The sequence below is a fragment of the Pecten maximus genome, chromosome 12, assembly GCF_902652985.1.
Source record: "Pecten maximus chromosome 12, xPecMax1.1, whole genome shotgun sequence".
In the NCBI taxonomy this organism is placed as follows: Eukaryota; Metazoa; Mollusca; class Bivalvia; order Pectinida; family Pectinidae; genus Pecten; species Pecten maximus.
In genome coordinates, this window is record NC_047026.1 from 28513238 (window position 1) to 28623831 (window position 110594).

The 110594-nt window shown below is 36.8% G+C and overlaps 2 protein-coding genes across 2 annotated transcripts; one reads left to right on the forward strand and one right to left on the reverse strand.

Annotated features, from left to right (window-relative positions):
- Positions 1 to 5537: 5537 nt before the first annotated feature.
- Positions 5538 to 6503, forward strand: LOC117339901. The gene has a single exon (XM_033901612.1). The coding sequence runs from the start codon at positions 5540 to 5542 to the stop codon at positions 6452 to 6454; it is 915 nt and encodes a 304-aa protein (XP_033757503.1). The 5' UTR covers positions 5538 to 5539; the 3' UTR covers positions 6455 to 6503.
- Positions 6504 to 11723: 5220 nt separating this feature from the next.
- Positions 11724 to 79908, reverse strand: LOC117339281. The gene is made up of 3 exons (XM_033900792.1): positions 78336 to 79908; positions 22924 to 24776; positions 11724 to 13354 (listed from the first exon to the last, which is right to left on the reverse strand). The coding sequence occupies exons 1-3, from the start codon at positions 78790 to 78792 to the stop codon at positions 13340 to 13342; spliced, it is 2325 nt and encodes a 774-aa protein (XP_033756683.1). The 5' UTR covers positions 78793 to 79908; the 3' UTR covers positions 11724 to 13339.
- Between the last annotated feature and the right edge of the window lie 30686 nt (positions 79909 to 110594).

Consider the following 110594-nt stretch of genomic DNA (forward strand, 5'->3'; position numbering starts at 1 on the left):
TGTTACTTATTATCATTAGTCTGGATGAAAGATTATTTGTGACACCAGAATCTTCTGTGGCAAAACTTTGTGAAGTAGCCGGGAACCATTCCAAAATTTGTGAGGGACAACTAGTAAACAAAAAAGTAACTCTTAAAGGTCATGCAGCTTCAATTCGACTTTCCTGTACCAAAGACAAACACTATTCTATACTTTGGTTATCTTCTCCGTATTTACCTGACAACGAATTTCTGGTAAATTATAGAATCTTTCATGGTATTGAATGCAGTGGGATGTTGCAAGTTCAATGCAAAAGATTTACAGAGGGAGCCGGTCTTGGTCAAATAACACAGGACAAGAAAAGAAAATATTTCAGCAGTTACAAGGACCATGTCTGTTCAGTATATGAAGAAAGTGTCAGTCATGCATTGGATTAAGAGTGCTTCAGCTATGAAGACCGAGATCAAGGGATTGAAATCATGACTGATGCAAGGCACGGCTGGCGTAAAAACGCAAAGGATTCAAGTGTGGTGGCAATAGGGTACAAAACTCACAAAGTTTTGAACCATATTCATGTGAAAACAAAGAACGATCCAGCATTTCAAAGACATGAAAAAATTGGAACCCAGATACTGTATGAGAAAATGACAGAAAAGGATGTCACAATAAATATTTATGCCCACGACAGAAATTTATCCATCAACAAACTTGTCAAAGATGCCGGTGTTACAAACCAAAATGACCCGTGGCATGCACTCAAGGCATTAAAAAGGGAATTGAAAGCAGTATCAACTGGACCAGCTTACAAAAAAGGGAAAACATGGTCCCCTCTTCTGCAGGACAAAATAGAACCTGTTACTACCCATGTCCATTGGTGTCTAAAACATAGTGAAGGTGACCCTGCAGAGTTGAAGAGAAGTCTTGAAAGTGTTGTAAAACATAACTAAATGACCACTCAGCATGTCATCGTACCAGCAGGTGTAAAACAGACACTAATTATGAACCCTCCAGACAAGTCATCGATGATGTTGCATCAAAATTGTTGTTTGGTGTAATAAAAAAATCAGTTCTGTACAAGTACCCACAGGATTATATTTTAGTTCGTGATACTTTCTATGTAGAAAGTTTTAACAATGTGATGAACATTTTTCAAGATAAGAGGATATGCTTCAGTGATGATTTGGCTGTTCTACACTGGAATGCCCATGTGGATCGGAAATACACCTCAATTTCTCACCCACGTGTACCCAATGCATGGAGATCATCTAGGGGGAAAAGTATATACAGAACCAGTGTATCACTATAGAACTAACATTTGGAAACGGTTTGTGGGTGCATTATTCAACTATTAACTTTATACTAACTAGCCAAGTGATATGTATTAGTGTATATACATGTAATTGAGAACATAATTGACAAATCAATACGCATAAAAGTGACTTCACAGTTATTTGTATAGTGATATTTGGATTTGTTTACATCTCAGCTCTAGACCATGTGGTGGGTGAGTAACAGCCTAGCAACCCAGGCTAAGATAAGCCCCGCCTCCCTCCTCCCCCTCCTTAATTGTTGTCCGGTGGGATATTAAACTAGGTCGTTCTTGGCCTTTAAGCTTTTCACATTTTAAACAACTGGATCCTGGTTCCAAACAAGCATATTAAGTTGAAAAGCACTCATCATTTATAACCAATGTCGACTACCTATATTTGCCATCTTCATATTTGATCAGCATGTAGGGCTAAAGAGTCACATATCATCATATCTCGTTTTTTCTTGTCTTTTTCAAATTCACCCTGACATGAACAAAAAAAACCCCAAAAAATCCCCAAAAGAAACGAGTATTTATTATGTTATTACTTGAAATACAATAATGTACTTAAGGCATGCTCATGATCAAAAGAGTGAGGAAATATCGGATAATATTTCAACCTGAACCGGCTACTACAATCAAGGTATAATCATAATTGAACGGAAGTAAAATGTAGAGGTCGATGTTCTTGTTATCTCAGTTCGTCTGCAGGACATACCTCCTTTGAAATAACAAAATTCTTAGTCAATATAAAGGTGACCACAAATTTCGTACGATCAGTTCCTAAATCAAATATTCATAACTAAAACTATACCACTGTAGTACTTGAAGAAAAATAGCGAGAACAAACTTTCAGCTGTAAAATTCCAAGATGGTTGCTCTAATTTGTTTTTAGTATTTTTCACATTTTTTTTCCATATGAATAATTTAAAAATCAAGACATGATATAGCTTGCATTTCAAAATTAGTCATGAATACAAAGATAACTCCGGGCCAGGGGAAACTGTTACATCCAGTGCTTCCGATGAAATATTGACACGCGTGAATTCCGAGATACCTCATGTCGGCAATTTTTTGGAATTGTCTTAGAATAAAAATGCAAAAACTAGGGACTAACGGGAACATAACTATGGAATTGGAGGTAATTACATGCGACAATGATAGTGAAAAAGAATTTTACGGTGAAAAGCCAAGGTGGCTGCCTTTCTGCAGTTTTGTTTTCCGCTCACTGTCCAAATTACACTAAGGGCCAAGAAAACAATGCCAAGGTCATCATAACTATCTATTGAAGAATGTGAACTGATTCAGTATCCCTGCTCCAGCAAGCTCAGTAATATGGCATCATATAAAGGTCAGATATAAGAATACTTCAGACAGATTCATTGTTCTGGGTACCAAGGTCAATGTCACAACGACCGTGAATCCGTGGTCACCCCCCTAACACTCATTCGAGGTTGTGACTTTGGACTTTGTGGAATTGACACACATATGTAGATTTGCCTGTCGGATGACGTCGACGAGCAGAAGCGTCTCACCTGGCCTTATCATCTTTGTACTTTTTCAGGATTCTGTTTTAATGTTGTTGTTTTTTATTTTTATTTTAATTTGCCCTTCTTTGATCGATTTTCGGTTTGAATTACAGTTTCGTTATTTACTCGGGTTCTCTTTGCTGTTTAAAGGCTAACATTATTAAGTTAAGTATATACAAGTGGGGAAGAGTGAAGCTCTGTGGTTTGACGATTTTTGATTTTACGATTATTATTTCATTATTTATTATTATTATTTATTATTTATGATTTCATCTCCGTCCATGCCTACTACTGTAGAAAAAAAACAATGAGTGGTTGTCGGATATGGTATTCATTTTACTCTCTTTAGTAATTTTTTGAAATTTACAACACTCGCTTCAGAGTGAAAAAGACACCATATCCAACAACTACAATGATATGAGTTGCCAGCGGTTGGATTGTGGCCAAATAAACATTGGTTTGGTGACATATCCAAATAAGGAGTAGTGATATTATAAAATGTAAAAAAAATCCCTAATTAATATTTAAAAATGAGATTTTAATAGATAATTAACTATTTTCAAATTTATTTAGTCAGGAACAACTATAAGTCAAGCACATAATCGTAAGAGGTCTTTCAAACTTTAATGTCTGCAGTAATGTCGTGAATAAACTAAGCTATCGCAGACTATATGTACGTTTTCTATCGATATATCTAAGTAATGAATGCGGCTAAATCTTCTCCTCATTTGATAAATTGATAATTTAATTATTTGTTTACATATGTAACGGTTATTAGTTCATTCTTTTATCTTTTAGGTAACGTGACAAGATGACTGTTCCAACAAAGAAGTATTGCTTTCATAAGCGTTTCCGTCTATTGTTAGCTGTAGTGATAGTTTTGTCTGTGATATTAACTATCGCACAAATGCATTCATCGTTGCTGAAGGTAAGTTTGATAGCTGATGTTACATGTATTTTGATAATTACACATTATACAAGGAGGAACCAATTACCCAAATTAGCCAAAAAATATCAATATGATTATGAGTTAGGTAAACAAATGATACTACGCCTGAAATGGCTATGATTAATCGGATGTTCAAAGCGTCTTCACATGTTCCGTTCGGCTTACCTCGGCTGATTCCGGTACCCTACATCAATACAAGTTGATTTGGATACGGAATCTGCCGAGATGTGACGAGTGCACATGTTGGTCGTCGTACAGGAAACAAGCGTACACTATTAATTGACGCGTACACCAAATAAACGCATTTAACTCAACTGGCCAATTTATGTTCTGACATAGAGTTCAGTATTAAGTAATACGTGAGCCTCTGCTGTTGAATTCTTAGTCGCTTCAGTATAAGACATGTCTAATGATTGTAATTTTAAAAGACATTTGTTCTTAAGCTAGAATGTCTTCCGCTATTTATTGTTTGTATTCAAATGTAGTTATCTACCACGATATTGTAAAATGAACCAGCCTTCCTACACTTGTACATGGGATCCTTCATTGTAAACATAAGGAGCACATACCGCCATTGTGAAGATGCAATAACAAAGCTGTCATCTGCATTGAAATGCGATCCTTTCAACCGTTGAAACACGGCGAACCCTCCGTATAACGAAAATGGAAATTACAACTCTCGCGAGTTGCGAAGTACATACTACAACGAGACAAACCAAATGCTTGACTATCTAGTCTTTCTATTCGAAATCTACGCAATATCACACGAGAACTGCTTTCTATCCATGCGTTCCTTTATCGAGTTCGTATCACTTCTACCGTTACGAATCTGCTGCACTCGTAATGGCACGCGCAGTATCAGCAGAACTCGACCGGTACATGTAGTTCGTTTCCTGAAACGTACCACATGGATCCAATGTATCGGAACTGTGGTGCCTTATTCGTCATATGAATGTTCGTTTTGTTTTAAACCGAGACGAGTAATCTTCATTTGCGATGAAAGTGTATAGATTATACGTTTTGATATATAACGGAACCATTCAGGTATTGAATCTACATCCGTTACTTAAAAAGAAAATAAAAAAACCATTATAGATTTTATGTTTGAAGCGTATACTTTTTAGAGAAAGCGAAAGCTGCCATTTTGGGAACTCACAATTGCGTTCCATTATATGGTACCGTATCTATTCAATAACCAAATAAAGGAGCACACAGCTAGTCAATAACATAAGTATATATAAAGCTGATAACGGACAAAAGAAGACGTTACATTTTGCACTAGCGCTTACACTGTATTATATTTTCAGGTGCATAGTAACAATACATAATGATGTGACGTCACGAATTGTTAGCAATCTATAATCTATTACATAATCTATTTAGGCCTATATCGAAATGTATGACGTCATCTGAAACATAGTGGAGAGTCCTTTTTAACGAAAAGTTTAAACAACAGATGTTAGAAACTGTCGTACAATCAGCGGCACACACTTACTCAGGGAGTCTTTATCATGAGTGTAGTATCCCACAGTAGTGACTCAATTGTGACATATAGTACAAATTCATTGGAAGTTCACAAATAAGAAAATAAAGTGCGCAAGTTATATGTAAAACATAAAGAATAAGTGTCGCCGAGGAAGAATGGGGTCTATGGTATATATACTTAAATATTTTGATAACTAGATTGTTATTAACATGTACACATTAGCACCTGATAAACTGACTCGTTTTTTTTTTTAAATTTTTTAGGGCATATTAAGCCTTCACCACGGAATGAGCGATCCTATGGAAGACCTGACAATAGTGACAGCATATTTTGATTTAGGATCTTTCCGGAAAGGACCTTCACAGACGTTTTCAAGGAAAAATTACACCGAGTGGGCTAAAACATTTAAATATTTGAATAACTTTTTAGTTGTTTATACAGACTCTGTGGTGTTCCGAAATTTTTTCCGTCGCCTACGTAAAGGAAAGGAACAAAGAACCAAAATTATTTTGATGAATAGGACGCAATTCTGGACATTTCAAATACGTGATGAAATACAGAAAATATTTTCGCAGGAAGAGTACCCTATACATTATCCTAACACAGTCCTCCCGGCGTATTCATGTGCTCAGCATACAAAATATGCAGCAGTCGCCGATACTATCAGGAAAAAGTACTTCAGATCAAAATGTTATGCATGGCTGGACATTGGGTATTTCCGCGATGTCGTTAACTCAAAAAGATACTTCTCTCTGAATTTATTAGATGATTTCGATAAGAACAAGCTGTCTGTAAACCTTGTCTATCCGTCGGTTTCATTAAATATCACTTATGAAGCAACAGTTTATGATAATCACGTTTGGGTGGGAGGGGGTATGTTTATTGGAACAGCTGACGTCATCACGGCGTTTGAGGCGGAATATCAACGAGCTGTAACGTTCCTGCTGGACAAGCAACTGATGAGTACGGACCAACAAGTCCTTCTGTCAATGTATAGTCTGCAAGGTCAGAAAGATTTAAACGTGACAGTACAACTTCAGCTTTATTCTCGAAAACAGAATGAGACTAACTTGAAGAATGACAATCCATGGTTTTACCTAGGATACAAGTGTTTGAATTTTACCTCGACAATTGAAAGACAACAAGCACTTGAGACGATCTCAAGTAACCTATTGCGGTCGCCTTCCAGCCGTCGCGTGTAACCCTATGTAGCGTGCCTTGTACATATATTTGGTTATATTGCACAATATATATCACTCTTGGTAGCTGTTTTATTAATAAACCTAATGTTTAAACATATAAGGTATGAATTTGGTTATATTAATTGTAGTATAACGAAGAATTTGTTGTGGAACCACTTACACAAATATTTTAAACATCCTTGAATTATGGAATCGTCCGAGAAGACTGGAAAATTACAGATGTGACGACTATTCATAAGTAAGATCTAAAGAATCGCCAGAAAACAACAGGCCAAATAAGCCTAACATCTGTGGTCTCAAAGGTTATGGAGAAGATTTTAAAGGTCACTCTTGTGTCGCAATATTAATTAGAGCATTTTAAGCATCGATGTTGTATACCTTGACTTTCGAAAAGCATTTGACATTGTATCTCACCAAAGATTACTTAAAAAAACTAGATGGTTATGGAATTTAGAGACACCTTCTACGCTGGATAGAAGATTTTCCTAGAAAACGGAAACAATGGGCAACCAATAATGGCGAATCATCTTATTGGATTAGAGTCTGAAGTGGAATCCCGAAGGAGTGTTCTAGGGCCGACACTATTTTTAGTTACATCAATGACTTACCCTGTAATCTAAGTATGGTTACTGTCACATAATTTAACATGTATTTCCAAGAAGTATAAGTCTGTTGTTGGCTCTATTATTGTACCACATGAACAGATGAGTGCTATTATAGATTTGATGTTGTTTTAATGTCGTATATTATAAATATTTTTAATATGACTGGCATTGAAAAAATACCAAATCATTCACTCTTATGTTTACATACAATGATAGCACAAGCAAATTATTTTATGAAGATTTTGATAATACAATCAAATGCTATGTCAATGTAACGGATCAGTAGCAACAGTGATGTTCTAAACATACCTATATCTTATGAAGTGGCCAGAAGCGCAGATTTTCGTGCAAAGTTAAACAAATCAGCGGGTATTGATGAAGTACTGTAGCTTCCGAGTTCATTCGAAATGATTTTTGTATTGCATCATTATCAATTGTTTACAATGGGCGAGGTGCCTGACGTATTGGGTAAAAGTGTAATCAAACCTTTACTTAAACATGGTAAAGACCCCAGGGACCCACTAGGACACAGGGGGGATAACACTAATTTTAGTGTCATGTAAATATATGCAGATATCTCGAATCAACGTCTCGCGTAAGTCTAATTGGTTGGAATAAAATTACCTTTAACATAAAGCAACGTTCACATGCTTTATTCATGTCAAGAAAGCGTTCGACACTGTCAACAGAGACATGTCATTTTTCAAACTACAGCGTATAGGAATTAGAGGGAATTTTTTGACTGGAGTGATGTCCCTTTATAACAATGTAACATGTTCAATTAAGATAAATGGTCGTTTCATTGATGTGTTTTTGTTAATCAGGAAGTAAAACAAGGTTTAAAGTTATCTCCGACATTCTTTGCACTATATGTAGACGACTTAGCACAACAAATTAATTAATAAAAAAAAAACAGGAATCTCGATTGACAGTGATACAATCTATTTTATCGTGTGTCGATGATATTAACTTACTGGCTCCTGATGAAGAATCGTTACAAATATAATGAATGTAGTTAATAATTGGTGTAAGAGGGGACGACTGTTACTCAACTTTGAAAAAAAAATCTTTTTCGAAGCTGCAAAAGTTCTGAGTGAATTATTACCATGACATGTTGTAATGACATAGTCTGTTATGACAAGTACAAATACCTATGTATATGGATCTGTGATACCTTAGAAAGAAAAGAAAATTCACAGTTCGTGAAGTTAGAAAATTCTCCAGTCGGGCTTTGTCAGTCTTGTATACAAAATAGTTAGCATGTGGAGGTATAGACTCTAATGTTTATACTGAATGATATGAATCTCTTGTACAACCAGTACTACTATATAGTGCGAGTATATAGGGTATTAATGAAAACAAGGAAGTAAAAGTCATACAGAATAGTGCTTGGGTGCTTACAAAAATACATCAAATGTAGAGACAAAGTGCCACATGGGATGGACCTCTTTAAGTACAAAACAAAAGATTTTTTAATGAGAGTAAACATCATATTAATTCATGACACAAAAGAGTGATATGTCTTTAAATTCACTTGAACTGTATTAGTTTTCTGTTAAACATTAATGATTTTTTTTTTTTTTTTTTTTAAATTAGAGGGAAAAGATAAAAGGTGTTGGTTTGATGTATTATTTAATGACAAAGGCAATGGGTGGAATAAGGAACATATCGTCGTCAGTTCAGGGAAGAAGTAAGGACAAGCTCATCGGTTTAAGATGTCATGTTTAGGGATCAGCAGAGAATATTGTCAACCTTCTGATGTGAATTCTTCCAACTTTGGTGTTTGTGTAATGTTTTATCGACGGAAATTTTCTAGTCAAGACCAGATGAATGTACATATGTATATTTGATTGTATGTCGTATCATATGCCTGGGTGGCAGGGCGCCAAAATTTTATGTTGTGTTCAATATTGTATTTCTTGCATTTGTAATGTATTTTATGCATTTGTGATGTTTTTCATGCATTTGTGATGTATTTATGCATTTGTGATTTATTTTATGCATTTGTAATGTATTTTATGCATTTGTGATGTATGTTATGATGTGGATTCTTTCCATTTGAAATAGAATAAGGTAGGTATGCCAAGTCTGAAATACCTGTAAATGGAAGAATATGCAAACTATGCAATAATCAACAAATTGAACATGAATAACATGCGTACGAGTGTCGTTCGATGCAACGTTTCAAAACCGACTGGTCTCTTTGTCCAGCTCTGACTGTGTGAGCAAAAATTATGTTTACGTTTACATCATTGTGACGAAATGGAAACTATATAGCATCGCTCGCCGATGGGACATTTCGTCTATCGACATAGAATGTACATGCCGTATCATATGCCTTCGAAGAGGGGTAAATTGTAGGGGAGTTAATTCTCACGGAAAGAATAAGTCATAACTCGGGAGATTTCGTATTAAGGTGTTTGGTTGGGGAATCAAAGAGCTAAAATTGTGTGGCAATTATACCATGATATTAATATATTACCTTAATTATTGCTGACTGGTCGAATGATAGGTTTCAACATGCTGTCCAGCACTCGTCTGCTTTCCTCCAACTATCGGACACTCGGAGTCTCAAATCTACCAGCAATAACTATATATATCGGAATTGTTTAGTGTCACCGTGGTGTTTTTCATCATGCTGTATGCCGTGGGCAGTGTCGTCTGCTGCATCATCTAGTATCAGTAATTCTGTGTCTTTACGTGGTACCCACACAATACGGGTTAATGCACAACATTTCAATACAATTTTGCAATATTTTCCTTGTGTATCCCATATTGCTTCTTCTTTCGTGTGTTATCATATATAACGCCAGACCGTAGAGGAAGATATCGATGCTGAATTTCACTTTATACTTAAATGTGACTTCTACACTGACTTGAGGTGTGAGTACATTAAGCGCTAATATTTCAAACGACCTAGTGATATTATCTCCTTCAACTTTTAAAAAGTCAAAATATACCAGACTGATTAATTATATGCATGGGGAAAGTTTTGTCCTAAAGTTCACAAACAAACAAAAAAAAACAACAAAAAACCAACAACATGTAATTCTATATGTTCGTACATCACTGAGACACCCAGTAGACGGAGTCGTAGACTGTCGGCGTAGATTGTCAACATACTTTGATACGTATATATTTCGTCAATATATATGTATTATTATAATAAGTATATGTCACTTAATTAAAGATGTATGGTATGGTTACACAAAGTTTAAAACTTCACTAGTTCAGGTCGGTATAAATATTTTATTTGTTGTTTATAAAGGTGTTATGTCAAGTCCGATTTTATTTTATCTGTACCAAAATCTTTGCAACTCCAATCGTTGTCGGAGAAATCTTCAATCCTACAGCAAACATGGTGTCAGGACCAGAGGAAACTCGGGCTACCTTGTGGCGAGGTTTTGAACATTTTTAAACCCATCGTACCTACCTCACTAACCCAGCTTGAGGCCTAAAAGCGAGTAGCAGTTTGAGAGTAACCTCCCTTCCTCTGTAATTTGCAATAAGATGCTACAGTGCCAACAGCCTATACACTGTTAACGATTATCGACTTGTCTGCCAATCAAATTTCAACACAGGTCAATCGGAAGAAAATATAACTTTAAGTCTAAAAACGATCATTATTTGGACATTATAATGATATTTTCTTCATTTCTTGGTGTTAATTAGAAAGCTATTGTAATGTGAGTGTAATTTTATGCAGTTTTGTGATAGGCATAAATAGGTATGATGCATTAATTGATGCCCGAGACTTTCAATATTGAGGAATCCGTCGGGATGAGATGACTAATGGTTACGTCGGTAAGTACAGATGTAATGAGTTCGAATTCCAAAGAGCTTTGTTATTCTTTAAGGAGATTAATAGTTATTTTGTTGGCATGATGTTTATGTGTGCATTTTTTGTTCTTGCGTATTTGAAAATGTATCTCCCTCTTTCTCATCCCCCCCCCCCCCCCCCCCCTCTCTCTCTCTCCAATTTTACATTTCATCATGCTGCCAAATTGATGTTAATAATCAAGGTATGTAAACACGTTTCATAACTTTAACGAATAAATGTGATTTAACCTAACAAAAATAGCCGTATACGTGTTAATATTTCAATGATTGGGTCTGGGTTTTTTTTTGTTTTTGTTTTTATCATTAGGCACATGGAGTGTTTGACACATGGACCATGCTCAGTAAGCTTATTTTTTTGTATAATACAACCAAATTTATAATGATTTTTTAAAGACCTGTCACTGGTCGCTGTTGTCTTCCCAAAACGTTTGTGTGATACCACAGCAAGTTACTCCATAACGTGTATACGTACGCTACAGTATGTACTCTATGCACCGAAACATATATATATAAGGTACCTACTGTACACCCAAGTAAGATCACCTACTTTGCGTACCTCACGAGAAAGGCAACGCGATAGGTTGGCAAAGGCGGAATGATTAATCATTTCCCTAATTTCAATTCGAAAGATGCAATTAGAAGCTCAACATTTTGCAAACATTTTGGAGGATGGACAATAGTAGCAACAAGTATTTAACTTTGGGTATGGGATGAATAAATGGATAAATGCATTGTAACTATTTACCGGCACATCTTTGAATTTCTCTCTCAAATCACATCTAATTCAGACCTAGCAAAGCTAGGACAAATATTAACATAATGTCTGATTTTATAATAATTTATTTTATTCTTTAGTCCATACATAAATAATCGCATTCTAGCCTAAGAATACATAGCTCTGTACTGCTGGTATGGTTGTCTTTATACAAATGGTAAACATGTACACGTGATCAAAACATATATACATACAGCATAGCATTATAGAGATTAACATACAATGTACCCTACGTAGCCTCTTGTGTGTATGTAGTAAGTACAAACTTAAATATTTAACAATGGTATGTAAGTATGTATATGATGCCACAAAGTTAAGGGAAAATTTGATATTAAGTTTATTTTTTTCACAGATTTGTCCATTCTCTCTAGATATTGATACTTCACTGCTATATTGCAGTGACCGCCAATTTATTGTATTGTATACATGTTACATGTACTGATGAGCTGTAAAGTTAATAAAATGAATTGAATTGAGTACTGACTCTGATTGGTCGGTATATACAAACCCCCGTATCACACTAGACGGTGGGGGAGGGGATGGAGTTATTACATATATTGTATAACATGACTGAACACAGAAAACCCTAGCGTTATAGTGATTTAATTCCTACATATTTCTTTAGTGTTAAAAGGTCTCACAATTAGTTACTTTTATGACGACTGTGCGTTTTACATATATTTCGTTTACCTTTTTGGTTTTTTGTTGTTTTTTTTTTTTTTTTTTTTTTTGCAATTTTTTTCATAAATAATTATTTCCTAATGCAGTGCACTTTTGTTTATTAAATCTCATTTATTTTGACGGCGTTTAATCAGACAAAGTTATTTACTGAAATGTGTTATTTTATCCCCAGAGATTCTGATGTACACTTATTATTGTTTCAAACTAGGATACCATAAATAACGTGGTGTACTTTTCTCCTGTTAAATACCTCGATATAACATTTCATGGGATACTTAGATTAAGTCATTCTCTGCAGGTTGATAATTGAATTATGTACATGGAATGGCATGAAACAACAAGTAGATAGCAGTTACCAGGGATACAAACAATTAAGTTTCTGAACACAGCACGGAAACAGTAAAACAACCACAGGAACGGACACAAAGTTCCAATCACATGGTCCGTATATATATAATTATATGTCTGTATATGGACTGCATGGATAGGACTATGTGCAAAATGAGAACAATACATGGAACACCAAAATCACACAGCGAGACAAAATACAACGAAAATATGTCTGAATCATGACTATACTTATTTTGATATAAATGCTATACATGGGTTTCATTATTGTTTTGTAGAAACGTACATCATAATTACATTTATATGTCTGTTCCCAACTACATGTGTTTATCCTAAATCTCAAATCAGCTACTGGATAGGCTTTGGGAATACGGACATTTTGGGGAGTCTGCGTAGAAAGCATTTGTGTATAATATCTCATATTATTGCTGACAATAAAAATGTTAATATGTAATTAAAGATATCAAATATATATATATATTTGTGGATTAAACTGATAGATCAGCGTACAGTCTTTGTTGTGAAGTTGATACTTCCTTCCGCTTCTCGCTGTTCCACATCGATTTCATTTAAACTGATTCTGGTCACGTGCTGATAATTGATGACGTCAATGGTTTAATGGTTTGATGATCTCGTCTATCTAGCCTTGTTCTAAAAATAGAGACCAAAAATATCATGTCTATCTATAAAAGGTAATAAATAACAACTGAGTAGCATAATTTTCAAGTAAGATAATCAACCATTCCCTCATACCCGTAAACCCAAACATTAACAATGATAACATTGATGTTCTAAGAAGAAAGGATATTTGACAGAAATTTGCCTAAATTCATCAAAGGTAATGTATAATTCCATTCTGTTCTGTAAACAAATGTTATGTTTATAGCTATTATTCTGAAATTCCAGAAAAATTTAAGGATATTAACGCGATTATATAATGAGAGACAAAAAGATAGTTCCATACATTATGGAGAAGCATGCGTACAAATAGGGCGGTCATTAAGTTGATAAGAGTTTTAGATGTGACTACCATCTCCTAGTAACATTTTCAGCAAAGGTTAGATATAATCACTCCATGAACATCAATTCAATTAAAACACTGTGTTCTTTGTCGCAATAACACGTGCATTGTTCCATAAATGTATAACGCATGCACGTGACGTGGATCAATGCAGATTGGCATTATCCAAGGACGCCGGGTAATTAGACACACGTGTTTGTCATAACGAGATGGTTCTGACAGGTGGATGTGTTTCAATGAATCTATACTGAACTCAGGTCATCAAGTGATGTGTCGTGTTTGAAGCAATATTTGTATATCAAGTATAATGTTTCTATCGTACAGTCTTGGCACAGGACGGATATTGGTATACACCTTAGATCGCCTTTACTGATATAGTGACGAGACACCAGGCCTCAGGTTCCTCAGTTCCTTACCTTTAGTAAAGTTCATTATCTTATTTTTTTTCTATAGGACAACAGTCCGATAAGGATTGAAGGAAATACACTTAGCTAAGGAACTTTGATTAAATTCTGTAATGATTTAAGTTGGAGGATAGTGATGGAACCAGCTATGGGAAGGGAGGTAACTCAAACTGGTTAGTTAAATGAAAACACGAATATTCAGGGGAGCCTGAAGTCGGTTCCGAATTCCGAGTTCCGTTTTACATACGGAACTCGGAACTGGTTTCCGAGTTCCGTTTTACTTAAACGGAACTCGGAACTCGGAACCAACTTCAGGCTCCCCAGTCACATTCGTCAACATATTGATATTCTAGATGTAATTCTGGAAGGAAAATGCATGCATGGGTATCATTCAGCAACATTCGATCATCAAAACATATTGAGATTTAGTAGCTACATGCATTTACCTAGTTTACTGTTTATTGTTACTTGCAAACATACATTTTATTATCCTGCATTTTATGCATGTAACACAGTGACAGCGAATTTTGAACCAAGGGTCATGAAATTTCCTTTTATTCTTTAAACAGATGAACTGGTTGATATACTGGAACAACATAAGATCTTTTTAAGGAAAAATATAACACTTGAAATAGTCACAAAAATCGAAGTATTCTAATGTTCAAATATAGCATACACCGATTTCTTTTCAAATGTTTTCTATTCTTCATAAAACTTGTGACGCTCCAATATACCAATCAGTCTGAAAACGTAATTTCGATAATAAAACTTTATTTTATTGATTAGCTCCCTTGTGGGTTGAACGTGACGTTGGTAACAATCATCTGATAATTATTTGAAGTCATACCAATGCCAAGTGGATACCACAGTTGATTCTAAATAGTGTACTCGGTGATTCCAGAAGACTCTACCGTAAAGTCTCCTATTCTAAAAGTACAGTATTGTTTGGTAGGTCAGATATACTCTACACTAACACTGATTTTATGGTCGTCTAGTAAATAAATATTTAAACCTACACCTATGGGGTATATTGGCAATCGCTACAGTCGTAGTCGTCATCAGAAGTAACATCGTCAATGACGTCATTCATTCCGAAAACGAATGTATTTTTCACGTGCATTTAAATGGTTATTGGCCGGAACAGACTGTTTATGCCTTCTGTACATGTAACTATTGTGTAACATATATACATGTATGTAATCCGATTGTAACGACAATACCCAGTTTACAATCCGGTGAAGGTCAAGCTATGGTCACTTTGTAGTTCTGTCTTCCGTCTAAATTGTCTTGTTATGTGAAAATATATCATTCTGTCGGTCTGTCTGCTGTCTGTTCGACTACATGTATCTGTTGTCTACAATGTATGTTAGGTCAGGCCGTCCGTCTGTTCGTACGCCTACAGCTGTTATATTGTCTGTTAGGTCAAACTATGTCCGTCTGTTCGACTATCGGTTGTCTACATAGTCTGTGAGGTCAGATCGTCCGTCTGATCGTCCGCCTATCCTTGTCTGCCTCGTTGTTATTTATCGATAGTAATCTTAGTTTGCAGTATAAACGTTACGTGTTGGTACTAAATCCATCAACGTATTTGTCTTTCAATAAATATGATAATAAACATGACTCAATATATTTACCTGTTATATATCTATATTTCATACAGAAAATTCACATGTTTTACCTTTGGATCAACAATGCATGGTGTATATGATACATTGTATTAAGAATTAGATATATAACATAGTAACACAAATGACATCGAAGGTTATTTTATGACTCTGACTTATGTGCTGACCGAGCCTCGAAACTCACGATCTACGGCACAATTACGCTTACACCACTAAATACAAATGTAAATATAAGTCCACATCTCAAAAACAAAACAAAAAAAAAAGAACAAAAAAACGGCCCGATACTCTGACGAAATCATGTACATGTATATACATATTCATGTATATAATGCGCTACATAGAATGCGTCTGCATCCCATTGCGTTCATACCACCATAAACGCAATAAAGACACCGTTCAATCCCTATAAACATACAGTGTAATTATAATCAGATACGTGTATATGTTACCACAATGATGTTTTATCTTCTGCTTTATTTTTATAAAATAGATACTTACAGTGAGGTCATCAAAAACAGTGATATTGAAACCGAAATCTATAACCAAGATATTGCTGTTCATTATCAAATATCTTCGAGAGGAAAATCCGGCCTGAGCAAATGTTTATTTCCATGGCACTATAAGTTTGAGAGAAATAGCATGGAGTTATGAGGTAGCGAAGAGAATAAAACAATTACCGAACAACGATAACTTATGCCCCTGTCACACTTGACCGGATTGGTGTACCGGATATCAACGGATAGAAATTTTTGTTATCCGGTGGTATACGGTGGCAAAGTTGTCAGTCCGGTAGAAATATCCAAACTGACGACGTACTTGCACCGAATATGGAACGGATAAAACGTACCAATAACGAACATGTAACGTACGGCTACCGTACTACCAACCGGGTGTCTCCGAATGAGTAACGAACAACAAACGAACATGAACCGGTGAATCAGGACGTGTACAGGATGCATTCCGGACAAACCGAACACCTAACGGACATTAACGCGCGCGTGCAGAAAAAAAACAAGATATATGCATTTCTCCGGCGATCAGTTGTCAAAAAGTTACGGGCTCAGCCATGACCTCGACCAATAACGTCTTCGCTGTTGCCTGCGGTGCCTTCTTCTCCTGTGGGTTAGGTACTGGTGAAGGTCCATCTGAACATTGTTCATATGCATTTCTGCCTGCAGCAAGGCGGCCCTAAACTGCACAGAAACTTTAGTCTGACATTCCATTCCATGCTGACAACTGTCTGTGAATCTAATTTGGAAGCTTCCAAGAACCTTTTTATATGCCTACGATAATTAATCAGTTTCTGTCGGTAGTCAGTTCCTCCCCCTGCAGGTATCCTGTAGGTATTCTGTATTCATCCGTTCTGTGCGTGTTACCGTTTTCAATCCGTTTGTCTATTCGTCGTGTCCGGTGTTAATCCTGCAAGCATCCTGTGTTTGTCCGTTCTGTGTCCGTTATGTGTTCGTTATGTGTCCGCTGAAGGTCCGGTTTATGCGTGGCGTATGCGTTCAAGTTCCATCAACTGACTGGGTAACGCATGCCCCCCGTACACCTACCGCATATAAACGAACAATGACAGGATATATACAGGACAAAACGGACATGCACAGGACAGCCAACGAATATTCTTATCCGTTACTGTCCGTTTCAAGTTTTGTGCATGCACAAAACTTTCCAACGGATACCACCGTACATCACCTGACATGAAACGAATGAACCGAACATAAAACGGACATAAAACGGATATTGACGAACATCACCGGATATCCAAAAATGTTATCCGTTTCACGTCCGGTGGCCCAATCCGGTAAAGTGTGACAGGGGCATTAACGACAAGCGGTATAAATAGAGGTTCCCCAACGAGTGGAGATTGTTTATCACTTTTATCCAACTCGAGTTAGTTAATTTTTTAATTTTGAAAAGACACGAGCTTTAGCGAGTGTCTTTTCAAAATTAGAACATTAACTAACGAGAGTTGGATAAAAATGATAAACAATCATCACGAGTAGGGGAACTTGTTTATCCCATAACTTCTTTAATTACAAATGTAAGCTAGTCATGTTCAAATTCTCCCAACGTAACAACTAAATTTCGTGAACCAAATCACTACCCGACAAAATATAGGTCGTTATGAACGAAAGCTTATCATCTATTTTATATGCAGGACTCATATCTTCTGTTCTTTATTTGTAAATGATATTATTTTACAAACGAAATATTAGTTTAAAAGTCCTTGTGTCTGTGTAATTTATTAATAGGTAACTTGTTTAAATAACTCGGCTCAAAATATTCGAAGACGACACCGTCATCGCGAAGTCGAACGTCACCGCTGAATATTAGACTAATCATTGTCAGATTCAATTATCGGCCCTTTCTTGGATTTCGTAGGTACTGGTTACTAGTTATTGTGATGTTAAATTTTCATTCTGAGATTTATTCATTCAAGACATCGTGCATTTCAAAAAATATTTTGGAAACCGAGCTGGAGTGTTGAGCAACATAGGTCTACGTAGATCTAGTTTACGTTTGTCAGTGTGTTTACAGGAAATCTCATCAGTTTACTGACATGAGACAAATGTTCCAAGGTGATTTTTACATTTTTGTGTTTGGGATAAATATATTCGCAATAAAGGTAAGTGGAATGATAAGAAAGTGTTTATTCGTTGATTTGAGCACCGACAAATCCACAAAACGCGTCCATGCTGATCTTTTGAATGACAGACGACAAAAAGGGAGAATAACAAAAATAGTCCGTGGTCAAAGGCCAGAGGTTAGCCAATCAGATTTGTTGTAGGTCACAACTGACCAATCGGAGGCTTAGAAAGTGGTTACACACTGCGGTGTGTAAACAAAAACAATAACACACTGCTATGAATTTTATCACGTGCCATATCAGTTGTGAAACAAGCGTAGTTATGGGATAAATCGTCATATTACATCAAGAGCTATACCGAGTTACTATAGGGGTTACGCTGTTACTACCAATACTACTTGGCGGTATTGGGACATAATTTATCCAATAAGTCCAGTGTCATCCAAATGAGCCCCATGTGGGGATTTCTGAGACACTTGTACAAGCTGTGTAACGTTTTAGCCTGTGATGTTCCTGATAACCTTAACACTTACTAAAAGTCACAGTCCACCTCACGAACTCTCATCTTCATTGTTGTAAAGTCCTTCCCGACGGTCGTAATCATGTATAATTCACACCCTTTATTTCAGCATCTGTACCTAAACGGGCTGAGTTACGAAAACAATTCCTAGTTATAATGTCAAGGTTATTTTTGTTACAGAGTGACGTATGCAACACTAACTGAGATATTCCGGTGACACAGGTGGCGTTATTGAACTTTGGTGGTTAGTGGGAAGGTAACCTCATATAAACCTCACACACGTCACTGTGTTTCCGATTCGTGAGTACGCATATAAAACCGCTAGATTATATTAAAAAAAGATATGATGCATTTGTATCTGGTAAAATGACATCTTTCCTGTATTGCTCAAATTTTCGAAGTGTCGTAAACAACTAAAAATACTACATGTATCTATGGACATTACAGCGAATATGGTACACCGAGTGTGTGATAAGGTTCTTCCACTTGAAAGCAAAACAAAAACATTAAACAATATCATTACACCGAATTGTCCTTCCGATGCGGTTGATCAAATATTAAAATATATAGTTATGCCTATTGAGGGAGACTGAGTAAAGATACAAGGGACCGATTGGCCTTAATGTTCATTTGACTTTAGAGAACCTAGCGTTATTGTAGTATTCATACTAACAAGTTAAGTGGTACTGTTGGTCATGGCGGCCATCTTAGATTTCGGATTATCCCAAGAAATGATAATACTAAGCCGTAACCGTTTCAGGATTATTTCAGACAAGTTTGATCGGAATCCCCTTCGTGAATCTTGGGAAGAAGTTCGAAATGAGTTATTTTTCAAGATGGCGGCCATCTTGGATTTCGGACCGGCCTGAAAAATAACAAAACTTGGTCAGGTTTGAGTTGTTGTGCACGGCGCACAACGGCGGATGAAACATGATGAATGTATGGCTTCCTGACCGTTTGAATAAGATGACCTAAAATTGAAATCACAGTAAAGTAAGGAATACACATATCGGATATACATGATACGTGGTCTCACATAACCTGTGATATGGTTGTGGGTTACATTTCGGTGACTAGTTTATTTCTCAAACATATAACCGTGAAGAGTGCAGCATACACTTAGGTTTTGATATTCCCTGGGTGACATTGAAATCCACAAGTTAATTCGTCCATACTATAAACATCCGTGTAAGGATTATATTACAGTGTTTACAATGTATACGGAATCCCACAATCTGTTTAGAATTCAAACTATCATTATACACAACGTTATCTTATAATAAACAAATCAATAACTTGATTCTATTATGCTTTCAATGGACGTGGTTGTAAAGATATGTCAGAGTCTCGTCATGTTGTGGGTTTGTTTCCGAATCGAGATGGAGAAACGGTATCATTATCTTATTTTCAGTTCAGAAATTATAAAAACTTGGTGCACAAAAGTCATTTGCATACTGAACCAGTCACCGAAATACCATTCTGCTCTGTTGCGTAAATTATTTATATTTTCCAATGTAGTCTTATAGTCAAACATGTCCGGGAAACAACTCATACAGTTTCACACAGTTGCAATGACGATAGCCAGGTACATCCGGAACTCCTCTGGCGATATTGTATTACAGTATTTTGGTGAGTTCAGGATGTAGCCAAACAACCATTAAGTTTCTGTATGATGTCATGTTTCGTCTAAAAGCGCTCATCACAGGAATAGGGTTTTCCCGTCGCTCTTCTGTCGGAAACACGCGAATGGTTATCGGAATTCGGGAATAGACTGTTGCACTGATAAAGGGAAGTGTCGGAGACTGTAACAGAGCATCCATTTGAAGACCCCGCTAATTCGCCGCTACAAACACAAACATTTTATCTTGGATAGTTAGAGTACAAACGGCATGTGGCGAATTTCTCAAATTAAATGCAAATAGAATCCCAGAGATAGTACGTAGGAGCCTCGACCGTCTGATGAACCCACTATACAAGTCTTCTTCTCTTCAATAGACACAGTTACTAATATAGCTATCATCTGCAAAAAAGTTGTGTTATTCGAAACATTTTTTGGATGTATGTACATGTATATTTATAGAAAATGAATGAAATATTTTCCACAAAGCATGCGCCTTGATAATGAAATTTTGGACAGTTCGTCTGCGGATAATGTTCAGTAATGCCAATCTTAAAAAAACAATACATTTTGATCTTTATCAGATCGTATAAATATAAATAATGTCTTTTTAACATTCGTCTGCCAGTCCCACCCACTCCAGATCCCTGCTGCGATCTATCCTAACTCAATCTCGTAAAATCTGGCACGGAATCCGTACCACTGTTTCCGGAATATCTATCCCGCGTACATATCCTTTAAGTTTTGAAGCTGACAGAAAAGTGTGTTTTTATGATATCGGGAGAATCAGCAACTGATGCTTACTTAACTTCTGTTTTATTACACAGCGTTCAGATTTTAGATTTAGTTTTTGTCAAACAATTTTATTTTAAGTGTTATCATGTACATATTATACAGGGCTGTTTCCAGACAGCGGAGGTGATAAGATTAATATAGTAGAAATACCAGTTGTATCACTACGCCAGGAAAATAACTAGTAAAAATTCCTGATCTGTCTTGCTTGTATTTAAATATTTCTTCGTTAAATAAGCTTTTACGATGTATGCCAAAGTTTACACATTTTGTATGGCGAGGAAGTCTTATTTTAGGTTCCATACATGGTGTTTTAGAAGCACACATGGGTGTAGATTATGTATACCTGTATATACGGAAATTCAGAACACAGAAACATTTTCAATCAGTTTATACAGTAAACATACACACAAACAGTACAAATCCATTCATCATGCCTAAAACGCTGAGTCCAATTGTAGCAAGCTTCTTCATGTGGAATACAAGTACATGCATGTCAATGTACCATCAAATAACTTTAAATATTTCTAACAAAGCTTGGCATAGGTTTACATGTGGCAGCTTAATGTATATTGTCCAGGCCAAGTGTTCAGTTGTGCCTTTTAATTTCATATAGATTTTTAATGAACAAATATGGCGAACTTCCGGTGTAATAGGTGTTCTCTCAGGCTTGGAAGCTCATCAATAGCCCTTAACACAAACATCGAATGCTTAGGACTGTTTTAGTCTGAAAGCTTGGACCAAAAAATAAATTCCCTTTAGTAAAGTTTTTTCCTCCTTAACATTTGAAAAACAAACCGAACCGCAATTATTTAATTTATGGAACATTAAAGCTTGCTACAACGGACAAATTTTAGTACGTTAAAATATATGAAACTGTTGTTGATAACTTTGTACTATCTATGTGTAAAATTACATACATCATTACATGTTATTTAAAACATTGCAATTACATATACTATATATACGATATGTATACATCGTAACAGACGATATGTATTGACAGTGCACAAATGACGATGATAATTATATATAAATAGTGTCGAAAGAAATCGGGTTATTCCGACGATGCTTCGGGTTGCTCCGGTGCTTGCCGGAACAACCCGAAATGATGCGAAAGTGGCCGAATTAAGATGAGCTACATCCGACCTTAAGCGAACGGAAATCCTCATCCAACAAGAGTATGTGACACTGATGAGACACACATGGGGTAATATGATGTGATGATTGACAGATGATTTCAGTATACAAAAAATGAACCGTTCATGCCAGCAAGCTATCGTGTTAGTTTAAATGGAAGAGTGCCATTCACAATTGCACGTTCCACTTGTAGTCGATAAGTCGATGTCTTCTAATTAAATGCGAATTGTACTTTACACCAAAAATTACAGAAAATTAATGAAATATGGAGCTTGTTTAAAAAATGTTTAATTTAACTTTTAAAAGGATGTAACCAAAATGTTAGTACTAGTTGGTGGGTAGTCCTATAAAGCAAACATTACAATTTCCCAAACACAACGTTTTTGTCAGTTTAAATTTCATTACCATCAACGGCAGACCTTGAAGTTTTTGTGAGTATGGCATTAAACACATGCATTACGTGGCACAAACGAGAATTGTTGAACACCAGAAACGAGATCATACTTGACTGCAGAGGGCGCGTGAGTTGTGAAGACCGTGGTCGGAATCGTTGGAGGAATTATCTTGTGATGACGTCATGGAGTAATTTGCTGAATCTCTCCGAGAAATATCAGATTTGCCGCTGCTTAGAGTCTGAACAGGCTTAGGATAAAGATGACTCGAGTTGTCTTTTGGAACAATGTCAGGCTGCTTCTCTCCAGCTATCTCATTAAAATCTTTATCACTTAAAAGCTTTACTTTCACTTCGTTGTTAGTTTTTGCGTCCTTGAGATCCTTGATGGTCAATCTGGAATCCTTGGGGTGGACCTTGTCCGCCGATTTATAACGGCTCTGCTTATCAAGTTTGTCACGTTGTTCGGCTGTGTCGATGTTTGAGGGTTTGTAACTGATCTGTCGACTTCCGTCAACACTGCTGTGAGGCCTTTGCGGTTTGTTACTCGTATTAGGTAACCTTGTTTCCGATTCCGAAACAGAAGCAGACATTAAAATATTCTCAGGTTTCAGAGATTCAGATTGAACTATTTGTGTTTTTTCTAAGAGAGGTTCTTTGAAATCCTCTCTCTGTTTAGAATGCTGAAATCTTGGTAAACTAGAACTTTTATTATTAGCAGGTGAAGCTGCTCGGCAGGTATCAATGTCAGACAAACTTCGTCGGAAAGGAGATACCATTCCCTTTCGATTCCCTGAATGCACGTCGGCCGTGACATTTACACGTGTCTCACCCTCGTGCGGTGACTGACAGCGAAGAAGATTGTCACTCGACCGCCGCACGGTCTCGTGAAACGTCACACGCTGAGCGCCGCTACGCCTGTTTCGTGAGCGCCTCATTATCACACTATTGCTGTCGTCATCACACGCATCCGGGTTCTCACTGACCGTTGGTAAGGAGAGCTCGAATCGCTCTTCCTCCTCAGAAGGAGCCGGTTCGTACTCATCAAATCCGCTCTCACTAGCTGTTATGTCAACACTTTGGATCGAACTTGGCCTTTTCCCTCGTGTCATCTGGATGTCTTTTAGTTCAATTGAACCAATGGAAATGGATGGTGTTCTTAACAGACTGTCACTCTTTATAACAAATATCGGTTCGCCTACATTTGCGTAGTCTAGTATCCGGAACAGCCACTGTTCCTTTATGGTAAGTAGAGTCCACAAGCAAATCCAACATACCATATATGCCACATCTATAACGACACAAGTCAGAACGAGGTTGTCACTTGTGAGTCTATAGATAGTTACCAAGTCGTAAAGAATGGGACCTTTGAATATTGCCAGTAACACAAGGGTGCCGACTGCGCATGAGTGGGACACATATCCGTTACATGGACCTTTGTAGTTCCGTTTGTGCCTTACATATTTTTCCGGATTGTGTTTCCGGTCGACGAGTCTGAACTTTTCGTGGAAATGGTAAGAGCCGTAGTAGAAGACAGTAATTGCGGACAGAAGAACAATAGTTCCTCCAAACAGGTATAGGACCAAGGTACCGCCCGGACCCAGGGCTAGAGAAAGGTTATGGCTGTACATGGAATAATTTATTGTCACTTTGTACAATATTGAAAATCCTGTATAGGCGAAGATAGATTCCACACTCATAAAAAGTAGCTGGAAAGCAAAGGTTAATGCTAGGGCCTTGTTTGTATACCAGAACACAGAGGCGTATCGAACGGTAAAAGCAACAAGCGCCGATACGAAAAAGATGAATTCTGGTGACATCACTGAATCCCCAAGCGTATAGATGATCCCGATATTGAAAGCAGAAGCATTACTTTTGACGGTACTGTTCATACGGGCATTGAAGTCGCTCCATCCTCTACGCTCATCGGGTAACAAAAAGTCGATGTTTGACGACCATACGTTGCCTGAAATATAGAAAATTGACTTCCGTTAACAATAATTTTGATATAAACTTAAGCATATCTACAATAAAAACATCTGCACATGTATGATATAAAACTGGTCTGAAATCTATGCTTCCGTTCTCGATCACCATTCTTTAAAGTCGTTACATCTTATGCTTAATTCAAAATGTCGAAACACGCATTGAGATACTTTAAAACTTTTTAACCGGCTTAGTGACGTAATTAAGAAAGATTCGATTTCTAACTATTAAATGAATGATAGGCTATATATGTATTCAAAGAAAGCGAAGACTCAATAGCAAAGTTCAATATTATCAGAATATGCCGCTAAAGCGACTATACGGTAAAAATATCAATATCTGGCGTAATATCGTAAAATTATATTAAAACAACAATATTTCTCCTTAATTACGAAAATTAAAAGTGTTCATATAATTTTTTAATACCTAAATCAGTGCACATCAATAACATTACAATTCGTGTAACCGCTCTTAAACATGACACTACTCGGACTCGTCACTTAAACATGACACTGCTCGAACTCGTCACTTAAACATGACACTGTTCGGACTCGCCACTTAAACATGACACTGCTCCGACTCGTCACTTAAACATGACACTTCTCGGACTCGTCACTTAAACATGACACTGCTCGAACTCGTCACTTAAACATGACACTGTTCGGACTCGCCACTTAAACATGACACTGCTCCGACTCGTCACTTAAACATGACACTGCTCGGACTCGTCAATTAAACATGACACTGCTCCGACACGTTACTTAAACATGACACTGCTCGGACTCGTCACTTAAACATGACACTGCTCCGACTCGTCACTTAAACATGACACTACTCCGACTCGTCACTTAAACATGACACTGCTCCGACTCGTCACTTAAACATGACACTAGTCTGCTCCGACTCGTCACTTAAACATGACACTGCTCGGACTCGTCACTTAAACATGACACTACTCGGACATGTCACTTAAACATGACACTGCTCCGACTCGTCACTTAAACATGACACTGCTCCGACTCGTCACTTAAACATGACACTGCTCGGACTCGTCACTTAAACATGACACTACTCGGACTCGTCACTTAAACATGACACTGCTCGGACTCGTCACTTAAACATGACACTGCTCCGACTCGTCACTTAAACATGACACTGCTTCGACTCGTCACTTAAACATGACACTGCTCCGACTCGTCACTTAAACATGACACTGCTCGGACTCGTCACTTTAACATGACACTGCTCCGACTCGTCACTTGTACCCACGTGACTCTATTCGACTTTCTCCGCGTAGCATAATATTGTTTACGAACATTTACGAAATTTACATAACATTTTAAACGATATAGGCTCGTGTCTCGCTATATCTAAATTCCATTTAATTATTTAAAAGAAGACATCATCGTTAAATGAGTATGAAATCTATATTTATACTCGCTTTAAAGATGATATAATTTTATTAAACCATATACGTATATTTAAGACAATCTATTTTAAGGCTTCCGTTGTATTGGTATTAATTGCCATACTGTTTCTCCAGAAATGTGTGATACAGTTTTATACCTTCGAGTGAGTAGGTGTTAAAACGACTTTGCTGTGGAGATTAGCTTGACGTTGATGGCCACTGATATTCTCAACGTTATAACTTATAACGCGTCTATAGAAGGTTGTGCTAAAAACGATGTGATTTGGCCTTCACAGAAATGTCACAAAATGTCTCTCTGTACATAAACTTCACACAAACGTGTTTTCAGCTGGTAAATCACAGAGACAATGACTTAATAATTAAATGCGGGAAACCGGCATTTCTGTGGCCACAAATTAAACAAACAACGGAATTATGATTCATTGGCAGAGATCGTCAGTCATTATTGGTCGTGTTTAGACATCCAAACTTGAGATCTGGGGAGATCTTCAGTAATTATCATTCGTATTTCGAAATCCTAATATAAGATCTGGTTATTTTTGCAGAGATTGTCAGTCATTATAGGTCGTATTTCGAAATCCAGATATAACTGTGGGTTTAGGATTTTAACAGTCCGTGCTTTGTCTCACTGTTTTAGAATTATTCGTTCACGTCTGGGTATCGTCATTGTTTATCTCTAAAAACAGTGACCGTAAATGGGAATCTTGGACATATTAGGTCATTGACATTTATACTTTACAGCCATAGTAATTTTATACAAGTATTAGCTTCTCAAAATGGTAAGAGGGCTATGAATTGAGATAGATGGGTACGTAGAAGCTCGCGTATTTATGCTGGGAATGTATTTATGAGAGCTATAATTTGGTGTTAAGTGCGTTCACGCGCGGACAACTTTTGGACTGTTGGTCAGGTGGTACTGTGGCCTTTCTCTCATACGCATGTCTCTCTGATTGTATCGATATCCGACCATCACCAAACAACAGCGCCGCTTTGTGAGGAATAATAGAACAATGTCTGACAATTCTGTATTAAACATTCGGATCTCTCTTATTGATCGTTTTTTTTGTTTTTAATTTCCCGAATTGTACCTCTACCTGGTGATATCACAGAGAGCATGTTCCAATCACATGTATACCGAATCACTGACAGCGAGACAAAGTGACAGACTAAATATATCCGTGAGCAAACTCCACAATATGGCTGATACAGCGACCAATGATAATGGCGGCTCTCATTCGTGAGGGACAAGTCTGCTACACAAATCCTTCATATGTACCAAACCCGAAAAGATAGAAAAGAACATTCTGAACATGGAAATTCAATAGGACGATCCATTTATGGTTGGTTGTTGACGATAGTCAAATGTGTTATGCTTTAATTTTTTTAATGTACGTACACATGTAGATATCACAGACATATATATATCTATAAACAAGAAATATCTTTAAAAAAGATAAACGGCATAGTTTTAATGCTGGTGATGATTAATTAACTAACTAATGCGTTTCAGCATGGATAACAAAATTATATCAGTTTGAATCATTTTGGTGATAATAAGACTGCATTTGAATCAGGAATACAATTGTATTAATGTGTCATTTGAAAAGATACATCCACCTATTCAGGTGGCATTCAATCTTAACTTTGTTTCGTTTTTAACAGCATACATGTATCTGCATTTTGCATTTACATTTACATTTACCGCTACATTGACCAATCACATACTTAATTTTGACAAGTAACGCCACCTGTCGCGTCATATCCGGGGCTAAAAGAATATTAATATTATACGGCTATATCGATCCCCCCTATGGTAGTAACAACAAGTGTGTGAGGTAGGATAACGGGTTATTGGTGATGACGTATGTTTGATGCTATTAAGAAGAGTGTGTATACTCTGTTTTAAACAGACTGATATCCTCGACGTCCTTATCTATGGGAGACGATATCTACAATGGGGACAATATACGGTGAATACAATAATATATTTCAACCAGGAAACAAAAAAAATCTTGGCAGTGAAAACAAGGTTGTATATAGGTTACCCATGGCGAGAATAACCGGATATTCCTTACATGAAAACACCAGCTAAACAAATTTCGGAGCGGCTGATAGAATTCTCCGAACGCTCTTGTTGGCTTTAATCAAACGATTTCCGCGGACAATGAGGGACTGAGAGGATTAGTATGTTAAATCGCGTGTCTAGACGTATACCTCTCATTCGATTTCTATTTTAACCATGTTTAAAGCGACACTAACGTAGCCATTACTCAGGATCAATGAGATGAACACTGTGAAGGGGATAGGAACGTCTCTCTCATAGTCGTCTTACTATCGGCTATCTGGATTGAATTTTGGTGGATTTCCTTTCGGCTTGATGATTACGAGATAAGTTCGGGTTAATTGCGTTATTTTGCTGCTATGACTATCTACATTTATACCATGCATTGTAGTTTCCGTGTGGAACCCTTAAAGTATTTCTTGCGTAACACCATTGAACTACAATAATTTTGCATATTAGTACGTGTGCCATGTGTCCAAGTTTTGGGTGAAACCAGGAGGGCGAGGACAAAGGCGTTAGGGGTGTACATTGTGTCATTGTGGCCTAACTGACTTCTATTAGAGTTGACATTTAGTTTAGCGATCGACAGTCCGACTAGAATACAACATCCTCTCCCAATGGAGCTATTATCATTTTACTCCTCCTATCACATCCCAGTTATTGCTCGATATGTCTCATACCAGTAGGGGCACGGGCACGATTTCTGAATCGTAAAGATTCTGATATTTACAGCCGAATGTAAGACTAGACAAGTCAATATATTGTGTTCATACCAAATCACAAGAGATAAGAATAGTTGGTCAGAGCCGAAATTCGGGTTTGATATTTTATGTCTTGACAAGACAAAATACGTTTGTTATTAAACACCACATGGCAATATGAGAAAAAAAATGCACAAAATGACATACCAGCGTTGCATTAAGAAAATATAAGATGACACGGGACAGTTTAGCGCGCATCCACAAAACGGCAAGCTGAAGTGTGGCAAAATGCAAGCAAAAGCACCTTTATAAAACGCCCTTTACTGTATTACAAACAATGCTGAAGTCAAATCGACCCCAAAATAGCATCAACGTAGAATAACCAAATAAATAACAGTCGATACAAATATATATGTCACATATGTTTGCTGTATTAAAGAAACTGGAATGGGAAGGATGAAATTACCCCCTCCCCCAAACACACACACATACAAAACCCCTCAAATACAGTAGATACGGCTTCTAAACTGATTATTTAGCCTAAAAATGTATTGGCGATATCGCGATATGTATCATTTTTGTCTTTTATACCCATCAACGAGGGCATTACGTTACTAACCCATGTACATGACGTGTATTATAATCAATATCTACGTTGACCAATGTCGGCTGACTAGGAGTTGAGTAGTACTGTAAAATTCCACAGACATCTGTAAGTTTGTGTCATTTCGCGTTGTATATTCTGAAAAGATAACATTATTTTGCTCTCCCCACACCTGGAAAATAAAAGGTTACATTTCTACTAGACTAGCTATTTGACTGGCCTTCGATTTTGCCGTGCCGAATTCCAGGCTTACAGAGAGCGATAGTGAACATAGCCCCTGGAGAGTTGAAAATGGTTCCCCACTGAAACTAATTTAAATTGATTTCATATTTTCCCTGCGAACTCATGTGGATACCACGGTATATAATAGTGACTTAGCCTATTTTCACCGACATATTAAGTGTCAGATACTTTCTGAGAAATTAACTTGATAATAGAGACGTATCATTATTTAAACTGCGACCGGAAAGACAATTTTTCAAAAGAAAATATTTTTTTCCAACATTCGATGTCTTGTGTTGGATGTTAAATAAAGCCGGCTGTGCCTACTAAATTTTGTATTATGAGATCCGTGTCCCATTTTGTATTACCTATGTATGTACAAACTCAGTGACAATACCGGAAGTGCCAGCAATGACTTATGCATGATGACAGCTATGACAATTGATCTATTGTTCTAGATGAGGCTATGATGTTATAGATCAACCATTGACAAAGAACAAAACCAGTAAAACTTACTTTGGATGTTCGGCAATTGTAGTTATAGTGTAGGATTTCCATACATCATATACTGTAGTTCGGGGATTGCAGTTTCAGTGCAGGATTTTCATGCATCACAGAGTTTGGCAATTGTTGTTATAGAGTAGATTTCATACATCATATAGTTCGGCAATTGTAGTTAATTGTATGGTTTGTATAGCACATAGTTCGGCAATTATAGTTATAGAGTAGATTTCATACATCATATAGTTCGGCAATTGTAGTTAATTGTATGGTTTGTATAGCACGTAGTTCGGCAATTATAGTTATAGAGTAGATTTCATACATCATATAGTTCGGCAATTGTAGTTAATTGTATGGTTTGTATAGCACATAGTTCGGCAATTATAGTTATAGAGTAGATTTCATACATCATACAGTTCGGCAATTGTAGTTAGTTGTATGGTTTGTATAGCACATAGTTCGGCAATTATAGTTATAGACTAGATTTCATACATCATATAGTTCGGCAATTGTAGTTATAGTGTTAGGTTTTTATCATATAGTTCGGCAATCAGGTTTGATTTGCTTTCAAGAGCTTTCGTCAGTACATTGTTAATCGGAATCCGGTGACTATTGATTTATTTTTATTTCTCCCACTTCTGTAACCATTTGATATAACATAGGAGCCGCCCTGATGGCAGAATCGTGTTATTTCAGTCAATATCGCTGACCAGTCTTAACAGGTGTAGGTTTGGCTTAGAATGATTATTTGTTACATAAACAAATCTGCTGATGCTTCAAAATAATAGAGACTTGACTCACTTTTTTCACGAGGAAAGGTTTAAACAAAACCTCTATCAAGACAAATTAAAACAACATAAACACTAACCAACATGGCCTACGTGTTCCAGATCTAACGGGTTGCAGTGTCATAAACTTTGGCCAAATTGGGCACAAGTTGGCTATACCGAGACAATTATTGCCACGTGCTGCGTCTGTGTTTACGCAGGTACAGTATATATTCACTTTACATGACCACGACTGTCTGTTTGGCATGCTGTATTACCGATCAAGAAATCCTTGGTACTTGATGATGCTCTTTATTGCGTCTATTTTACGACGTCTATAGCTGTATTGTGCCTGCAAGGGCCATAAACCGTATATACTGCAAATAAACTAGTCCTGGCGGTATTTTATTTTCGTTCATTGTAGATTATTTAACTTCTTAATCAAAGGATGATATATATGCAGACACAAGATTTTAATGTTCACCTCTTGTAATATTTCAACTACAAATGGTCGTGTCGGTGACTAGATGTGAACATCGTCGAGAATTGCTACTTATACATGCACATGCAGTTCGTAATGTCAATCCTTAATGTATTCTTTAACACTTAATTAAATAAACTGATCCCCATACTTCGTTCACATTAACTTACTGTGGTGTTGATTGTAATGATCAAGTTTATGTTTCAATCAAATCTGTCAGTATTCACAAGATTATAACCAAGTGAACGACGCCGAGTAATATTTAACAAAGTGAATTAGAATCTACACCGAAAAACACTGACAATTAAGGCCGAGTAATACTGGTACCAAGTGAACTAGGCCGAGTAATACTGGTACCAAGTGAACTAGGCCGAGTAATACTGGTACCAAGTGAACTAGGCCGAGTAATACTGACAGCAAGTGAACTAGACCGAGTAATACTGGTACCAAGTGAACTAGGCCGAGTAATACTAACACCAAGTGAACTAGGCCGAGTAATATTGGTACCATGTGCACTTGGTCGCGTGATACTCAAACCATGTGAACTAGGCCGAGTAATAATCACTGCAAGTGTAGTGATATTCACACCAAGTAAATATAGTACATATGTGTAGACATGTACCCAGTAAACCTGAATGCAGATTTACATGCACTGTACCGTATTAATACCAAGTGAACCAGTAGATACATCTGTGCGAGTAACACAGTCAAAGTCAGAGGTACTGTACTCGAGGCCTGCAGTATACTTTATAATGTCGAATGGATATCGCTTGGTTATTAAAAATCTTGGTCTATCTTTTAAGATTTTAAACAGATATTAACACGAGTTTCTCATTAAAATGATATGAATAATTGATTGTGTAGAAAATACCACAAACTATCAAATTAAGGCAATAGAAACCACGTATGATAAGTTAGTAACACGATGTCAAGGGTTTGATCCGGGCGCGCTTGATCGATGGTGCATCTCGTATCCACCGGCACTTTTAATACAACTAACGTGTCATCCGTAAAACTCGACTTCAAATTAAGCCTGTATCTTTCGCTGTTAATCGTGTTAAGTTAATGGAATTACTTGAGGATTAAATACGAAACTGAGGTTTAATCTTCATCAAATCTGATTACATTGAATTTTCCCACCATTAATTATCGCTTGGTTTTTTTGGTTTTTTTTTTGTCTTTTTAACTTTTACACTTCTTTTTCCCTAACGCCGTGTCAATTTAAGGCGGTCTTGGTTCCCTTATATGCTTTACTCTGGTGACTCCGAATTCTAACGGTATCGATCAGATAATAATGTGTCTATTTTATCACCAGTAACGAAGTCCTGTATTATCTCTTTAAAAAAGCAATTCTTATCACAAATAGCTGAACAGAAAAAGATATGCTGTAAGGGGGATTCTAAGTATTTCATTATGTTTTGTGGTTTATTGAATGCTACAATAAAACTATATGATTGAATTGAACAATGGATATCAATAATATGGATTACGTTCTCCTTTCTGTTTAAATCATTTGTGTTTAATTTATCTATAAAAGGAACACTTATATCATACTTTCATTTTAAAATATCTCGTAAATGTGGTTGGTCGCCTTTTTATTGAGACGATAAAGGTTGGTTGGTTGATATTCGGAAGTCGTGTATCTAATCGCAGTTTGTTTTAGCACTTAAGATGCTGTCCGCGAGTGTGTTTCGTGAACACCAGTAGTACGTTTTGTCCACCATTAGACGCCAATGACTGTAATAACGTAGAGTTTATTACGTGAAGATTGTATCAATGCTACAACGAAGTTATTTGATTTGATTTTCTATTTAAATTATTGACATAATATCAATCAATTAAAAGTCATGAAGGTCACATTTAACTATTGGGAATCCATTAAAAAAGGCAAATTTAACTGTATTAGGATCCATCAAAAATCACACTTAACTGTGTTGGATCAATTAAAATAGGTGCATATTATGTTGGGTGTTGGATCAATTAAAAAGGTCGCATTAAATCTTTGTGGGATCCTATCAATTTCAGTCAAAATGACTTTGTATGGAATCATCAAGATTTCAATGAATGAAAGACTTAAGATCATGTCACAAGAATTATTATATGAATAAGGCAGAAAAAAAAATTTTCAGTGCTACAGTGGACAGTAATTGGAATCTTCTATTGGAATGTATATTTTCACGTCAATAACTACCCATCTGTTTATATGTTTGTGACTAGACGATTTAGAACCAATCTAATCACACGTTCTGACTATTCCTTGGAAGATACTTTAACCAGCTTTGCTGTTCGACAATTCACCCTCCTTTCGAAATCCCGCGGTTATATTACCAACTTGATGTTTTAAGATGAATGGAGTATTCCTAATTATCAGGTGCCATTAACTGTAATGAGTAATCGCTTCACCATCCTGAATAATCTCCACACAAGTGTGTCCCACCGGTGAGACAGGTGTAATGCCATTCACTATTATAGACACGCAATCAGAAGCCAGACCCCGTGTAATTGCCGCGCCCTATACTGAACACTTGGCGAAGAGCGAACCAAGCATACCCCGACGCCAGAAACAGTTTACAAGGCATGCCAATACGTTGTTCAGCAGAGGCAATATCGTCCGTAATACTGATAAATAGGCTTCGTTTCATCAGTGTCTTGTGCTGTCGTGTCCAGCCATATGTTCTACCTTGTTTCCTATAATGCCCGTTTACATTAATTGCTCGACATGCCGAGCTCGCTGTGTTAGCTGAATCACTACAGTACACGGACGTCATAGTTTCCAATATAAATATTTTGTTTATGGTGTTAAAAATTGAAGCCGTCTTTCATTGCCTGAGGTATGATTTATGGTTCGTTCTTTATTTTTTTTTTTTTTGTATTTTATTGCTTCCTCTGAGGTTGATCAACTCTCCCAGATGCAAAGTCATAAACTGTACTTCGCAGTTATGCGAGCTATTAAAGTTGTGTTGTTCGAAACAAAACACAGTCAGTTTACAAGTACAGGGGAAAACGTGATCTCCTAATTATGTAGTATTAAATTTTGAAATAAACTGTCCTAATGTCAACATGTTCAGTATTAATAGGAAACGGCCAGTGCAGCATCATCGTTACCTCTCGAGTAGGAATAGGGCAAAGCAACATCGAATACCGACATACTAACGAAATCAACAAAATAAGGGCAAACTTTATAACATAAATGTACATTTGCATGAATATTCTTGAAAATAGTAAAAGGGAACAAAACCAGGTGTTCCGGAAGGGTAAACGTCTTTAACTTCATCGCCTACACCTGTCATACAAATCTAGGTCGAATCCGGACTAAGACACAAACTCAAAATAAGAATTAGGGTGGTGGTAGAGAACAATCGTACACGGAAATAGAACATTTCCAAATATGAAAATGATGTCGACTACAGGAACTCTCTCTCGGTCTTCATAACAAACTAGTTAGTTATCATCATTAGGCCATATACATACAGTAGGCAACACTCTCGAGTGAATGTTTTATTATTTTAATTTCGCTCCAAACTATCAGACAGTTGTAAAATGGCCTGAATACATATTGAAGGATCTGCATACCGACCAAGATTGTCAGATCTCTGATGAATACATATGGTAGATTTCTGCTTCAGTTTCAGACATGAAGGCACTTTAAGAAAGTTTACCAGCAGTTCCTTTCCTGACAGCTATTTTTTCTCTCAAAATATCCCTTTTATCTATTTTAAAGGTTTCAGAATCCCGTACATATGTACACACTAAACTCAGTTCAGTGTCGCGCTGCACTTTTGTAATATGACGTGTTTTTCCTCTAAAATTACTAACATATGACAGTAACTCAAAATGTTTTAGAATTTCCAGTAAAAAATCTTGATTAAAATGTACACAACTGTCGGAGATTCGAGTGTGACACGCCAAACCATCGCAGACCTCACCAGGGCGCCCTATGCCCTGTCATACAAAATAACACTTTGGGTTGAAGAGTGTGCCACAGTTTCCTGTTCCGCTATAATGACGGTCAACTCATATCACGTCATGTGCCAATCATTGTCAATTTTGAGGATTATATTTTACATTTTGTGTGTCAGTTGATGTCTGCGATAACCCTTTACCATAACAGAAACGCTCGTCAGGACTAATACAGGCGGGCCAGAAATGTATCGGAGACGCGGAAACAAATACCCTAGGATTACTGAAGAAGCTCTACATCAAAGACTGGACAGGGCTACACATAGTTGACTGTACCTCGGCCACAGGTTCGCGTGTTTATGGAATGTTTACAGGAACGTGTTACTTTGATCAGGACTGGCTGGCTAATCTCTTGTAGCATATCTATGCTATACAACACATATGATTCCCAAACACGTGTTTTTGTTGATAAGAATAGACACTGCTCACCACAATGAGACTAATCTAATTATCGGACTTTAACATTTTTGTTGTCCCTCCGGTCATCTGTTTTACATAGTTTTGCTTTTCCACACTTTTATATGATAGATTGAGCTGAATAATACTTTATCCAGATTTCTGCATGCTGGCCCTTTCATCGTTGAGGAGTTCTAGAAGGATGACACAGTTGTACGAGTGATGCAGTTTTATATTCGGCTTACACTGTATCTGTCAGGCCAACTTAATGAATTTACATGTAAGGTGATGGGGGCCTGTGTGTCTTAGATATAATACCCGGGATTAAATGTACATGTAAGGTGATGGGGGCCTGTGTGTTTTAGATATAATACCCGGGATTAAATGTACATGTTAGGTGATGGGGGCCTGTGTGTCTTAGATATAATACCCGGGATTAAATGTACATGTAGTTGTGCAGACAGTTTGTTAACATTTTCAGTTTTATTGAAGTTTTTAGACATTTGAATCAACCTCCAACTGAGAGCAATGATACTTTTTGATGTGTGTATTTTATATGTAAAGTATTTCTACAACTTATGAAGCAAAACTTTTATTTGAATTCTCCATTCTGCATCAAATGAAAAGATTAATATGTTTCCACCTATTGACTTTGGGTTTGGTTTATTTTGTTTAACGTCCTATTACCAGCCGGGGTCATTTAAGGACGTGCCAGGTTTGGAGGTGGAGGACAACTGGAGTACCCGGATAAAAACCACCGGCCTACGGCCAGTACCTGGCAACTGCCCCACGTAGGATTCGAACTCGCAACCCAGAGGTGGAGGGCTAGTGATAAAGTGTCGGGACACCTTAATCATTCGGCCACCGCGGCCCCTTCCCACGTATTGGCCGTTATTGTATTAAATCATTGATATTTTGAAATAGCCATTTAAAATGATGATACCATGAAATGTAATTGTATTAGTGACCTTGGATATTTCGACTTTATAGACATAAAAAGTTAATGTGTACATTTAAGTTAGCATTACAATACAGTATTACAGTTTTATTCCCCTGGATTCGGATAGGGAAGTTTATTGACTGCAGGAGGTGTTATACAATGGCCAGGCAATATCAAGCTGTTACGCAATTGAAATGTATATGTTCCAACTGAAGATCGCCTCTTGGAATGATCTGAAAGGAAGTTGCCTTACTAAAGCCATATCATCTCAGAGAACATCTGGCTACAACTGTATATAATACTCTTTGGAAACAAATGTGTCTAGCTCACATTTTCAGTTAAAAATGGCCATATGAGTCAACTTAAAATACGAACTATATATTGGGGCTATAAGCCAGGAACCGCAGGAGAGTGGTTCTCCGTTTATATGCGTTCGACGTAGATGGCAATTCGCTGTACATCCTATCCTTGAAGATTTATTCCGAAAATAGACGATTGTGATTTACTTCCAAAGTTAATGAGACTCGAGGAAAATTTGACAAGATCAGAGCTTTCATATGTACAGCGTCATTGCTGGGTTTTCGTAAAGCCGTGACTACCAGATAGTACCATTGCATCAGAATGACATCAACCAGAAGAACACATACAGACCTATACTGCTGACGTAAACAACACTAGACCTTATAAACTCCGCGGATTTCATCGCTTTAATGAAAGAAGTACCATGTGTTCTGAGAGACCGCATCATCCCTGTCTGAAAGAAACCTGTATTTACATTAGATCCTAATAGCACACTGGAGAGTACAAGTGCCACTCTTTCCAGTCGGATTAACGATATCACATCACCTACTGTTGCTGTGAATACGGCAATATATGAAGTCGAGACACAATTCTGGTATAATATCCACATATTTTTCGTCTATATTGGTTATAGGATTCCGACGGACGATTTCCCAGGTTTGGCAAAGCCCTAAGCTGCACACTTGCTGTACGGAGTCTCATCGCACGGATCCCTACACTCAAACCATTACTGGGTCGTTCAAATGACAAATTGTCGACTTGGTGTACTGATAGGTATTAAGCTGTTCCCAAATGGATCATTCGACGTATATTTAAGAAATAAATAAATCTTTTCTTTGCTGGCGCGACATACATATTTCACTTCTGTGATAAAATGACGCCACCCTCGTCTCGTTACGACCACTGTAGTTATTTGACTTAGCGAGGACATGGAATGGCGATGATCTTGTCATGAAGATAGTGTTTGTTATATGTGTTAAAATCAACCATCTCTATACAAGATTTTGTGGCGTTCTCGGTGTCCATAACATGGACTTTTCTAATCAGTGTTCTGACAGGGACTACAAGTCACAGTTAAAACACTGCGTAGAGGATATATGTTTCTGACATACTAAGACACAGTTACATAAAGTTACATAGCATGGAACGAATTCTTTATTTGAGAATTGTAACCGAGATTATTGAACAAAAAGAGTGATATTTTGAGGATGAGGATATATCACAGCTATCAAATGATTCCTTATTCATTGACCCACGTTCTGTTAATGCAGTAGATGAGAATTACTTGGCAATCACTTCCACCGCTCGAGTCTCAAACAAGTATCTGACTGAATGCCGACCTACAATGCTCACAAAAGACATTACATTGCGTAATATACTCGGATCATACTAGGCAAACCCTACCGTGTAATTACTGCGTTGTAGGTACACCAATTAGGTACACTCATTCACAGTGTGATTGATGTCAAATGAAAACATATTCTTGCACTAAGTAACAAATTATAAACTTTATTTTATTATTACAGTTTTAGCTTTTATAAACTTAGAACTCTTGGGAAAAGCGCGTGAAATTTATTGTGGGAGGAAACTGGAGTACCCGGAGAACAACCGACAGGTGACTTAATACCCTTCCACGTGCAATCGGGGAATCGAATCTCGGTCGACTAGGTGAAAAGCGAGTACTTAACCACTGTCTACCCTAATGTCCATTAGGTAATCTGCATCAGTTTGATTCTACTCATTGTAATTACTCGTCTTAAGATATATTTCTCTATCTATATCATGTAACACTAACAAAGGAACGTACTGTGTAACACTTAGATCAGCGTATATTTGGTACGGTACGTTAACAATTATAGCAAAAAAAGAAATACAATTGCAGAGTAAATGTTCCGAATTTTAAGAATGTAGTTATTGTGATATTTTGCTCAAAATACAGCTTTCTGATTGGTCCCTGTAACTACTAGAATAATACATTGTAAAGCTTAAATAAACATACAGCGCCATGATTGGTCCATATCGTCATTAGGGAGGTATACCCATTACTATCACTTCAATCAAATTGTTAACATAACTCTGACACTTGATGGTATACATGTATTGATATGTAGTCCCATGTTAACATGCTGACGTGCAGACCTCAACGGAACAACACAAATCAGCCAACAGCATGCAGGATAATGGCTACAATGTTTATAATCGGTGTCCAAGAAACTTTCTTCCTGTTCTTGTGCCTTGTGTAGTCTATCAACTGTCCATTGAGACATTGGTTCAGTGGTAGTTCCGTTATATAGATAAATCTGAATATTTGTGAATCTGAGAACCGAAATAGTAATTTAAGCAAGATCTATTTTTGCCACAAGCAGTGATAGCTTAAGTGGATTTATATATTCCCCGCTAAAGATCGAAGTGTTGAGAGTCTACGTATACGAAGTGTAAGCATCTGCTTCCTGTAAAACTGTTTAAGATATTCCTGTTTTCCTCGGTACAATATCCTGGTCTGCCGCCATACGGTAACTCTTACAATGGACGACGTAATGAAATTATGATGATGATACAACTTTTCCATAACTCGAACTTATAATACACCAAAAGGAAAATTATGTTAAACGGCGAACTGGTTAAAACTGACATAAACCTGTCTACTTAATACAGGCAAACGTCTCTGTAGTTTAAGTACCTAGGGGATTCGAACATGTTAGGATAGCAGACAACCTTTAGGATCAAAGGTCGTAACGTCGTTTTCAAGTATAACACCACAGAGGGAAAAGCTACCATTAACCTTCTGAAGAATCCTAATAGACACAGACTCAAGGCGAAGATCAAACAAAATATCCTTATAACTGGTGACCAGAGCTAGTGATCTGTTTGTCGGGCAGTGATTAATAGAATCTTTCCCTACCTTGAGGGTGTGACAGAGAAATCTCAACCTGAGGGTGAGATTCTTGAATGTCCAACCCGAGGCTTGCCGAGTAATTCCGGTAGTACTTCCGGTGAAGAAAGTGAGCGCGTGCAATCTGTCACACCCTAGGGTATGACAGATTGCACGCGCTAAAAAAGACAGAGAAATCTTGTACTCTCAAAACGGGAGACAAATCAGTGAAAGGTGGGAGAAACACGTATCGACGTCTCAAGTTAGCATGTCAATAGCAAAGAATCTTTTTTACCGTCTGTCGACGTATAATATCAGGCCGTGTAACACTGAGACCTGTTGTAGCGATTCTGTCTGTTTTGTCATTTTTGAATTGAGCTCCCCTCCTCATCAACATCGTCGGATAACCACTTAAGTGGAACGTAGTGTAGGGCAATCGACCTAGGGTATCCGACGATACCTAATCGATAAAAGTTACACAATCAACCGATATTGGACAAGTCAATACACCCAACATGTTATTGATAAAAATGCAATACTTTTTAGACATTATCATTTAATATCACACCACTTTTTAGACATTATCATTTATTATCACAATACTTTTTAGACATTATCATTTAATATCACAACACTTTTTAGACATTATCATTTATTATCACACCACTTCTTAGACATTATCATTTATTATCACACCACTTTTTAGACATTATCATTTAATATCACACCACTTTTTAGACATCATTTATTATCACACCACTTTTTAGACATTATCATTTAATGTCATAATACTTTTTAGACATTATCATTTAATGTCACACCACTTTTTTCTCTATTACAGAAACTTATTCCAGTCGTTCATATTATTCCCATATCATCTTCTATAAACGAGATTTTATAAAAAAATCTATACGAAAACTCAGCTGTCTTGCCACATATGTATTCATCTATTAAAGAGGCTTACCCGCAGACGGACCGGTAAACGGCACATCTCCGATCACTAAATAAACTTCAGTACACGTTTCTATGTGACAAAATTAGAGGATTTCCGACTTTATTTCTTGAAAACAATTACAGAATATGTATTTAAAAGACGTTTTAAAACTCAACCTGAGAGGGAAATGTATTGAATATAACGGCAAATCTTCTTTGTAAATCGCCGCTGCCTTTGAAGTTATCACTGTGCGGCACTGTGCACGTGCTTGTTTCTTTGATGTGTCAATCAAATTAGACTCCACTTTATAGCGGGGACTTATTGCTGGTTGCGATTAAATAAATAACATTTAAAAAATGAGGTTTTAATATCACTTTTCAGCGTTTTATAAGGAAAATAAAATGAAAAACTCAACAATTTCAACAATCTGTCATGTGTAAAAAAATCTTTTTCTATTAGCCAATTTTTCTGATCTCTCTGCGGGCAAGCCTCTTTAAGGCTGTTCTATTGTTAGTAAAAACAATGCTTATTATAGTTTGTCATCTAAACATCTATAAGTGAATGCAGTCTGACAGCCATTCACATTTAAAAATACCTGTTAATGAGATGCACATGTACATTTTTTGTATGTCAAAACAACAATACTTAAGACGTACAATAATATGACCCACGCCAATACCGCCCAATACAACATTGTGGACAAGTAATAGTATACCTTCTAGATGGGAATTGAAAGTACATCGCAGTTTAAGAAAGTCTTACTACTGATAATTATGAAAATGCTTGTACTGTTCCCTATATGCTTGTTTTGCATTTGGATGAAATAAAAACTTGTATGTAATGACTACACGTTTACGGTAGAGGACTGTTGATACAAATATTTCTATTTCAGCAATTACGTATACATTGTATGTTTTTTCGTATTATTTTGATTTAGACATATTTTGTTGTATGAAATAGCAACGGGACACAACCGGGGATAAGTTGTACAGTCTATCTGGAGCCCTTTCACTTGGTGTAGATACAATTACCGTGCTGTGAAACTATCATTTACAAAGTAAATAATAGGTTAAAACCGTGATATTGAAGTAACATATTACTTTCAATTTTGAGACGTACATTAAAGAAGTGCTGAAACAGCGGGTAACTTGCCCATCATTTGGCGTTATCGTCTTGGAATGAATTGGGAAACTCGTTCTCTTGTCAGAGTTCGTGATATTGTTTTATCATTGCCAAATATTTTCACACCTTGAAAAGAGCGTAACTTTACGGCAGGTATCTTGTTTAGCTCTAATATGTTACTAATATATCCCTGCTGACGTGAATGGGGACTGAAACGTCTCCCGGGCGACACACATACCTCAGATACGTGCACGATATACACCGGACATGAAACAGACGAGAAATCCAGACATGCGCTATTTAACGCATCGGGTGACGTCATACACATGGATATGCCTCTTACATCAACAATAATAACGTATGACATCTAAGGTAAATACATTATTGCCCATTGATCAGATTTCCTTCATCTATGTAAATTTAACTCTCCACGAATTCTACTAAAAGAACTACAATATAATAGACTGTAGTATAACTGGTGTAAAGCGCGTGCATTGCTGGTGCATTCATTAGGGTCCAAGATAATTGTGGTAATATGGACTGGACATGTTCCAGGAATCTCGGTATGGGACAAAGCACCTGATGCACGTGAGTCGTGTGTGCATTCCTAACCAAGGAAACTTTTGTAATTTGTGGTGAATTTTACGTTAATGAATGTCAAATAAATACAACCCACTAAAAGTGATGGATACTGTTTTTCACGATAATTGATAATTATCATACTCTGGATAATACAACAGTACCACGACATTGGAACTAGCATGACAAGATACAGTGACGATAAATATGGGAGACAAAAAGAGAAAATAATCAAAAACAACAGTAACTGGCTGGCAATGGCTGCTAGTGTTGTTAGCTTAAAATCGAAAGTAAAACACTATTTCTTTATTCTTTATTTCTGAATGGGTCTTTATATCAACAAATATTTGCTTCGTGAGATTAAATTTACGTACACCATCTCTAAGTCAAATCAACAAAACATTAATATACCAAACACATTCCTTTTCTTATTTCTGTCTGAAGATGATAGCATATGTACATGTAACAGGATTATAGCAAAAAATATCCTTACACATAGTATGTAATTTTTTTCATTGCATTTTTTTCCCGCCAATCCTGACTGAATCGATGTAACTTAAAAACACGGAGGATGAAATGGTAGTTCCTTGAGGTTTACATGAGGTTTACGTGATGTTTACATGAGGTTTATATGAGGTTTATGTGAGGTTTATGTAAGGTTTACGTGAGGTTTACATGAGGTTTACGTGAGGTTTACGTGATGTTTACATGAGGTTTATATGAGGTTTATATGAGGTTTACGTGAGGTTTATATGAGGTTAATGTGAGGTTTATATGAGGTTTATGTGAGGTTTATATGAGGTTAATATGAGGTTTACGTGAGGTCTATGTGAGGTTTACGTGATGTTTACATGAGGTTTATGTGAGGTTTACATGAGGTTTACATGCTCGGCTGTGATGTACTGTTGTATCTACTGTTATTATTGTGTATAAAACACCGGGTCTCTGAGCATCATAGCATCAACAATAATATATATATATATATATATATATATATATATCAACAATAATAGTGGTGGGTTTTAGCAAGTCTAGTATTAGGCTGGTACCTGTCTATACTATCTATACAACAAAGGAGACACTTGATGATGTCACGTGCTGGGTTTCATAGTATGAGAGGTATTTTAGTAGTAGCATATACAGCTGGACATTCTTATACAAAGACGTAACACACTTAACACGGCTATTCGTACCAAAGCGATGTCCAAGCTGTGTTTATTATAGGAGCCACTTTGACAAGTACGGCTATGTACTTTGGTATTTAATACGTAACTCATAAAATCTTTTGTCTGTCTATCCGGAGATGTCCATACGACGCTGGTAGGACTTAATATTCTAGGAGAGCCAATAACATGAGTCAGAACAGGGCTGTATATCTTAAGAGGATAAAACATAAAACGGACCATTGTTACACGTCAGTCATTAAAAGAAAAGGGAATTTCCATATGTTGGCAAACAAAAGTCATTATTATTGTATCAATGGATATAAAGATTGTTAATGCTTGTGATTGCAGTGGTCCTATTCTGCAGGCATAAATTGCCGCCAACATTCGCACATGTTTCTTATCATTCGTGTATTGTTTCTAGGTTTTAGTACTAGTATATTACATTCCTCGAAATATCGAATAAATATGGGATTGGCATTCTGTCGTTACATTGTTCTGAAAGTTCCAGAAATATTCAGAAAAAACAACAACATATGAATGTATATGTATATTTTATTTTGGCATTTGAAAACTTAGATTCTCGTAATACTTGAATTTCAGTCGGTAAAAAGTAGTCAATAAAAAATCTGGAAACAATAAAACAGATATGCAGGTTTAGCCACGATTCGGGATGTTTGCATTTCCTTTGGATGTTAATCTAAAAAAAAATACAGTAACGTGAATGTCAACATTTCAACACTGTGTGTATAGTTCTCACGGCTAAGTCTTCCTTGATAACTATATAAATGTACTTTTAAAAAACGATTGTGAGCGATTCGGAAATAGCATTGTAAGTAATGGGATTGGAAACAATAAAAAAACACATTATATGTCTGGAAACAATGAAACTGCGTGCACATGTAGGAATGCATCCCTTTAGAAAATGTTCAGGCAATCCTACGCCAACAGTCACAATAACTGGCCATGTCATTAAAGTACGTATATTTAGGGCCAGTGAGGAGCCCGCCATCTGCGATCGTTCATCGCCATAACTAAAACATGTTCAGGGTCAATGAAACGCTTATTTTTCCTCACGCGCTGTAAATCGGCCCCTTTGTTATCGCGTACCACGTATGGACGGGCATAGTCTAAGTAACAGTTTACCTACATTTTGTATATAACGACAAATCTGAGAGCGTCCTGGACAAGTAACTAATATAAAGAGTTAGTGTTGTTATTTATCTAAGTACATTCACATGTTCAAAACAGTAACAACCCACACCACGCTTGTGACAGAGACTCTTACATGTAATTGGGGGATGAGAATTATGTATCTAAAACCACCACTAAATTCCACAGGAGGACGACTTTGCGATTGACGTACACTGTACAATCAGAAATAATCTCAAACCTTAACTGCCAGACTTGAAGGAAAACAGAAGCGTTGCCAATGGGAACTATCGTATCCCTCAGGTGAATCCAGTCCAGTGTTCGATTGTGCCATTTGGAAGCTTAGCTATGAGTAAGTTGATGTGAGGCGTGACAGGGCGTTGTTCGTGTTTACGTCTCATTATATACCCTTCCACAAGGTCATCAGTTCGAGTGAGCAAATCCACAGTTATACGGCCATGATGGAACATGCTTATCCTGTTCACTATATCATTTCACAAACTACTGCAACGTGGAATTCCATCTGTTCATTCGAGTCAAAGCTACGTAATACGAGACGGTATTGCAATGTGCGGTGTTTTGTGAAAAAAAATGGAATTACATAAGTGACAGCTCCTGCCAACTGCGTACTACAGTATACTGTTTTATATAATTCAACTGCCTTCACTGCTTACTACTTACCGCCTATTGCTAACTATACTGCCTACTGTCACCTATACTGCCTACTGTCACCTATACTGCCTGCTGCCAATTTCAAACATACTGCTTACCGCCTAATGCCAAATATACTGCTTACCGCCTACTGTCAACAATTCTGCCTACTGTCAGCTATACTGCCTACTGACGGCTAAACTGCCTACTGCCAACTATAGTGCCTGTCAGCTATACTGCCTACTGACAATTATACTGCCTACTGCCAACTATACTGCCCATTGTCATCTATACTGCCTACTGCCAAATATACTGCCTACTGTCAGCTATACTGCCCACTGCCAACTATACTGCCAACTTTACTGCCTACTGTCAGCTATACTGCCTACTGTAAGCTTTACTGCCTACTGCCAATTATACTGCCTACTGTCGGCTAAACTGCCTACTGCCAACTATACTGCCTGTTAGCTATACTGCCTACTGCCAACTATACTGCCCACTGCCAACTATACTGCCAACTATACTGCCAACTATACTGCCCACTGCCAACTATACTGCCAACTGTCAGCTATACTGCCTACTGCCAACTATACTGCCCACTGCCATCTATACTGCCCACTGCCAACTATACTGCCCACTGCCAACTATACTGCCAACTATACTGCCCACTGCCAACTATACTGCCAACTGTCATCTATACTGCCTACTGCCAACTATACTGCCCACTGCCAACTATACTGCCCACTGTCAGCTATACTGCCCACAGCCAACTATACTGCCCACTGCCAACTATACTGCCAACTATACTGCCCACTGCCAACTATACTGCCTACTGCCAACTATACTGCCCACTGCCAACTATACTGCCCACTGCCAACTATACTGCCAACTATACTGCCCACTGCCAACTATACTGCCAACTGTCAGCTATACTGCCTACTGCCAACTATACTGCCCACTGCCAACTATACTGCCCACTGTCAGCTATACTGCCCACAGCCAACTATACTGCCCACTGCCAACTATAATGCCAACTATACTGCCCACTGCCAACTATACTGCCAACTGTCAGCTATACTGCCCACTGTCATCTATACTGCCCACTGCCAACTATACTGCCCACTGCCAACTATACTGCCAACTATACTGCCCACTGCCAACTATACTGCCAACTGTCAGCTATACTGCCTACTGCCAACTATACTGCCAACTGCCAACTATACTGCCCACTGTCAGCTATACTGCCCACAGCCAACTATACTGCCCACTGCCAACTATACTGCCCACTGTCAGCTATACTGCCCACAGCCAACTATACTGCCCACTGCCAACTATACTGCCCACAGCCAACTATACTGCCAACTATACTGCCCACTGCCAACTATACTGCCAACTGTCAGCTATACTGCCTACTGCCAACTATACTGCCCACTGCCAACTATACTGCCCACTGTCAGCTATACTGCCCACTGCCAACTATACTGCCCACAGCCAACTATACTGCCCACTGCCAACTATACTGCCCACTGCCAACTATACTGCCCACAGCCAACTATACTGCCAACTATACTGCCTACTGTCAGCTATACTGCCAACTATACTGCCTACTGTCAGCTATACTGTCTACTGTCAGCTTTACTGTCTACTGTCAGCTTTACTGCCTACTGTCAGCTATACTGTCTACTGTCAACTATACTGTCTACTATCAGCTATATTTCCTACTGCTTACTGCATATTACTTTCAACTTACTGCATCACTTACTACTTACTGCATATTACTTAATACTTATTGCCTATTACTTACTAATTACTACTTATTGCCTATTACTTACTAATTACTACTTATTGCCTATTACTTACTAATTACTACTTATTGCCTATTACTTACTAATTACTACTTATTGCCTATTACTTACTAATTACTACTTATTGCCTATTACTTAATACTTACTGTCTACTGCTTACTGGGTGCTGTTCTGTCTACTGCTTTTACCGCCTACTGCCTATAGCAATCACTGCGTACATACTGCCTAATGCTTAATGTCTAATACGAACTGCTAACAAACTATTACAATTACTTCCACTGTAACAGGCAGAAAGCCTGTACCTAAACATAAGTCAGTAAGCAGTTAGCAGTACACAATAGTTAGTTGGCAGATGTTAATAAGCAGTAAATAGTAAACAGAAGGAAATAGGTTACACGCAGCCAGCGACACAATGTAGAAGCAAGCAGCAGGCAGTTGGCAATAAGCAGTTCACAGTCGGCAGTACACAATAAGCAATAAGCGGTAGGCAGTTGGCAGTACAAAGCGGTCAATAAGCAATAGGCAGAACGCAGTCGACAGTACACCGTCATCAATAAATAATAAGCCGAACGCTGTAGGCAGTACAAACTCGTCAATAAGCAGCAGACAGAACACAGTCGGTAATACACAGTCGTCAATAAATAATAAGCAGAACGCTGTCGGCAATACACAGTCGTCAATAAGCAATAGGCAGAACGCTGTCGGCAGTACACTGTCGTCAATAAGCAATAGGCAGAACGCTGTCGGCAGTACACTTTCGTCAATAAGCAATAGGCAGAACGCTGTCGGCAGTACACTGTCGTCAATAAGCAATAGGCAGAACGCTGTCGGCAGTAAACTTTCGTCAATAAGCAATAGGCAGAACGCTGTCGGTAGTACACAGTCGTCAATAAGCAACAGGCTGAACGCTGTCGGTACTACACAGTCGTCAATAAGCAACAGACTGAACGCTGTCGGTAGTACACAGTCGTCAATTAGCAACAGGCTGAAAGCCTGTACCTAAACATAAGTCAGTAAGCAGTTAGCAGTACACAATAGTTAGTTGGCAGATGTTAATAAGCAGTAAATAGTAAACAGAAGGAAATAGGTTACACGCAGCCAGCGACACAATGTAGAAGCAAGCAGCAGGCAGTTGGCAATAAGCAGTTCACAGTCGGCAGTACACAATAAGCAATAAGCGGTAGGCAGTTGGCAGTACAAAGCGGTCAATAAGCAATAGGCAGAACGCTGTCGACAGTACTCTGTCGTCAATAAGCAATAGTCAGAACGCTGTCGGCAGTACACTTTCGTCAATAAGCAATAGGCAGAACGCTGTCGGTAGTACACAGTCGTCAATAAGCAATAGGCAGAACGCTCTCGGTAGTACACAGTCGTCAATAAGCAACAGACTGAACGCTGTCGGTAGTACACAGTCGTCAATAAGCAACAGGCAGAACGCTGTCGGTACTACACAGTCGTCAATAAGCAATAGGCAGAACGCTGTCGGTAGTACACAGTCGTCAAGAAGCAACAGGCTGAACGCTGTCGGTAGTACACAGTCGTCAATAAGCAATAGGCAGAACGCTGTCGGTAGTACACAGTCGTCAATAAGCAACAGACTGAACGCTGTCGGTACTACACAGTCGTCAATAAGCAACAGACTGAACGCTGTCGGTACTACACAGTCGTCAATAAGCAATAGGCTGAACGCTGTCGGTAGTACACAGTCGTCAATAAGCAACAGGCTGAACGCTGTCGGTAGTACACAGTCGTCAATAAGCAATAAGTAATACGCAGTTGGCAGTAAGCAGTAGACGGAAGGCAGGTGACATTGAGCGATCTTAATTATAGTACTGAATGTAACAGAGAATTAAAAGACAATTATTAAATACTTTTTTTTACATGTGGTACATTCACGACCAAACTCCTATATGGAAATCCTCCTCAGTCCACGGTATGTAAATCTAAAAATGGTTTGGAGCCGTGATCCAATTATAAGTTGAATACATTGCTTGTCAAGCCACACGAAAACAAATTTCCATAATTTGACTATTAAATTATTACACATACTTAACCCCATCAAGCGATTTGGTCCCAATTTTACCGGGTCATTTTGTAATTTAAATACATAACTGACCAGGATATTGAAAGTCGTTCCCAATAAATAAAAATGTATTAAATTGAAATTGGGGCGAATATCAATGAATGGCAAGCTCTGAGGTAGCTTTGGGGATTATTTACATATTATTTTACACTCAAGTGTTAACTTAAATGGGCGTTATTATCATTATTGTCGTAAGAATAGATAGAAATGTCTGTTTACAACTATACCTTTAATCATGTGAAAAAAGTGGCCATTTTGGCTATTGGCCATTCTTATAACAGAAGATTTATTTGGCTAAAGTATACAAAGCCATATTGCTTAGTCGTCACAATACTTTTGAGCCGTCACAACCTATTGTAAAACTCAAATGTGAGAATTATCAATAACTGTATTTTGGTTCTTAATTTCAATACGGTTTTAAGTTCCTCTACGAGCTGTAGCACGCGGACATATTGTACATTATATATCACCTCTAGTTTCCAAGGTACTTCCGGAACAAGCACGTGAGACCAGTTACCATAATGCACCCTATCGACATCTAGTATAGCTTTTCTATCATCAATAAAGGCAAGCCAGTATCCAAATTAACCTCATTATTTAAAGTTAATTTCGATATATTGTCTTATCCACCAACTACCAGAAATATATGCTATACATGTACTTATTTCAACGGCTACTGGGATTTACTGTATTATTATCAATATAAATGAGATAACTAGCTCCCAATTCTAATGTTCATCCTGTTTTTACCATGTATTATTGTTATCCATTTGTTTGTATTTGTATTATCTGCATAGTATTGTTTACGAGAATAAACAATTGCCATTGTCATTGTGAATCGACTTGATCATATTACAACCAGTATTGGATTTTAAGCGTGACGTCATGTTTAGAATCCAAACCTGTTTATGATAGCCAGTCGATTAACTTTCATACTTATCAACCTCGGGAAATTGTTTCATATTATGCTACATTGGTGTTTTATTCCGATTGATGTCGCACACATCTCAGTCACCCTACATACTCCACATCGCTAAGCCATATCTATCGCCTGCATTCCCTTCCCCTCCTCCCTAATAGACCCTTCCGCCATTTTCTCGGTAAAAACACCCTCCACCACCTCCTCCGTAATAGACCCCTCCCCTATCCCCTCCCACTTTGACCTGTCCGGGAGAGACCGGTATGGGGACAAAGGGGAGCATAATTAAGATGGCGCCTTGTCGGACCGAAATAGTCTGAACGATGGCGATTCGTACCCCTGCGTTGTACTTGTTATGTGAGAATAGGTAAAGATGTTGGCGATAAAAGTCATTCGCCATCAAAACTTGTTTTTTACGCCAGGACCATCTGTTTATTTATGTATTGAGATGCGCGTCGATATCGCCATATTATAGACATAACAGATAATGGAACGTCCTGCACAAACCGCAAGCTTATCTACGGCAATGAAAAAGTAATCCAGAGTCCGCAGGATGTAGGGTTAAGAACGTAGACATAATGCAGTAGTAAGGAATGACGTTGATTAAACAGAAACAAACATATTCTCGGATTGATAATAAAACGATTCCAATTAAATGTATTTGACAATGACTATATCATTATTGCAACTACACTGTAAATGAGAGCAAACAGAAAACCACATATTAATCGCGGATATGCGATAGTTACCCGGCTGTCTTCTTTATAATAATACATGGTAGCTAATACTTGTGTGATAAACCACACAGATATTTCAGTGTATTTATCTCATTCTAGTAGCTGTTTAATAACACTTGGATCGTATTGTCTGAACATGACGAAATAAGATAGGTGAACACTGTTTTAAACAAGGCCATTGCTGACATTCCTGTGCCCCCCCCCCCCCCCCCCCCCCCCCCAAAAAAAAAACCCCTATCGTACATATATACTGAAAGTCTGATAGAAAACAAACGCTCCCGAAATAATAAACACTGTCTATAACACGGTAAAGGTAGCCCGTGTGTGATTGTGATAACCCCGTTTCTGGTTATCGCGGATAAATACCGCATTATGTGCTTCCAACGAAGAACAAAGACAATTTATAACGTAAAAAACGCAAACAATTTTTTTTAATTCACTATTATTTGATCTTAAGCTGTTTTCCCCAAGAATTTGTCCTAAATGGTATAATATACGGTTAATTGGCAGGAATTTTCTTTCTTTTAACTTAATAGACGATGATTTCGAATAACAATAAAACATCAAATTATCCATTTGTTTAATAATTGGCTCTTAAATAACCATTTTATAATCGGTTGCCTCCCGCAGTACCTTCGCGCTTCCATCCGTATCGACAAGAGCGATACATATTAATTACTGGCTTGTTTTATAATTGTTGTAAAATCAAATGAATACATTAATAATCTATTTTAAGTATTAGCATCCACACTCGTGAACTAAGTGAAATAGCCTCATTTCGATCTATTCAAGATAAAATGGTTTCCTAGGCCTCTCGGTTTACCGTCTCGAGGAATATGTTTTGCCTATCAGGTACAATAAAACGGCTATTCTATAAACGTACACTATTTCATACCTGATATCGTCAACACGCTGTTTTTGTGATTCCTAAGAGCATCGTGGAATTCCTGATAATCACTCGATATATCATATCTCGTTTATCATTAGACGATTAACGTACAATGTATATTGAAATAACAAAGTCTGACACATCACGTGACCTTACATCAGTCACGCGCGACCCGATATTAGTCACCGTGACGTTTGTTGCATTCCATAACGACTGTTGCTGACAACGATCATGGGGGTATATGTACATGCGTACACGTTAACGTCTTTTCCACGTGCACATGTGACACAAGAGATTCAATACTAGTATATGGACGTTATTTATATGAAGCTATCCGCACGTGTGTGCACGTGCCTTCGTGTTGTCGGATTCCTGCCAAGCATAGTTCTATATACATTACCATAAATATGTCATGATGATGCATTTTACATGTCATATCTTTAGCTGAATATTTTCCGGAAATCCTTTTTAAACCTATGGTATCGTCCCACAAACGATCAGTGTTAATTTCTTCTGAACTCGTGGATAAAGAACAGGATAACAGTTCAGAGACTGCGTGCAAAGTATTTAAACGATTATGATCTACAATATTTCTCACAAACACATTTTAATTGACTGAATTGATATTACTATATTATGTATAATGAAAAAAAAACCCCATTAAAGGTGATTTTACCTCCAATGTTACTCAAAAAATGTGAATTTCGCCTGTTATCATCGGTAGGTAACTATTATCTATGGTGGCATATTTCTGACATCGAGTTGCCGACTTACGATGTCGACATCATAAAAAAATATGCCGACAAATATGTCGACTTAATAGTTTACTTATCGAGATAATATTGTCGTGATAATTATCTAGGAAGTCGATGGCAGAAATATGCCACCGCACGATAAAAAGCCGAGTTTCCGACTTCCTAGATAGCATGGCATTAATATCTCGGCAATTAAGCTAATACATAGTCGACATATTTTTCGGTTTATGTCGACATATTGCTTTATGATGTTGACATCTTCTCGGAAATATGTCGATATCTTTAAGTCGTTAGTCGGCAACTCGATGGCAGAAATATGCTACCATAATTATCGGTAGGATAAAAAGTCAAATGAAATCCGCATTCTCGTGTCCGTAAGTAAAGGAGAAATCACAATATCCGGAACCCCTCTGCATCTTTCATCCAGAAATGTTCCGGATGGATATCATCTGTCAGTTTCATGTCAAGTACTGCTCATATTTGTACAAAGTGCATTTTAGTGTTAATTCCACAAATGGTCAATTCTGAATTTATGTATATCTACCTAGCAATTTAGGTCAGCGTTTTTGCTGTTGACGTATCATTGATCCATATGTATTTAGCTTCGATTTTTAGTCGGTCGAAAACTATCGTTAATATCTCGTCTTTTAACGAGTACGTTAATGGTAGTGCATAAAATTGAGACCCACGTACAGTAGAGTCAAAATGAATTATACTTCACCACAAAGCTGTTTCATCCCTGTAGCGCTCGTCAGTGATGTTAATGGCATAAAATGTATAGAAGGCGATCAAAAAACTCGAAATAGGTCTTGAAAATGAATTATCAAAATCAGAATCTCGATGTGTGAAAGACCCATGATTCGTTAAATGTAATTAATCTTCAATATTGGATTTCAAAATAGTATTAAGTAGATGTATATAGTCTGTATTATTTCTGACCTATTGTCTGTCCTGGTCCATCTCAAATAAACCAACCTACAGCGTACTAAATAGTATGGTTTAAGTTACTGTTCATAGAACATGCTACCGTGTATTGCCAGTATACAGCCCCCCCCCCCCCCCCCCCCCCCCCCACACACACACACATACACACACTTCCCACTCTGTGATAGTCTCGTGCGTTTCTTTCGTTTGATAAGTTCATGTCTTCTTCATTCGAAATCATTCCGAATATTGTTCTTGCTCATCGATTTTACAATATATCCTTAGCAACGGTGCTCGTTTATTCATTAAACGGTGTTTAACACACAGTACCCCAAACCCCACTCAGATATTGACATACATGTATCTTTATTGAGAATGATGTTTGTCAACCGAGAACATGACAACCACTCTGTCACATGCCTTAAAACGAATGCCAAGAACGAACTTTAATTCGTTGCATGATAAGGCTCGCAAGGAGAAACACACACAAGAAGAAACTATTTTCAAAATCGCTCTTGATTACAGTTGTATTTAAAACCCTATAAGAAAGATCAAGCACTCATTTTACTGATGGTAATCATTTATTTCTGAATTGATAAATAATGCATCTCTTGAATTATCTTATCATTTGACAAATTAAAATGCCTCGATATTAGATGTGTACAAAAAGCATAAGCTAGCTATGTAGACTACATCATAGTTGCACGTGATATATAGAATATGTCATTTGTAAGGGGACGCCCTCGTAACCGCATGGATTACATCAATACACACCAACAGTAGGATAGAGCGGAAGGAAAAGAAAAGAAAACAGAAAGCTGAAAGAAGTTGCAACATCGACAACACATCAATGTTGGTGTCTTTAAAGTCCTATAGGTAGAAGACACCCGGTAAAATAACCGTCCAGATAGCCCTCTTTTACCTATCTGCAACCTGCATTGGGATACAGCAGGCCTCTTTCGGATTGTTTAAGGTCCCTTTTTACAGAAGACAACACTATTTGACCTCCTAACCCCCAGTCCCCTCCTCTTCCTTCCAAGCCCCCAACTCTCTTCCCAACCCATCCCTCTGCGATTCCACAGGAGGTAAAACGTCAGTTTTCCTATTTTCCTACGCACTTCATCAACATGACAAAGGAACAGAACAATAGGTAGAATATCCGGGTTCTTTGAAGCCTTAAACGTGTCAATATATAAAACCTTAACGGTTTCATTTAAAACGATTTGTTGGTAATCTGTGAATCTTGTTAGTAGGATTCACATGTTATATGCATCACAGAATTTACCCATGACGAAAGGTCACAATGTGGAGGTCAACCTATGGCCCTGGTCCAAATTTCACTAATGAATAGCTATATCAATGGGGCGAAGAGGGTGGAGGTGGTGGTCTGCGTAAGAAATGGCTTATTGAAATACTGTGCTTGTTCTGCTATACACTATGAGTCGTGTTGAGTCCTCTCGACGCTCAACAACCGCTTAATTAAAATGCAATTTTAGAAACATCCACGATACCGAAATTACGTCAGTTAATTAGAAAGGAGTACAGATAATATCCCACAGATTAAGACATTGGTATCATAAGTCTGTTCACGGCAGGTGTACCTCTGGTTGTACATTAATAATTTATTTAAACTTCATTGTGACTCATTTCAAAATGTATTCACTATATCAAAATATAGTATATAAATTGTATCTAATCTTCGTTTAACATATTTCTTAAGAAAAAGTTTGCTATCTGCACTGTACCGCTGAGACTAAATATAATTCATAGGCTAGGGCGTCTTGTCCCGAATATCTGTATACGAGTACAAGCCCAGGACTTATTATCATTCTCCAGGCTTGATACAGGGATATTTATGTACACAACCTGTTAAAAGAAGTTCACTTCCGGTTCACATAGTTGCCTTTGGTGATTCAGTATCGTAGCGTTATCTCCCTTACTGAGCACGGGGGTCAGGAGCGGTACGGGGTACTTCACGGGGAAACCGAACGGACAGGGAAAATAGATTGTAAATTCAAAGATTAAAAAATCTAAAGGCTAATACAAAAAAAAAAAAAAGCAAAAAAGCAGCAAGACCTGTACTGGTTAAGCCATCGTCATGAAGTAATGTTTAACTGTAATACTCGTTCAGGACTTGTATTTTTTTTTACATGTACAGTGTTTAACCAGAATTTAGTCAATTACCATACAGTAAATGTCAAGTGTAAAACTAATGTACAACGCTGCCTGGTATGTCAGCACTGGATTTTAATTATATACCCCAAATATATCCACGTTTACCTATTGGAATGTCATTAAACTACAAAGAACTACAAATCAGACGCCTTAGTAAATTACCAGACATATGTCAATGTGTCATTTGCGCTTACCGTATCAATCGGTAGTATGCACATATTCCTCCTTTACTTGCCTCATCTACACGGTGCCCCCTCCCCCTCCCAACAACACGCCGCCTGTTGTGACACCCATCTCGTCCAACCAGGTGCCTGATACCCTTGGGTGGAGCAAAGGTGCCATAGTAACAGGGGCAACAACAGAAAAGTCTTGCGAGATAACAGGTCGTAATCTAGACAGACCACACGGTAAAGCGTTCCCCGGAAAACGTGCAAAAATGTTTTAAGATCATTAGACCAACGGGATATCAAGTCCATATGCCATGTTACAGTATTATTTTCGTGTTCTCCTTTTAATGTTTTTTACATGTTGATTAATTTACCGAATTAAAAAATACTTGAAAGTTCTGCTGAAATTACACTAAAACAGAAATACAAGAACAAGATTTAACAGTTTTCTCTTACTTCAACTACAAGCATTGATTGGGGCCACGGTAAAAACATGGATTAGATTAACAAATATGCTGGTTCGGAGAACAGTAGTTTGTTTTAGAGGCTTTTAAACCAGTGCCATATTAAATGTGAGTAGCTGGCCTGATCATACTTACAGAAGTGACACCGTCATTGATTGTTATGTTCCCAGTCCGTTGTCAAATAACTTTAATCAGCGTTTTACACAAAAAGAATATACCATTGTTTGGAATAAAGGCGATTTCTCTTCATTGTTTTGACTCAAATAACGACAGCTTACCGTTTTAAGTGCACCTATCTAATTTTTAATCGATAAAGGATAAGCAATCTAATTGTAAAGCTAATATCAGCAATTGTCGAAGTCCCAGTGACAAACAGTGATGTGACTCCCCTGACATTTGGTATTGAAATAGAATGAGTGCTGATAGTCTAGTTGATAGCTGTAATGGGTTTCACAAACGAAGAATGAGAATGAAAGACCTCGCAGTACGCTTATTTGGTTAGCGAGGAACACCACGTCCAAAATCAATGGAAAACAACTACTTTTATATTGTATTAATTTGCAATAATGTTTTCTTTCAAAACAGCACGATATAAAACTGTTTGGCACAATCTGTTATTTCAGACACAACAACTCCGAATCGCCGTTTTGTATCTCCGTAAATGTGACGCTCAACACGTATTACTAACCATCGTTGGACAAATCTCGTCCGTAGACGTGAACACGCCATTGTTGGACATGTTACTAGACGGAAGTAGGCGACAATTCTGACATATGACGTCATAAAACCAACTTATGTGTTCAAAGGGCAGCCCGATGCAGCATGTGACATGCAACATAAAAGCAGATTGGTTTGAACATGTACAAAAGGCGCACTTTTATTTTCCTTACATTCAAAAGATATTTAGATATGTAAATACATTGCGATCCGGGTATTCATATCATCTAATAGACGACTTGTCACTATGATCATGTCAAGGTGTCGAGCCGACCATCTCTGCGCAGTTGAAACGCTCTCTTTTAAGAGCAGCGGTATAAGCTGCGGGTATTTCTGGCTAGGCGATTGGGTGCCGTAGATCGTGAGTTCGAGGCTCGGTCAGGGCAGGAGTCATAAAGTTGCCTTCCCTCGTCAATTGTGTTGCTATATTATATATACATAATATTGAAAAGAATTCTTTACAATAACAAATAATTCATGAATGATTAATGAGTCCATAACTATATGTAACATACATGTATGATGCATATGTACCAGGTTGTTCATTCCGAATTATTTGTCAATTAAATACGATACAATACATCTTGTGTTTATCAGTATAAACATTGACGAGTTTCTTATCTGTCATTTAATTATTGCAATAGTGGCAAAATGAAACCTTTTGATCATGGTCTCGTGACCGCTAAATACTCTAAGCGCAGGATTCAGGCAAAGTATACACTAGGGTAACATATTGATAAGAACTGATATAAACAATGCTTGAGTGCTGGTTTGTGTAACTTTAGTTTTTTTCACATTTTGGAGCTCACTCTGCCTTGACTATAACGAATAATATAATTATATCAAATCAGAATTGTAGCATCATTATAGTCCACGTTATGTTAACCTTGGTGGTGCGTTTCCCTGAGGTATTTCGGCTAACACAATAAGTTACATATCTTACCAATATTGCATATCTATCATAAAATGCGTAATTATGTGATATTCTTGTTTGAAACGGGAAAAGTTCAAACGGGTTAACTGTCAGCAGAGGCTTTTTAATTCTTAGTGTGTAAACAACTTGATAACACTGTGACCCGAATGTTGTTACCAATTACAGCTTTTCAAACAGATGCAGTTAACAGGTTAGACAAAAATTATCCATGAGCAATGTACAAAATAACGACACTTGAAGCGAGAAGCCATTAGACAAAAATAAGCGAAACATCTTATAAATCATCAAAAACAAAACTGACATAAAGGGAACCATAAACGACACCGAAAGACAAAGCAAGACGTTGCCTGCAATACATAAAAAGTTCATTCTCTTAATAGAAAATTTTGTTTTAAATTCCGTTCTCGAAGATGACTGCTATATATCAGCGTGAATTTCAATATTTGTGGTAGTAAACCCTGATTATGTTGATTAATCGTCTTCAGGATGTATTTAATGGCAGGTCACAAAGGACACCTAAATTCCTTTAGCGTAGGGGTATTTGATTACAAGGAAAACTACTGATGGAAATTATTTAGGGAAATTCTGCAGCGATGATGCCAAAGTCAAACATCTCATGATATATGAAATGTTATTCCAGCGGTTTTTGTCATTTGATGATCAACACATACAATTGTCTTGATGAGAAATTAAAGAATTTAACTATAACCATAAATCAACATGTAACGAATACGTTTTAACCTTATAATAAAAGGGGCTAACTGTCATATAATTTACCAATGGCGCACTAAGCGTCAATGTTTTGTTGTATATTTTTGTCCAATATAACGTAGAGTACAAATGTGCATTCGTCTACATCAAGCAAGCTGACAGAAACACATATACAGTACACGTGTTGTCGGGAACACAGCCTCGTGATAACAAACCTGTAGCATGCTGGGTTATAATTATCGGTAACTTCACCAGCAGAATGATATGCCTGATGAACCAAACTGAACCACAATTAACAAAACATAGTGGAAAAAAACAACAATTGTGTGGCATGACTAATTTTGTTCCTTTTGTGTAGACAACGTAAAGTAAGTTCTGCCAGACCATAACATGTGTATATACATAGAATGCCAGCACTACCTCGCCAAGTAATAGACAACTAGAGATTACCAGAAGGAAATTAGCAAAAATGATCATTCCCCTGAGGCAGAATCTCAGAGCGTCAGAAAAAATATTGCACCCTGACTAAGTATTCGCTTATTGACGAAATGCAACAATGTTACATATCCGACTGAAGGTTTGGCTGAATGTACGTGGCGGGAACTCAATGTCTGAATGAGCGGGATTCTGGCTACGATTGACAGTCGCTACATGGCTCCGGAGTTGACGAAGGTTTCGGTTACATATAACAACATCTTAGGGCGAAGGCTTATTGGAGAGAGAGACATGTTTCTCCACGAGGTTAACAGTCAGACGTATCGATGTCAAACTCAAGGTCAGATCGTGCAGTACTTCCTCCGCTAAAGAAAAGGATACTGTGGTGGTTTTATACGCAGAACTTGATTCAACATGATCCGTTGGTAATTTCGCACACGTAAAGAATTACAACGATGCAGCCCGAAATGGCTGACTGTTACGTCGTTTGAGTAACTACGTTGTGTATTATCTACGCTCTACATAGGACTAAAACACTATTTTGATTAAAACTTGGATGAAAACACATGCAGTATCCCATACTTAATATTATAACTTTTTAAATGCATCGTATAAATTAAAATCTTTAATGAGTTTTCAATAAATGAAATTATATGAAATGAGTCTAAGATATTTTTTTATGAGTCTTGGTTTTACTTTCGACAATTCTATCATATAACTTACAAGTCGGTTAACAAAATCAAATGGAGGCAGCCATTTTCAATTCATGAAGTAAGGTCGCTGTCCTTATTATGACGTCAAAATCGATTTCTGTCTGACGCAGTCAATAAAAAACGTTCCAGGGTATATTATACTAGCGACATATACAAAAATATTACATGGGCGAATACTGCCGATTATGGAATACTCTAACATGAAATATAAGCTTTTAAATAGTCTCGTAGCTCAAACGTTCGCGGACACTCCCTAAGAACAAACGCATATACTCATGCATCTGTCTTCAGTTTAGTGTAATCTACACGAGTTTATAGGTGTTGCGTTTCTGCTAACTCTTTATTTCTTCTGACACCACATCGTTACGTTAATCTATGAAATTTAAAACAAAACATACACAGGTATGTAAAATTCCTTCAGTTTTATTAAGATATGACTTTCATTCAAAGTACTTGACAATCAAGATATATCAAATTCCAATCCAATATATACTCCAGGAGTAGAACGTATAAATTCACAAATAATTCACAAAGTAAATAAGAAAGCCTGAAGTTGAATAAATTCAGCAGTATCTAAATAAAATCCACTCCAATTCCTTTTAGAAGTAACCAAGATGAAGAAAATAATTGCACAATAAAAGGTTCTGTAAAGTTCCTAATTACATATCACTAAACTATGACTCAAAACCATAAACTAAACTACTCTACACATTTCTATACTTTCTATCTAAAACTAAAATAATAAAATCCAAAGTCTCTCTGTTAATAAGACCAACTCCAAACACTAGCCCTAAAAACTCTCTAAAACTAGACTCTATTTTAATGCAGCCTATCCAATGACCACATACCTATTTATATCCAGCCTGGGAAGCTATTTCAATGCAGCCACCTGGATGATCGCATACCTATTTATAAACCTGTCCCCCAGTCTGACCAGGCAGCTATGCATATACCAGTCCTGGAGACTGACCACATGCCTATTTATAAACCACCCATAGTGGACCTAACCCAGCCTCTGACAATATATATACACACCAGCCTCTGAGAGTGACCACCAAGGTACAATATATCATCCCCAGAAGGAACTGACAACTATTCACATCTAACATACTTAAGACCAAATAATTACACCACAGGCTTAAACAACCTCCACTGGTGTTAATTCTATCAATTACTAATTAAAACCTTATCTCTGATCTTCACAGTCGCCAAGGCCATTTAGAGGCCACTTCCATATTACCACTGAACTGACCCTCTTCAATTTACCTCTTACATTTTACTCACCTCAAAAATAGGAAACAAAGAAAAATCCAAATAAATGAAAATGAGAACCTCACATAGGCTTAACACGGGATAGACATTTGTTTTTGAAACAAGTGTTTTTTTATGTATTTCCGAGCTAACAAGATGGATATGACTTTGCGCATGTGTATTTTTATCCTACAACAGATTGCTGCTCGTCAGCAAAGATGTCCATGTTTTTGTAGGTATGCCTGTAACGAAAGAGTTGAGACCGCCAGATTCCCGTCATCAGGCCGACCGAGACCCTGGCATGCTACCGGGACATATGTCACTGCGAAGCTCTCTGTATTTCAGTCAGTTACTCAAACCCACGTGCTTCTCCAACCCACACTCGCAAATCTATCTATAAAGGCTTGCACTCCCGGTACAACACAGATCCATCACTTAAATAAATTGATCCCCTTTCCGCTGTCAACGTAGCCATTCCTCACATCTGCTAAAATAGGTCGATCGCTGATCTTTCAATCTAACGAAGAAAATCTACTTAATTTGTCTGGAAAAATCTACAAAAAATACCGTATGAGACACGATTGTATTTCTTCTAAAATACTTTACGTCATAGTGTAAAGTGAAAATCGGTTTTTGGTGTTATGCGAGAGGTGTCCTAGTTGTCATGTGTACTCGCCCGGTCGTCATAGGATGTAGTTTTGAAATAAATGTATTCCGCTACGTACCTGTGTAAACGAAACGACAGCGAAATCAAATAATGTAACAAAAACCCCACTCAAATCCCCCTTACTGTAGTACACAGTGCTACCGTGCAGACTTCGAATGCGGAAGAAGTGTTGGTATATGCATGCTTCATTGTAATTAATTCCACGCAAATGTTGTTGATCATTAACAAGGGTCGCCATGCATATCTATGAACTTTAAATACATGTTCATGTTTTGCCATCGCCCTACCGATTTTAAATTAGAATGACTGTTTCGTTTTATGTTGAAGTTTACGGGGTAAAAATACCCAGTGGTCTTAAGACAAATTACATGAATTGCGAAGTTATGTAGGTATATTGAGTCTAAGTTCAATGGAAATATAAATAGATAGAATTGAACACATGATATGGACGTATCGCGGAGAAGCATTTTATGTACTGGGTCATATGAGATAAATGATTTAAATCATTATATGCGTCCAGGAAAAATAAAATCATCCAAAATAATCCATTAGAAACGTATTTATAAAAAAGTTTTTTTTTTCTTCCTGACACACTGAAACTAACACTAGCTGTTCTTGGAGGATTTCGGCATTAAACACGTATAATATCATTTAGAATTACAATTTTGGCAGCGATAAAGCCATGTCTTGTGGAATTTTAATGGAACTCTAAACAGCTCTGTGTTGTGGTGAGACTATGTGGCGTTAATGCGATAAAACACTATGCCATGCCATCCCGGATGTTGCTATTAAAAGCATTCGTGTCCCAAGTCTCTTGAACGTGTGTTAATTTGACGAGATTCCCGCTCATGACAATCTACACTTGATAGTTCTGCGCTTAAAAATGTCTAGAGAGCATTTTAGATAACGCTATGTATGCTCAGTGGAAACCAATAGTAATGTTAAATTATCCTGCCCAACTTCAGTCTACCTGCATGTTGACGTTGGGTTGGGAGATTGGTAGCCCCCCCCCCCCGCCCCGGGAGCTAAATGGATAGTTTACCATTTTTTTTTATATTGTTAGTGGTCCCCAAGCATCCGTTCTGATATGACCATGTTATTTGTGAACCAAACATGTCTCTGGAGTACTTACCCTATCGATTGCATGAACTACGGAACTAAGACGCACCAAACCGCCAATGCTTTAATACCTGAAAACATTTCTGGAGAAACAAGCCGATGCCAGTTATAGCTTTGTATAGTTCAACGTCCAATCAACAGCTACGGTCATTTAAGGATGACCTCTCCTGTGTGCGACATGCATGCTTGGAGTAAGTGTGTGTTTTAAGGAGGCTGCGGTATGCATGTGTTTGTCTCCTTGTGAAAGTACAGAACTGATGCCTTGATTATAGTGCTACCTACCTGACGCATACTGCCAAAAACACCCAGCAGGACACCCAAACCGGTCATAGAAATAGAAAAGACAATATCCCGGATTTATCATGCTATGCAGAGTCAATGACAGGAAGAGAACTAACTGCAGCATGATTTAAACAGAAACCTGTGTGAGAACCCCTTACTACTTTAAGACCGTACCGCATTTAAACTGTTTAGAATCAAGTAAATAAGTTAAGAGGAGGATATTTCGCCGACCAAAAAAAAGTCACAATGGACAATCTATAGTAAATATGTAAGCATTATAATACATGAAAATGTTAAATTGAAAGGATGTCTCAAGTGTGACACCCTGTGTAGGTTTTCCGTTTCATATACGTCAAACAGTAACAAGAGAAGAAAGTTCCCGATTCTTAAGTTTGTTTTTTCACATCAGTCGCCTCATATAATCATGTGAATTTTCGCCATACACAGGTTATGGTGAGCTGAAGACAAGTATATGTACGAATAATGGAAGAATTAACCAGATGTAGATAGACGGACACCATGTCTGCACTCATATGACCCCTGCCATCAATAAGTCTCAATCAGTGGGACATCCACAGACACAATCGTAACGGACATGTTTGTGGCTCTTACTGGCACGGCTTAAACATTAACCATAATAACATTATAGTATTGATAAATATTTACAACTATTTCCATTCCCCGATACTTACAATTTACATAAAAAAGCAATTATATGTTTTGACTCTACCCCTCGAGAAACTACCCCTGTTTTTATCTTTTGATCGTTGGCTGGCACTAATGCCGATATAATAGCGTTTTCACTCTTAGTCACTAAAGTTCCGCCACATAAATTGAAAATATTTTCACCAATATATCCATTAATTTATTTCACTTAAGTCGTTTGTGGAAAGGTCAAAGACATGCCTCCGATATCAATATTACGCCGTATTTATTTTATAAGTGCTATGCATATATTGATCAAGTATTTACATTAAACCATTCAAGCGGTATAAAGATTTTGAAGATTGAAAATAATGAGCTGTTCCAAACAGCTTTCAGCCTCAACCGACTTTCCTCCACCCGATGTCCGGGAACTTGTGCCGGTGAGATTTATTTAAGGAAGGAAAAGTTTATTCGAATTTTATGAGACTAGGGCGTTAATATACCCCTGAAAGGAAGTTTCGCCGTCAATAACTTCATTTACGTTCGTGATTCGAGCCCTGTATCAAAACCGTACACATACCAGAAGACACACACTGGAGTTTATAGACATTTAAGCTAAGGTATGCATACTCTCCCTTATGGATAGGATATGTAGCCTGTCGTGTTTCTTATTGAATTATTCTCATTTTTTGTCTTTAAACAAAAATAATGCATCTGCTGTCATATATCTAGAGAGCAATAAGTTCCCTATCTGCTGGGAACGAACCTTATACGGCTATAAATAATGATTTTAGGACGGCATCGTAAACGTTAATACCCTTTAGGAGATGTACATTGATCCGTCGGTATATACCGCGTCGTGTAATGCCAAGACGAATGACAGTGCGCTTGCTCGTGTGGGAAGGCCAGTGTCTTTTTGTTCCATCGTTGTCGTGAATTTCACATCACGCATTTTATCCTTATCATTGTTCTACAGTGAAACGAAAATTGTAGATACGTTCAGTAGCACTGGGTTAATTTGTCCCCGTTGATCCGAATAACAACACACAGTATAAAATCCTTCTATTTGAAGACGATTTTATGCAGTACCCATATTTTTATGTAATATAACTTCCTATATGTTCGACTATATATCCTTCATCACATTCACTTTAAGACTTCCTGCTTTTAGAGAAATGTAACATTCATACCAGCAAAAATAAAAGTGCATACAGTTATGTACATTGTATGCATGTCAACACATATGTATCATTATTTATGCTTATATTATTTCAGTCCTAGATTGTATTAGATTAACATTGCAGATGTATTGAAGTTTTGCGATAACCCCGCCGATGTAATTTTGATTCCCTATATAATTGACATAGTTTTTTTTGTGTAATTGAAGGTTAAGAGGATTTTTACATACTCTGTCGTAACCCTTCATGCACAGTGGAATTACAGTAACCGTAATCTGATATTATGTTATTGTGTATTGCTTATTTATACCCCTAATCCATTAAAAGCGTGCCTCGAATAACCGTGAATGATTCTACAGCAGACATAAAGGCCCACTAAATAGGAAATGAAACTCAGAATAAATCGTCTAGGCTTAACACGCTTGATATGTCATCAACAGGTGCCCTAAGCCTTTTTATGGAAATGCCATCACATTTGAGTCGTTAGCGTTGCCGATACCACATCGTGAATGTTTACCAGGAATTCGCTTTTGCGAGCAAATGCTTAAATGTTTATAGTAGGTCCATTCCGAATAAGCCTACAGTGACGTTTAGATTTTCAAATATTTAAATTTTAAGAACATATTTATGTTGGAATATGGTGAATTGGGGTGATAAGCCGTCATAATATGAGCTCATCTTTTCTGAATCATGTGTGGAGAATCCGTTTTGATGATCAATCGGCATCATTTCCCGTCACCCCTCACCTTAACAGCACACAATATGGTAAACAATAGATGAAGCAGTAAAAAGAAAATTGTGAATTAAGACAACGAATGGGTCTAAAATTCAAAGTTTTCTGCCGTCTTTATACTATTACTAACAAAAATACGCGAAAGACACCAAACGGACGAGCGCCGTTAAATACAAATTTAGCTATGATACAGAGCATGATTAAAACTGAATAGCAAACTGTATTATACCTTTGTTTCGGTATACGCTTTTTATGTCAGGGAGAAAAAAGTGTGGAATTCCTGCAGGATAGACAGGGATATCTAAATGAGCAATTCAAAGAATTCGATAAACAGATTTTCGTTTTCAATATTCTAAAAAAATGAAAACTCAAAATATTATGCATATTTCGCGGTGTAATGATAAAACATTCCATTTGATTACCCTATTTTTTAAGCATTGTCATCTTGTTTTAATACATTGGGTTAAAAAGACAAGTCTTAATAAAGTACGTTTACCTATCGATTATAATGCAGGAATTTGTCTTCGTAGAAAATTTTAATAAAGTGCAAAATTAAAAACAACTGAAAATACAATGTAATATTGTTCAATAATACAACAAAATAACTGACGGGTATAGTTCTAAAAATGTCCTTAAATCAAATGAAGGTACTGATGATTATAAAAGATGCTGAAAATATTTTCAATATAATTACGAAGCCATAAAGACACTTCTCTGTTAGAACAGTAATTAAATTCAATAATTCAATACATTGGAATATGTTAGGAGAACGCAGAGCATGTCTGTATATCGATCTGCTAGCTGTTTTCTTGGGTTATTAAAATTAATCTAATGATGCTTTTATCTAAAAGTGCACACCAGGCGACCTATATGTAACGCAATTACACGTATATTAAGTTGAGTTTTCCTTAGTTTTTAAACTATTTAAGTTATTTTATGAAATTTTAATTCAATAATCACTATGTGATACAAAGTTCCATGAAATGCGATTGACAATCCGAGCGTGTGCAATAGGCTAACAATCACGCACATGCCTTCATTTGATGTTGAATCATAAAGTATCCTTCGCAATTAAAAAGATATATTTTATGTATAGTATATTACGGATACATGTTAACAAAATTAAACGCCAAGAGTTAGGCAGACATGGATCACAGTAATACTCGTCCAAATAGATACACTATCGGGAAGGTTTGATGTTATCATCCTGTTCCCACAGGGACAATTCTCTAGTAAAAATTCAATTGAAAAGGCGCGTTGCATGTTTACATGCACATTGGTTTCGTTATCATTATCCCTGTTACCATTTTGGGAACATGTCAAATCTATTTTGATTTTAACCATAACTGTTTAAAGGATATTTAACGATGCAAAAGCAAACTTAACCTTTATTTTCAAAGCCGGCGACACTTACACTTCTCAGTTACATTGTACAAATTCTCTCATACATTATTGTTCATGTTTTGTCCTTGCTTGATAGATTTAAAGTTACAAATACGGTTTTGTTAATACATTGGATTTATTATATTGCTTGTGTTTGGAATGATGTATAGCCGCAGATTTTTATTGCCATATAAAGACAAGGAATGGTAGTCGACAATTATATACGTCGTGGAATTTAGAATTAATAAAAGTTTGTTTCAACAGGAAATCGACACGAGTGAGTTTTAGGAAACAAATAACCTTTCATTCCCCTCGCCAGAAATACACTAATTTGAAAATCAATGAATAATATGATAGGCACTCAGACATGATTAAAATTAGGCACAATAATTGACAATGGATGTTCTAATTAACAGTCGAGGACGGAACATTTATTAAAGCCTTGTATCAACATTTAAAAAATACAATTGAAAATAAGAATGAAGCGCTTACACAAAATATTGTTGTCATTAATCTCTATCGAGGAATCCAAGGCTATGACACTGATTCAGACAGAAATACAGCGCACAACATACAGTAGGGTCTACTTCCCAATCCCTAACGTTATCAATCTGGACCAAGGAATAGAACGCCTAAGCCAAACCAAATGTCACCAATTCAGACGAATGTCACATTACATAAAAAATGTCATAAATCAAGACAAATATAACATTACATCAAAACCAAATGTCACCAATTCAAACAAATATTAACCAAATGTCACCAATTCAGACAAATGTCACATTACATAAAAGGTCACTTATCAAGACAAATAAAACTTTACATCAAATCCAAACCAAATGCCACCTTTTATGAAAAATATAGCATTATATCAAAACCAAATGACACTAATTCCGACAAATATAACATTTCATCAAGACTAAATGTCACCAATTCAGACAAATATAGCATTACACCAAAACCAAATGTCACAAATTCAGACAAATATAAACAAAATGTCACCAATTCAGACAAATATAGCATTACATTAAAACCAAATGTCACCAATTTTGACAAATGTAAAATTACATCAAAACCAAATATCACCAATTTGGACAAATATAGCATTACATCGAATCCTAATGTCACCAATTTGAACAAATTTAGCGTTAGATCGGAACCCAATGTCAATAATTTAAACACGGATATAACGCTAAACCATGTCAGAAATTAAGAGAACCACGGCGTTTAATTTAAACTCAATAATAACAACTGAAACCAACTCAAAACAAATGGTTAATGGCCTTCTTGCGTTGATTTTATTGATTCATTGTATCAGTTTGTAAGGAAACTAAGAAGGTAAAAGTGGAGTGTACAAAAATTAAACTTTTTCATGGCTTCAACATGAAGCATCAATTTCTTGAGGAATTTTGTTGAATTGAAACTAAAATTGAAATTATTACAATGTGTAAAATTAACAACCTGGCTGAAGACTTTGCTTGAACCATGGCTGTGTAAGGACAAAATTTCTGAAACCAAGCTGGAACTTTGACTGTGTAAGGACGAAATGACTAAACCGATTGCTATTTCACGTTAAAATTTAGGATAGATAGTCTGATATCATGCAATATCAACACTAAATGATTGCATCTAGTATATCCATCCATTCTTATAAATGAAACGAATAAGATGTTTACATTCAATAATTTTGTTAAATTCGATACTGGTAAATCTATACTGCAGAAGGCAATAACTCAACTTCTTGAATGACTTGTTAAACAGTACATTCCACAAATGGAGCAAAATTACATAGAGCAATTATATGTAAATATTGATTTTCCTAAAAGGTATGTTTGTGTTATATTTATTTACATTATTACTTCAGTTTAGATCACATTAAGACGGGTAACTAGCTAGGTAGGAATAAAAAAAAACACTAAAATGAAACAGGTGGCCAGAGAAACCTTCTACATGTTGCTATAGCAACGCACAGTGATTTTGATTTATATAACTCATAACATCACTAGAATGACCTGCGTATATTATTTCCGAAATATTTGGTATCGAGTACACTTGCCTTTATCCTAAATTAGGTGGCATATCGCTTTATTTTGTTACTATTGTTTTGAATAGAGCACATTCACTTATGATATTGTGAGGAACAGCTTAACTGGTATCCCCATACCGAGTTCATATAAACGATATACTCTATTCCCATACCGAGGTCATATAAGCGCTTACTCCATATCTATACCGAGTTCATATAAACGCTTTATTCTATTTCTATACCGATTTCATCCCGATGCCTTACTCTTTTTCAATACCGAGGTAATCCAAACTCTTTACCGAGTTCACCTACACGCTGCTGCTTTCCGTCAGGGACTACGTAATCCATATTGATTGTGACCTTGACATCTCATTTAAGTGCAAGACAACGTGCCTTCATTTCCTTGTTGACTGCATTGGTAATCCAGTATCAAAGCAAATATTTGAAAAAGTCAATAAACCTTCAAGATATTTCAAGGTCAAGTGATTTTTTTTGGAGTATTATTACACAATCTCCGTCCATAATGACTACGAATGAGTAATGAGAAATAGAAATACACTGTAGTAGAGTTGTATTGATAGTTTAAAGAATATTTACCGATATCAGTAGTACACGGGGAAATCGCATTTCTCGAATTTCGTTCTGTTTGTAGTTTGTTTAATTAAAGCGACAATCTAGGAGCTAGAAGATAAACCAGGCCCTATATCCAGGAAGTGCCAGCATAATGATATGTCCAAGTAAACTACGTCCTCATACATAGTATTACAAACCATCTCATCACCACAAGTACCGGTACTATTTTAATACTATAGATGACGAACGACTACCTGATAAATACTAGTACTGGTGTAGGATGAATCTGATATGTAACCCGTCTAATCTTTTAAGTACTTATGTAAGTTTGGTATACACTTTATCGTTTAAATAATAAAACAAATGCGATTGTCATGTGATACCGATAGCAATGCATGGGCAGCACATGCACTTGAACATGCAATGACATTACCATGTGCTCATCAAATGCACGTGCTGCGTGTTAGTTTTTACTGAAACGTTTGAAGTATAACGAATGAATGCTCAATATATTAAATGCGTCAGAATACCACACCATGTGCCGTGCGATCCATGTCGATAAAATTGGAGGGGTTTCCGAGGGGTTTATGACGTCACTAATCAATGTAATATGCCATGGTAACATTGTTAGGGCAAAGTGTCACACCGCCCAAAGCAACCGACCGCTGGGAGGAAGTTTTCTCTCTGTTGAGTTCTTTCCAAACATCATATTCTGCCATACCAATATAATCTAATATGTATATTCCCTATTATCGTGGCGGTGTAGTATTGAGGCTCGTTACCAACACATGACTGACGGGGTTGTGTTTTCCGATCTGTGTTTGACTTCAAGTAGGAGTAAATCTCAGGGCATGTTGGCCAGCTTTGATATCTTCCTCTTTCATGTTGCAATATCCCATGTTTTTTTGCCATGTTCATCAGCATCGATAAACGGGGGAGGTAATTGGAAGCGATGTTAGATCTGCTGATACGACTACGTATATCATGCTATGGTTTCAGTGGTATTCTTGGACCCTTGCCACTTACTTATGCCTGGTGATTGTGGACAAATCACTCCTACTCATAGAGAAAAAAATCCCTATGAATTAAGTCTCCATGTTGTCGATAGCAGGGTATCAATGACGTGTTATCGCTTTGTTTTGCCCTAGTTCCTGTGGTGAAGGAGACACGCCTTACAGTAACGTCTGTTAATCCTCAAGCTTTTAAGAATTGAAAAAGGTATATCAACTAGCAATGCTCCTTCGGCATTATGACAAAAGCATTGTAGACATTTCCCATAGCGGCAGACTGCATTCTCTTTAGATCCATGTAATATACCGTCGCCTCCACATGCTTATTCCTGTGGATAATTCTTCTTATAGTCTTTTGAAATCGCGTATCTCTCAGGGCTCTAAGAACAATGTTATTCGGGTTCCAAAATCTATCTTAGAAGGATTTTGGGTCATTTACACTTCGTATTATCAATATTACAACGACTGTTTATTTATATATGTGAAGGTACATTTTAAACAATAATGCTCTGTTTTTTTTTTACAATCTCCTTAGTTTATTGGCAAACTTTACATCCTAAATCTATCATCATGTTCGAGTTGCTGTATTGTGTAGTATGTAAAATAACGATTACGTCGTTATTGTTGATCAGGTTCCTCCGATAAGTACCGGTCTACATACCGTTACACATGTCACCACGTAAAAACATTGTCAGAAGAAGACGAATCAGTTTGGGGGAAATGAAGGATAATAAATCGGGCGACTAAAGTCTCAACTTCTGTTTAAAAAAAAAGTCGTTTGTCCAGTCAAAATGTCTATTGGTATACAATGTACATGTATTGTTAAGTACAACCTCGCTTACACGTCCCAAGGTTGTAAGAACAATTCGACAAAGTACTGAGGCGACAATTAAGAAATTAACTTTTGAACATGTGCCAGTGTTTAAGCTCGGCAGGAAGACGCTTAAAACATTACATCTAGACTCTAACATGCAATGGACACACATCAATTAGTATATATATTTAGCTTCGATCATCATGTGTAAAACAGGTTAGTATCATATTATTATAATTTTCATATTAATACTTCATATATATTTTAATTGATATAATGTCTGTATCAGCATATCTTATTCACCTGCTAGGAAAAAAACACTGAACATCACTGACGAGTTCTAGAAGGAAGAACAGTTTTATGCTATCCTTACATCACTGATGAGTCCCAGAGAGACAAAACAGCTCTATGATGCTCTAACTTTCACCGACGAATCAAAGAAGGTCAACACATCTTTATTGATGTCCCCTACATCACTGACGTGTCATAGAAAGACGAAACAACTGTACAATGTCCCTAATGTCACTGACGAGTCCAAGGACCAAACAGCTGTATAATGTCCCTAATATCACTGACGAGTCCAAGGACTAAACAGATGTATAATGTCCCTAATATCACTGACGAGTCCAAGGACCAAACAGCTGTATAATGTCCCTAATATCACTGACGAGTCCTAGGACTAAACAGATGTATAATGTCCCTAATATCACTGACGAGTCCAAGGACTAAACAGCTGTATAATGTCCCTAATATTATTGACGTGTCCTAGGACCAAGCAGCTGTATACTGTCCCTAATATCACTGACGAGTCCTAGGACCAAACAGCTGTATAATGTCCCTAATATCGCTGACGAGTCCTAGGACCAAACAGCTGTATAATGTCCCTAATATCACTGACGAGTCCTAGGACTAAACAGCTGTATAATGTCCTTAATATAACTGACGAGTCCAAGGACCAAACAGCTGTATAATGTCCCTAATATCACTGACGAGTCCTAGGACAAAACAGCTGTTTAATGTCCCTAATATCACTAACGAGTCCTAGGATCAAACAGCTGTATAATGTCCCTAATATCACTGACGAGTCCTAGGACAAAACAGCTGTATAATGTCCCTTACATCACGGACGAGTCCTAGGACTAAACAGCTGTATAATGTCCCTAATATCACTGACGAGTCCTAGGACCAAACAGCTGTATATCCCAAACATGATGCAGTTTAATTCTGTCGTTTCATCTCTACTGTATCTAAATTGGTAAAAGATGCTTCTTGTAATATATCGGTATTGTTTTGTAAAATCATTTTCGATTACAGTTAAGAGCCACAGCTAGCGGACTTCAGTCCCCATGATTTAACCGTAACCTCAATGTCACGCTTTTATATGTTTGAATAATGACACTGTTCAAACTGTACACATAGAGTTGACTTTGAAATTCAATAATTGAAATTAGGAAATTTATTTAATTATGGGACTGTTACACCTCCCCATCCAGATTCGGGCATTTTTTAACCTTCTTTACGCTCCTCGGTATCAACACTTAACTGTTAACATCACTGACAAGTCCTAGTCCAAGTACCTATACGATGTAGATTATTATCAGTTAAGACCCTACAGTATCAAATTCTCTATGTATTGAAAGACGTTCATATCTTTTTTTCTACAGTCCTATAAATCAGATCATTGGTATTAACATTTCACTCTTGTATATCTCTGCCCTTAGTAATTATATTTGCAGATGGATTCTGCTTTGTCGGCATTGTAATTGTTTTTTTAATTTAGCTATTTAGAATTGTACAGATTATTTTCATCAAAAGTTCGGTAAAAATAGCCTGCTATGATATACCATAATTCAAACTAGCCGTTTTCTCAGGATATATGTTTATAGATTAAACTAAGATCATGGATACAATCATATGTCTTAATGATTTTATCATTATGGAAAAGTCAGAGTCTTGAATGTCATATTACAATATACATCTCGTATAAACCAAAATTATAGCTCCGTGCTTCTGAACGTTTCAAAATGTTGCCGTCTCGAGCTTCAATATGAATATACTAACTGACACGTTTGATAGGTAATTAAATATCCGATCATTTGTTTTACGTCATAATGATCGCCAATGTATGGGCGAACAGGGACACAGACTTGGTACATATATACATGTAGTTTAGAATTATGCTAATCCCGTTTCCAATATATACTAGTCAAGGATGTATGACAACCCATTCAGATCATACAGCCCTGAAGTCGCTATGCAGTCATTTTTGTTTTAATCCAAGATAAATTGAGAGATATTTTCACGATTATTTTCTGTAAGTTTCCATCAACATTAGTAAGACAGCTTGACAGGCGATTTGTACGCATGTCAAATAGATAACAATTAGGTTGTCATTTACATCGGAAATGAAATAAAGATATACTTTTGTTATTACTTAACTGATATGAGGACATGTGATTTATTTCTGCGCTCATGTTACAAAAGCCATCAATAATATAATCCCACACTACGAATTTAACCAGGACAGAATGGCCTTGTTGCACACAAGTTGGGTTCTTATGAGTCTCCGTACATTTAACTTGAAACTATTGGTATGGATCTTATAACATTCTGTAACATGTAACCATTCACTCTTGAATTCAGACATACGCTATTTGAATTCAAAATTTTTAATTTAAATAATTAAATAAGACATTTTCGTCCAGACATACCAATATGTATGTAAATCCTAATTTAGATAAGGTTACGTATGTTGAGTATTCATCTAACACACACACACACACACATACACATATATATAAACATACATCATGTATATATATAATATGAAAGCTAATAGGTTTCGGTTCCTACTACACGGGGATACCCCACAATATCCCTTCATTTAACCCCGACGTAATAAAATATTACCGGTAGCTGTGAATGTAAGGTGTATATTCCCAGTCGAATTAACTGGTCTAGAGTTCGACCTAGGAATAGAACACCGATAGATAGTTTATCTATATGTTTTCTTACAATACATCCGGTCTAGAGTTTTAACAAGATGTATTAGTATAATTCTCGTATCCTATCTCATCTACAGCGTTAGACCTAGATTTTCGGTATAGGCACTGTGTTATTCTTGTATATTCTTTTTTGTATTTTGGTAATTTCATCTCAAAAATATTTTCCTATGGATCATATCAGCAAAATTGTTTTCCTTAAGTAAACGGCAGCTCCTGGGTCAGAATGAGTATCACAAAAGCGAAACTTGACATAAGAAGATTGTACATCTGGATATTTCAGTGACACAACACTTTAATTGATCAGAAGTCTGTTTCACATCAGGCGTTTAATAATCATATATATTACTCCCCTTACTCGCTAAAATCCATTACATGTTATCATTACGTAATACATAACAATGTACCGTTTCCTTAATTAACAACAGAGAAAAGCAATTATTAAAGCACGAATCCTAAGATATCACAAAGGACAAACAATCTGAATTTAGTAATAGATAGCGTATGCCGCATAATGACTACAGAAATGCACTTTTTCTCGTCAGTGATGCGAGGGGCCAACATTACTGACTTCCACACGGGAGAAATAAAAAGGCCTAAACATATACCATGTGTACAAAATTAAAACAATTCATAGTATGTATGCATGCTATAAATTTGATTTCCATGATACCGTATTAAGATCTGCTGCCCTGGTCTGCTCTTATGATACTATTACGTGGAAAGATGTTTATGTAAAGTACAAACAAGACTTTCCAACCTTGAAGTACATGTATATACAATCTCTAAAGTAAACACTATTGTAAAGGCGTATGTTCATTTTTTCTATTGATATAGGTTTATATTGAACTTCTCTTTTATAAGGGTTATCCTCAAAATGGTGAATCATTAAATATCTTGATATTTTAAACCGCGAAAAATAAGCACAAAAATAGATCACTTTTCGGTATACCCATCGTCGGAAACCCATCATCGTCAGAACCGACGATACTTTAATCTGTAGTTTTGTCACGACAGAGTAGATTCTCGTGAATTTCCGACGATGGGTTTACCGGCCTATACAAAGAAATAAAATCGATTTAAATTATAGCAATCAGGCTATCATTTAAAGGATGTTTATTGTCACAGCAAGAGTCGGTCTATAAACCCAGGTATTTGACCATTACAAATATACTTTGTTCTCTAAATTCCACACATTCCGAAGATGCACGTGCGTCAATTGTGTTACTATTAACATGTTAGATACGGTAATGGAGATACACATCTTAATAGCAAACGTAAACCTTACAACACAGTCACCGAAATGTATTTGTTTGACACGGATGAAAGCTGGTCAATATAGTAATATCCCTGTTAATAGACCCAGACACCACTTAAGATATTTACAGTTGAAATATGGCATTGTCAGAGCTTATAACGAATGCTTTACCTAAGTGCATAATGGTGTAGGGGATGGTTGGTTAAGCCTATTTAAAGCATGTTTTGTTTGGTTCGTTTGGGAGCAATAAATGCCTCGTCATACACAAAATATATACGTTAAATTAAAAAAATGAAGTTTAAAATATTGTCAAATTAAGTCCTACATATCACATTCATCAAAAGGCTTTTAACACACGACAACATCATTGCCAGTTATATATGAATATCTCAAATTTCGTCATCGTGAGTTTCAGTTTCCCATAGACTAAATGATATAAATACTTGCATGCATAATGTGGTGTATTTTTTATGATAGAAATAGTAACAAAAGTTTTCTTTTTTATGATATTGTAAACGCAGCATACAACAAAAACTAGCAACGCTGTCGGTAATCCAACACTCGGTGGGAAAATTAGTAAAATATTATCAAACATTCCTCAAACGAGTGATCTAAAGCGTAAGTATTAAGCAAAATTCCAATATCACAATCTAACAATAGCGGTGTTTTTACATACGTGTATTCTCTTTTCAATTGTAGTTCAAACAGTAGAATTTATTACAAATAAACACATTTGCAATAACATATGCCATTTTAACAATTTTCTCGTGAAAAAAATAAAAGAAACAAAAATTGGACCACCCTTTGATGAATACAAAGGGAAGAAAAGTAGTGTCTGGCCAATACAATACTACATCAATAAGTTTAAACCTGCGTATGATTTAAATGGACAAGACTATGTTACAGATTCAATTAGATGACTAGTAGCGATTCACTGATAACAATGAATGCACCATGAGTTTCCAAACACTAGGAGTCTATTGACTCCGTATTTACAAACACAATTACTAGCTTTATGGAATCCACTTCACTTTGATGAAGACCTTTAGAAAATAAACACCACAGGCGAGTAATAGATGATTTATATCAGGCGTAAAGAAAACATGAGGTGTATTTGTGTTTCCCATACATCGATTTTTTTAATTTCGAAATCCCCTGTGGGAAATGTAAGAGGTTAGACGGAGATCGTGGATGAGATTACTAGTGTTATCACCTGATGTACTTAGTAAACCTAGCAAAGTACGGTGTCACATACAGCCTGGACTAGAGAATTACATGGCCAACTGGCATTGCAGACAGAATCATTACAGTTCCTGATGACAAAGAAACATGCATACTCCTGTCTCCCTTTCTCCACGTGGAATGGAATTACGTAATCTCGAGATGGTCTACCATCATACACAATTATATGTCATATTTCTACTTTACCTCTCCATATCACCAATGACAATACTAACTGGCTTTGTTATTATTAAGTACCTTTACATACCACCAACGACAATACTGACTGGCTATTGCTTACAAGGTGTAATTGACATTCACAATCTTCATTAATCAATGAGAATTTCGTTTTCCATTTATAAGTCAAATGGTCTCGGCGCATGTTTATGTCCTCGGCTGCCAGTTGTTGTAATTTAAGAACTAAATCATTTTTTCAGAAGCATTCTCCTGATGTTAAAACGAACCGCTTAGAAGTTACAGAAACTGATAGTGGTAGTTGTACGTTTATATTACCTCTACATGGTGCATTTAAATCAATGAGATATTACCAAATCATACCTTGACACGCCAATGTATCATGCAACAACAGTTAGACATCTTAAATGGAACACAAACCTTAACGTGTTTCCGTAGAACTACTATATCTTGATTGAAACGTCAATAATATGAACCATAGTTTTAATCCGGGTAATTGCTTGAGGTAATATACGATGTTTTTATGACCCAAAAATGTACTTATGCTTAAATATCTATTTATCTTCATAACGTTTATCCTATTATGTCATTTATTTCAGAGGAATGTAATAGTTAAGAGGAAACTATTATAATCTATATGGCACTCCTGTAACATTATGGTTGGAGTTCACTACTTTAGTTGACCGACACATATCTCTCCCGTCTTGGTGAGCATAAAACTTAGACGACGGATATATATCATTTTCATTTGAATGTGTTTCAGATAGTTTAGATTTTTATTAAGTACCAGTATACCTCTTGAGAATTTTTTTAACGTCCGTATAGTGATTACCCTATGTTGGTCTGGTGCAGCTTCATTTTGTGTTAAAGAAAAACGAATCGTCTTAACTTAGTGAAGTATTGAATTTATATACTTACTAGTATGCAGGTGTCCGTAGAAAACGTCTGATGCTTCAACTAATGTGTCAGGCAATAGGAGAAAGAAGGATATTACAACATGGAGAGTTTGCGAAAATGGAAATAAATTCTTCCATAGTTGTTTGACTGTTTCGGAGCTCAATTTGTCAACAAAACTTTCCCCTGTTTGACATAAAGCATGGTCTCGTCCGAGCTTGAAACCATCGTTAGCATAATTCCCAAGTTTAAACACAGAAGAGATGATGAAGAGCGGAGCTAAAATTATCCCCAGTATAGCGAGTCCAAGTTTGGCGCTTAAGGCTGACGGATAGTACTCCTTCCATCGTTCTAATATAGTTTCCTGAAAGGTGTGTATGGCCCGATAGGAAATATAACTTTGTAATCCCAGCACAAGTAAACAGTATATAATTGACCACAGACTGTTCCAACTAGTACTTTTGGGCTTCAGAACAACCATCTTGTTAGGAATCTGTGTTGCTGCCAAAATGTCAACTGACCTAAGTGGATAACGTACGTAGCTCCCGTAGTATAGTCATTCAAATGTCGGACAATGCATAAAACAATAAGGAATCAACTCAGAAGAATTCTGTATCAGTTGTCGTTATACAAATTCGTGGGAGATCATCTTAATCACAGAATGTCGTGTATATGTCAAAACTAACACAGACATTACAACACTCTTTTTTATATAATCCAACTGAAATATAAATGTTACACATTTTACAACGTCAACATAGGAATTATAAATCAAATACTTTTCCGTGTACTGACACAAAAATAGTCCTGATATATGAAGAAAAATAAATCCGTGATCCTAATATTATGGCACAATAATGTTACGCCTCGCTGTCACTCCGTCTTCACTGACAGCTCTATATACCTAGCATCTGGTCTATCTTTCTTTTATATACGTATATTGTCGGATCTACTATGTACACCTCCCTCACACCCCGTGTGTATATAGTTATAAGATGTTGAACATCGGAGTCCGCAGAGAGTTTGACACCAACCTTGTTATACGTCTGTGTAAACTTCCCTTCCACAGACGTGGCTGTAGGCTAACCTTCATATGCTAGCAATAACATGGGAACATCTTATGTCTTCATTGAGATGATCACACCTTTTCTCTGAGACAAAGAAGAGAGTGTTATCGCCGCTTATTGACCACTAAGCACGTGGAGCGCGTGGTCAAGAGAGATTGACCGTGAGGTTGACCAGAGGGTGCCTGCTGACAGACTGCCCCCTGTTAGGACGGTTGATGATGTGCTAACGCTGTGCCTTATAACAGGTGTGGTACGTTCTACGCTCTCCAGAGGTATACACCACTGCACACTGCTGCTCTCGACCAAATGCTCTTTACGCGCAAAACGTGTACAGTTTTAAATGGAGCTGAGCCAGGGGAACAACATAAGGAAAGTTCGTCACTATGTTAAAAGGAATCTACGGCTCCTCGAGAGCCCAGCTGGCCGCATAGCAGGTCTGTTAGCATGTTATCGCCAGCGTGAGTTAGACTAGCGATGTGTCCGTGTCGGATTCAATGATCCAGAAAAGCCCGGAAATTGGTTAGTGAAACGTCAATGAACCATGAACGACATCAGTGCCCGGATGTCAACGCCTTGTTAGCTTTACAAGTGATTTGTTGTATTGCATAAAGCCTAAAATTATTAGTTTCACATTTCTTATAAAAGACCTATAGTTAATATCAACTAGATATTATAAACGGATATATTGGAAACCATAATATGTACACTATGACAGTAACATTTCCTTAAATAACTGAACTCCACCTTGTAAACTAGACAGTATATATAAAGTTGTATACAGGCAGTGCCACCCGCCGAGCCGTACTGCAGCTGATAAACGTTACGCCCGTGGTGTTATAAAACCGAAATAAAAGCGAGTTTCAAACGGTTACATTGTGTCTGAATGACATGGTTCTTTTTAAAATCGCATGTGATGAATTTCATATATACAATTTATGTTTATGATATAATTTGCCCAGCATTCTTGATGAATAATTATGAAAACCTATATTCTTTTCCAGAAAAAAAAAACATGTCAAAAATAAAACCTAGTAAACAACTAATGAAAAATAAATGAAAAAAATAATAATAAAACGTTTGGTATGATAGACAGATCGATAGGACCTGGAACAAAATCTGTATATAATATTTGATTAGTTACTGTAGGGAGTCCATAAAATAGGCAGGTAGCAAAAAGAGACTGACGAGTGCTATAGTTTCATAAAATTTTGTTAGTTTCCCGAAAAATAATTTCATCGGGATTTTAAAATTGTTAAAATGTAATTAGCCTAATCACCCTTTGAACAACTTGGCCTTGTTATTACTTACTACATTTGTACATAAGTCGTATTAATATTAGAACGCCCAGTGACGATGACACTTATAAGGCAATGCATACTGGAGTCATCGTTAGTTTTCACTAGCTTTGATAACTAGGTGAAATGATGTAATGATGTAGAGATGGAATGATGAGGGAATGATGTAGAGATGGAATGATGAGGGAATGATGTAGAGATGTAATGATGATGTAATGATGCAGAGATGGAATGATGTAATGATGTAGAGATGGAATGATGTAGAGATGGAATGATGAGGGACTAATGTAGAGATGGAATGATGATGTAATGATGTAGAGATGCAATGGTGTAGAGATGGAATGATGTAATGATGTAGAGATAAAATGATGTAGAGATTGAATGATGTAGAGATGGAATGATGGGGAATGATGTAGAGATGTAATGATAATGTAATGATGTAGAGATGTAATGATGATGTAATGATGTAGAGATGTAATGATGATGTAATGATGATGTAGAGGTGGAATGATGATGTAATGATGTAGAGATGTAATGATGTAATGATGTAGAGATGGAATGATGAGGGAATGATGTAGAGATGGAATGATGTAATGATGTAGAGATGGAATGATGTAATGATGGATGTAGTGCTTAATTATGATGATACCAGCTGAGTGTTGTTGTTGTTGTTGTTGTTGTTGTTGTTGATGATGATGATGATGATGATGATGAGATACTTAAAGACATTCAAAGACAGACTGGTTAAATTGATGAATTATTGCTAACGTTAGAGTATAGATGGAGTGTATAATGTACAAACATACCTGTTTCACTTAAATTTTTAATACATTTGATATCAATAATGATTCACTCCCGACAAATGATAGAGCTAGTGGTACCCGCATCACATTCCAGAATATGGAAGGAAACCTTATTCTTCTTTTCGACAGAATATATTTATACTATCATTACCATGACAACGTCAAGTGCAAACTCACCAATAAGAAAATACCGCTGACAATATCACAGCTGTTTACTACCGCAAAGAGCCATACACATATCATATTGACCTCTACATTTCATAATCAAGGTTTTCTGTCCGAGACGATCCAATCTACTCTGTACAGTCTGCCGATATTATCAAGCAATTTTTCCAATATTTTAAATTAATGACGTGTCCCAAACTTGGTGCAGGAAATTCTTATTTTCTTTTCCTCTCCTTTTATTGTTTGATAGTTATTTTTGGTTTTATGTATTGAGTATGAGGTATTAAGTTCCGTCCTTTTGTTTTTCAGTTTATATATTTATATACGGCATATTTAACTGCAAAAAATAATCGCCTGTGTATGTTTTAAAGGTCAAGCTCTATTTAAGTCTTGTTTATATTTATGTCTGTTTTATATTTCCTTTAAAACTATGGTTAATTTAACATCCATTTAATCACTACATTAGTACCATAACACTTTGGGACATTGCGTTATATCCACGGGGTAGATTCGTCTGTTTCATTGCTGTTTTACGTAGCTCATCTCAATAAAACTACTTTTTGCTTGTTTCATCACTGTTTAATGGGTATCGGTTAGTAATGTTGTACTGTTGTCCGTCGGCTTTCTAATGAGTATTGGCACAAATGAGAGAGGATCTGGCGTTTAATTTACAATTATCTGTTAACGAATTACACACTGGGCGCACTTTGGTAGATATATAACAGCTATTAGTTTTGTTTCCCAGGTTTTTGTTGATTCGAAAGTACAACCAGAGTACAATCTGATCGAAATAAAGTTCATCGCTAGATGTCTCCTCTGTCGCATCATCCGAGTACTTCCTTACAGAACCTCTATCAGGACATGAGAATATTTTCTTTCTTTATGTTGGTCTGAATCCGTGGAAGGATGTGATACGCCGGAAGGCGGGAGATGTTGATTTCAACTCAATATCATGTCCATTTAAAGCAGCAATATTGACGATAATTTAGCTTTAAAATGTGTGTGCTGTCCTTGACCACCATCGTACAAGTAGTTCTCATTTAAGGATTATGACTTAACCCACACTTGGCTTACATTTGCATTGCTGTGTCGTCGATGAAGCAGACGACGCTCACCCTTCCAGAACACATGACCTCATTCTCTTTGCACTGTTGTAATGGTCTCCCTGCGTATCTATATTAATTTATATTTATCATTCTCTTTGCTCGATTACAAGTTATAACTAAGGTGTCCTTTGATTGTTGGTATTCTCTGTTGTTATTGAGGCGATTAAGTAAATTAGTAAAATATAGACAAATCTCTCATATATCTTTCATATGAATTTAGTTCATTTTGTATCATAAACACTGATATTATTGAGCTTATTGACGTGATTAGTTCCTTGGTATTCCTTTGATGTGTTGCACCATTTCGTTGACACCTGACGTGCTGTTTGATACTCATTGTACCATATCATAGTCATCTGACTAAGAGATCATGATAAAGTAGTAAAACTAGATTCGATCAACGAACAACAAAAGAACATGCTTATCACTGAATTGACAATTTGGGTGATATTGAACTTTCCCATGGCTTTCCATTAATGACGATGAATCATTTACTGATCATACAACCGTTCATTAATTAAAATGTCTTTTTATTCTGTAAAAATTGATTATTTTATGGGGTTTCTGCCAAGTCAGAACTCAACCGATTTAAATCTGGTTAATTATAAATGAAGCACCTGCACATCCCATCCGTACTCTTGCACGTGAGAAGACATTTTTATTAGTGTTTTTTTCTGCTATTCAATAAAAAAACACTCCGCTTACACAGTTTCAACACTAATTAATAAAATTAAGAAAAGACAAAAAGAGTGAAATCTCTCCCAAGCACAAGGAAATGTGTTTGTCTTAACTTACGTTACCCTGTTTGTCTTCCGTTAGTAGTGTATGGTTATGACGCAATCATCAAGGACATATGTACTCTACGATTATTGGACAACTAAGCAATATACAGAAGAATGCCGGTCTTGTATTTGCGTTGAAATATCTGCTATTAAGTGTTAAGTAGAAATCCCTAATCATTGTGCAGGCGTGACTGTCTATCCTGCTTACACCGAGTCGTTGAAGCCACTGGCGGCAGCTGTAGAGTAAATAGGACCAGCTACAAAGATAGGTCTTGGTATCTCTAGACAGAGCATCGTGTTCACTAAAGTATTTTAATGTGATGGGTTAATCTGAGGAGAAGTCAAGTTTAAAATTTGTCTGTAAATCCAACCAGTTTAACGTTTCTCCTGTAATTTGTTCCAATGTTGCAGTACCACGTGGCATTCGCGTTTGTCAATTTCAACTCAAAATCTGCTTGAAATAAATTATAAAAAAAATAGTGTTACTCTTTGTTAATTGATATTTTTGTTACTTTATTTTTTGTTAATTGCGATTTTCTCACAGGTGTATATTTAATTTATTTGAAAGAAGCTTTTGAAATAAAAATTATAATTCTAAAATGTTAAGCTCAATTTCTTAGTAGAGAATATATATTTTACAATTAACTTACAAAGTGAGTTTGCCATGTGTTTGTGTCATTTAATCTACCAGCCGTTCACCGACACAACACCAATAAACGTGATGTTTTTGATACCGTTATTCACAGTTGGTATTGGTTGTATACATATTTATTGAACTACTTCGCATACACGTTTTATATCTAATACCCAAAGGTTCAATCGGTGCGTACGGTATACATAACTTAATCCCTTGATATCCAATTATTTATTTCATTATCATATATTCTGAAATAGAGCGTACGAAAAACAGAAAAATGCAGTAAAATTCTTATCGGTTTACGTCAGATTTACTCCAAGGCCATGTATTAAGAGACCTTGGGAGATATTGCTGGTTCCATTTGCTAGACGATCGATATGATTGCTACCTGAATCATATGAGAAGAGTTGTGCATTATCAAGTCCTGTTTTGCGTTATGTTTTGATTTTCGTAAAGAATAGCACACCTTCCTCGAATGTGTGTTGTACCAACCGGTCAGGATCTCCATGAGCAAATATAAAGCGAATCATATTACATCCTTATTCTAGGAGCTGTTCTAAGATAATGAAATTCATCATAATGTACTTCATGGCCCCTTTAAGAAGGCTGACATAAGCAAACCACACCTCCAATCCCCACTGCGGGCCAAACATTATCAGACGTTTTTTTATTTGGTAACTAGACCTATCGTATTCTTCTTATTGGTCTTTTGTTTCCGATAATAAACTATGAATATAGCATATATACATATTTAAGATACTTTATCTTATTCCATTTCCCAAGCCATGGAAGTATGTTTCTAATACGCGTGTTACGCCTTCAATGACTAGAACGATGAGTTTCTGATGATTTCCATTTACATGAAAGAATAATACATTGTGTCTATTGGGCAAAATAACAGGTAAATCAAAGTAAAAGTTTACAAACATTGAAAACTGTTGATATTGAAGATGATGTGTTTACCGAAACTCTGATACGAAGCTTTGTTGTTGTTCTAAAGACGGCTTCCTTTGTGTACAACGGTACCAATCTGTGTATCAACTACATCCCTTCGTAATGTATATCGCGGTCGACGCTTTGATGTTTTATTGTTGTATAACCATTGAATAGTACGTACATGTATGTATGTATGTAAACATTACACATACGTATATCAACAATGAAACTAGCAATAATTGACCGCAACTATTCCTATATTAGCTATATCATTGTATATACAAAAATGATACAGTTTATTGATAAGTAATCTATCCACTAATTACAGTACAATTGATAAACAAACGACCATTCACAGGAGTGAAATCTTGACGTGAAACATGTACCAGGTACGTAGGCGGTTCTTACAGATCCTTCCATTCTATACGGCACCACCATAGTATAGCGTAAATGTGTTAGTTGTGTTTTTTTTTATTCCCTAGTGCGTATTGTTTGTTTGTCCATTTTTACATGGCATAACTGGGATAATTGATTCTAGTTTTATTTAATGTTTATTTGTTTTTTTGTATCTTTTTTTTTTTTTGCAGGGGGGGGGGGGGGGGGGGGGGGGGGGGTGACAGTCATTTTTAATAGTTCATCGCTCTTTATAGGAGACGTAGAACCTTTGGGATTGATGGGAATCACATAGTTCATGGGGTTTTTTTTATTTTAGTTTCGAAGAACATAGTAAGATATTTTCTTTAATTCCTCAATATTTTCGGATGGCATGTACAATTTGTTTTCTCTATTGCCATGACAGATAAAATTTTGTAGAAATTGATATTCAGTTTAAAAAAGTAACATTAATTGGTTCTGATACCGTTGGATATGTTTGGGAAGATTTACGTCTTCTTTGATTACCTGCTGACCTAATTTGATCTGGCATTGTCGCCATTTGGTCGTTGAAGATTTAAGGCTATATCAGAATAATTACACGATCGATCACTCATTTAACTTTTCTAGATGAATGTGTTAGAAGTACTACATCAAACTCCTCTCTAAACAATAAAACATTACGTCACACGTCCACCGATCTGTTAATCCTGACTGTTTATCGTGTAAACACAGACACGAAACACGGACATGGCAATACATCACTACAACAGGTGCCACTACACAACGACAGGTGTTACTAAACAACTTCAATAGTACCAAATCGACATGTGGCCATGCTACAAAAATCACTTTAACTTATTTCAGCCGAGATTGGAAACAATCAAGACTAAGGATTCGTAATAATGAAAAAACAGTTTTACCTGTCGATGGCGTTTAGGTGAACTAGAATGATCCATCAGTACGCTTTATCTGTAATTACATGAAAGTCAAATCTCGTTTTCACGAAAAATGAAGTTAATGTTAGAAGTAAAATAGTTCAACTACTAAAAAGTATGTTGTGCTATTAAAAATGTGTCTCCAATATATTGTTGAAAATATGTTGATCAATCTAACGGATTTTGTGTGGTTTATTTATTTATTTATTTTTTCATTTATTTACTATTTATTTATTTATTCATTTTTTTTCTGTTTTGTCATTTGACGCTTTGTGTCGCTTATATCAGCCGTTTTTAATGTACATGCATAATCAAATCTTTTGTACAATAAAGTTGAATAGTATTTCAGACATCGCTCCTGAGTATAATATACATTTATCTATATAAAATAATTATACATGTATATGAAATAGAACAGAACATGAAATCATTCCATTCAGTCACCATTCCGCGGACATTATACATACTCAGAACAGCATACTAGTGACCTTTATGGACGTGGCATGGTTACTATGTCTTCCATAGGACGCTTCCTCATCCATTGATATTCCTCCACATACCCATACTATGTACGCCACAAAGGCTGATCACTCCAACAATTTAATTACTCCGCCAAGAAAATGGACGGGATTGGTAAAAAAGTCAATTTTGTTGCTCTGGAATTGAACATAGGAGAAAATGAATTTTTCCTAATCTAGCCTGTTAGGAACTATAAACAAAAGTATTTAGGTCTGGTGGGTACTACTAGGATTGCATATTGGTTCATTACCACGGGGGCAAATACATTACAGTAGACACCAGTTTAAATTGGGAATTAGAGAGAGCCGAATCTAAGGTTTAATTCAGCGAAGACCATTCGCCTTGATAATTATCAAGGCCTCATCAACTCTTAATAGTATAGTGTCACATACATAATAGCTTTTGGTTTTTATGTGGACAAATCCCAAATACGACATTTATTGCATTTGAAAATATATAGGAAACCTCGGAATTGGGGATGTTTGATTAAAGCATATCATTTGTGTGATATGACAAAGGTTTGTAGAAAACACGCCAGATATTAGCACCTTTCAATATTAACTGAGAGTGTGATACCATGGAGCGAATTTTAATGCACTAAACAGCTGTTTAGTCCTTCTAGGAGTGTCGGTGATGTTAGGGACACCAAACAGCTGCTTGGTCCCTCTAGGACTCGTCAGTGATGATAGGACATCAAACAACTGATTGTCCCTCTAGGACTTGTCAGTGATGTTAGGACACCAAACAGCTGCTTGGTCCCTCTAGGACTTGTCAGTGATGTTAGGACATCAAACAACTATTTGTCTCTCTAGGACTTGTTAATGATAGGTGACGACAAAAAGCGATACCTCGAAATAGATCAAAAGAAATTCCAAAATCTCAAAATTACAAAATATATGATAAAAACACCAGACTGATTTCGACATATTTTGGCTTATCTGTGTTATTGCCTGACGAATGGTATAAAACTTAAGCATTGAACTCTTAAGATTGGACCAGAATCGAGACGAAAGAAATAAGCAACACAACAAGAAACGAGAACAAATGGTAACCAACACGGCAATTACAAAACGGTAACTATCTAGTAAGAATATATCAAACAAAATTGTCACAAAGGGATTTGAGACAATAAACAAAAGCAAGAATACAATAAGGCGAACAAAAAAAGAAAAACAAGTCGTGGAAACAAAGTATACTCCAAGGGTTTACCAAACACAGACAATAAAAATGTAAAAAGGAAAGAATGCGTCATGGATTGGCTAAACAAAAGTATGTTAACAGCAAGGACAGTGTACCTAAACAAATTAACCGTTCACTGTAATGGTTGAAAACATTAGTAAATTATAAATATTATTATTCTGACATTCCCGAAAACTGTATTAATTTACTGTGATGTATCTTGGAAGGATACTGCCGACGTACGGCTGTGTCACCTTTTTGTGACATTTTACTTCACTATATATCTCTTTAGATTGCATTTCATTGTAGCTAGCTTAAAAGACGAATCATTCAGCTGAAACTTTAATCATAGTTGAGATAAATTTCTATTGCTTGTCTTTCAAACGGCAGCTGGTTGTCTTAAAGATGAATTGGTTCCTACAAATTGGGAGCTACGTCTTTGTAATAGTAAACAAAAACTATGGAGTTACACGAAAGACAAATTCGTTTCAATGTTAATTGCTTTCTCATGGTGATGTTTGAACGTTTGCATTATGTAATGCCTTGTCTATGGATACAGGGCATTTTGAATTGCATGTACTATTAGATGTTGGCTTCCAGCGTATTACTGGTAGCCCTGTTCAGAGTGACTGACATACATGCCTAATTCTGTTTTTATAAGAAATTGAATTACCTGCTTATTTGAGCGTGTTTTTCTATGTGAGTCGGTGTAATTGTAGCTGGTATTGTTCTAGTGGTAGATGTATATCTGGAACACATCCAGTATAGCAGACACTATTTATCCGCGAAATACTAATCGTTCAATGAAAACGCTTCTTGTTTCTGCCATTGTCGTCAGCTAACAACGCGCTGAGCATATATGGCGACGTCTATAGCAATGCGTGACGTATACGTGACATGCGCAGTGATTTGTTATCAGTTCCCATATCCGGGTCTGCTTTAAAAGAAACTTCAAAGATAAATCATGCAAGTACTTTCTATGAAACGATCGCATTTGAAAAAATGTATATATATATATTTGTGTGTGTGTGAAGCGCATGTGTTTGAGTCGGTGTCCAATGGACGGTACAAACGATATACAAGGTATGTATGTATTAGCATAACCATAACCATAACCATAACTATAACCATAACTATAACCATAACCATAACCACAGCTATAACCATAACTATAACCATAACCACAACCATAACCATAACTATAACAATAACTATAACCATAACCATAACTATAACCATAACATAACCATAACTATAACCATAACTTTAACCATAACTATAATCAGAACTATAACCATAACCATAACCATAACTATAACCATAACCATAACCATAACATAACCATAACTATAACCATAACATAACCATAACTATAACTATAACCATAAACATAACTATAACCATAACATAACCATAACTATAACTATAACCATAACCATAACTATAACCATAACCATAACATAACCATAACTATAACCATAACATAACCATAACTATAACTATAACCATAACCATAACTATAACCATAACCATAACCATAACCATAACTATAACCATAACCATAACTTTAACCATAACTATAATCATAACTATAACCATAACCATAACTATAACCATAACCATAACATAACCATAACTATAACCATAACATAACCATAACTATAACCATAACATAACCATAACTATAACTATAGCTATAACCATAACTATAACTATAACCATAACCATAACATAACCATAACTATAACCATAACATAACCATAACTATAACTATAAATATAACTATAACCATAACCATAACATAACCATAACATAACCATAACTATAACAATAACCATAACCATAACCATAATTGCAATGCTTCGCCCTTCTAGGACTCGTCAGCGATGCCAAGGGCCTAAAGTAATAGTCATAGGAGGCGACCAAAAATAGAATTAAATCAAAAGAAATGTCAAAAGTGGGATATGTAAGTGCAAAAGACAATTAATTCAATAAATTTCATATTTTCTAGCATTGAATTTCAAATGATCATTAAGTCCAGGTAGTGTATATTATGAACCGTGTCACTATTCAAACGAATTAAAACGTGACAAGCAGGTAACGATAAACCATTGCTACGGTTGTCGTGTTTGGGTTGATGGTCCTTGTTAAGTGGTGCTTTTTAAGTTGCGGTCACGTGTCCCTTGTTTGATTTTGTGTCGCATATGAAAGAATCGTATTTAAGTCGATATACCATGTGAAGGGTTTGTAATTTAGCTGGCGCTCGTGGAAGGCAGTCGCAGATATCGATCTAAATGATACATATGGACTCTTGTTTGACTTTTGTGTAAATATATCTTGTTCAGTAGCTATAGCATATATCATGTTTTGGAGACAATGCAACAATAGCGAAATAATTGACGATGTATAGGCTATAACCCTTCTAGAATACCTCCAAAGGACATTTTACGACAATCAGTCTTCGTACTTTAATGTACTTTAAACACGTACGCATTTTTCACGGTAACGAGATGATCATTTTGGACATCAGCCTTATAAAGTAATCCAGTATGTTATCTCATGCTTCTTGTTCGCTAAATCCCAGTTGTCACCCGGGGATTATTCTGTAGACGATAGTAACCAGCGTCCGTAAGATGTCAATAATTCAAGCCATACATAGCACCTCTGAGTGTTTTAGACTTGAATGAATGAAAAGTACTGTTTTATCGTACGTTAACAAAGGAATAACAGGTTACAGTCATAAAAATGAGGCTTTATACAAATTATGGTGTATATTTATCATCAGGAACATTGTATGGAGTACAAAGACGCGCTGTTCCCCAGCGATCCATATCTATGTCGTATACACTAGACAAAAAGTGTATTTGTGTCACAAGAATAGTTATTTTCGTTGATCTATTTCAATCTTACCTACAAGGCAAACATAGAGAGTACAAATAAGTTCTGGAACTTGTACTTTATGCTTATCGAATACCGCTTCTATATAGATTTCCATTAAAAACTGTTCAATTAGCCAAAATATTTCTTAAATTATTTTTTTTTTTAGAAATTCAGCTTCAATTCGGAAAGTACTTTTTTAATGCTTGATTAAAAATGATATCAGTCGATTATTATCATATTTTTATTATTATTTTGCTTGTGTCTGTGCACAGATACAGAAATACAACAAGAACCCTAAGAAATCATGATTCAACTCATTATCGATAAAATATTGGTAAAATATAAATAAACTATAAAGGTTCCACGGATTTATCTTGACAATGAGAATATGAAAAGGGGATTCCGAAATAGTAGGTGTCTTCGTCTTCATCAACGACACCCGCCATGCAAATATAGCCCAATATATGTAAATATACGCCCAATATATGTAAATAAACGCCCGATACATGTAAATATACGCCCGATACATGTAAATACATACGCCCGATATATGTAAATATACGCCCGATATATGTAAATATACGCCCGATATATGTAAATATACGCCCAATATATGTAAATATACGCCCGATATATGTAAATATACGCCCAATATATGTAAATATACGCCCAATATATGTAAATATACGCCCGATATATGTAAATACCCAATATATGTAAACATACGTGAGGAAAACGAGTTAAAAACACCATGCGGTCGACCATAAACCAAAATCTACTGTAGTTCTGTCTAAAATATTCGCATACTCGGGACAAGAACGTAAGAGTCTTTCGTGAGATATCTGCTGAAGGACATTAGATACATTGTACCAATCAATCTGCTGCTATGGACAAATGTTATTTCTTTATTCCCTTCTTTCCTTTTGTGGCGTTTGTGCTTGTTTTGTATTTGTCCGTACTTGTTGGATACTTTAACCAAATGCTATCAATGACCTTTTTTTATATTCATTACAATAATTTTATTTAATATCTTTAATTCCGATGCGGGATTATTACTGTGTATTCTGAAACTGTTCATTGGTATTGAAATGTATATGTGGGATTATCTACCAAGGTCGTATACCCACATTTAAAATGACAGTATCTATTAAGTATTTACTAAAACATTATATCTAATGGTTTATATGAAGCTCAGGGTAATGTATTACAGAAAAAAATAAACGAACAAAAAAGGATAATAAATTCATCCGAATTAATTCTAGTCTCTATCAAATTATCGCTTTGTCGTAAATTTTCTATGAAGCAACTACAGTACATGTAAATTAGGGATAGTTACTGGTATAGCAGATTCGCGTAGAAGACCGGCTGAGTATCATGTGAGTGCTACCTGCCCTGCACCTTAATTTCTTCACAATAGTTTCATTTCAGTTCTTTCATTTCATTTAATAGTGTTTTGGTAAATGAAAAAATAATGATAATACTAATAACTGACAGTCATACGTAGAGGTCTATCGACTAAACTGTGCAATAATATACCCATTTGACTCATTTTATCTCCCAAACAGTGTCGGTATGTACCAGTTTAACTTGTGATTTCACATCGTTAATGCGGTACTTATCCGACAGAAAATATGTATCATATCATGAAACTGACCAAGACAGAATTCAATCCTTAAATATTCTTTTTTATATCATTTTTTTTTTCAATTACTCAACTTAAAGCTATAGATTATCATTAATGGTCTTTAATACTTGGAATTTTTTGGTATACCGACTTTTAACTAGGAACAGTAAACAACAGTAGGGGTTATTCCGTGCTGGTTTGGTTTGCCTTAGTTATAGCGACTTGAAGATATACAGGTTAGGCGACATTTTACGGTTACCATTTACGTTTGATAAACTCATATCAACATTGACGTTAGTCATGTTTTCAATTTGAAGTATTGTAGGTGACTCACAAAATGTCCTGAAATTGTCTGGAGGGAGACATAATAGCAGACCACACCTGATTTCTTTCTCTTTGTTTTGTGGCTTTTTTATCATACATTCGTATTAATTTTGTTCCCGTTGTCAGACCGTTTCGGATTTTAGTGTCGATTGTTTCCCATTGGTGTTGCTGCTGTCATACATTTATTGATTTTTTAGATGTATATATATTTTTCCCTTAATAACATATAATGCGGACGTGTAAAAAGACAATAAAAAGTCTGCAAAGGAAACAAGACTGAAATCAGACATAGCGAATGCCGTTAAATGACACGTTCATTTAAAGTTGAAGACCTGATACAGGATGTACGATCGGCTACCATTATGTTGACAAGTCTAGAGTGAATGATATTGAGTATATGTTGTTCTCATTGCTGAATAGTTGCTGGTTCTGTTTAGCTCTTTGCATTTTTTTTTTAAATGGGACGACCGGTTAGCCAGTATGATGTGGCCGAGTGGGAAGCCCTGCTGGGTGTCTTCGGCAGTTTGCTCCAGTGACATAGCACTATAAAGTCGGCATCGATCAGTTCCGCCCTATTACAAGGACACACACACGAACATACCACAGCCTCCCAAATGCGGAGACACTCATCGCAAGCACGCATGTCACACACACATAGAAAACCTGTTTTAAATGGCCATACAGCTATTGACAGGATTTTACCCAGTACTAAAACTAAACTAAACCAAACACAACGTTTAATTTAGTTCTGGTATTGTGAAATCTAAGAAATAACAAAAATTGCACATTTAACTATAAATATGGTTCTATGTTTACAATACTAGTAGTAGCTTTTGGGAAAACAGAACATTGATTTCTCGGATTTTCGTGAAATGTCATGACTGTTTAAATATGGTTATTAGGAAGAGTATACTTAAATGTCAAGGTTACGACGGCAAAGCTGTCGCGTGCTCATACCTAAGTCTAATTTGGAAACTTGGAAATGTATTCTAATCATTTTATAGGTGTTTTGAAGCTCATTTCAGTTGTTGTGTTTTAATCATTCATCAATAATAAAAAACAATTTATCACAAATATGGGTGCATGATTGACTGAATTCATAGTCACAGTTTTAAGATATAAGCCAGGAAAAATGGCAAAACGGTCTGAAGTATTTGATTGCATTAAAATCGCATAGAGTTTTAAATTTGGTTCACTTAAATATTATTCAATGCTTACACTTGATAAGAAATCAAAAGATCAAGACAGAGGAATCTCGAGAGGGCTGACATACAGAGGATAAAACAGATAAATAACAATAAAGAGTAATGTATTTTACGTTCGTTTACACATACAGGGTGTGAGACGTGGGTTGTAGGCTACCGTATAACTGCTTCTGTCGCTTATCGGGAATGAGTGTTAAGCTGTTACAATAAGATCGCCAGACGAAATCTTACCAACGTTTTCGAGGATTGCGTAAGTACGATGGCATACTGTAGAATATGTCTGATAGACAAACACAAATGTAGCGAAACAAAAGGAAGGCAGCTTTTACAACTTGTATATTTTGTAACACAATGCATTCGATATTGAATAAAAATTGGTTAATGTACATATAAAATTAAATATATAAATTTTAATGCACTTCTTAAACAATCAGAGAATTCCTTAATGCTAAAAGGATCTAATTCAAAACTAACAAAATGTGAATACCCTTGAAAAAGGCCGCGTGATCCGGAAGAGAAAGCGTCTTCTGCTTCATTGTCCATGCAAATGGAGATGTATGGTGGTGAGAGCGGAACCACCAGGTGTAACGATGAGAATCGACCACGTCAGACTTTAATAAAATTCACTTTTGTAAGTTCTTCATTTTACAAAGTATTAAACTCTGAAGTTGTTATTTTCAAAGCGGTACGTTTTCCCCTTTTGATGAAACAAAAACAAAAAACAAAAAAAAACATTACTGGTTCCATCAATTTTGCGAAAATGCATTATTTTGTCTTTTTTTTTTTAAATGTGAACTATAAAAAAACCCATTTATATGAGGTTTTTTTTTACAACGTCTCCTCAAACTAATGTAATATATTCGAAATAGCGATAGGTAAACAAGTCAAGTCTTCTCCTATCGTACTACATTACATACAAATTATTGACATAATTTGATATGATATAATTTATATGAATAAAATAAAGAAATAAACAAGTAAACATCGCAGAGTTAAATATTTTATGTTATAGCCCCAAATAACAATAAATATTAATAATTGTTAATAATCAATTTATTTACTGAATTGAAAATGAAATGTATTCCATGTAGGCATGAAATCAAGAAAGATGATGGACCAATTTTATCCTAATGTCCCTCTGTTATTCAAACAAGGGAGGCATTATAGCCATATTGTTATCTAGACTGTGAGGAACATTGGTAAAACGATGGATAGCGAGAGGAGCCCACATTCCAAGACGAGCCGTATTTTACAGAATACAGTCCTAACGTCTCAGACTTGATGTAATAATGCAGATATATATCTCTGGCTGAAGGAGTGGTGCAGAAGAGAACGTCTGGAGAAAGCTATAATCAGCCGACTCGATAATCTACTTGTAGTTACTGTAAACAATCGGTTATGAGATTGAGTTTTATCCTTTATGATACATGTAACATTGAAAGTGTCAGATATGACCCAAAAGTAAAGAGGGTGGCAAAACAATCATATGGAGTATCTGAGAAGGTTTTAGGTCTGGCGGACGGACTAGTGTATCAGGCAGGTGCAATTCGTCTGAACGACACACATTACAGACATAGAATAACCAGGTGTTGTATGGACACATCGACATGTTCTCAGATTTCCATAATGAGGGGAATGTAAACGTTATACCCCGACAGATACAAAATCACCCGTGTGATATAGAGAGTCCAACCTGATGATGGGAAACATACAACGAGAGATATAGAGAGTCCAACCTAATAAGGGAAACATACTACGAGAGATATAGAGAGAGTCCAACCTAATTAGGGGAAACATACTACGAGAGATATAGAGAGTCCAACATGATGACAGGGAACATACAACGAGATATATAGAGAGAGTCCAACCTAATAAGGGGAAACATACAACGAGAGATAAAGAGAGTCCAACCTAATAACGGGAAACATACTACGAGAGATATAGAGAGCCCAACCTAATAAGGGGAAACATACTACGAGAGATATAGAGAGCCCAACCTAATAAGGGGAAACATACTACGAGAGATATAGAGAGTCCAACCTAATAAGGGGAAACATACTACGAGAGATATAGAGAGAGTCCAACCTAATTAGGGGAAACATACTACGACAGATATAGAGAGTCCAACATGATGACAGGGAATATACAACGAGATATATAGAGAGAGTCCAACCTAATAAGGGGAAACATACAACAAGAGATAAAGAGAGTCCAACCTAATAACGGGAAACATACTACGAGAGATATAGAGAGCCCAACCTAATAAGGGGAAACATACTACGAGAGATATAGAGAGCCCAACCTAATAAGGGGAAACATACTTCGAGAGATATAGAGAGTCCAACCTAATAACGGGAAACATACTACGAGAGATATAGAGAGCCCAACCTAATAAGGGGAAACATACTACGAGAGATATAGAGAGTCCAACCTAATAATGGGAAACATACTACGAGAGATATAGAGAGAGTCCAACCTAATAATGGGAAACATACTACGAGAGATATAGAGAGTCCAACCTAATAATGGGAAACATACTACGAGAGATATAGAGAGTCCAACCTAATAAGGGGAAACATACAACGAGAGATATAGAGAGTCCAACCTAATAAGGGAAACATACTACGAGAGATATAGAGAGAGTCCAACATGATGACGGGAAACATACAACGAGAGATATAGAGAGCCCAACCTAATAAGGGGAAACATATTACGAGAGATATAGAGAGCCCAACATGATGACGGGAAACATACAACGAAATATATATAGAGAGCCCAACCTAATAAGGGAAACATACTTCGAGAGATGTAGAGAGAGTCCAACATGATGACAGGGAACATACAACGAGAGATATAGAGAGAGCCCAACCTAATAAGGGAAACATACTTCGAGAGATATAGAGAGCCCAACCTAATAAGGGGAAACATATTACGAGAGATATAGAGAGCCCAACATGATGACGGGAAACATACAACGAAATATATATAGAGAGCCCAACCTAATAAGGGAAACATACTTCGAGAGATGTAGAGAGAGTCCAACCTAATAAGGGGAAACATATTACGAAAGATATAGAGAGAGTCCAACATGATGACAGGGAACATACAACGAAAGATATAGAGAGAGCCCAACCTAATAAGGGGAAACATATTACGAGAGATATAGAGAGAGTCCAACATGATGACGGGAAACATACAACGAGATATATATAGAGAGCCCAACCTAATAAGGGAAACATACTTCGAGAGATATAGAGAGTCCAACCTAATAAGGGGAAACATATTACGAGAGATATAGAGAGTCCAACCTAATAAGGGGAAACATACTACGAGAGATATAGAGAGTCCAACATGATGACGGGGAACATACCATGACAGATATAGAGAGAGTCCAACCTAATAAGGGAAACATACTTCGACAGATATAGAGAGAGCCCAACCTAATAAGGGAAAAATACAACGAGAGATATAGAGAGTCCAACCTAATAAAGGAAACATATTACGAGAGATATAGAGAGCCCAACCTAATAATTGGAAACATACTACGAGAGATATAGAGAGTCCAACCTAATAAGGGGAAACATATTACGAGAGATATAGAGAGCCCAACATGATGACGGGAAACATACAACGAGATATATATAGAGAGCCCAACCTAATACGGGGAAACATACTACGAGAGATATAGAGAGCCCAACCTAATAAGGGGAAACATACTACGAGAGATATAGAGAGTCCAACCTAATAATGGGAAACATACTACGAGAGATATAGAGAGAGTCCAACCTAATAATGGGAAACATACTACGAGAGATATAGAGAGTCCAACCTAATAATGGGAAACATACTACGAGAGATATAGAGAGCCCAACCTAATAAGGGGAAACATACTACGAGAGATATAGAGAGTCCAACCTAATAATGGGAAACATACTACGAGAGATATAGAGAGAGTCCAACCTAATAATGGGAAACATACTACGAGAGATATAGAGAGTCCAACCTAATAATGGGAAACATACTACGAGAGATATAGAGAGTCCAACCTAATAAGGGAAACATACAACGAGAGATATAGAGAGTCCAACCTAATAAGGGAAACATACAACGAGAGATATAGAGAGTCCAACCTGATGACGGGGAACATACTATGAGAGATATAGAGAGAGTCCAACATGATGACGGGAAACATACAACGAGAGATATAGAGAGCCCAACCTAATAAGGGAAACATACTTCGAGAGATATAGAGAGAGTCCAACATGATGACAGGGAACATACAACGAGAGATATAGAGAGAGCCCAACCTAATAAGGGAAACATACTTCGAGAGATATAGAGAGCCCAACCTAATAAGGGGAAACATATTACGAGAGATATAGAGAGAGTCCAACATGATGACGGGAAACATACAACGAGATATATATAGAGAGCCCAACCTAATAAGGGAAACATACTTCGAGAGATATAGAGAGTCCAACCTAATAAAGGAAACATACTACGAGAGATATAGAGAGCCCAACCTAATAAGGGGAAACATACTACGAGAGATATAGAGAGCCCAACCTAATAAGGGGAAACATACTACGAGAGATATAGAGAGTCCAACCTAATAAGGGGAACATATTACGAGAGATATAGAGAGCCCAACATGATGACGGGAAACATACAACGAGATATATATAGAGAGCCCAACCTAATAAGGGAAACATACTTCGAGAGATATAGAGAGAGTCCAACATGATGACAGGGAACATACAACGAGAGATATAGAGAGAGCCAAACCTAATAAGGGAAACATACTTCGAGAGATATAGAGAGCCCAACCTAATAAGGGGAAACATACTTCGAGAGATATAGAGAGTCCAACCTAATAAGGGGAAACATATTACGAGAGATATAGAGAGCCCAACCTGATGACGGGGAACATACTATGAGAGATATAGAGAGAGTCCAACATGATGACGGGAAACATACAACGAGAGATATAGAGAGAGCCCAACCTGATGACAGGGAACATACAACGAGAGATATAGAGAGAGTCCAACATGATGACGGGAAACATACAACGAGAGATATAGAGAGAGCCCAACCTAATAAGGGGAAACATACTACGAGAGATATAGAGAGTCCAACCTAATAAGGGGAAACATATTACGAGAGATATAGAGAGTCCAACATGATGGACGGGGAACAGGAACATACCATGACAGATATAGGAGAAGTCCAACCTAATAAGGGAAACATACTTCGACAGATATAAGAAGAGGCCCAACCAATAAGGGAAAAATACACGAGAGATTATAGAGAGTCCAACCTATAAAGGAAACATATTACGAGAAGATATAGAGAGCCCAACCTAATAATTGGAAACATACTACGAGAATATAGAGAGTCCAAACCTAATAAAGGGGAAACATATTACGAGAGATATAGAGAGCCCAACATGATGACGGGAAACATACAACGAGATATATATAGAGAGCCCAACCTAATACGGGGAGGAAACATACTACGAGAAGATATAGAGAGCCCACCTTAATAAGGGGTAACATAATCACGAGGAGATTAGAGAGCCCAACCTAATAATGGGAAACATACTACGAGAGATTATAGAGAGAAGTCCAACATTATGACAGGGAAACATACAACGAGAAGATGAGAGAGGTCCAACCTAAGAATGGGAAACATACTACAGAGATATAGAGAGCCCAACCTAATAAGGGGAAACATATTACGAGAGATATAGAGAGAGTCCAACATGATGACGGGAAACATACAACGAGATATATATAGAGAGCCCAAACCTAATAAGGGAAACATACTTCGAGAGATATAGAGAGTCCAACCTAATAAAGGAAACATACTACGAGAGATATAGAGAGCCCAACCTAATAAGGGGAAACATACTACGAGAGATATAGAGAGCCCAACCTAATAAGGGGAAACATACTACGAGAGATATAGAGAGTCCAACCTAATAAGGGGAACATATTACGAGAGATATAGAGAGCCCAACATGATGACGGGAAACATACAACGAGATATATATAGAGAGCCCACCTAATAAGGGAAACATACTTCGAGAGATATAGAGAGAGTCCAACATGATTGACAGGGAACATACAACGAGAGATATAGAGAGAGCCAAACCTAATAAGGGAAACATACTTCGAGAGATATAGAGAGCCAACCTAATAGGGGAAACATACTTCGAGAGATATAGAGAGTCCAACCTAATAAGGGGAAACATATTACGAGAGATATAGAGAGCCCAACCTGATGACGGGGGAAACATACTATGAGAGATATAGAGAGAGTCCAACATGATGACGGGAAACATACAACGAGAGATATAGAGAGAGCCCAACCTGATGACAGGGAACATACAACGAGAGATATAGAGAGAGTCCAACATGATGACGGGAAACATACAACGAGAGATATAGAGAGAGCCCAACCTAATAAGGGGAAACATACTACGAGAGATATAGAGAGTCCAACCTAATAAGGGGAAACATACAACGAGAGATATAGAGAGCCCAACCTATTAAGGGAAACATACTACGAGAGATAAAGAGAGTCCAACCTCATAAGGGAAACATACTTCGAGAGATATAGAGAGCCCAACGTAATAAGGGGAAACATACAACGAGAGATATAGAGAGCCCAACCTATTAAGGGAAACATACTACGAGAGATAAAGAGAGTCCAACCTCATAAGGGAAACATACTTCGAGAGATATAGAGAGCCGAACCTAATAAGGGGAAACATACAACGAGAGATATAGAGAGTCCAACCTAATAAGGGAAACATACTTCGAGAGATATAGAGAGCCCAACCTAATAAGGGAAACATACTTCGGGAGATATAGAGAGCCCAACCTAATAAGGGGAAACATACAAAGAGATATAGAGAGTCCAACCTAATAATGGGAAACATACAACGAGAGATATAGAGAGAGTCCAACCTAATAAGGGAAACATACTTCGAGAGATATAGAGAGCCCAACCTAATAAGGGAAACATACTTCGAGAGATATAGAGAGCCCAACCTAATAAGGGGAAACATACAACGAGAGATATAGAGAGTCCAACCTAATAATGGGAAACATATTACGAGAGATATAGAGAGCCCAACATGATGACGGGAAACATACAACGAGATATATAGAGAGCCCAACCTAATACGGGGAAACATACTACGAGAGATATAGAGAGCCCAACCTAATAAGGGGAAACATACTACGAGAGATATAGAGAGCCCAACCTAATAATGGGAAACATACTACGAGAGATATAGAGAGAGTCCAACATGATGACAGGGACCATACAACGAGAGATATAGAGAGTCCAACCTAATAATGGGAAACATACTACGAGAGATATAGAGAGCCCAACCTAATAAGGGAAACATACTACGAGAGATATAGAGAGTCCAACCTAATATGGAAAATACGAGATACGAAAGCACTATAAGAGAAGCCAACATATAGGAAGATATAGCAGAGAATAATAAGGGCAACCTAAACGAGGAAAATGACCAGAACTAAAGGCCCACCTAGAGATAAGAGAATTACCAGTAATTAGAGGTCAACCTAATAGAAAATTTCGAGAGATATAGAGAGCTCCACTAAGGGGAACATACAACGAGAGATATAGAGGTCCACGTAATTATGAAACATACAGAGAGTATAGAAAGACCCGACTAAAAGCGAGAATATAGAGAGCTATCTAGGGACGGAACATAATAGGGAAGATACAACGAAGACTTGGCCAACTAATAGGGAAACATACTTCGAGAGATATAGAGAGAGTCCACCCTAATTAGGGGGAAAATACTTCGAGAGATATAGAGAGCTCACTCTGGTGACGGGGAACATACAACGAGAGATATAGAGAGCTCACTCTGGTGACGGGGGACATACAACGAGATATAGAGAGCTCACTCTGGTGACGGGGAACATACAACGAGAGATATAGAGAGCTCACTCTGGTGACGGGGAACATACAACGAGAGATATAGAGAGCTCACTCTGGTGACGGGGAACATACAACGAGAGATATAGAGAGCCCAACCTAATATGGGGAAACATACAACGAGAGATATAGAGAGTCCAACCTAATAAGGGGAAACATACAACGAGAGATATAGAGAGCTCACTCTGGTGACGGGAAACATACAACGAGAGATATAGAGAGCTCACTCTGGTGACGGGGAACATACTCCGAGAGATATAGAGAGCTCACTCTGGTGACGGGGAACATACTCCGAGAGATATAGAGAGCTCACTCTGGTGACGGGGAACATACAACGAGAGATATAGAGAGCTCACTCTGGTGACGGGGAACATATTTCGAGAGATATAGAGAGCTCACTCTGGTGACGGGGACCTTAACCGGTATTCATTATGAGATCATGACATTACCTGTATATCACACACTACAAGTCCTGTCAATCTATTTATTCTGATTGTTTGTTTTCTTGCTTTGCTTTGTGTTTGCTTTGTTTTGTTTTAATAGTATCCAAGTTGATATTTCGTCCATAGTTTTACCGAGAGTCAGAATAACATGTTTTCGCTTCACGTGTGTTTGTTTGTTTTTCTTGGTCAGTGACCGAATTATCTTGGCCTTGAAAACCCAAAGAAAACACGTTCATTTGATTATATTTATACTCCTGTTTAAAAATGACTATTATCAGGAAATACGTATGTAACATGTGTGAACCAAAACGTATCTATAGCAGCAGACAAAGACATGTATCTTTAAAGATAGCCCGTAGCCAGACCCAAGAGGCAATTGTGTTATTGTACGCAGTATAAATAGGGGACCAGGTCCCTGGAGGCTCTAGCCCATCATTTCAAACAACAAGCTTATACTGTGTCCAGTTTGTTATTTCGTCTAGACAAAACCCGACTATTTAAAGATTTGGGTTGCTCCTCTTTCGTTGGTTGACATACAGACTGTATAGTCATCCATTACAATAATGGTCGCCTACATTTATTTTAAAAGGGGTCATCTAATATCGATTTGCTCGTTGTTTTAAGATTATTTGCTTCGGTTAAATATCTTAGAACATCGACATAACAAAAATTGGAAATAGAACTAAAAACAAAAAAAGAAAACTGGCAATGTTCTCAAAATACCGAGTGAAGTGAAATAGTTTTAATTAACTAGGGAATGTTGTAGCGATCCATACATTTGTGTAGACAGCAGCGTCGTTTCAACAATGCTAAGTATGCTGCCGTTGACAATGAGAAAGTCAAGATAGTATCACCTTCTGGAAACCCAGATTGTTATGTCATGTTGAATGTCAACAGGACAGATAACAGGGCTATAAATACATTTGACGTAACACACACAGACCATGTGTGCAGTTAATATTCCTCCCGTCTGAAGTAGAGTCTCGTAGATTGTGTGCCGACGCCGGCTCCGTATCAAATGCGCCAGGACATTGAGTTTGAGTGTAAAACTCATTAATTAAATGTCGTTTGGCTATTGTTTTGATGAAGTCTCCGGAGTAAAAGCGTAAACGTTCTGGTGTCTTGTAGTGTTTTCACGGTTCCAGTCCGTGCAGGGAGAACATAAAAAGGGCACCTGGTGTCCCATGGCGTGATTGAAAGAGGTGACTCAATTCACTAAATGCAGTGAAAGTTTTGGACCCTTTCGCCACGCTGTTACATGTCAAAATTGTTAAATCGAAGTTGTTTTTCCCTGGGAAACGCAAAAATAAATAACTGGTCCGTTCTTTCAAGCTTTCCTCACGTTGCCGCGAGAAAGAGAAAATGCGATAAGAGAACGCTAAAAGACGGATTCGTCCTGCAGTGTTGCTTGAAACACATGACTAGAGATCGCCAAATTAAGATGACGTCTATTCCTGCTAAAAGGCACTGGCCTCGTTAGTCAAAAAGACTATATAATGGGTGTATTGATAGACGAGGCGAGTGTCTGTGGCTGACAGTAATTATAACAGTGATCGTCATAACGTGTGAATGCAGGAAGTCCTGGGAATACAGGTTAATTGTGTATTTTGCGATTTTTACTTTTCAAGTATTGCTAAAATAGGATTGGGAATATAAGCTACAATGTAGCTCTAGTAATTAAATACCAAGTAAAATATTCAGCATGTAACCTTCACCTAGACGGCCGGGGTTCGAATCCCCGATCAGACTTGCGTTTTCTCCTGGTACCCCGGTTTCCTCTCACAGTGAGACCCCTCACGCGCTTTCATCCAGGCCAACAAGAGCAATTAATATATGTTGGTATAACTTAATTCACAATTGTTGTAAAATAAATAAAATTTAGTTTCGGGTTTTATCATCTGGTTAAATACGAGTACATAAAGGTGTATAAGGTATATATATATCGTATGTAACAGGTGATATACCTCGCCATATGCCAGCTTTATCAGGTGAAATGTAATTAGTGATTAAACGTATATAGGGGCACTATCTGTTAGGTGTGCTAACGTAACAAAAGACAGAAACAAAATGATTATTGAAAAAATCGCAGACGAATTTCTAGATAAATTGACTCATGCCGCGGATTAATTCTTTTACACGTCTTTAAATCGAATATCCCTTCATTGAGACGAATTGTTCAGTCACCTAGTAGTGACATGACATTCCGAGACAAAGTGACCGGTCCCTAGACTCATCGATCGTTCCAAAGAATGACGGCACGATTCATCTAGCCGCTGACCAATTAAGGACGACAAACATGGACCAATTTAGTCGACGATTTTCAAATTAATGGACATCCACGCCCGGCTGACAACAACATGCCCGAGGAGCTAGCTCCATTGGAGAAGTATTGTTTCTACAAGAACGGCCAATACACGCTGCAGTTTGTGGCCATTACCGAAACACAAGCATGAGAAGGCATTCGAAAGCTCGTTGACCGGAGCATGCTTCCATGATTAGGATCATGAAAGGCAATATTCGAAAGCATTCAATAGTCATTATAAAAACAAGGGTAAAAGTTCATTTAGGAAATCGTATTTGTCGGTCTATAGGTTCTTGTATTAGATGTTCAAGAACGACTGCTTAGATTCGTTCCGTGTTTCATATCTGACATCCGGTCGTCCTGCCTAGCCCTTGCGTGTTAATGATGCTGAAGGATCGTCCGAAATTTCTCATTATTTTTCTTAATCAATTTCAATATTAATAACACCGACGAGCTATTTTTATCAAGATGTCAACGAACGTGAATTACCTGAAATAAGACTGACATGGTCTATGCAAGTGTTTTATGGTTACTTTACAAGTAGCCATCTTACAACACTTGAGATCAAAGAGTTGCAATGTTTTGCTTTACTTGTCCCAATGGAAAGCAGGTTTGTACATAACCACGTTCTACCCCGCCCATTACACCAAATTTAAAGAAGAAAAAAAATTCAAATCACACTGTTTTTAAATGCATTAAATACATACATGTATTACATAGGAACATTTAGTGCAAATAGTTATGAGGAAACAAATAGTTGTGATTAGCAGAAAGACCAGATTAACTATGTGCGAACGAGTATATAACCGATCAGGAATGACTGAGAAAATATGAGTGATGTTGGGATAACAACCAAAATAAATAGCCTAGCACTCAAATTACGTCACATCCGGCCCTGACGCAAATTCAATGTCGCGAACAAGAGAGATCGATGGAAGACAATTTGTTTTGATTAAACACGGCATTGAATGAAACTACCGAAACGCCTATTGAAATATACCAGTGGCTGGTCTGGAGAAGTATATTACAGTATATCCATCGCCTACGCCTATTGAGGTAAGTAACGGTATATCCAGTGCCTACATCTATTGAGATATAGTACAGTATATCCATCGCCTACGCCTATTGAGGTATAGTACAGTATATCCATCGCCTACGCCTATTGAGGTATAGTACAGTATATACATCGCCTACGCCTATTGAGGTATAGTACAGTATATCCATCGCCTACGCCTATTGAGGTATAGTACAGTATATACATCGCCTACGCCTATTGAGGTATAGTACAGTATATCCATCGCCTACGCCTATTGGGGTATAGTACAGTATACCATCGTCTACGCCTATTGGGGTATAGTACAGTATACCATCGTCTACGCCTATTGAAATAAACCAGTGGCGGATCTGGAGAAGTATAGTACAGTTCATCAATCGCCTAACAAAGATTGCCAATGCATTAGAAGTGTAAAAAGGACGTTTGAAGAAAACTATATGTTGGTGAGAAAATGATAGGAGCACAAGATAGCGAACGGAAACGTTTACAGCTATAAAACGGCGAGAGGAGAGTTTTGGGAATACCTTTCCACTCTACGATACGGGCAGAACACTCACGAGAACCTGTTATTTTACAGATAAACGAGCCTGTGTTTTCATAAATCCCCTAGCTTGCTACCACTTGCATCTACATGCACATGGTACGTTTTTATAAATCATGGTAATTGATATTTTTTATGTAGAACGTTAATATATTTCCTCTTTGATAGCATGATATTAGATTTGTATGAATATAATTATTGTCGTATCATTTCTATATAGTCTTATTGACCTGCAAATCTCCTAAAAGGTTTTAAACTAATAACTTATATCCTTCAGCATATAAACGGACGTCAAGCTACTCCAACACAAACAAAATCAATCTGTGTTCTTAGAGATAAATTTCAGATCACTTTAAGACTGTCCTTATTTTGTAAACGAACAAATCTGGTCAAATCGATAGAAACAAGACAGACGAGAGTGGTCGGCCAAGGACACTAGATTGTGGAATTACCGATGAAGAAGTGTTTTGGTGTTATATTTCCCCTCGACAAGCAAAAGAGCAGCATAATCACATATTTACACAGGTGTTCTTAGCAAAAACCAGCACATAGGGTTGTAATTCTCTGATCGAATTAAAACAAAAGCAAAAAAAAAAAAAAAGCACATGAATATCAGATCCGCATACTGGCTTGGTGAAGGGGAGATAATTACATTACACTTCAGGCAAATAAAGTATGTGATTTAAAACACTGAAATTGTATAGCTACATTATATTCCTTTGTCTTAATTCTTCTTAATTGGGAGTGAATAGTCTTTTGTCATCTAACACAGAAATTAACTCTCATTAACTAGACGTTCTGAACATTTATACATATGGCTGTATAGGTATCAAGTCATTATCTACCGTCTAATCTGAATATCTTTTCAGCTGCTATCTTTAAGAGGCCATTATTTCTTCTGCTCTTTTCGTTATCCGAGTGGTGTCAATTTTCTGATTTCCGAATGTTTGCAGTTAAAATTACTGTTGTATTGCGCACCAATCAATCCGACTGATATTTCAAAATTTTAAAATAAAGTTTGCTAGGTAAACAGAGCCAGAATGTAATTGAAACCAGATTGAGAAATTCTTTGCTATTCTAAGCTCAGAGATGATTTGGAATGTGTTTTGGAGAAGTATTACATGACGCGTTTAACGTGTAAAAGAAAACTCCAAGCTGCTTTAGTCAGCCGGTAACAAGGTAAGCAATATTTTGGTATGATTACTTCTACGACTACCCGAACACTTTGGCGATAAAGGTGTGTATGATATTTGTAAAAGGAAATCACAATATCATTAAACACTGTCGTTTACTTTTCAACATCACCACAACTTTCTTCTAGAATGTCTTGAACAATGTTATTATGTGTGAAACCCAATTTAATGTTTTGTTCTCATGGTATTTTGTGTATAATAGTCTCTATATCGGTTAATATTCTGGAATCGACAAATAACACGATGGGCGTTATATTGAGGTACAGTGTATAACTGATCATGAGAAGCTAGAATTATGGACAGAATGACATGGAATGTTAACTACAGTAGGTTTGTCTGAAGTCACTAGGAAAATGATATATCTAGGCTGAGGTACAAAGAGAAAGTTTAACATTGGCCAGGAAACCAGAGGTCGACACCTGAGAAATAAAGTTCAACGTCAAGCCGTAATTTTAGAGAAACTCAATTAATGTAATGTGTATTTAAATGTATTTAATATCTTATGTAGAAAACCAAAATATTAACATGTACTGGTACATCTGAGATTATGTGATGATTTGTAGTCATAACATAGAGCAGGTTAGAAAAAATGACAAAATTATTCTCGTTTTTGGCACGCAGCTGTATATTGCTTGCCTACGTTAGACTGGCTTTTTATAAAAGGTATACAGACAGACATATCAGGCCACGGGAAATAATTCCCGGTTCATGAAGTCCTACACTGCACATTTATTTGCCGTGCGGAGATTGATTTTCCTCTGACAGTAGGCTTTTACTGGTTATTAATGCGGCAATGAATTCTGGGTTAATGACGACAAATCCGACTAGGAGATATAGAAACAGATCAGTTTTTGGTGTCCCTGAATCAACTATCAGTGGTATGTAGCATTTTATGACTTATTTTTTTACTTTTATGCTGTCATGAAAAAACATACTTCAAACATTCCGACACGTACATTATTGTACATGACTGGTATAAAAACCGTACATCAGTGACTAAAACATATTTGTCAGATGTAACAAAACAATGACTCACAATTTTTATTTTCTTCACGAATGTTCGTTCTGTAAGACGAGAAAAGTTAGAAATTTATTTTTCCTTTTTTCTTTTTTCTTTGTTTTTTTTGCGATGGAGCTGTTTTCCATACCATTCCAGTATATTGTATAGTATTGTTCATCCTTTATCTTATTGATATTGTAGAAGTATGTCCGTGTGGGTGTGTGTGAGGGTATAAGGGTGTGTGTGCGTGTGAGAGGGTGTGAGAAAATGTGTTTGGTGGTTGTGGTGTGAGAGACTGGTATGAGTGTGTGTGGTGGTGGTGGTGTGAGACTGGTGTGAGTTTGTGTGGTGTGTCTGGGGGGGGGGGGGGGGGGGGGGGGGCGGCAGATGAGATTGAGGGTGTGCGTGTAGGGGCAAGTTTATGTTGTTGTTGTTTTTTTTCATCTTAATTATCAAATTTTTGAATATCAATAAGAGTTCTTTTAATAAATTCGTCAGAATAACGTGACCAATGTTTATATCAATCGATTGAAAGTATGCCAAATTCTTCGATTTTCTAAAAAATTAAGGAATATGGCTGACAAAAATTGAAATATTTTTGATTTGCCGAATCTGATTTATTTTGCTTCTACATCCCAGGTTCATTGGACTGATCACACAATACATAATCTAATTAAAGATAAATTATTAGTACATTGCATATTCATCATGTATATACTATACACCTTGAGATACAAATTGCATGTAGCATATGTTTATATTTGGAAGCATCCTTTGGTTTGTTCCAATGAGTGATCCCGTGTAACTACGACAAGCTGTAATGATGTTATCCTCTCTTCCCTAATCCATTCTGTCGGTTGTCTATAACTTACATGTATTACTTAACAGTTCATTGTTTACAACACTTTTCGATAAAACACTTCAACCTGTCATCTTCTGTTGCGAATATAAACAATCATTCTCTACCGTAATTGCAAAAAACTAACAAACAAACAAAACGGGCAAAATTCCGTTCGCTTCAACAATTGTTTAGAAAATAGACGTTATCTCCAAGTAGCTGTTATTAACGGCGTTATGGATGTCTTAGACATTGAATGCAGAATTTTTAATGACGATGCGAGATACGTGCTTTTTAACAGCTAATGTGTTCGGTGACTCAGATTATGTGTATGTAACGGGCTCGCAAAGCACGTGCACGCTTAGTATAAAATGACTTGAACATGCCAGTATGTATACGGTAACCTATAACGTATGCGATCTAAAAAAGCGAAAACTATAAAATACGTAGAGTTTTTGTCATTAAAATTAAAAACAATCTATGTCTGGAGCTCGGCGTGGTGATGGTCCCAAAATTCTGCCCCGTCGTCAAACCATTTTTATTAGCCCACGGACATTCATGGATTTTACATGCGACATGGTATGGCAAGCCGTTTGGGTTTTTACCTATTGAAATGAAGACATCTCTATTTAATTAAAGATATCTCTATTAAAATGAAGATATCTCTATTTAATTAGAGATATCTTTAATTGAATTAGAGATATCTGTATTTGAATTAGAGATATCTGTATTTGAATTAAAGATATCTTTATTTTAAATACAGATATCTTTATTTACAATGAAATGCAGATATCTCTAATTGAAATAAAGATATCTTTAATTGAATTAGATATCTGTATTTGAATTAGAGATATCTCTATTTCGTGTTTAATTAGATATATCTGTATTTTAAATAGAGATATCTCTAATTCAAATACAGATATCTCTAATTCAATTAAATGTATCTCTATTTAAAGTAAAGATATCTCTATTTGAATTAAAGATATCTTTAATTTTTATATTAATAATGATATCTTTATTTTGAATACAGATATCTGTATTTAATAGGTAAAAACCCAAACGGCTTGCCATAGACATGGTGCCAGTTGACGAGAGGTGTT

Bases quoted from the DNA above. Each gene is read 5' to 3' on its own strand.
- LOC117339281 (XM_033900792.1), bottom strand. From the start codon at position 78,792: ATGGTTGTTCTGAAGCCCAAAAGTACTAGTTGGAACAGTCTGTGGTCA. The intron at 24,777-78,335 runs GTAAGTATATAA...TCTATATTTCAG, and splicing joins CTACGGACACCTGCATACTA to GCAACGTATGGTCGTCAAAC.
- LOC117339901 (XM_033901612.1), top strand. From the start codon at position 5,540: ATGAGCGATCCTATGGAAGACCTGACAATAGTGACAGCATATTTTGAT.